Source organism: Chiroxiphia lanceolata, chromosome 27 (genome assembly GCF_009829145.1).
Source record: "Chiroxiphia lanceolata isolate bChiLan1 chromosome 27, bChiLan1.pri, whole genome shotgun sequence".
Lineage (NCBI taxonomy): Eukaryota > Metazoa > Chordata > Aves > Passeriformes > Pipridae > Chiroxiphia > Chiroxiphia lanceolata.
The window spans coordinates 5316112-5456107 of NC_045663.1; the positions used below are offsets into that span (position 1 = coordinate 5316112).

Below are 139996 nucleotides of genomic sequence, written 5' to 3' on the forward strand. Positions count from 1 at the left end.
TCCACAGGGCAGGAGGAAACCTCAACTGTGCCAGGAGAGGCTCAGGTGGGACAGCAGCAAGAATTTCTTCCTGGAAAGGGTGCTCAGGCATTGGAAGGGGCTGCCCAAGGAGGTGTTGGAGCCACAGTCCCTGAGGTGGCCAAGGAAGGACTGGACGTGGCACTCGGTGCTCTGGGCTGGGGGACAAGGTGGTGTTTGCTCAAAGGTTGCACTCAATGATCCTGGAGGTCTTTTTTCAACCTCAATGTCTCTGTGACTCTGTGATCTTGGAGGATCTTCTTCCTCCTACCCCTTTAGCCGTGGTGGGAATGTAAGTCAGGCAAACTGTGGGTCAGGGGGACACCCTGCCCATGGAACAGGCTGGGAGGACCCCCCAGCACGGGGTCTGCAGGAGCCTGGAGCTGCAGCCCAAGCACCAGCTGAGCACATTCCTCCAGCTGAGGGTGGCAGAGGTGATCACACCATCAGAGGAACACCCTCCCATGTCACCTCTGGCAGGTGGTCCAGGCAGGCCGAGCTGTGCTGCAGCATCCCCTCGTTTCCATGGCAATGCTCATTATTTATCCTCCCACCAGGACATCATCTCCTTTCTCCCTGTTTTTATAACTCAAAGTTGAAAGGCAATCAGAGAGGCATAAAATTAGTCACGGATTATTTTGGGCACAGGTTGTTTCTGGGGATGAGTTTTCCTGCTCTCCATGAGATTCCCCCTCTCCCCAGAGCTCCCAGAGCTGGGGTAGCCCCAGCCCGGGTCCGTGTGCTCCTGCCAGGGGTGTGAGGGGGGGCAGAACTCCAGCTGGATGTGCAGGTGGGCTTCCTGCTGCTCTTCCCTTTGGATTTCACCCCTGGCTCCAGCAGAACTTGCCTGACCCGGTTCCCAAGGCTTGGGAATCCAAAACACCTTCCAGCTCTTGGAAGGAGCATTTCCCCTTCGGCCCCTGCCAAGGGCAGGGCTGGGCTTCTGGTCTGCTTTTAGGGATGGGAATTTGGATGTTACCTGTTAAAGCAGATGCCCTGGGCACAGCACAGCTCCAGGCCAGCCCCAGCCCCAGCAGGAGCCGTGTCACCCCCAGACTGCACCATCCCACTGATCCAGGGGTGCCCAGGGAGGGTCTGGGAAGGTGCGGGCACTAAATCCCTACTGGAGGAGCACATGGAGCTTCCTGCCTCAGAGCCCTCCTCCCTCCCCTCAGGTGTGGTTGGGATGTGATGGGAGCAAGGCTGGGGCTGGAGGAGAGGATCCCACAAACACCATTTCTCAGGGAAATCAGGTGGAAGATTCCTTGCAGAGCCCAAACCCCAAAGGCACGGGTGTCCCCAGGGCAACCCGGCCACATCCTAGGGATGACAAGGATATTCTGCTGACCCAGAATTCCTCTTTCAGCTGGATTCAGCTTCCATCAGCTCTTCCCACCCTGGAGGGATGGGAATTGTGCAATGGCTGTGCTGACACACAGCTGCTGCCTTCTTCCCCCGAGGTACCAACACATCCAGCAGGGAGATTATTCCTGTGGGATTGCAGGAACCACAGACCTTTCCGAGCACTGGGGTTATTAAGAAGCACTTGGGAAGTTACAGGAAGGGAAGACACATCTTCCCTGTGCCAGGTGAGCTTCTCCTGTCAAATCCCCATCTGTCAGCACAGCAGATTGTAGATACGAGGAGCTGAGCAACCTCCTCGAGGAGCTGCAGATAATTGAGAGCCTGGAGCATTTTGGAAGCTGGATCTTCCTGTGGCTTCCCATCACCAGGTGTTGCAGTGGAAACAGGGAGCACTGCCCATGTTGGAGGGAGCCAAGGAGAGAGATGGAGCCAATACCCACAGCTTGTACCTGGACAGGCTCTGCCATGCCCTCCCTGTGGATTGTGGGCCTGGAAAGCATCTGGGACCGGTTCTGCTGCAGGAACTCAGACCTGGGCCCTCCCTGCAGCTCCAGGGATTTGGTTCACTCAGAAAACACAGCCAAGGGGGTCCTCTGACTCCTCTCCTGGGTTTGAGAGGGGGTGGGACTGGGCAGGGAGAAGCTCTGTGGGCAGGGGCCATCCCAGGCCAGTCCCGAGTTTGATGAACCCCAGCTCGGAGCATCCACAGGGCAGGAGGAAACCTCAACTGTGCCAGGAGAGGCTCAGGTGGGACAGCAGCAAGAATTTCTTCCTGGAAAGGGTGCTCAGGCATTGGAAGGGGCTGCCCAAGGAGGTGTTGGAGCCACAGTCCCTGAGGTGGCCAAGGAAGGACTGGACGTGGCACTCGGTGCTCTGGGCTGGGGGACAAGGTGGTGTTTGCTCAAAGGTTGCACTCGATGATCCTGGAGGTCTTTTTTCAACCTCAGTGTCTCTGTGACTCTGTGATCTTGGAGGATCTTCTTCCTCCTGCCCCTTTAGCCGTGGTGGGAATGTAAGTCAGGCAAACTGTGGGTCAGGGGAGCAGGCTGGGAGGACCCCCCAGCACGGGGTCTGCAGGAGCCTGGAGCTGCAGCCCAAGCACCAACTAAACACAGTGGATCAGCTGAGGGTGGCAGAGGTGATCACAGCATCAGGGGAACACTGTCCTATGGCACTTCTGGCTTCCCAATCCAGCCAGAGCTGCCCATCCATCCATCCATCCATCCATCCATCCATCCATCCACCCATCCACCCATCTGTCTGTCCATCCATGCATCCATGCATCCATGCATCCATCCACTCATCCACCCATCTGTCCGTCCATCCATCCATCCATCCACTCATCCACCCATCTGTCCGTCCATCCATCCATCCATCCACTCATCCACCCATCTGTCCGTCCATCCATCCATCCGTCCGTCCATCCATCCCTCCATCCGTCCATCCACCCATCCATCCACCCATCTGTCCCTCCATCCATCCATCCGTCTGTCCATCCACAGGCCCTGGTGCTGGACACACAGACCCACCCTGGAGCAGTGTCCTGACCGTGTTCAGGGTCTGGGTTTCTCTTGTTGACAAACTGGGCAGAGCTGAGCAGGACAAGGAGCAGACAAAGTCCTGCCCTCAGGGCCTGGTCCCTGCAAGGTCCAGTCACAGATCTCAGTCCCGGGGCTGGCTGGAGTTTGGGCCACCCCTCACCGTGACCAGAGATCAGGCTGGGGGGGCACAAAACACACATGGAACACTTTTGTCACTGGTCAGAAGCTGGGTGGATGTGCTCTGGGATGAAATGAGCTTGTCAGGTCTCTGTGAAGAGCAGAAGGGGTGACAGAGAGGGTGAGGGGAGCCCCTTCCACCCGGAACCTTCGGCCTCCCCGTGACATCCGTGTCTGGTGGGAGGAGCACGGCACAGGAGTGTCCTGGGGATGGCACAGGGGTGAGGGACGCCCCCAGCTCATGGGTATCACATGGGGGTGAGGGACACCCCAGACTGATGGGTGTCACCCTGTAGGGTCACCCAGGGCTCAGGGACACCCACATCCCCCCAGCCAGGCCAGATGACCCCGGTGCTGGTGGAGGACGATCCTTCCATGGGGCTCATCCCGGACAGCTCTGGAAGCATCGATCCCTGGGCATGGGATGATCTCCAGGTGTTCAGAGCAGCTCCACATTAAAGCCACACCGACCACCCTCTAATCCCCGTGTGACCCGAATACTCCAATTCCCAAATCTCAGAGGTTTTCCCTCCTTTTGTCTGGCAGCAGGAGCAGCATCCAGGCCAGTGGGAACGCGAGATGTCAGATCCCGTTAAATGCAGCTTTTAGTCCTGGCTGCTTTCCCCAATTGTTCCAGCCCGGCACCACTTAGGGTTCATCATTATTCTCTTTGAAGATTTGCTGTTCGTTGCTACGAGGAGAAAACGAGCACTTACGAGCACTTAACTGTGCCTGAGCGCAACATTCCACATGGATTGTCCTCGGAAGCGCCGCCTGGGATCCGGCTCTTGGGCTGCAACAGCCCAAATCTCTCCTGATTTCCCTGAGGGATGCACTGGTTGGTTCGTTAATGCCTTTGCCTCGAGAGGTTCTGGCACTGCAGGGGCTGCAGATGTCTTTCCAAGTCACTCCCAAGGAAGGAGCTGCTTCCCTCTGCTCCCACAGGGAGCAGGTCCTGCTGGATTTAGCACCTCTCCCGGGGCTCCCTGACACCATCAGTGACATTAAAACCCCCTCCAAGCCCCCAGTTCCAAAGCAACAAGTCCATGTCTAGGGAAACATCCCTCTGCCCTGGCCAGGGACGATCCCAGTTTTCAGCAGCTGCACCAGGAGCTGGGCTGTGGGACACTGAAGGCAGGAGATGCTCCAGGAAAGCTTCAGGTCTCAGGAGGATCATAAAAGTACCAAATCCACCCCAAAGCACAGCAGGATGTCCTGCAGGGACAGCACAAGGAGCAGGACTGTCCCACCCACCCCCAGGCCCTGGGCTGGGCTTTCCCAGCTTCTCCCTCCCTGTTTCCCATTTCCCTCTCTGTTATCAGACAAGGAATTCCCAAATTGAGACTCAGCGGACTCCAGAAAGCAAGGGCAGAAGTTTCACACCCCCAGACTCATCTGCTCTCTTCTGCTCCCCCCCCACCAGGTGGTTCCCAGTTCCTTTGGGACACTTTGGGAAGGCTGGAGGGGGTTGGGTTCTGGCAAGGCCAGGCCTGTCTGCCCTGGTGCCCTCTGTCCCTGCCAGGCACCTGGTGGGTCCTCCCTGAGGTGCTTTGTCATCTTTCTGAGCTCTGGAAATTCTGAGGATGATTTTCCGTCTCCAAAGCCACATTCTTAATTATTAATTCTTTGCTCACCACACTTAAACCATTCTGCAGGCCAGGGGTTGTCCAGTGCCACCAATTACAAAGAAAGAAGGCATCAAAGCTCATGGTTTTTAATGTTTTCTAGGTCTTTCCCAAAATGTCCCTGCTGGACACATGTTCCTGAGCCATGTCCTGCTCAAACAGCAGATTGTATTAAAATACAACAAGATTTATGTAAATACAACAAGATTTGCATTTTAAAATTCCCTCTGGCACTGGGAAGCCATTCCCCCTTGTCTTGTCCCTCCATCCCTTGTCCCAGGTCCCTCTCCAGCTCTCCTGGAGCCCCTTTAGGCCCTGGAAGGGGCTCCAAGGTCTCCCGGGATCCTTCTCTCCTCCAGGTGAACCCCCCCAGCTCTCCAGGGGGTCACAGGAGATTTACAAGGAAATCTGTGGCTCTTTGGCATCACAAAGGCCCCTGTTTGGGACTGATCCTCCTCCTCAGCTCCATCATCACCACAGGGAAGTAAATACCCTGGAAAAGCCAGGCTGCAATCCAATCCCCAGCTTGCCATGATTAATACAAGCTTCGGTGGATTTTTTTTAAGGAGTGACAGAGGAGAGGATTCAGGAATGAACCTTGAGTGCAAGGGGGCTCCTGGAGGAAGGGCTTCCAAGGGACTTGAAGTCCCTCCACCCAGGGTGGCTCCCAAAAAGTTAAGGAATCATCCAGCCTGCAGCTCTGCCCGGGTTTTTATGCTGTTTTCTCTCCAACCCCACATGACAATGTGAGCACTGACCCTTCTCTTTTCCCTCCTGCCCCTCATTCCCACCCCAATCCCAGAGCCTGGGCCCTGTTCCAGGGCAGGGTGTGGATCACACCCTGGCTCACAGAGTTCAACACAGACTGACTGAGTTCCCAGGATCGTCTACGACACTAGTCTGGTATTTCTTGGCAGAAAAGGCCCAAAGAAATGAAATGTGCCCCAGGCTGGGGCAGGAAGGTGCAGAGACATGCAGGGAAAGGGCAGCGAGCCAGGGAGGAGCTGGGGCAGGAGCCTGCAGACTCTGGGAGAACCAATATTGGAAGTGATGATGGAATGATGAAACAACAACAACAGGGGCAGGAGTAGGCAGAGGAGCAGGTGAGGAGCTGCTCCCCAGCAGCAAAGTGCTCCCTGTCCCTGCCAGCTGGGATCTGTCCCTGGCTGTGCCCTCACATCCATGGAGCCAGGCTGGGAGAGCTGGGGGTGTTCACCTGGAGGAGAGAAGGATCCAGGGAGATCTGAGAGCCCCTTCCGGGGCCTAAAGGGGCTCCAGGAGAGCTGGAGAGGGACTGGGGACAAGGGATGGAGGGACAGGACAAGGGGAAACGGTCTCAAGGGTCAGATGGGATGTTGGGAAGGAATTCTTGGCTGTGAGGGTGGGGAGGCCCTGGCACAGGTTTTCCAGAGCAGCTGTGGCTGCCCCATCCCTGGAAGTGTCCAAGGCCAGGTTGGACAGGGTTTGGAGCAACCCGGGCTAGTGGAAGGTGTCCCTGTCCATGGCAGGGGGTGGCACTGGATGGGCTTTGAGGTCCCTCCCATCCCAAACCAGTCTGGAATCCTGGGATCTCCTGGCTCAGGACTCCTTAAGTGACAGTGAAAGTTTGGTGACTTTGTCCATCCCAACTAAAGGAGCAGGGACCTGGATCCAGCTGTGGGCCCCTCTGCTGTGGGTTTGGAGGGCAGTGGCAGGGCCTGGGTGCCCCCTCCCAGCCCTGGCTCTGCTCTTTGGGGTTTGATGGAGGCCCAGCTGCCCCGGGCGGTGCCTCAGGGCTACGCTGAAGCTCTTCAAGGGACCCAGTTTGCAGCAAAACTTCAAACCAAACATTTTACCACAACTACCCACATTTCACCAGTTCCCCTCCCTCCTCCTCACCCCACACGTGCCCAGCCTGCCTCACTGGGGAATAAAAGCAGTCAGCTGAGCCCTTCTGCTGCTTTTCTCTTCCTGTTCCACTGAAATTCAAACAACAGCCTGCAGGAATTTCCTCCTCCAGCCCCAAGTGAGGCCCCAAACGAGCCACTCAGAAACACGGGGGTTTTTTTCCATAGGAAACACTGCAGAAGCCTCAGGCACTAGCTGCTCCCAGTCTCCAGGTGTTTGCCAGGTTCAGGGATCTGCACCTCAGGAAGGAGCAGGGCCAGCAGGGCACGGCCCCCAAGGTCTCTGCAGGTGGTTCCATGTTGTAGATATCCAAGGATTTTAACAGCAAGAGCAAGAAGAGCAGAAGATACCACCCCTTTAACCACCTCTGCCCTCCAGAGATGTAGGGCAGAAGAATCTTCTCCATCCTCACCAGGCTCTGGTGGTGTTGGTGGATCCCACGCAGGGACACTCATCTCCAGCAACCTGCTGGTTAATCCCCACCCTACAGAATGCCAGGGAGGTGCTTTAGGAATGCTGGTGGCTCCACAGAAGCCATCCCCAGCTGAGGAACCAACCACCCCCAAATTGCTGGGCTCTGAGCTTCATATCTTTGGGATCTTCCCCACTGGGATCTTCCATCCTGCAGCGACCAGAGAACCACGGAATCATCCAGGCTGGAAAAGATCCTCAAGATCCTCAAGTCCAGCCATCAACCAGCACCATCACCATGTTCCCCCGTGCCACATCCACATGTTTTCTGAACATTTCCAGACACTGCTGGTGTCTGGACATTTCCATTTCCACTGCTGGTGGCCCAGCAGGTGAGTAGAAGAGAATGAGGAAGAAACCTGGAGAAAGCCAGTGCCAGGATCCCATTGGGAGCCTTTTGCTCCTGCCTGGGAAGGGCTGTGATCTCATGGGAGAAGCATCAAAGGCAGCAAAGCCTTTGTGCAGGTGAATGAAGAGCAAAGCCAGGCTGAGAGCCCCGGGACAGGCCGGGACAGGCCCTGGCACGAGGCACAGCCGGGGTTTGGCCGCGGGGAATTCGACGCTGCCTCGTGGGAATTTCTTTTCAAGTTGGGCTGGGGAGGAGTTTGGGTGAGTAATTGCTCCCTGGCAGGTCCAAGAAGTGAATAATTTTCCAAGAATAAAGGTTAAAAGCCCAGAGACTCCGGTGAAAGGCGCTCTATAAATAGGACTAAGCAGGCAGGGCAGTGGGAACGACAGGCCAGGATGTGGAAAAGGGCTGGAAAGGATCTGACATGTGGGGTTGGACATGTGGTGTCTCTGTCAAGCAGATGCTTTATATGTGTTAACATTTGGGGCTGTTTTTTAAAACCCAGCTTTTGGACACCCCTGTGGCACCTCCTGCCTGATGGGAGCTGCCTGGATCCCTCCTGGCCCAGGGACACAGGGTTTGCCCCTGGAGCAGAGGGTGGGACAAGGAGGGGAAATCTGGTGTGGCTCCAAACACCATCACATGGGACAACTTCTGCTGTGCCCAGAGGAACTGGAGTAGCTTCCCTGCCCATTGCTTTGTTCCCCCATCCCCCAGTGGGACAGGAGGAGTGCCCTGGCTGGGCAGAGACTCTTCCACTCACACAGGGAAATCCTCCATCCCAGGGACATTTCTCCTGCCTTCCATTTTACCTGCTGCTGGTTGGAGCTGTCTCCAGCTCTCAGAAGGAGGGGTGGGATCCAGGCACCACAATCCATAACCAGGATCACTCTGGTTCTTTGAAAAACCATCACCCCTGTGCAGAGCTGGGCTGCAAAGGAGCTGATGCTGCTCAGGGACCTCTGGAGATGGAAATGTGCAAAGGGCAGCTCGGGCTGGGGCAGCAAAAAGGCTTCCCAGGGGATTGCTACGAGTGGTGGAGGGATGATGGTGGATAAAAAGCATCCTGTGTTTGCAGGAATCCCCTGGGCACTCTCTGATCCCCTGGAAAAGGCACAGATAAGCAAGGAAAGGGGTGGGTGTGGGGCACAGGGCAGAGCCTCCACCGGAGGAAAGACTGAGGAGAGGAAAATGTCAGCTTGGAAGGGAAAAAACCACCCCAGAGAGCTTCAGAAAGGGAGGAGTCCTCCCCCAACTCACAAAGCACAACAAGTGGGGTCCAGATGGAACTAGAAAGCAACAGGTTGAAATCCAGAAATATCTCATTATTGAATCACAGAATATCCTGAGTTGGAAGGGACCCACAGGGATCATCCAGTCCAACCCCTATCCCTGCACAGACACCCCAACAATCCCACCCTGTCCCTCAGAGCGTTGTCCAAACGCTCCTGGAGCTCTGGCAGCCTTGGGGCCGTGCCCACTGCCCTGGGGAGCCTGGGCAGTGCCCCAGCACCCTGTGGGGGAAGAACCTTTCCCTGAGATCCATCCCAACCCCCTGGCACAGCTCCAGCCCTTCCCTGGGTCCTGTCCCAGAGAGATCAGTGCCTACAGACATGGAAGGGAGACATGGATCTCATTGCTGTGGGATGCAGCTGGAGCCAAGTGTTCCATACTGTGGGAAAGGGTTTAAAACCCACCTGGAGGGAGGGTCTGTGCTCTCAGACTCAGCCTAAATTCAGACTCGGGCCTGCTCAGCCCCCGACTCACAGAGACAGCAAAGCCAGAGAATTTACAGGAGCTCTGGAATTGTGTCCAGGAGTAAAAGCAGGGCCCAGGTCTGCACATCAAAACAGATTTCCCATAAATTATTATGTTAAGGCTTTTCACAGCACAAGGATTCATGAGGAACCTGTGATGTTTAATTAAAGGGGAGATGCTGATTCTGCTGGGAAGAAATTCCAAGATCCCATGCCAAGCTCATCATTGACTTAATTATGGGACATAAACAGGCCAGAAAATGGCATAAGTGGTAAAACTGTGTAACTTCTGCCAACTGGGGATCCGAGGAGGTGCAAAGGGAGGGTGATTTACAGACTGAGTGAGACGAAGTGCAGCAAGAAAACAGTGAATAAACTCCTGGGAATGGCAGGATCCAACCTGGATCCAACCTGGATCCAACCTCCAGCTGCTCCTTCTGCTGCTGTCCCAATTTCTGCCTCCTGGTATGAAGGTCACTGCCAGGAAATTCCCAGATTGGCTTCAATTCCCTGTGTCCTTCAGGCTGTGTCCCCACACATCGGTGACATGGACAGAAATTCTGGTCTAACTCCAGCAGAACCGGTGGAATTACTGTGGATTTACACCAGTTCCATCCCACCTTTCTCCAGATTCCCTGGGCTCTGGATTCCCTGTATCCCTGTGGATGCCTCTGGGCGTGACTGTGCCCGTGGTGGGATGCACCATGTGCCCAAAAAAGGGATTCTTGGTGTTATTCATGTAGAAAAAATGCCGTGGGATTGCTCCAATCACGGAACTCGCCGGTGCCACGAGCTCAGTCCACAAGTCCTGGCTCCTGAGTGCAATCATTGCCAAAGCTGAGCAGGGACAGGCTGCTGGTCGGGGGGAAGGCAGAGGGGAGGTTCCGGGGACTGGCTTGGGAGCCACACCTGGCTCCATCCCTGCCTTCCCACACCACCATTCCAGGGAAAACCAGTGAACCGGGACCTCAAGAGCCACAGAAAAATAACTGGAGATGCCTCTGATGTGGAGTTCACCAGTCCCTAAATAGAGCAGCTTTCCACTTCCATGGAAAAGAGGGAAGTGAGGAATTCAAAGGCAAGAAGGGACAGGAGGTCACTGCAGAGTTCCTGCACTTCAGCTGCAGTTTCCCAATTGCTTCAAAGAACTTGAAATGAAACCCTTCCAATGTCCCTCCCTGCTGTCCTGGCCAGGCCTGGGCAGTGCAGAGAAACCTGAGAGCTCAAGGTCTTTGGGAAAAAAGAGAATAAATGGAGAGGAATGACAGGAGCGGCTCCTCACTGGACAAGGAGATGCCTCCAGCTCCCTCAGTGATCCTTGTGGGTCCCTTCCAGCTCAGGACTTTCCATGATTTTCCCTCCCTTGGTTGCTGTAGGAGTCAGGATTTGCTACAAACCTGGATTTGAGCACTAGAGAGTGAAGGTAATGGCAGTGGCAGTTGGGTGGCTCCTGTCACATCCCACAGGCAGCTCCAGCTAAGGACCTGGATCTCCTGTTCCACCTCCCGGGGAAGAGGCTCTACCAAGTTTCAGAGACACTGGGGGCACAGGAGGGATTTCAGAGCAGAAGAAAACAAATTGAAGAGGCAAAAATCCAGGCAGAAGGGCCCAGCCCGAGTCTCTTGGGTGCCAAAAGCATTGCAAGTGCCAGGAACACCAATCCAGGGAATGTTTGATGATCAGCCCAGCTCACACCAGGGGCAGGGAAGAGAGGCCTGTCTGGGCAGCCCATGGCATTCCACAAGCACAATGGGGCTGATGGGCACAGGCTGCAGAAATCCATGCAGGAGGCTTGGGCTGAGCTCCAGCTCTGGACCTACAGTGGGGTCTGGCCAGGGCTGATCCCCCCATCCCACAGAGTGACAGCTTTCCTGCCTAGGAACAGAGGGAATAACATCTGCTGTGCTCCACAACACAGAAGGGTAAATAAATCCACTGGGATGGGCTGTAGAAGATTCCAGATGAGTTTACTGGAGCACTTTGCATTTTTGTCACAGGGTTCAACCCTAAATCCACCCCCCAAAACAACAGGATCTTCCAGAGGTTTGTTCAGTTCAGCTTCCAGCAGCCAAGCAACAGTTTTTCCTGTGCCCTGACCAGAAACACAATCCACTGCCTGCCACATCCCATAACCCAAAATCATCCTTGATCCACTGTTTCCTACATCCTACAGCCAGGAATGATCCTCAATCCACTGCTTTCCACATCCCACAACCCAAAATCATCCTTGATCCACTGCTCACCACATCCCACAACCAGGAATCATCCTTGATCCAGCGTTCACCACATCCTGCCTCCAGGAATCATCCTTGATCCCCTGCTTTCCACATCCCACAACCCAAAATCATCCTTGATCCCTGCTCCACCACATCCCAGAACCAGAAATGATCCTTGATCCCCTGCTCACCACATCCCACAACCCAAAATCATCCTTTGTCCACTGCTCACATCCCACAACCAGGAATCCTCCTTGATCCACTGTTCACACTCCACAATCCCAAATCATCCTTGATCCACTGCTCACCACATCCCACATCCAGGAATCACCTTGATTCCCTGCTCAGTACATCCCAGAAGCAGAAATGATCCTTGATCCCCTGCTCAGCACATCCCAGAAGCAGAAATCCCCCTCCCCACCCAGCCTATAGTGCAGAGTGCTGAGGGAAGGCATGGTTTGCACAGGGAATTAAAAAAGGGAGTTAAAAAGTCACCCCAGTCAGCCTCAAATCCTAATGAAAAGCCTCTCAGCTGTGTCTCACCGAGATTTTCCTTTCCTTATATCCAAGAACACAAAGGAAACACAAGAGGCAGAGCAGGAGGTGAAGGGGAAAGCTGGGCAGCACGGGGAGCAGAGGGAGCAGGGAACAGAAAAGGGAGAAGGGGAAGAACTGGGGACATGGGCGAGCAAAGGAGCCAGAAATGCAGGTTAAAAAGGCAGGGTCTGAAAAAGGCAATGAAATTAAACTGGAGCAGCCGAGCAAATCCATGGGGAAGAGGCAGGAGGGACCCAGAATGAGGGGCAGGAAGGATGGAGGGACCCACAGAGTTTGTAGGACGAGACCCAAAGCAGTGCCCAGGGCGAGCACATCACCCCCTGCCATCCCTGCCCATTCCCTGTCCCTCTGCCCAGGAAAGTGCCCCCAGCCCAGGGGAGCTCGGGACTGGCAGGGATGGCCCAGCACCCTCTGCCGTGGCCACCTCTGCCATCTGCTTTGGCTTGTGCCAGATGGGAAGGGGAGGGATGGGATGGGGGATGGGATGGCGGGGATTCATTTATTCCCATTCTTTCCCGGGTGACATTTAAATGGCTGGTCCCAAAACGCTCCGTGATTGCTGTGCTTCTCCCAGCGAGTCTTTCCCAATAAATCATTTAGAGGCAGGAATTAAAGAGCAGCAGCTCCCACCCCAAAGGCACAGACACCTCCCTCCTCCCCCCCCCCCCCCTTCCCCTACGCGCATGTTTTGGAGCTGCTCGAGCAAAGGGGAGAGGGAACAGGAGGAATTTTCCACGGGTTCGGGGAACAATCGAGCCCCGCGTGGTTTTTTCCTGGTTAAAACACCTCCCTGCAGCAGTGTGTGCTCACCCGGCCCAGACAAAGGCGAGGCACACGCAGGGACCGGCCCCGTCTTGCTGCAGCCCCCGGGGCCGGGCTGGAGGTGCGGGAGGAGCGGGGGAGACGCTCCCGCTCCAGCCCCAGAGCTGAGCCCGGCTCTGAGTCAGCCTCACCCAGCCCCGAGTAAACCTTCCCCTGCCCGGGCCGTGCCCAGCACGGGGGTTCGGCGAGGGGAAAGGGGATGGGGCAGCTTCGGGAAACCCTGCCGGGGGTTTAGGGTTTGTGCGGCACCATCGTTCTCTGTGCAGATCGAGGTGGGGGAGAAGGAGCCGCGTCCGTCACAGCAGGGTTTGCTTCAGCCTCCTGCCCCCTTTCTCCTGGGATTGAGCCCCTCCACTCACACAGGGTCTCCAAAACCCCCACAGACATGGGACACCGCCTTCCCCCCGCTCTGTGCACACACCAGCAGTGGGATTGCTCCCTGAGGATAAGCTGGTGGTGAGAGGTTTAGAGGGGAGCAAGGGGCACCTTCAGCACCATCTGCGGCTCCAGGGGGGCTGAACACCTCTGGAGCCAAGGGCATGAGGTTGGGGAGTGCAGCCCCAGCCCTACAGGAGTAACCCAAAGTCAAGCAAAGCCTGGCCATGATCCTTTTTGTCTTCGATTCCCTTCCCACCCCGACTCCTTTCATAGAATCCCAGATTGGTTTGGTTTGGAAGGACCTTAAAGCCCATCCAGTGCCACCCCCTGCCATGGGCGGGGACACCTCCCACTAGCTCAGGTTGCTCCAAGCCCCCTCCAACCTGGCCTTGGACACTTCCAGGGATCCAGGGGCAGCCACAGCTGCTCTGGGCAACCTGTGCCAGAGCCTCCCCACCCTCACAGGGAAGAATTCCTTCCCAATCTCCCATCTAACCCTGCCCTGCGTCAGTGGGAAGCCATTCCCCTTGTCCTGTCACTCCAGGCCCTTGTAAATGGTCTCTTCAGCTGGAGGAACCCAATTCATCCCTGGCAAGGAATTCCTGGCTCCGGGGATCACCCACAGCCCCCTCGGGAGGAAGGGGGTGGGATCTGAGCACTCAGACATCCCCTGCCCAGCTGTCAAACCTCCCCATGGCTGTGGAAAACACAACTGCTCTTTACAGCCCAGATCTGCCCCAAATAAGAGCTCCAGGCTTTTGCAACTCAAAGAGCTTTGAAATGTCCTTTTCCAGGACCTGCAGGACAACAGGGGGCAAGTTTGTGTCCAGCAGCTTTGCTGCTCTTGCACATCACGTCACAGCACCATTTTTGAGGCCTTTTGGCACCTATTCCCTCTTCCTTTTAGCACTAAACCCACCCTCCTGGGAGCACATAGGGCTGAAGGGACAATACCACCAGTCCCATGGGAACCATGTCAAGAGGATCCTTAGCTCTGCATGTGAAGAAAGATGAAAAGCCACCAGTTTTCACCAAAAAAATAATTTCCCTAGCTCTTTCTCAAAGCTCAGCACACAGGAGCTACACAGACTCGGGCCCGGAGTCTGCTGGGAGATCTCTAAGCAACATTTTTGTGGTGCAGAGGAAGGTTTTGCCAAACTCCTTCCCACCTCCATCCTCCCGAGCCGGTGGTGCAGCAAAGCTGCTTTGGATCCCTGTGCCAGACCATCAAAGAGAACATCAAAGCAGGGACCCAAACGAATCACAGGATGCAGTGTGAGGCTCCAACAGCCCTTCTGTGAAGCTCAGTGTTTAGATTGGATATTGGGAAGGAATTCCTGGCTAGGAGGATGGGGGGGCCCTGGCACAGGTTGCCCAGAAAAGCTGTAGCTGTTCTATCCCTGGGAGTGTCCAAGGCCAGGTTGGAGCAACCTGGGCTAGTGGAAGGTGTCCCTGCCTGTGGCAGGGGTTGGGATGGGATCAGATTTAAGGTCCCTTCCAACTCAAACCATCCTCATTGATCCCAGGTGGATGTGCCAAACTTTCCCCTCCTTGTTCTCCGTGGATGTTTGTGCTTCTTTAGCTCCTTTTCCAACATCCAGCAAACGAATTTATAAACACTTGTGTTTTACCTAAGAGGTGACGGCACTTGGGTGGTCACAGAGAGATGCTTTCCATATATAACTTGTGTGGGAATGATTTTGGATGGCTGAGAGCCTTCCTTGACAAGAAACAGGAGAAGGAGCAAGGCAGCTTTTCCAGAAGACAGTGTCAGTTTGCTTTGCCTACCAAAACAAAGGGTGGGACTGCTGCACGTGCAAACACCCAGGAGAGAGCTGGGATGCCCATTTAAGCATAAAGACAATGTTGGCATGAAGCCAATCGGGGAAAAAATTGGCTACAAATAAACATAATTTGGATTCCAAAGGAGCTTTGTAACTTCAAGAGCGCTCGGCTTGGGGAGGGAGGGGGGAGCTGAGGGGGGAGCACCGTGCCTTTGGGAATGGGATCCATGGACAGCAGGCCTGGATTGGGCTCAGAAGGTCTCTCCCAGCTCTATCCTTCCTGGAAGATATCCCACATATAGGTTTCCAACTGGGAGCTAAGCCTTGCAGCCCCAGTGCTCAAGGTCCCCACAAAGCTGCATCAGGAGCTCTTGAAACATTCCCAGATGGAAAATCGATCCAAGAAAATACTTGAGCTGGTTTCTCTTGGATTGCTTATGCCTTGAGAACACAAAGTTTTCAAAGTATTATAACAATAATAACAACAATAATAATAATAATCTGGGAGAGCTGCAACAAGAAGTTATTTTCAAGGAAAAAGAAGGACAGCTTGTTCTTCCCAATCCCATGGTTTCCTCCAAAGAAATGCGTCAGAGCTGCTGTACCTGGAGGTCAGGGGGGAGAAAGTCATGGAAAAAAGGGCTCATTGGAATGGCTGCAAGGAGTATTTTGGATGAAAGAAGAGCGTGTGAATGTGTCCTATGAGGATAGAAACTGTTCCTGCCCAGGGTGAGTGAGGGATGAACAGCAGGAATTTAAGAGGGAAAAAACCCCAAATACTTTGTAGTGGTAAAGACAGGGAAGTGTTGGAAGGATTGTGTAGGGAAATGTTGGGCTCCCCATCACTGAAGGGTTTTCTGACCAGCTCAGACATGTCAGGGAGGATTCCTGAAAAGCTAGTCCTGTTTTGGGGCAGGATCAGGGATCAGGGTTCTTTGCCTTCTGCAATGGCAAGAAATATCTCCTGTGACTCCAGGATGAAAACATGGTCTTCTCTGATCCCTCATGTTCAAGGCTGAACACAGAATTGCTGCCAGCAAGGATCCAACAGGCCCTTCACATCCCACAGGACCTGGAGACACCGGGAAAGCAGCGGGAACACCCCAGTCCCAGTCTGTGGGATCACAGTCTGGAGTGCAACCATAATATACTATTACATTTTAATTCCATTTTTTAAAATGAGAAGCTCAGGAAAGGCTTGTTGTTAAAATTCCAAGGGTTTTATAAATCCCAGGGACACCAAGATACAAACAAACCAGAGTTTCAGTGTTGGTGTGGTGTGACAATGGCAGCAGTGATGGTGCTCAGAGCCTGCAGAGCCCCAGGGGGTGGGTCATGTCCATCACCATCACCCTGAGAATGATAAAACACAATAAATGCAGTTTTTATACATTGATATCTTGCAGCCACCTCTGTAATTCATGGGGAAAAGCATCCAGTTACCACCAGCAGGAGGTTAAATCTTAAACCACAACACACAAACCTGACAATGCCAGGCAGCAGGACACCAGGAAACCATGGAAAGAAAAGCCTGGTGTAATAGAAAAGAGAATTAAACATGGTTATCACTTCCAAGGAATAATCTCCCAGAAATTTCTTTAAATGCAACAGAGAGATAAAAAAAAAAATCATAAAAATCAATGAGAGTTGAGGTGGGATAAGGACAGAGAATTCAGGTTCAATGACACAAAATGCCCAAAATCTGCCCTGAAATGTCCCCGTACTGCTCCAAAATGCCCCAAAATGTACCCCAATTGACCAAAAATGCCCCACAATGTCACAAAACTGCCCTAAAACTGCCCCAAACTGACTCAAAATGGTCCAAAATGACATAAACTGCAGCAGAATGCCCCAAAACTGCCCCAAAACCTCCCCAGGGACCATCATACATACTCCAGAGACCCCAAACACATCTCAGGGGCCCTCAAACACACCCCAGGGACTCCCCAGCCAGCCCAGGACCCCCACCCTCCAAAGGGGCTGTGAGGGCTGAGGGGTTGCATTGGAACCTTAAACACACAAAGCACAGCTCCTCTTTTCCCTGCCTGAAGAATCACACGCTCCCAGGGACAGGACAGAGATTTCAGGTTCAAGAGAATATTCTGGTTATTTCAAAGGATGCTGAGGAGACTTTTAAAAGCCCATTTCCCACAGGATCTAAGGTCAGAGGAGGCACCTGAAGGGAGCAGAGGAACAAGATCAACTCCCACCTTATTCTGTACTTCCCTTTCTCCCAGCCCCAGCTTCCCAATCCACAGTGAGGGCAGGAAGTTCCACCCTCCAAAAGGGCTGGAAGGAAGCACTGGAAGCTTGAACAGGTAAAGCACAGCTCCTGTTTCCCTGCCTAAGGAATACACCCAGTCCGAGGGATGGGGTGGGATCCACGGCCACGATACGCTCAGATCTCCGCAGGGATCGAGTTTAACATGCCCATTCAGCCCACTAAGCCTGAGCCTTGGCTTAGCAGAGCTCCAGGGCTGTGCACACTGTCCTGACAGCTGTTAAGGCCTGACCTGCTGGCTCCCACTGCTTCCTGTCCCGTCCTGTTCCTTCAGGAACAGCTGATTACCTTTCCCTCCCCAAGGAGGCCAAGGAGCCTGAAGGTGGGCTGAGACTTCCCAGCTGGAATGTCCACGACCCTTGGCTCCCAAGGCACTCAGGGATCCAGGATGTGTCTGTGTGTGAAGCCAAACAAACATGGAACCGTCACAGGGAATGAGGAACTGTGAGCTGGGAAGTTATAGTGCTGTAGGACAAAAGTCCAGGGAAGCACCAGGAAGGCAGAGCACCATTGCAACGGGAAAGGACTTACCCAGCAGGGAAACCCTGACCCAGGAAGGGACAAACATTTATGTGGGGATCAGATAGACATCCAGAGGAAAAAAAGTAACAGCTTCAGTAGCTAAAATACCCCAGAAAACAGATTTCAGCACTAATTCTTAACTCCTGTCCAGTTTATTTTCAGCCGCCACAGCCACTCCCTGTCTCTTCCCCCATCTCTGAGGCAGGAGGTTTTCAGCTCATCACCTGAACTACTTGGTAAAAGTCACTGGGAGCAGGAAATCAGACTAACTAGGTCATGGCTCCAATCTTGAACAGCCATTTCAAGGATTCTTGCCTTCCCTGGGCCACCTCTTTATCTGTCAGCACCTCAGGAAATCTGTTGGTCTCATTAAGAGCTCTGAGCACACGCTCAGCTCTGCACGGATTGGGCTCTTCACCTCCTCCCTGCCTCTGTGGGTTGAATTAGGATATCTGTGTGAGATTGTGAGCTTACAGATGCAGACTGTGGGAATAAACAGCTCCCTAAAACCTGGTTTCTCTGGAAACCCCAGGACAGGCATCATGATGCTCTCGGGACCGTGGCTGTAAAACACCGAGTGCTGTGGTCACACCTTTCCACAAGCAATGAACCCTTCAAATCTCAGAGTTAATAACAAGCAGGAGGCAGGGTAAGTTAATTTGTAAGCTAGAACAGCTTCATAAATAAAAACCTGTAGGAAAACTGGAAAATTCTAGTACTGAAATAGAGCTGCCTGCAGTTTAAAGCCTCCCCTCCTCAGCGTGTTGGCAGCTCAGTGCCTCCTTTGGTGGCAGTTTGCTGTCAGGCCCTTGGGGACGTCATGAAAGCACCTGTTCTTTGGATTTTGGGTTGTCACAGAGCAGGTCTGTCCCCTTGGGGAGGTGCCAAGGCCTGCACAGGTCGGGCTCTGCTGCCCAAAGGGGATATTCTGGGCGGGCTGTTGCAGGGAGAGTTCTGCTGTGGGTGGGTAAAGGCTCCCGGAGCTGCTGAGCTGCCACCTTTCCCTCAGCCTGGAATTCAAGGGTTGGGTTTTTTTTTCAAAAATGTAAACAAGCCAAGCTGCTAATCTGGCCTGGTGGCTGGTTCCAGCCCTGCTCTCACTGCAGGGATTGCTGACAATCCCAGTGCACAGAGCCCTGAGTAAATATTGGTTCAGACACGGGTGGCTCGTGGGCAGAAAGCACGAGGCTCCTGCTGCTCAAATAAACAGCCTGGCAAAAGCAGCTCTGCCAGGGCTGGATCTCCCTGTGTCCCTCCTGCAGCACCCCTGTGATTGCATCCACAGGGATTATACCCAAAATAAAGCAGCACAAAGAGGGAAGAAATCCCTCTTTGCCAGTTGTGCTGGCAGAGGTTGGTCTCTGGCTTGTTCTCAGGAGTGAACTGGTTCCTCAGCCACAATTAAGGGGAAGCGTGGGATATAACTTATTCCAGGCAAAATAACCTTCCCTGCCCTCCAGGCTCGTTCATTTTATTGGTGGGAAAATATGCTCTTATCGCAGGACTGATCTAATGGGGGAGGTGGGGAAGTCTCCTTGGAATATCTGCATTTTAACGAGCTGCTGGGTGAAATGTTTCAGCAGGCAAAGCTCCCTCTGAACTCAGACTCTGCACGGGTCTTAACGCTCATCCTGCCGGCATCTGTTTGTTTTGATAACATTTCCAAACGAAAGGAGCAGTTACAAAAGCCAGGCTGTGCCGGGCACTTCCTCATCCCTGAGTTTGGCTGATCCAAGCAGGGCAGGAACTCAAGGAAAACGAGCCACTCCTGCCCCCTCACCTGCCTGGGAAAGTGGCCTGTCCTGCAGAGACACGTCAGATGGTGATGGACTTCTGGGAGAGAGCAAAAAATAAACTAGGAAAGTCTCCACACAAAGGCTCCCGCAAGCAAATGAGGGGAAAGGGTCAGCAGAGAAGGAAAATATTCATGGAAAAATCCCCTAAAGCTAGTGCCCTCAGAACTGCTGCTCACGGTTGGATGGCACAGGGGGGCGTTTGCCGAGGGCCCTGCAAGGTGCTGGGCACCCCAACCCGCTCTGCGTGGCCCAGGGAAGGGCAGGGCTCCTTCCCCTCTCCACATTATCCCCCTTTTCCAGCAGCAGAGCTCCAGCAGCCCCGGCTGACTCGAGGGGGTTGGACATGACTGCAGCTGGTCCAGCACAAAGGAACCAGGAACTGCTCTGGGGGAGGGAGGGGGTTCTGTCACTTGATTGTTTTGTAACCACCTCGGAGTTCCTCAGGGCCTTCCTTCATCACTGGCAGCAACACCCAGAGGAAAATCAATACAGAAATCAGGCTCGTGGAACATTAATCTTAAATAACAACTCAGTGCCCGAGCAGACCTCTTTCCCAAGAAATCCCAAGGTGTCATTCCCAGAGTGTTCCTTGTGTCTCCTGCTCTTGGCCAACCCCTTCTCCAGCTGATTTTATTTCCTGTTCTCACCTCAACCTTCTCCCCCTCAGCCCCACATTACTTTTATGTGAAAGCTGAACAGCAGTTCCTGGTTGGTTTGACCCTGCAAGCTCAAAGAAAACAACTCAGCCCTTCCCAGGTGACACTGGATTCCACCCCTAAATCAGATTGTAAAGCATTTTAAACATCTGTTCCCTCATCTGCATTCAATTTCTCTTCATCCCAGCTCATTTAAAGAGAAAAACAGAGATCGCAAGTTTCTTTGGTTGGCCTGAACTAGTGACTGCTTTCTTCTAATTCAGTATCTCCCACAGATCTTGGAAAAGAAATTCTTCCCTGTGCTGGTAAACACCTAAAATTCTGGCTCCATTTGGCAGTGGTAGAGTCTCCTTCCAGCTCAAGTGGGTCTGCAGAAAACCTGACCTTCAAACAAAATTAATCTCACAAAGAAAATGAGAGTTTTCCAGCTAGAAAAGGTGTTCTAATTACTTGTCCCACAAAGATCAGAATAGATTCTGACACACTAAATAGTGATTTAGTGGGGGAGTGTTTAAAATTAGATAACTGGTAGTTAACTGTTACCCGTAAGGAGATGAACTAGAAGTGCTAAGAAGGAGATGGGTTGATTTAAGAGCCTATTTTTATCAGACTTATATAATGTAGGTCTTATAACTTTAGGAATAACCCTGTCCAGCATTTTGATAAAGCCTCACAAGCTTTTGCTGTCCTTCATCTCCACACAGAGCTGACCAAGACGAACATTTCAATTATTCCATGACTCAAATCAGCTAAATTGCAGGGTGAAGTCATCACACACAATGATTTCTGTGAAAACATGTCCTGATGGACATCTCTGCCTCAGCTCCTGTCCTGCTTTGATGCTTGGCTGCATCTCTAGATACCTCTTAAAACTGTAAGCACAGGCAGAGTCTTCCTGCAGTGGAAATGGAGAGAAAAGGCAATCAGAACCACTTGATTTTAAAGCCTGGCTCAAAAAATTAATTAATTAATATCCTTTCTTACCATTTTTGGGGAGTTACTAAATGTGCAGTGCTATGCCTGGACTGCACATGCTTTGGGAGAGAGCTCATGTTTTTCTTTGTTGCCCTCCCTGGTCAGCAGATCTGAGTGAGATTAATCCCCATGATGCTGCTAAATGCCATAACCATCTCTTTCCACCTTCAGGAAGAGCAATGTCAAGATGATGCAGCTGAGCAGAAGGTACACAGGGTTTTCTGCTACATGTCAAGTGGAATTTCTTTCCCATTCCCCTTCCCTGGAGCTTGTTTGCTCCTTTAGAACAGGGATGCAGGAGCTGCTTCAGCTGCAGCTGCTCCAACAGCCTCCTCAGCAGCAGAAAAACACAGAAGCCCCAATATTTGCAGCTGGGTTATTTAATTCTGCTTTAGTCACCAGAACAACAGAAGGCTTTATCTTTCCTTCTTGAAATAAAAGATGTAACTATGGTTTAACGTGCAGGATCTCAGAACCAACAGGTCTTAGGAGTGTTTCAGCTCCTGAACATCTTTCTAAGCACTAATCTGCTGTCACTGAACTTGCAAACCTGGAAAGACAATGAAGAGGAAAAACAGTTACTTATCCCATGCCCATTTCTTGCCTTAAGGTGTTTACACCAGCGACCAGTTTTCAATTTGACTTGAAGCTCTTCCTGTGCTGCCACAAACTCTTCTTCCAACCTGTTTCGCTAACTAAAACCCATAAAAGCTGGACAAGGAATCATTAACTGGTGATTTTGACTGATGGCTGAGACCTCTTTTGTGAAAAGAGGCTGCAAATCACGAGGAAACAAGTTAAGAAGGAAACTCCAGGAAAATAAACTCCTCAGCCTGAAACAATTCCAGCTTAGATCCCTAATGCAGAGTTCAGTTGTGCTGCTGCTTCTGTACTTTCTGCATTGAGTGCTCTGGTTACTGAGTAACTCAGACTGTCCAAGACACTTTCCCAGATGGTTTGGTGCAGCCCAATTGCTGTGACCTGCTTGTGTAAGAGCCCAGAGCAACTGGGACCTGCTGGGAGCTCCCTGAGACTGACACAATATCCCTGCAGTACCTCCTGCCTCGGGCTGTGCTGGCCATGTGGAACAGATCTGCTGGAGGTGGGAAGGCTGGGGTAGCTGGGAGGAGACTTTGATGGTGTATTTGAGGACACCTGTGTTGAGTTTGGGATGAACTGGAGCCTCAGGACTTTGATGGATGAGAGTCTCTATTTGCAGCTGTTTGTAAGATTGAAATATAATAAAGAAATGAAGAAAGATAAAGCTGTTGGGGAGTGTCTGAAGAAGGGAAAGGGAGACGGGGAAGGGTCTGAGGAGCAGCTGAGGGCACTCGGCTGGTTCAGCTGGCGCAGAGGAGACTGAGGGGAGACTCCTCGGGGGCTGCAGCTCCTGCCGAGGAGAGGCGGAGGGGCAGGGACTGAGCTCTGCTCTGGGACCAGGGACAGGAGCCAGGGAAGGGCTGGAGCTGTGCCAGGGGGGTTGGGATGGATCTCAGGGAAAGGTTCTTCCCCCACAGGGTGCTGGGGCACTGCCCAGGCTCCCCAGGGCAGTGGGCACGGCCCCAAGGCTGCCAGAGCTCTAGGAGCGTTTGGACAACACTCTGAGGGACAGGGTGGGATTGTTGGGGTGTCCTGGGCAGGACTGGATGATCCTTGAGTCCCTTTCAGCTCAGAATATTCCAGGATTCTATGAATCTTCCCAAGGTGTTGAAAGCTGCTGTGGCACAGCAGATGTGGGCAGGTAGGAATGGCTGCTCAGACATCACCTGGCAGGGTTCACTGCTCCCTGAATTCGATAATTCCAGGGACTGTGATGCCAAACTGGGGATGCAGCTGGGGCAAATATGTCTCCATACAGTCGGAAAGGGCAATCCTGGCAAACCAGGGGTAAAAACCCAGCTGGAGATGGCAACATCTCCAAGTGCCTCAGCTGTAATCCTGGAGTTGTGAGTCAGAGGCTGCCCTCGGAGGGTTTTATGAATCACCGTTGCTGCTGAAGGGAAGTGAGGCCAGGCCACCTCAGCAAAACTGCAGCTGGAAAATGGAGCGATGGCCCGGGGAGGTGACAGGTACTCAAAGGGCAAAGCTGCTCCCAGCGAGCAGGAAAACAGCTGCGAGGATGAGCCCTCCGACACAGAGCCATCGGGAGGAATTACCGCGGGATTAGCACATGAATAATAAATGCCATTATTGGGAAGAATGAAGTCTATCACCGAGTGCTAATGCAGCCCTTCCACCCACTGACACATCCACCCCCATCAGGAAACCCCTCCGAACACAACACACAACACAGGGATTGCTACAGCTGCTCCCGTGTGCTTCCTTTGGTCTGGAAATTCTGGAATTGCAGCTATGCCATTGTTTCAAGCTGGTCGCTGGGTAATGCATTAAACAGAAGACACTTTCCCTTCCATAAATCAACCCCCAAATCTCGAGAGGTGAAAGCTCTGACATCTCAGTTCTGGGAGCTAACGGATGATTCCTGCAGGAGGAAAAGGACTTTCCTCTTGCACCTCTTACTTTCCATGATTCCCAGATTATTCCCTGGCTGCTCTCCAGGCCAGGCTTCTCCTCTAAGCTGCAGAAAACTGTTTTCTTTTTCAACACACTTTATTCCATCCTGGGCAATCAGAGCAGTTTCAGGACACAGAAAGTGGGTGGGGATTTAGACAATTATCCTTCTGCAAAGTGGAACCAATCAATGGATCATCCCTGTGCTCAGAGCTTCTGGATGGGAATATTTTAAAGCAAATAAAAAAATAAGATAGTAAAAAAAATAGTCTAAAAAAATGCGGCTGTGGCACTTGAAGGCAATAAAATAAGCATGTTGTAGCTTGAATTGAATAAAGAAAAAAAGAAATGCAGCCATCTACAATTTTTTAATAGAAAACCATTATTGTGATAATCATTACAATGTCTCTCTAGTAGTTTTATTTGACTCTATAAACGCCTTTTTCCACTTAATTTACAAGGCATTCCTGCCTGAAAACTCGATTCAGCATCACTTAAACCATTATTTGGAGCTTTCTCTCCATACAGGATAAATCCACTTTTTATGACGTGCCCCCTGATGTGCTCCTGACTTGGTTTTCAGGCTGCAATGTTCCGAAGTGGCTCGTTCAAAGACCTGATTCCCAAAGTCATGGGAATTATGGCGTATTTGCTGCTTTAGGATGAATTGTGAAGCCTGACCCTCACCCCAAAGGGATGAAGGTGCATTTCCATCAATCCCATCCAGACGAGGTGCCCTGTTTCCAAATTCCCATCTTTTCCTCCAGGCTGTTCTTGCTGTGGGGCTGCAGAGAGACCCAACCACGTCCCCAAACCTTGGATTTCCAACACTCCTGGCAGGAGATGGAAAGCAGAGGGCAGGGGATGTTTGTTCTGGGAGTGAGCCCAAGTTCTGCTGTGTAAATAACCAGGATTGACCCACTTCCTCACCAAGGCACAGCAAAAAGCCTTTTTAGCTTAAAAGATCATCACTACCAACCATTCCCCATCCGTGTTTCCCTATAAATCCATAAATCAACCATTCCCCATCCCTGTTCCCCTATAAATCCATAAACCTACTATTCCTCATCCCCATTCCCCGTCCCTATTTCCCTGTAAATCCATAAACCAACTATTCTCCTACAAATCCATAAACCAACCATTCCCCATTCCTATTCCACCATAAATCCACAAATCAACGGTTTCCCATCCCTATTCTCCTATAAATCCATAAACCAACTGTTTTCCATCCCTATTCCCCTATTAATCCATAAACTATTACCCATCCCTACTTCACTATGAATCAACATTCCCCATCCCTACTCCCCTATAGAACCATAAACCAACCATTCCGCATCCCCACTCCCCTATTAATCCATAAACCAACCATTCCCCATCCCCACTCCCCTATTAATCCATAAACCAACCATTCCACATCCCCACTCCCCTATTAATCTATAAACCAACCCATTCCCCATCCCTATTCCACTATAAATCCATAAACCACCTCCCCAGCTGGTCCGAAGGGATCCAGGAGAGGCCAGAGCACGACCACAACCCAAACACACCCCAAGACCAGATCCCAACCCCAGCCCGTCCTTATTAGGACCTTTCACAGTACTCGAGGCGTTTCATTACTGTTTTTTAACCGAAGTTTCCCTCAGCGTCGAGCTTCGTGCCCAGCGGGGAGGGCGGCGGTGCCCCCGGGCTGCCCTCAGGGGGGTCCCGCTGCTGCCCCTGCACCCCCGGGGCTGCACCGTGCGAAGCCCCCACGTCCCTCCACGTCCCTCCCGGTCTCTCCAGGTCTTTCCAAGTCATTCCAAGTCTCTCCACCCCTGTCCTCCCTCCCACCTTGGCCCCCCGGTTACCTCAGCCGGGCGGGGCGCGGGCGCGGGACTCGAACCGGCGGCTCCGGGGGCAGTGAGGGCTGCGAGGCGCCCGCTGTCCGAGCCCTGCCGGGCCCCGCCCATCCGCGGCGCGCGCAGCCAATCACAACGCGCCGCTACCCCCCGCCTCCCCTGCTAACCCGTGCTCACTGTCCCGCCCCCGCTCTCCCTTCAGCCAATAGAAAGCGACGTTTTCTGATTGACACCCGCACCGCTCAATGAAACCGCTTTCTCTTTGGGGGCGTGTCTCGCGTAGAGGGGCGTGCTCTCAGCGGAGGGCGTGGCGCAAGAGGGTATATAAGGAGCCACTTCGGCGCTGGTGCCATTTTGTGTAGCAGGGCCTGGGGAGCGGCGGCGGAGGCTGCGGAGGGTTTCGGGGTTCGGACCAGAGCGGCCGGATGGTGAAATCCTCCCTGCAACGGATACTCAACAGCCACTGCTTCGCTAGAGAGAAAGAGGGGAATAAAAGCACCATCATGCCCGCTGTGCTGAGCCTCAGTACCGGACAGAGCAGGTGAGGGGCCGCGGCCTCCTTCGGCCTCCGCACCCGCCGGGCGCTCGCTGCCTCCCTCCTCCTCCTCGTTGTCCCCGTGCCCGGTGCCTCCCCGGTGGCCGCGGAGGGTGTGGGGGAGGCCCCGTGGGCAGCGGGGGAGGGGCGGCCTGGCCCCCGCCCTGTGGGAAAAGGCGTGGGGGGAGAGTGGAAAAAACCCACCAGAAAAAAGGGGGTTTGAGCTCCCTGGGGATATCTCGGCACCCCTGAGGGCACCGGGGACACCAGCAGGGCTGCGGGGGGAGAAAAAGGCAATAATTAAGCAAAGATAGGGAAAGATGGAAGGGTGTTTATCCCCTTATGTAACCGTGGACACTCTGGAGAGCTAATCGAGGGTAAGAGTGTTACAACTGGTGGTTAAAAACTCACCCGAAAGATTAAAGAGCCCGCACAGGTGCTGGGAGAAAAGAAAATATCTGAACTGGGGGGTGCTCAGGGCTCCGATCTGCCCTTTACACCTCGTGTGTGGGCTGTGAAAGGAGATTTTTAGCCGTTTTTATACTTGACTGCGGTATAAAGATGATTTTTTTATTTCCCAAGAGACGTAAATGCATGTAAACATCACTCCAAAATATATTCGTGGCTGGAAACCTTTATTTTACGCCACATTTTATGGGGGAGAAAGGTGAAATTGTGATAGGGATTGCCATTGCACCCTCCTGAAAAGGGTGTTTAAAGGTTTATTTGTAAGGGAGATCAGGAATGTATAGTTTACAGTCATTGTGATATAAAATACATAACGCTGGTACTAAAGAAAAATGGCTTTCAAACAGCCTAAAATTGAACACTGGTTTCATTAAAAAAAAAAATTGACATTTTAGATTTTAAATAAATATATGTAAACATATGAAATAAAGTTAAAATTTTACAGTTTAAATATATAAGATATTAAATAAATATATAAGTATAAAGTTAAAATTTCAGATATTAAAATAACGATAAATAAATTAATAGCCAAGTTAAAAAATTGTTTTAAATAAATATATAAATATATAAATAAAGATAGAATTTATATTTTCAATAAATACGCGTAAAATAAATATAAAAATATAAACTTAAAATTTATATTTTAAACAAATATATAAAATAAACATGCGTAAAATAAATAGAAATATAAAGTTAAAATTTATATTTTAAATAAATATCAAAAAATAATATGTGTAGAATAAACATATAAATAATCAAGTTAAAATGTATGTTTTAAATAAATATGTAAAATAAATATGCATAAAACATATAAAGTTAAATTTATATTTTAAATGAATATATTAAATCTATAAACATAAAGTTGAATTTGTATTTAAAATATACAAAATATAAAATATCTTAAATAAACGTAAAATTTAAAATATAAATTTTTAACAAAAAACTAATTGCTATATATATATAATTTTTATATATATAATTTAATTTCCAGCACATATTTACCCTCTCTGCTCATTCCCAGCCTTTCTAATACGGATTATTCATCACAAGTTTCAAGCTCCTTAAAAGAAAAAAACCCACCCAAAATCGCCGTGCTAGGGGTGCAAAATGGAGGATTATTTTGGAGCTGTTTATTCGGATTTGCAAATGGCTGCAGTGGCTCCTGGCACTCGAGACAGGACGATTGTGAAAATCTCCCCAAGGGCCTCGATTGCTGCATCTGCTGAGATGACGCAACTCAAGAGTTGAGCCTGCGGGTGAAGGATGGTGCAGAGGGAGGGGCCAGCTCTGCTCTGCCACGGGAGGAGTTAAACGGGCTCCAGAGGATGGGCAGAAACTTAAAAATAACCTTCACACTCTCCAGACTCGATGTTTTTGACCCCGGAGCCCCGAGCTCTGCAGTCTCGCTCCCAGGAGTTCAGTGGGAAGGGCTTTGGGGCTGGTTTTGGAGGTTTGCAGATGTTCAGGTGTGGGCTCAGCTCAAGCTCCTGAGTGTGGTGGAAATAATCTCACAGATGTCCCTACTTGAAATATTTCATGGAATTGCCTGAGCTCGAGCTGGGAGTGCTGGTGGGAAGGGCTGAGGTAATTAGGGCTGGATATCCCAGGGAAAAACCAGCCAGGGTTTGTGCTGAGTGAGGGCAAGGTGAGGGAGAAAACAGCCCATTGCTGCAGAATGGCCTTCCGAGATCAGGTCAGGCCTGTCCTGGGACACAAACACACCTGGCTCACAGCAGAATTTTTCCTCTCTGAGTTGGTCTTTCCCTCAGTGAACTGCAGGAGCAGCTTTGTGGGCATGAAGCAATTCCTGCCCCTGGTCTGGAGACTCCTTTGTCTTCCCCCTTGCTGGGGATGCAGTGGGAGGAGCCCCTTGGCCTAGGCTTGGTTTATTATTTAAATCTTGCCATCTGATCACTGTGTAAATCCTTTGTCCATCCCTGTCTAACTGTGGTCCCTCTCCAGTTCCAGGGTTCCCTTCAATTGCTGTAGTAACCTGGGTCCGGGGCCTCGGTGGTGCTCCTGATGTCCCTCACCCACCCCTGAAGATCCCAGGTGGGCGAGGGAATAGTCAGAGGGATCACAATCTTTCAGCTAATTTATTTTATTCGGTGAGTATGAGGAGCAGAAACAGCTTTTTGGATGGATTGTTTGCCTCAATCTTATTAAATGGGAGTTATCTCTTCTTCAGAAAGAATGGGAGAAATAACCCTGCACTTTTTATTTCCAGGATAATCGGCTGAATGTAACAGAAGAACTAACATCTAACAACAGGACAAGAATTCTCAATGTCCAGTCAAGGCTTACAGATGCCAAACACATTAGTTGGAGAGCAGTGCTGAACAACAACAACCTCTACATAGAAATTCCCAGTGGTGCTCTGCCTGAGGGGAGCAAGGACAGGTGAGGGAAAATTCAGGATTAACTCCTGTCTTGGAAGTGGGCTGGAATAACTCTTTATGTTCTGAAAACTGAAGCGTAATTATGGTGCTGGATGTTCTCCTGTGAGAGATTGCAGCTCAGTGGTCCTGGTTTGAGCTGCAGGCAGAAGCACCTGGGATTTGGGATCCCACTGTCTGGGATTTTGGGCTGTTTTATCCACTGGGAACTCCAGCCTGGCTCAGAGTCTGTCACTGCAGCTCCTCCTTCAGCTGCAACAGAGAACAAGTTTTCTGTGTCATTAAGACTTAGATTTCTGCCCTCAAGGTCAGCCTGGGGCTCAGGGATCTCCTGTTGGTGGGAGGCTCCAAGCCATGCCTCTTCCTTAGGAATTCCTGTGTGGATTGGCTCACTATCTCTGAAGGAAGCTCTTGCTTCCAGTGCCAGCCCTGCCAGAGCTCAGGGATGTTTGGACAGCACTCGGGCGCAGGCTGGGATTGTTGGGCTGTGCAGGGCCAGGAGCTGGACTCCATCCTTGTGTGTCCCTTCCAATCCCTTCAGGACATTCCCTGTGCACTCACACCTTGCGTTTCTCCCTCAGTTTTGCAGTTCTTCTGGAATTTGCTGAAGAACAGCTTCGAGTGGAGCACGTGTTCATTTGTTTCCACAAGAACAGGGATGACAGAGGTGGGTGTTCTGGGCAGCTCTCCCATGGGGTTTGGTGGTGGGGCAGTACCACATGGATGAAACTTGTCTCCTGCTTTGTTTTGTAGCTGCATTGCTCCGTACTTTCAGCTTTTTGGGCTTTGAGATTGTGAGACCAGGGCATCCCCTTGTCCCCAAGAGACCAGACGCTTGCTTCATGGCCTACACGTTTGAGAGAGACTCAGCAGAAGAAGACTAGATTGCAATGTTTGCCTCTTTAGAGCTTTCTTGTTGTCTATAAAGATGATTCTGTAGAAATTTTGTCAACATCTTATTCCAGTCTATATAACTCTGTACGAAACGTTGTGACCCAGCTGCTTTTTTTTTTTGGTGGTGAGGTGTTGAAAATTTCAGGCTCCACATCTTTTCTCTGGATTTTTTTTGTTTTTTTTGTGTGCATGGTTGTGCAAAAAAATAAATGCTCCCTCCAAATTAGCAGTATATTTCTTGAAGTTTAATATTGTGTTTGTGATACTGAAGTATTTGCTTTAATTCTAAATAAAAATTTATATTTTACTTTTTATCGCTGGTTTTAAGCTGTTTAAAAAGACTTACACTTCTTGAAGAGGTGGCTCTGGAACTGCCCCAACCATTAAAGTTGCAGGTGTGGAAAGGCTTTGCTTGTTCTTTGCTTGACTGGAACTCATGGATGTGCTCTGCCAGGGCTTGGAATAATCCAGCAATCCTGGAAAAATGAATAATTAGCAGCTTGGCCATTCCCACTGGTAATTGGGATCTCTGCTAGGGTTTTTAGGATCCTTAGGGCATGAGTTGGTTGGGAAGTCACAAGTGGAATGTGAGAGAAACTCGGGGCTGCTTTGAATATCAAATATGCAACTTAAATAGCTGTAATTTCAATGTTCCCTGTAGCAGTGGAGGGTGTTGGCTGGGCAGGGTGGCTTGAGGAGTGTTTTGGTGGTGATTTAGGAAGGGTTGTGGCACTGGTGCAGCTCAGCAGTGTCACTGAGGCTGGGCAGGCCCCAGAACTCTTCTTGGGGGGGCAGATTGTGGTTGAGGGGTGAGGAGAGGGGCTGTTGCTGGGGTCCACAGTCACCTGTTGGTGTTTAGGTTGGTGAGCAGAAGGGAAAATGGCTCATTGTGGTGCTGGAATTAGCAAAACTTGGGCTGGGAATTATCAAATGACCAAAATTATCAATTATCATTGAGTGGAAGTTACGTAAGTCTGTAAAGAACCGAGCTTTGAAGTGTGGTATTTTCATTTTTTTCCCAATACTTGCAGGCTTGTTTGGCACAGTTTAAGCCAATGAATCTTTCCTGTATAAAACCTTGGAGCAGGGGACGGGTTATTTGGGATAGGTTATGCTGGGAGTGTGTAAATAGAAGCACGAGGTGTCTGTGTGTGCTCGGGGGGGGGGGTGGGGTGGGGTGGGTGGGTCTGACATCCCCCCAGCCTGGCTTTGGGAACAAGGAATGCCGTGACCCCACAGGCCATCCCTTGGCTGATCTGGGCTTGGAAGTCCTGGAATTGTGTGGAATATACCAAAATATTCCATGAAACAGCTTGGAGATGCAGCAGGGAGTGGATGCTGAGGTAGGAGGAGTGATCAGTGATTGTGGTGTGAGGTTGGGGTTCTCGGTGGATTTCAAACTGGGGTTTCCTCCCCACAGGTCTCTTCCCAATTCTCTTCTGGCCCTACAGTCTTGCTCTTCCTACAGGGATTTTTGGGAAGCCAGTGACAGGACTCCAAAAACAGACAAAACAGCCTGAAGCTGAGTCAGGGGAGGTTTGGGATGGGTATCAGGAATGTTTTCCCCCCAGAGGGTGCTGGGGCACTGCCCAGGCTCCCCAGGGCAGTGGGCACGGCCCCAAGGCTGCCAGAGCTCCAGGAGCGTTTGGACAACGCTCTGAGGGACAGGGTGGGATTGCTGCGGTGTCCTGGGCAGGGCCAGGCATTGGACTGGTGATCCTTGGGGATCCTTTCCCACTCAGAAGATTCCAGGATAAGGTGCTGTGACCAAGGGTGGTTGTCCCTCCGGTGGTGGCAAAGGACTGACCTCCCTAACTTGGTTGTCCGGAAAAATTCCTGTTTTCCTTTGCCTGTGCCATATTTTACTCTCCCCAGGGAGATGTTTGTGCTCCTGCCTTAAACATCACAGTCCCCTGGAGATGTTCTGCTGATCTTGGGTGCTCCCAGCTGCCCCTGGCAGGAGGGGAGGGGGTGCTCCCAGCTGCCAGCCTGGGTTGCAGAAGCGGATTTTGTCTTTGTCCAGGAGGAGATGCCCGTGTTTGGGGAGCTGCTGCCATGCCATGGGCTGTGCTGCCATCTTGTAGCCAAGACAGATACTACAGGAAGGGAGGGGGGTCAGCAGGGCACCCAAAATCCCATAATGGAATTCAAACCCCGTTTCTGTGCTTGGGTGGTGCCTGTGCCAGGGTTTGGGTGGTGCAGCCTTGGCGAGGAGGCTGCTCTGTGGGGTTTGGGTGGCCGTGGGCACAGCAGGGCTGCCCGGGGCTGGCTGTGTGCACAGGCTGCTCCTGCTGCTGGCAGGCCTTGGAGCCACAGAATTCTGGAATTGCTTGGGTTGGAACAGCCCTCTAAGATCAAATCCAGCCACTCCCCCAGCACTGCCCAGGCGCCACTAACCCATGTCCCCAAAACATCCCTGTGTTTTTTGAACACTCAGGGGTGGTGACTCTACTACTGCCATGGGCAGCCTGTTCAATGCCTGACCTCCCTTGTAGTGAAGACATTTTCCCTAATATCCAATCTAGATGGCTGTGAGCAGATTAATAATTACTGAGTTATAATTTTAATGACCTGAGCAGGGCCTCGATGGTCCCTCAGCATCCACAGGGGTTTGGAGACCAGGGTGCAGGTCCCACGTGGTGTGTCACAGTAAGGAGCAGATGCATCAGCCCTTCCTTGGTGCCCATAAAGTCACCTGAGCTATTTACTGGACACCATTCAGGCCGTGCTGGCTAAACACCCCCAGGCAGGGAAGTTTGGCTTTGTGTTTCCCTCTGGATCCATCACTGGAGTGTGTAATGCTGTCGAAGAAGCACATAAAGGCCCAGTGTTTAAGAGGCTCAGCTCCAGGTTTTATTGAAGCTGTGTGGCTGCTGCATTTCCCCCTTCAAACTGTCATTTTTATTTGTGACTGTGCCACAAATTGTTTCTGAGAGGCTCAGGCCGTGGGAGCTGCTGTGTTCCTCCTTTGCTGAGGGTGCATTTAAGTTGTGAAGTGTGGCTTTGAGTGTTACTAAAAACAGCAAAAGCCTCGTGGCCACAGGAGGGGGCTGAGGGGGTTTTGTGCAAATTCTGAACCTTAGAAACTTTACTCAGGAGAATCAGCCACTAAATTGGTGCTTGGGGCTCCCATCCAGCCCTGTTTCCCGAGATGCTCCAATAAACCAGACTCAGAGCATCAACCAAAAATCATGTGAGGGTGTAAAAGCACCCCCTCCGTGTGTGAGCTTGGTCCCAACTCCCTCGTTCATGAGCTGTGGGGGAAGTGGGTTTGGATTTGCAGTTTTCCCAGTGAAAGCTGGGTTCCTCAGGAACTGGTGGATTTCACAGAATCATGGAATGGTTTGGGTTGGAAGGAACCCTAAAGACCATCTAGTTTGCCCCCCCCTGCCGTGGGCAGGGACAGATTTGGCCACTGGGCTCTTGGCCTTGAGGAGACCTCTGGGTGGGCTGAACTTGAGCTCAGCTTTAGGGAGCGTAGAGATCCTGGGTGACTTGGTAGAGGGTGTGTTCAGTGACCTCCTGGAAGTACTGGCAGCACAACCACTCCTCAAGGCCAGGTCTGCCCCCTGCCCTGGCCGAATTCTCCGCAAACCTCAGGAGCAGCAGAGCCCTTTTCACCTCCACCCAGCTCTGGAGAAGTGGGAGGGTCTTCCTGCTCCTGGCAAAGAGCTCCTGGCGTGGCCCCCAGAGCAGGACCTGCAAGATTCTCCTGGCCTGGGGGATGGAGACCCTCCTGGAGGGATCTCTGTGGAGGAGCAGTGTGGCCACGCGCCGGAGTCCCGCAGAGTAGATGGACAGGGAAGGGATTTCGGGAAGCCTGTTGCTTCTGAACCCCAGGGTGTCCTCCAGAGAGATGTCCACATGCAGGATCTGATAGATCAGCCTGCCCAGCTTCAGCTCATCTGCTGCTGGGGCACTGGGTGCAGCCAGGCCCTTGGTCCAGTCCTGCTCTTGGCTGGTGGAACAAGGTCTTCGCTTGTCTTTGGCCTTGAAGAAGCTGCTGATGAGCAGCCGGGGGAGGGACAGACCCAGGGGCTCCTTCTTGCCTTGCTGGCTCCCAGGAGGACACGGGCACTGCACCAGCAGCAGGTTCTCAGGGCTGAGGTCCCCTTGCCCCCCGTTCTGCCTGTGAAGGTGCTCCAGCCCCAGGCACAGCTGCAGGAGCAGGAGGCAGCCCAGGCGTTCGTAGTGCCCAGGGCTGGTCCTGTGCAACCCCTGGGATCCCTTCACAAAGTCTGCCAGGGTCTGGTGGGGAACCTCGGCACAAATGAGCACCTGCAGGACAGGGTGGGTGGCAAGACAGGCAGGTTCCTGTCTGGAAGAGGACTGGCTCTGCTCTCCAGGGTTTCCTGGGAGCAGCAGCTTCCAGGGAAGGCGGTCGGTGAAGCGGCCGAGCGGGCGCTGGATGCTGCAGTGTGTCCCCAGGGAGCTCTGCACCCCCAGGCTGGAGCAGCACGGCTTGGGGACCTGCAGGGACAGAAGGACATGGCCAACTGTGCCAGGAGAGAGCCATGGGGTGGGCCGCCCCAGCAGGTCAGGGCCACCCTTTGAACCCACTGGCAGAGCCAGAACGGCTTTGAGGAAGAACTGGGACATGAGGGGGGGATGGAGTAGCCCCCCAGGAGAGCTGCAGAGCTGCTTGGATGGGTCTCATCCTGCACTCCAGAGCAGCCAACCCTGCTCCATCCTCTCCTTTGTATACACTGGCCCCTCTGGACAACTTGCCAGGACATGTTCCCCAGCAGTGCCGTTCTCCTTGGGCCCATGGCAGCGTCACCCACGGGAGTGTCACCCTTGTCACCCCTGCCAGCAGCACCATGTCCTTCAGGAAATGCAGAAGTAGGTGCAGAAAGGGGAAGCTGCTGCATGATGGGGCAGGAGCCATCTCCCTCTGCACCACCCAGGGACATTTTACCAACTCCCTCCTTACCTTGGCTGCCAACTCCAGCTGGCTCTGCCCGAAGGTGAAGCCCACCCTGAAGTACCAGGCGTCCCCGCTCTCACAGCACGGCTCCGGCTCCAGGATCCTCAGGGCTCCCCAGTGCTTTCCCACCAGCTCGGCCTCCAGCAGTTGCAGCTGCTCCTCCAGCCCCACCAGCTCCTCCTGGATCCGAGCTGAGAGTCGGGCCAAGGTGCCTGCCTGGCACCCCAAGAGCACCCCACAGAGCCCAGCCGGGCCAGGCAGGAGCTGCCCCAGCTCCCCGTCCGCCGTCCCGAACGTCAGCTCCCTCAGCCTGGGGGATGGGTCTTCCCGGGGGCTGCTCCAGGCCACCGCTTCCCCCAGGCTCTGGGACTTGGTCAGGGGCTTCTTGGGTCCGCAGGAGGGTCTGTCCCGACGGAGGGTGGAGCTGGGAGTCCCCTCCTCGTGCGGCAGGTGGGATGGGACGCTGTAGAGGATGCTGCCGGCCCATGGTGTGGGGTCACCCTGGCAGTGGAGGGATGGTCCCTGCTCCGGGAGGGACTCTGCTCTCTGGAGCTGCTTTTTGGGCAATGGGGGAGGCAGTGGCTCCTGGTTGGGCTGAGAGAGGGATCTCCCAGCTCCTTCCCCTCGGCTCGCCTTGGGGGGGGTGAGGTGAGCCCGCAGCTCTCCTGGGGAGGGAGGAACAGACGTGACAGAGGAGAAGAAAGTGGGAGCAGGATGGGAGTACAAACACGTCGTTCTTTGCCCCCCTGGATATTTCCAGCCCCAGCACCGCAGAGGTGACCGGGTACCGCGGGGGAGGACGGGGACAGCAGTGGCTCCATCCCCCCCGTCCGAGGTGACACCGCGGCGGGCAGGGGGACAGCGGGGTCGGGATGTCACTCACCCACGTTGCTGTAGATGAGGGCTGGGTCGGGGGGCCGGGGCGGGGTGTCCCCCATGGGGGTGGGCGCTCCGGGGGCACGCAAGTCCAGGCTGGCGCAGCGGGAATGGGCTCTGGCCCTGCAGGGAGCCGGGATCGGTGTCACCCCCCGGGGGGGTTCTGACTCCTTTCCGTGCCGGCTCACAGGAAGGATAAAGAGAAAAGGGGAAGCAGCGGCCTGGGGGGGGGTTGGTGGTGGGGTTTTGGGACAAAACACAGCAAGTTTGGTGGCACAGTGACTCCCGTCACTGCTCGGGGGGTGCCGGGAGTGGGAGCTGCCTCGGGGGCTCCCCCTGTACTGAGTGACATCCTGGTGGGTGCAGGGACTGGAGTCTGCCCTGGGGGACCTGTTGGGTGACCTCGAGGAGGACAGGACGGTGGGAGAGGTGTGAGACAAGAGCAGGAAAAGTCTTTGTCACCCCCAGGCAGGCTCGGGGGGGCAGGACGGGGGTCTGTGTGCGGGGAGGGAGAGGGCAGAGCCAGGGGAGGAGGAGGGCCGTGGGACGGAGCCGCTGCTTTCGCTTCCCCGTCCTGGCCGGCGCTGACTCTGCTGCTCCCAACGGCACCGAAACCGCCGCGGCTTCCTCTAAACCTCCTCCTTCTGCTGGGACAGCCCCTGCTGAGCAATCCCAGGCTGTGCCCCCCTCAGACCCCCTGAACCCCCTGGACCCTGGATCATTGCCCTGGAGCAGCCATGCCCGGGAAGCTCCTGCCCGGGCCCCGTTTGCAGAGCAGTTTGGTACCTCGGAGTTTTCCCTGGCAGCAAAGGAGGCCTGGGGGGCTCCAACTCCATGTCCCGGATTCGCAGCAGCTCCCACTGCCCATCCCGGGCTCGCTGGGCTCCGGCCATGGCGCTGCTGGGAATCGCCCTTGAGCAACTCTCTGCACCCCCTCTGTGGGAGGATGTTCTTTCAAAACCTGCTTCTTGCACGTCTAAAGGAAGCTGGAGGTTGGGCCTCACTCCCTGGAGCCCCCAGAGCCCCCAGAGCCCCCCAGCAGCCCCGGCATCGCTCCATGTGCTGCCAGTGGAGGCTCCGGTCGTGGCCGTGGCTGTTCCGTCACCTTTGGTCCATCCTGGGGCACTGGATTTGTGTCCCTCAAGCTGCTCGTGGAGCTTCACACTCCTCCTCCTTCATGGATGGCTTTAGGGATGGCTTTGGAGGTGACTTCATGGATGGCAGTTGTGTTGAAAGAGGGATTCCCACCATAAAAACTTTCCAGGTCGCATAATTAATTCCCTTCTCTCCAGGTTGTGTTTCAAGGTGGAATTGTTTTGTGTTCTTCCATGTTTTTGCTGGGATTTCCTGCAGCTGCTGAACCAGAGGAGCGCAGTCCTTAGAAAACACATTTTTTGGTCTCCAGAACATTACAGGTGCTCAGAGAGCATGAATGACCCAGCTCAGCTGCTGGAAAAACTCCTCCCATTGCTGCCTGTCCCCTCTGGGATAAAGTTACCTTTTTAACCTTCTAAACCTCAGAATATTTTAATATTTCCTCCCTTCTATTCAGTCTTTGGAATAATGAGTGACTCACTGATGGCCCTTGTTAGTGGTGCCACTGTGGGGTGGGTAGAAACCAACTGCAGGGATTTCCCCCGGGAGCAGCGAGGCTGGGATGAAGATTTAGGGGATGAGGATTCCATGAAGAAAGTGGATTTATCCACCGTGTTTTCACTGTTGGAGCCTGACCACACAGCCCTGGGACTGGGCACCTCTCCAGGGCTCTGGGGGCCCGGGGTGGGCCTCAGTGGGTGCTGTGAACCTGAAGTAGGAGACCACCCTCCTCCAGGGTTTCTCCCCCATGTCTTTATTTTCCAACCCCCATTTCCCAGCTGACCCCAAGCAAACTGGGAGGTTGTGCCTGTTGGCCCTTGGCCAGGGGCCATTTCTGTGAAGCCCAGGCCATGTGTTAGAGCTGATAAAAATCCATGTGGGGGCTGAGTCATCCTTGAATCTGGCACCAGCTCAGGAGGGTGGGCAGGACTCTGGGAGATGCCAGCTTGGATGGTTCCTGCACCATCCACCCCAGGTGGTTGCCAGCACCTTTCTGGGGTGCCCAGGGGCTGCAGCCCACCCTGCCTGGCAGTGAGGCTTGGGTTGGTGCTGCTCCCTCAACACCTCACCCAGGGCTAAAATGCTGTAAAAATGAAGAATATAAGTGGAATATTTAAGATCCAGGAGGATTTGGGGCTTATTGATGGTGGTCAGCAAGGGAGTCAGTGTTTGTGTGTCATTTATGTCCATGACAGTGACACAAACTGCTCTGAGCAGCAGCAAAGCACAGAGTCACAGGATGGGTTGGGTGGGAAGGACCTTAAAGCCCATCTCATTCCACCCCCTGCCATGGTGCTCCAAGCCCTATCAAACCTGGCCTTGGACACTTCCAGGGGTGGGGTGGGAATCAGTTCCCACAGAATGGCACCTACCAACCCGAACCATTCCATGATTCTGTGATCATCCAGTTCCTCGTGCTCGTGGTGATTCTGCTGGGTTTGACTGAGGGGAAACCCCCATAAAACCCCACAAACCAAGGTATTTTATGAAGCTTATGAAAAATGCTGCTTTCCTTGGCAGCATCTGCCTTCAAAAAACACGGATGAGAATTGAGGGTGACTTACTGGGTTTCACTGTGCAGCCTTTGCTGACAAAATAAACCAGGATGGGAAGTGGGGAGCGGAGCATCATCCAACCTGGCCTTGGACACTCCCAGGGATGGGGCAGCCACAGCTTCTCTGGGCAACCTGTGCCAGGGCCTCACCACCCTCACAGGGAACCACAGACTCTTTGATTCCCAAGGAAAATGGTTTCTCTTCCCAGAGGGAAAATAGGACCTTTAAAGGCACCAGCTGGAAAATTGCATTTTCCTAATGGCCTTTATCTTTTGGTGGTTGTTTCCATGACATTATTCCCAACCCATGGCTGCTGTGGGGATGCTCTGTGCCCGGTTCAGGGCAGGTCGGGGTGATCCCTGTGGCACTGCTGGGCCGTGTGGGCACTGTGGGCACTGAAACCATCTCTCAGCATCTTCCATCCTGGCAGCTCATTCCCAAAAACTGCTGAAGGAGTGAGTCCTAACTCCCAGGGGTATCCCTGAGGCCACATTGCCCCCAAACCCTTGGGCACAGGCATGAACTGTAACCCCAACTCTTCACCTCCTGGGCACTCCTGTGCCAGGCAGGACTTTTGTACAAGCAAAAACCCCCAATTTCCTCTTTTCTCTCCTGCTCAGCCTGTGGGGGCTGCATCATCCTGCTCATTTTGCAACCAGGGCCACCCTCCCTCTGCCCATGAGGTGGGTGCTGGGAGCCTCCCCGGCCCGGGGGAGCAGTGGGGGATGGAATTTTGGGGTGAAGAGGCTGGAACTGGCCCAGGACCCTTTTCTCCAGCAGATGGAGGTATTGCTTTGCTTCCACCACCCCGCAGCCTCCCAGTGCCAGTCCAAGCCGGGAAAGCCGGGACTGGCACGGGAGCAGGGCAGGCACCGAGCCTGACAGACGGACACGGTGGGATTGGGGGAGGTGCAGCAGCCCCTTTGTGGGGGACACAAGGACAGGGGGGCCCCAGCCAGGGGCAAGGGACACCGGGGTGGCCTTGGCCTCGTGGGGACGGTGATGGCAGCTCAGCCAAGGGCTGGGATGGCCTTGTGTGGGGTCAGGCTGGTCCTGGGGCTGGTGGGACGGGAAAGGGGACCAAGGGGGTCACTTCAGGAGTAGAAGAGGAACCACCTCAGAGTCACAGAATCACAGAATAGGCTGAGTTGGAAGGGACCCACAAGGATCATTGAATCCAGCTCCTGGTCCTGCACAGGCCCATCCCCAAGAGTCACACCCTGTGCCCCAGAGGATCATCCAAACCCTCCTGGAGCTCTGGCAGCCTTGGGGCTGTGCCCACTGCCCTGGGGAGCCTGGGCAGTGCCCAACCAGCCTCTGGGGGAAGAACCTTTTCCTGAGATCCAAACTGCCCCTGCCCTGACACAGCTCCAGCCATTCCCTGGCTGCTGTCCCTGGTGCCCCCAGAGCAGAGCTCAGTCCCTGCCCCTCCTCTGCCCCTCCTCTGCCCCTCCCAGGAAGCTGGAACTGCAGTGAGGTCTCCCCTCAGTCACCTCTTGTCCAGCTGAACACACCAAGTGCCCTCAGTGTCCTCACACGCCTTCAAATTAAAGCCCTTCCCCATCTCCGTTGCCCTCCTTTGGACACTCTCCAATGGCTTCAGGTCTGTGTACCCCCAAACTGCCCCAGTGTTGAGGTGAGGCCACTCCAGGGCAGAGCAGAGCGGGACAATCCCCTCCCTGATGCCCCCAGGACAGGGTTGGCCCTCCTGGCTGCCAGGGCACTGCTGACTCAGGAACAACTGGTACCACCAGGATCCCCGGAGCCCTTTCCCAGCAGTGCTTTCCAGCCTCTCATTCCCAGTCTGTCCAACGGGGGTTGCCCCATCACAGGGGCAGAATTCCTGCACTTCCCCGTGTTGAACTTCCCATGGTTGGTGATTCCCAGCCCTTGGATCTGTCCAGGTCTCTCTGCAGGCCCTCCCTGCCCTCGGGGGACTCAGCAGCTCCTCCCAGTTCTGGGTCACCTGCCAACATGCTCCCTGTCCCTTCCAGAGCTGTGTCCCAGTCGTTTGTGACGCTGTCGATGTTCAGGTGTATCCTTATGAACACCCATCAATAACTAAAACCAGATTAATAGCAGTGGCAGTTGGTTAACACACGTGCATTAATCATTTATTAGTTATTAATATGGACTTTGGTACCCTTGAGAGGTGGTTCAGCATTGTTTATTATGGGGTTTGTGGGGTTGAGGGGCTGAAGGGCTGCAAACCCCAGCAGAGCCCTGGGGGGGAAGGTCTGCTGGAATCCTGGGGCTTCCCTGGCTGGAGCAGGTCTGGAGAGCACAAAGGCACGAATCCTGCTTGTGGTGCAGGTGCTCCTGCCATTTCCAGGGGTTTGCCCTCTGATTTCGTCTTTTCTTATTGAGGCCCATGAGGGAGAAAAGGGGGAAAAAACCAAACGAGCCACAGAAGTTCCTTTTTTTTTAGGTTTTTTTTTTGCTCACAAATACATTTCACATGCTCGTTACATATAAAACTGGACCAGGTCTGCACTGCCCAAACCTGCCTTTGCTCCCTCTGTGAGGGTCTGTGGCCCGCTCCCTCCCCACCCCCCCACCCCCCAGGTAAAAAATCTCATCCAGACACCAAACAGGGGGGGAGGCTGGTGGGACCCCGATGGGACCCCGGTGGGACCCCGGTAGGACATGGCATGCACGGCTCAGGGAGCCGGGGGTACCGGGCATGCGGGGGCTGCCAGGGGAGGGAGGGATGGAGGGATGGATGGGGAGAGATGGGCACCATCCCCACCCTGTTGGGGCTGGATCCTGGCAGTGCCACAGAGGTGGGAGCAGCCTGGTGAGCCCCTCAGGGAGGAGGGCTGGGGGCTGCCCCTCTCTCCCCTCGGGGCTGGGGGGCACCCAGGGTGTGGGGGACGTTCTGAGCAGCCACTTGTGCCCCACAAAGCAAAGCCCCTCGGGTGCCCCTGTCCCTGGTGCATCCCCTGGGGTGCCCATGAGGAGACGGGCAGGTGCCTCCTCCAGCTCCCAGCCTGACCATTCCCAGCTGGAGAAGGGACATCCAGGTGGGGGACGTGCCTGCAGGAATGGGGACAGAGGTGGGACCTGCAGCAACAACCCCCCGCGGTGCACATGGAAGGAGAAAGAGGAGGAGGAGGAGGAGGAGGAGGAGGAGGAGGAGGCGGGAGAGGGGAGGAGGAGGAGGAGGAGGAAGCCATGGGCTCCCTGGATCGTCCAGGCCACATCCAGGCTCTTCCCTTCTAGCTGGGCCAGCTCCACTCCTTCTCCCACCTGAAAACTTGTGCCCAGAGGCAAAGCCAGGGCAAAGCCTGGGTAGGATGGGATGGGAAGGCAGGACCCACCCCCGGGCAGGCCCGGGGACATTGCCCTGCTGCTTCCAGCACCGGAGGGTGCAGGATCCACATGGACACCATGGAGGTGCCAGCCAGGACGTTCTCCCTGAACTGCTTGTTCCCAGCCTTTCCCTGCTTTTCTTTTGCAGGCTGAAGGGCCTCCCTGCACAGGACAAGCCAGGTCCTGCTCTCCCATGGATTTCAACTTTGCAATCCAAAGAAAACAGACCAAAAAGTGCCTTTTGCAGGAATCTCAACCCTTTCACCCCACCACTCCTACAGTGGCTTGGGTGGATTCAAACACATCACCTTGGGGCTGCTCCTCTTGATTTTAATGATCTTGGCCTCATTTTGCCCTTTTTGTCCCTTTTTTCCTGCTGACACCGCCTGAGAGCCTGGCCCTGGGTGGGTTATTATTGCTTGTGCAGGAGCATCCCCAGACTCCCGTGTTGGCAGACGCTGCATCTTAAACTGACAGATGGGAAACTCTCAAGGCACAGCTGTGCCCTGGTGGGTCTGTCCTTGCCAAGGGGCTGGAGGAGACACCCCGGCTTGGCACAACCTCCCCCGGAGCCCCCAGTCCCGCATCGCGCCGGAAGACTTTTCTCTTGGAAATTCATAAAAAAAAAAATAAATCATTGGACCAAAAACCCCACCAACACCAAGAAAAGAACCATAAACGACCACCAGGAAAGTTTTCTTAAGAGTCTCTTAAAAAAAAAAGGGAGAGGGGGGAAAAAACCAGAAAGTGTTTTTTTTTCCCAGGCCCAAATGCTGCTGATCTTTTGGCTCGAGAAATGCATAGTTGGTAGCAAAAATTCCGGCTACATTGGGAGCCCCTGGAGCTGGGATGGCCCCTGAGCTGAGGGCTCACTGAGGGCCCCGCAGGGCTGGGACACTGGGGTCATCCCTCCCCGACCCTGAGGTCCACCCAGTTCTGCTCCTGCTGGCCTGTGGCACCTCTGGTGTGTCTCCAGCCACATCCCACCGCCAGCCCCGGGATTACAGCGGTGCTCCCACACCCCTCCCGGCCCCGTCCCGCCGCAGCCGCGCCCGGGGCTGGGCAGCAGACAAAGCTTCTCCTCCAGGAGAGCCTCAGATCATCTTCATGTTGAACTTCCTGGCCCCTCCCTGGCCCGTGGTGGTGGTGGGCCCGTCCACCTTGCGGAAGGAATACTCCACGGAGAAGTTGTTCTTGTGCTGCCCCCGGCCGCGGCTCCACACGAAGAGCAAGAGGAAGCAGAAGAGCACCACGCCCAGGAAGGTGATGCAGCCCATGGCTGTGGAGACCAGGATGGTCTTGAGGTCCAAGGTAAACTTCAAGAAGACCTGGGTGTCGTTGTAGAAGGTGTCGTTGAAGTCGCTGAGGTACAGGGTGCGGTTGGCGCGGTGGGCGCCGTCGACCGGGCGCCCCTTCACCGTCAGCGTGGCAAAGTAGGTGTCGTTGCCGCCGGCGTTGCTGGCGATGCAGATGTAGGTGCCGCTGTCCTGCACCTGGGCGAAGCGGATCTCCAGGGTGCCCCCGGGCAGCACCGTGGCCCTGCCCGTGCTGCGGGTGGTGATCATGCGGTGCTGGGGGGACACCCAGGCGATGGAGGGTTCGGGCTCCCCGTCTGCCCGGCACAGGAAGGACACGGACTGGCCCTCCCGCGCCGTCACGTGCTGCAGCTTCCGATCCCGGATCTTGGGCTTCTGGCAGGTGAAGTACTCGAAGAGCACCGAGTCCGGGAAGTCCCGCAGGGCGTTGCCCTGGATCTCGGGCGGGGAGGAGCACATGGGCTGCTGCCCGTCGAAGTTGAGCGTCTTGCGCCGCTGCAGGACCCAGAGGAGGCGGCAGTCGCAGGCCAGGGGGTTCCTATCCACCCGCAGCGTCTCCAGTGTGTTGACCGAGTGGAAGGTGCTCTCCTCCAGCGTGGACAGGAAGTTGCTGGAGAGGTTGAGCAGCCGGATCTGTCTCAGGCCAGAGAAAGCCTGCGGCTCTATGGACACCAGGAGGGCACCCACGATGTGGAGCTCCTGGAGCCGGATGAGGTCCTTAAAGGAGCCCTTCAGCACAGTGCTAATGGGGTTGTAGGACAGGTTGAGGTACCGCAGGTACACCAGGTTCCTCAAGGCGGCGGCGGGCACGGCCGTGATGTTGGTGTAGGTGATGGAGAGCGAGGTGAGGTTCAGGCCCTGGAAGCTGGTGGGGGAGACCTCTTCCAGCAGTGGCCAGTTGTCAATCTCCAGCTGCAGGAGGTTGTAGAGCTTCTTGAAGTTCTGGTCCTCCAGCGCAGAGATGCTGAGGTGGCGGAGCCGCAGCACCTCCAGGTTCTGGAGGTAGGAGAGCGACTCGGCCGAGATGGAGGTCAGGTTGCACTTCTCGATGGTCAGCTGCTCCAGGCCCAGTAGCCCCGAGAAGGCGCGCTGGGAGATGTACACCAGGTCGTTGTCACCCACCTCCAGGCTCTTCAGGTTCCGCAGGTCCTGGAACATGTAGTCCAGCAGGATGACGAGCTTGTTCTCGCTGATGTCCAGGAGGGTGAGGTTGGTCAGCTTGGTGAAGACCCCAGGGGGGATGAGCTTGAGCTGGTTCCCCCGCAGCCGCAGGGTCTGCAGGTTGAACAGGTTGCTGAAGGCTCCGGGCTCCACATTGGAGATGATGTTCTCGCTGAAATCCAGCTCCTCCAGCAGCGGGTACGGGGACAGGTCCCCGGGGTTGAGGCAGCGGATGCGGTTCTTGTTGAGCTCCAGGATCCTGGTCTCGGTGGGGATGCCCTCGGGGATGGAGGTGAGGCGCTTGCGGTGGCACACCACGGATTTGAGGTGCGGGGCGCACTCGCAGCGGGCGGGGCAGGATCCCACCCACGGGGGGCTCAGCAGGACCACGTGCAGGGCCAGGACTGGGAGCCAACATGTCATTGTGTGGAGCATCTCTAGGGGCTCACTACCATCCGCCCGTGAGCCTGCCAGGGGAGACACGTGGAGTCAGTGCAGACTAACAGAGTCCTACGGTCCCAGGTCCCCCACGTGGTCCTCAAACCATGGCCTGTGGGCTGATAAGGTCCCAATTCCCCCAGGAAACCCTCCAGATCCTTTTCTCAGCACCCAGTGTGTGACCTGGTGATCATGCCCTGTGCAAACCTGGGGTAAATGAGCCTCACTGTGCGCACCCCGTCAGGAGAACAGGGAAACGGAGTCAGGGGAGAGGTTTGCCAGAGGAGCCACAGCAGCAGACCCACAGCTCAGCCTCTGCCCCTGGCTCGCCCTGCTCTGTTCCCCTGATGGGGCACACACGGGCACAGGGGACTGTGAGCACCCCGGGATGATGGGGGCACAGACCCCCGGGGCAGTGCAGGAGCAAAGAGCACCCCGGGACAGCACAGACCCCCCCGGGCAGTGCAGGAGCAAAGAGATGCTGGCAGAGGCCTTGCAAGCTCGTGACATGGGTGGGATGCCCCGTCCCCTCCGTTCCCTGCCAGGCTGGGCCCTCCTCTCATCCAGCGGCACAAATCCAAGCCCCTCTCTCCCTCCTAAGCCCAGCACCAGCCACCTTCGGACGGGCCTTTTTGGAAGCCCCAAATCCCGGCCCTGGGCTCGGCGCGGTCCCGCAGGACTGGGGACGTTTGGTGTCGCACGTAGGGACTGGCCCTTGTCCCCACACCCCTTTCCCCCTCGGGGGGCGGGATTAAGGCGGCCGTGGGCACAATCTTTGCCGCCGAGGGATTAACGCCGCTGTGCCCCCGCTGCCCCCCTTTCCAGGGATTAGCACTTGGCCGCCGCTTTCCCTTTTCTTTGCTTCCCCTTTCCCACCCCGTGTCCCCTCCCGTGCCCCAAATCTGCTGGGCTGCCTGGAAAGGCATCTCCCAGCGCCGCCTCTCCTTAATGAAACACGGTCATTAACCTAATTAAGTGGCAGAGTTGCTCGGTCAGGGCGCCGTAGGGCGTTTTTGGGTCTGACAAGGGAACATTGGGGTACCTCCAGCCACCCCCGTAGAGGTGCAGTGAGTGGGGCATTGACTTCCCCCCAGTAAGGGGGCCTTTGTCCCATCATTCCCATAGCACTGGGACAAAGTGGTGTGCAGCCTCCCGGGGCAGCCAGGCTGGATCCAGCCCTTCAGGGAAGCCCAAACTGTGGCTCTGGGGAGCACTAGACCAAGCCCAAGCCTCCCTCACACACTCCCTTCTGTCCCTCTGGGCACATCAGGGCTCCCAAATGTGTCCATCACTCAGCAGGACGTGACATCTGTGGCTGCTCAAGGCCATGGTGGTGTGGCTGCATGTTCAAATCCATCTCAGTGCCTCTGCATGTCCTCATTGCCCAAAAGCATTGCCCAAGGCACTTGGGAACAGCCTTGGGGAGCTGAGGAGGATTACTGATCTCTCTGTGCTCGCAGAGGAAGGATGCAATCTCCATGGATGATTTTCTGCCCTGATCCCATTACCCAAGCAAAGCAATTTCTGGCAATAAACCCATTCCCTGGTGCAATTTTGGAACCTGGGAGATTATCTTTTATGGACATGGGGGGCTGAGGGACAAGTGGTGGCCTTGGCAGTGCTGGGGTAACAGTTGGACTCGATGATCTCAGAGGGATCTCCCACCCTCAACGATTCTATTCTATGATTCTATGACACTTTTTTTTTTGGTACACGTCTTAATTTTGCCACACTTCCCTTTTTCTTCCAACGAACTCAAACCAACAGGGAAGTGTCACCGTTTCACACAACCACAGGGAGGGGATTTAACAGCACTGGCTTCCCTTGCTGGGGACAGTGGGGTGGGACTGGAGACCCCCCCGCTGCCCCGCCCCTCCTTCCCCTCTCCCCAGCACTGCTCAGATTCACTCCTTGCACCCAACCCCCCCATCCAACTGGGGTCCCCAAATGCCCCCTGGGGATGTGGCTGGAGCTGCTTGGCAACCTCTGCCTTCCAGTGCCAGGAGCCACTTTGTGCTGGCTGGTGGCCCCGGGAACCTGAGCTGGCTCTGGGGTGAGGTGGCAGCAGCTCCTCTGGGTCCTCCTGGTTCTCAAGGCTCTGCTCCTGCTCTGTCACCGACGGGCAGGATGTGACCAAGCACGACCAGCAAACCCACAGGGAAAACCCTCCCCAGTTTATTGGGACACTTCTTTGTTCTATTTAAATAAATAAACGTGCCCGGGTGCCTCTGCCAGGCTGAGGGTCTCCCCCACTGTGCCTCCCATCACTCCCTGCCGGGGGCTGGGGGTTTCTGCCCTTCCCCTCCCTGCCCGAGGCAGCCGAGCACAGCCCAGCTCTGCCTCGTGTTCATTATGAATGAGCCCCGGGTAACACGACTCCACTTTTGGTTACTACTGCGGCCACCCGAGCCTCTAAGCAAAGGTATGGACCTGCTGGAGCTGTTTTCCCTGGCAGATGGGCAGCGGGAGCCACAGCCCCGGGCTCACCTCCCTGCTCCACAGCCACCCTGGCAACCCCTGTCCCATGTCTGGTCCAGGCACCCCCACGGCAGGGGCAGGAATCCTGGCTGCTGGAGTTATCTGCCCTCTGTTTGGGTGGTTTTACCTGTTCCTGCTGGGTTTGGATGGACAGTCACTGCCCGGTTATCCATAAAACAGTGGGAAGCTCTAACATTTTGCTGACAGCTGTGGAGGTGGGCGATGGCTCTCGCAGTTTTACCTGGGAGGAGGAACAGGCCTCCTCCAGCCCAGGAGGAGGAACAGGAACATTTGTTGTTGCTGGTGCTGGCTGCCCTGGCACCCGTGGGTGCTCTGGTGAAGCTGGGCACAGCCCCAACACCCTCAGCAAACCCCACAGAGGGGATTAACAGGTACTGGGTGAGCCCCTCCTGGCAAATCCAGGGCCATACGAGCTCAGGAGTCAAGGTTGGCTCTGTCTCTGCAGGTCTCTGCCAGCCCAGGACACCCTGCAGGAGCTGCCCCAGCAGCAGAGACTCCAGTCCCCTGCAGTGACCCCTGGGCCCCCGGTCCAAGCCGGGTTGTTTATTAATAGCTCGTTACTGCGATAGTCCCGGGCTCGCCTGCTCCCGGGGGGCCAGGCCAATTAAGCCTCCAATGCAAAGCCTAGATAGAGGCTCTTCTCCTCATTTAATTTGTTTTTAAAAATAACACACGCCTGCTGCACGCAGGGCTGGGGCACAGAGCCAGCAGAGCCTGGGGCTGAGGGGCTGTGATGGCAGGAACCAGAGCAGAGACACTTCGGCCACTTGTGAGCACCTGGAAGAGCCCATTCCTCCCTCCCTGCCTCCCTCCCTCCCTCGCTGCCTCCTTCCCCACCAGGATGTGTGGCCACAGAGCCCATTCTGTCCCAGCAGTGTGGAGGAACTGGTTCTTGGATGATCACAGAATCATAGAATGGTTTGGGTTGGTAAATGCCATTCCGTGGGAACTGATTCCCATCCCACCCCACCCCTGGAAGTGTCCAAGGCCAGGTTGGACGGGGCTTGGAGCACCCTGGGATAGGGGAAGGTGTCCCTGCCCATGGCAGAGGGTGGAACTGGATGGGCTTTAAGGTCCCTTCCAACCTTATTCTGATTATGCTGGGATTCCATGATTCCTTCAGGTGGGATTTCGCTCCTCTCCCCACCTGTTCCCAGAGCAGAGGAGGCAGCACAGTCCCTTCCACCTCCTTCAGACGGCTCCTGCTCTGCTGGTACGTGCTCAGCACCATCAGCTCCTCCAAGAGCAGTTGCTCCCCCGCTGCCGTTTCTCCCTTTTTCTGAACGAAGGCCACAAAATCAGCCCAGGGTGACATTTCCAGATTCCCCTGCTCGGACATCTCCTGAGCACAAACACCTCAGGCAAAGCAATGCCTTGTTTTATTCCTCCAGCAGGAGCAAATGGTCCTGCTGAGACCTTCTCCTTCCCAAATCCCACCAGTGCTGCTCTAGGCCTGGGGTACCCCCTTCCTGGGGTGGGGGCAGGCAGAGGCACCCAGAGGAGGTTCTGGGCTCAGTTTATGGGATGCTGCTGCATCTTTCCAGGCATGGGGACCCTGGGGAAGATGAAGATCCCCAAGTAGGGAGGGAGAAAATGGGGCAGCAAGTGCCCCGGGATGGGACTCAAAAGCCCAATGGGGGGGATGATCCCAGCCCTGACACACAGGTGCCAGTGCCAACGATTCATGCCAGTGCCAGCATGTCCCAAATTTGGCACGAGACAGGAAAGGGCTCCTACAAACACCAACAGCAGCCAAGTGCTGCTGGAAACACCCTGGGCACTGCCGGCAGCCAGCCCTGTCCCTGTGCCACCCTCGCTCCCTGGCTGCTGTCCCCAGCCCACACCTGGCTCCCAGCCAGGGGAGCCAGTGCCAACCCTGGCCTGGCTGTGCCAGCCCCCTCACAGACACTGCCAGCCCCGGGGAGGGGGTTTGGGCTGGGCCTGGGGGGGGATGGAGCATCCAGAAATGCCTGTGGAAGCAGCTCGGTGCTTCCCCAGCTCATTTACAGCTGCCAGGACTGGGGGAGAGTTCTGGACTCACCCTCAACATGAGATCCCTCTGCTCCCAACCCCAGGGTGTGACCTAAACAAGATCTGGATTATCAGGAATAGGAGTAGGAATAGGAATAGGAGTAGGAATAGGAATAGGAATAGGAATAGGAGTAGGAGTAGGACCAGGGCTGCACCGAGTGGGCTTGATGGCTTGTCTGGGACTCCAACCTCCTGGAGCTGCTGGCAGGGGCTTGGGGCAGAGGATGGGCCCCCTGATGCCAGGCACTGCCAGAGGTGGGTGCCAGGCTGAACCCTGGCCCCAGGCCCTGCACAGGGCTCAGGGCAGCCGGAGCTCCTTGAGACTGGACAAGGAGTTCCCAGGGCTGTGCCAAAGCCTGTCCAGACATCTGCTGGCTCTGGGCTTTGCAGAGCTCCCCATCCAAGCCTAAGGTGCCCATCCAAGCCAAAAGGTGCCCATCCAAACCAACCTGGAGCCCAAGCTTTGCCTGTACTCAGGTTTCTTCCCAACCCATGAGTAGGGATGGGGAAGCTGAGCCCCTGGGAACTGTCCCCAGTCCTGTGCCAAAGCCTGTCCAGACGTCTGCTCCTTCCTCCCTGCCAGGAAACCTCGAGCCCTCAATGACAACTTGCAACAGCCAGCAAAAACACAGCCCCCCATGTGGTTTTGGGGCTGAAAAGGCAGAAACACGGGGTCCCCAGGGAGTCTGCTTCATGCTCAGCTCTTGGTGGTGACGCCACTGATGTTGACCTATGGCACCACAGGCTGATGGGGATCCCTGGGGGGACTTTTTGGTCTTTTTTAGACCTGACAGAGCAGTTTTATGCCCAAATGTGAAGTCGGGGATCCAAACCATGCTTTTCCAGCCATGCTGCAGCTCATGGCAGAGACGCTGCAATGAGGACCAGAGGTGACCTGTGCCACCCCTAAAAGCAAACCCGTGGCTCCTGTACCTTTATTTAATTTCATTTTTTATTTTTACCTCGAGTCTGCAAAATCAGTGGGTTTGTGGCCACACTGAGCTTGGAAAAAACCCAGAAAAGACGTGGGGGGATGGAGAGGATGGAGGTGATGGGGAGGAGCTGCAGGGCCATCCCCAGGACCTTCCCTGGCTTCTGAGGTGACACCAGCAGGTTCCTCCCTCCGTGTCAGGAAGCAGAATCATCCCAGCTCATTCTGGGGCGTGGAGGAGATTAAATCAGTGCTGAGACATAAACAGAAAGGCAGGGAACTCTGAGGGTCAAAGCAGGCCAGGGATGTGCCCACGCCAGGCTCTGGTGATCAGGCAATTAGCAAACCAAGCATGAGAATAATGCAGCTGAAACAGGGAGAGGAGGAGAGAGCTGGGAGTAAGAAGGAAGAAAATCAATCACCAGCCCTAATGGAGAATTATCCAGTAGAGAATTATTCCTAATCCCATCGGAGGCCGGCTGGGAAACAAATTCTCCGGGCTCTGCCGCTCTCGGCGCTGTTTTTTCTGGGTCAGTCCCTTTGCCAGCAGAGCCGGGCTGGGCAGGCAGGAGGGCAGAGCTGGGGGAACAGAGGGACAGCTGAGGGGCTGGGTGGGCACTGGGGCAACTTCAGGGGTTGAGGAGCACCCAGCAGGGCCCCTGTGGTCCCCCATCCAGCAGGATCCCTGTGGTGGGTCCCCCCACCCTGCAGGACCTGCAAGTGGCCTGAGGGTCCTCAGGGCATCAGGTGGCCAAGTGACTGTCCCCAACAGCCATGTCAGAGCCCAGCAGTGGGGTTGGGACCACAGTCACCCTCATGTCCCTCTCGAGGCTGTTCAAACAGCAACAGATTTTCCTGACAATGTGCAGAAATGGGGAGAGAAAGCGTGAAAGGAGACGTGTGTGCAGGAGACAGGCTCTGCTGGGTCACTGCAGAGCGTCCCCAGGCGTGCCTTAAGGGCTTGAGAACATGAAAAACTTCTCCAGAAGGGAGTTATTTTGGTGACTGGCAGCTGCTGCATCTCCTGCAGCTCCTCCTGCTCAGCAGCCCCAGGTCTTGGGGCCGGAGCAGTGGCTGCGCCAGCTCCCAGCTCGGCAGGATTTACCTTCCCAGCCCGCAAACTCCATGGCTGGTGCCTTCAGGGAGCCGTCCTCCCACCCTGAGTCCACAGGACACTCCACTCTCCACTTCCCTCCCCCGTGGAAACTCCCAGCCCTCGCAAAATGTCGCAAACACCCAGGGCCGAGGATTCCCTAATGAGCTGAGACACCAGGGAGACGACTCCAAAGAAGCCACTGCTTATTTTTAGAGACAACCTTATGATTCCTGAGCACGTGGCCCAGGCAATACTGTGCAGGCAGCCACAGATTGGCCACAATCTGCTTTTCTTCTTGATAGACATCATGTCTGAATCTCTATCTCCACAAGATGCTCCCAGGAGAGAAGACATTTAGATGCAACCACAACGTACAACATTTCTGAAAGGTCACTGCATGTACCAGGCACGAGGTGCAGAAGCCACTCATCAGCACCAGGGGCTTTGGGGAGCTGTTTAATATTCCAGGAGCATCTTTATTTCTCTACCAAGGTGAATAACTCCTCTAAAAGGAGGGAAGGGGGAGCAGGACAAATGGGTGCTGGACTTATTTCCACCCAAGCAGTTGGATTGAACCACCAGTCCGACCTGGATCTGCTACTGGGAAATGGTGGCTGAGACTGAACCTGACCTGGATCTCAACAGCTTCAGCACCTGCTGGACCACACAGGAGCAAAGGCTGAGCTCGACTCCCCCTCTTCACCTGCCGCCCAAACACTTTGCTGCCACTGAGCTGCTCCACATCAGAAATGCTGGAGAGGAACTTGTCCCCACATGGACACCAGGGATTATTTTTGTGAAGATTCCCAGCCAAGTCCCTTCTACACAGTGAGAACTTCTAATTTGCAGAAGCCCATTAATATCATGGGCAGGATGAGGAGGGTCTGGAAGGCAAATGTGGGCTGACAGCCCAGACCCCCAGGACCACTCCAGTCTGCCACCAGCACCAGTTCCTGGCCACAGCCCCCAGGGTGTCCTTGTCCCTGAGCACCCACCCAGCAATGAGCTGATATCCCAGGTCCAGGAGACCCCCACTGTAAAACCACCTTCCTCCTCTCCCACCCAAGGGCAGGATACAGCCCAGGGGCTCTGGGCTTTGTAAGGGCTCCATCTGAGCCAACAGGTCCCCACCTAAGCCAACAGGTCCCCATCTGAGCCAACAGGTCCCCATCCAAGCCAAAAGATGCCCGTCCAAACTTAGCTGGAGCCCAAGATTTGCCCATATTCAGGTTTCTTCCCAGCCCATGAGTAGGGATGGGGAAACTGAGCCCCTGGGAATTGTCCTCCTGCCATCTCAGTTTTAGAGCCCACACCACAACGCTGCTGAGACATTTACAGCACATGAGCTCCCCCCAGCCCTGGCAGCACAGATGGGACAGTCGGGCACAGACACATCCCAGCTACAAGCAGAACATCTTGGAAAACAGGGCCACGCTCCTGCCAAGGGCTCCTGCCCCCACAGAGACACAAATAAAGACCATTAAATGAGAGAGGGGAATTTGCTCCTTGCCCTGCAGCTGCCTCCCCCTCCTGCTTCCTGCTTTCCCAGCTCATCACTCACCAAAACACAGCCTGGGAGCAGCACCCTGGGAGCAAAACCTCGGTGCAGGAGAGCACTGAATCCAACGTGGATGGAGTGATGTGGAAAGGGATGGAGGGAACACGTCAGAGCCTGATCAACCAGGACATCCCCAAGCAGAGCACAGGCTGTGCTGGGGACACCCCACAGTGTCCCTAAATGCACATCACCCAGAGGGGCTCTGGAGCACTGGGGAGAAGGTGCCACCTCGTCTCATGGAGGGACCCTGTGCCTTTTCTGCTCCCAGCCAGGCAGCTCCATAATAAATGAAGTGCTGGAGCAGGATGATTAATGGTGGGAACAGCAAAGACTACGCTGTAATTAGCCACCTTTCAGGAGGCTGATGGATGACGCTGCTCGGGGGCGTGCGGAGTGCTCGGAAGGCACACGTGCAGCCACCCCCAGCCCAGCCCCGGCCCAGCCCCATCCCAGTCTGCCCAGCAGCGCCCAGCAGAGCCCTCCCATGCTGCTGGATGATGACTCCATGGCACTGTGAGTGCCAGCTGCCTCCCATGGGCTTTGCCCCAGCGAACGCCCTCGTTTGTGTGCCCGGCCGGCCGTGCCAGCCCTCGTTAGCTTGGGTCGTTTGTTAAGCTCAGCTTCTGAGCCCCTCGTGGGGCCGGCACATAAATCATGCCATGATCGCTGTCACTTGCTACCAGGGCTGGACCTTTGGTGGCAAAATCTCCTCCTAATCCCTCACCTGAACTGCGACAGCACCTCTGTGTGCCAGGCACTGCTCTGAGACTCTCTGAGGCTCATGGACAAAACAACAGCCACTTCCAGGTTTGGGCCTCAGGAAGGACCCCGTTCCTGAGGGCTCAGCCCCATGGGGTGCCACCACCCATGGCAGGGGGTGCAGGGGTGCCTGGCATGGCAGAGAGCCCAGCTTTCCTCCAGAGCAGGAGCCTGGAGTCCCCGGGGCTGCTGCCTCCACACCTTGCAAGGGTAATCCATCATTCCAGAGGCTTTGATTCGACTGGACTTGTGGGCATATGGACAGACTGACAGTCCAGACTGACAGGCAGCTGCCTGCTCTGAGGACAGCAGGGAGAGGCAGCTGTGGGTGGAAAACAACGCGGTCCTGGCAGGACTGCTCAGCTCTGCACAGGAAAAGCGGCTCAGAGCTCTGCAGGCAAAGCTCTGCGGGGGCAGGGGGGCAAGGGGGGCACAGGAGGAGCCCTAAACTCTGCTTGGAGTGGGAATCCCAGGCAAGAGGAGCATGGAGTGACAGCCCCCCCCTCCACCTCCCAGCTCTGCTCAGCACCAGTGCTGGGCTGGCTGCGTTTTTAAGCCCTGTCTCCAGCTGCTGCATTGGAGATTTTATTGCCATCCCAATTACGATCCTGGAAGCAGCGAAAGCAAAATGCCATTACAGGGTGCGATAATGCCTGACATCCCAATCCATCCCCATCCTGCCTGTGCAAACCCCCCTGGAATAACCCCCGAGACGGGAGGGGGATGGGGGAGTCATCCCAGAGTTCCCTGAGCCCTGCAGAGCACAGATCCCTCCTGGACTCGCTGCTCAGATTTTGGGGGGGCCAGTGGAGCCCCCGGGGGGCCCAGCTGTGCCTCCCCCACACCTCCCCCAGGCTGCAGACAGCAGGGAGTGGTGACATTTGGAGCGAGACACGCTGGCGTCAGTGCCCAGATCCACAGCTCTGGGGGATCAGCTGGGCTGGGGGACTAGAAGAGCAGCTCCTTTCCCACGTGCAGCCTCAGGAGGTTCCCAAAAAGTCAGAATTCTCCGTGGTGGGAGGGGAGGGGGATGGCAGGGCTGGATGGTTTAACTCCCTGTCCGGCACTTTGACAGCAGAGCCAGGGCAAAGCCTCCAGAGCCCCAGGGTGGAGCCGGTGGACTCCCAAATCCCATGAAACCCACCCAAATCCCAAATCCCAAATCCCAAATCACTGCTCCTCAAACTGATGCTGCACACGCACCCTGGCACGGCCAAGGCTGGGAACTCCACTGAGGCCAAGGCTGGGGCCGTGCTGTGCCAAAGGCTGGGGTCCCAACTGAGGCCAAGGCTGGAGACCCTGCTGTATCTGAGTCTGGGGTCCTCCCTGTGGCCAAGGCTGGGGACCCCACTGTTGCCTGCCAATGTAGGGATTTCTAATATGGGAAAACACCAAGAAATGGACACACACTGGTGGGATGGAAGCCATGGGAAAAGTAAGGAGAAGCAGTTCCCTAGGGCAGAAAGAGGAACTTGAACAAAGGATGAAAGGAATTAATGTTGCCAGTAGGTAAAAATGTTATAAGGACTCACAGTCTGAATGAACAATTGCAGCTTATTGTGTAAAAGGTATAAAAAGCTTACTGAAATAATTAATGTCTTTGCTTTCACCATCATGCGAAGTCCATGTCCTTAATTGCCACGTGCCACCAACCTCAGGGCAAGTACCAGAGCTCAACACCCCTGAGCTTCACATCACAGCCCCACTTGAGTTATTTCTTGCTTGTTTTGGGGGCACCAGGCTGGAGTTTTCCTGCATGGGATGAACCTCTGGGTCGGCGGTGCCAAGAGCTCCCGCTGCAAAGGACAGTGGGGACAAAGAGGGGGTAATGCCACCAAGCAGGGATGGCCACGAGCTAGAAATGAGCTGGATTTCAGGTGTCCCAACCCTGTGGGGTGTCAGGGCAGGGGTGATGCTGATCCCCCAACCCCCCCAGCCCCGGGCAGCGCTCACCGTTCTGCAGGTCCGGGGCCACACCGACATCGGGGGCTGCTGAGACATCGGAGAGCAGGGGGGGTTACATGGCAAAGGGTCCCACACAGCCAGCCTTGGCTCCTCTGGACAGAACAGCACAAGGAGATGACTGTGAATCACCTTTCCACAGCGTCCAGCACAGAAATCCCAAATAAATCCCCTCAAAGCCCAAGGATGTGGACACGGACACCTCCCAGAGAGGGGAAGCATCCTTAGTGCTGCTCCAGCCTGATGGGTGATCTCACCACTGCACCTTGCCTGGGTTTTTATGGTTTTTATCTATCTATCTATCTATCTATCTATCTATCTATCTATCTATCTATCTATCTATCTATCTATCTAAATATAACATTATGTATCACTTTGTACCCTGAAGGATCCTCCTGGAATCAGGAGAGAGTCTGAGCCCAGCACTGCCACGGACAGCTCTGGCTGGAGCCAAGGGAAGACACAGCAAATGCTCTTTGGGAACCACGTGTGGGGATTTCAGGAGGAGATAGCACCCACCAGCTCCTCAGGAGTCCTCTCATTTAGGGGGATTCAACCCAAATTTGGAAGCAGAAGTGCCACTGGCCAGACCCCCCCTCCGGTGTCCACTCCTTGGGCACTTTGTGGGGTCGACAGATGCTCCCAACACTTCTGCAGCAGATGCTGAACACCAACCTACAGGCAAACGGTTTGCTACAGTTTTACTAAAGCACTTTGAGCTCTGTTGATTAAGTTTAACTTGCCTGTTACAAAGAAAGAGGGAATTTAAGGAGCTTCTTCTGGAGGGAAATCCAGCTCCTCCTGGTTAACACCCAACAAATATCCCAGACTCAGCTGCACCCACACAGAGGTGCTATTGCTCCGGCTCAGCAGCTGCTCTGGCCCCTCAAGATCTCACTCCAGGTCCCCACTTGTCTCTGCCCTTGCTCTGTCTCTGCCCCAGGGGCAGCAGTAGCAGCCAGGGAAGATAATTCCTGCTGAGAGAGGCTTGGGAGCCTGAGCCAAAGGAGCTTTCCAAGGCAGGGATTTGCTGGGAATGGTGGAGGAATGAGGAGCCGGCTCTGCAGGGCAGCCAGACCTGGGGGCACAGGGCTCACACCCCCTTAGGGGCATCCCTGGAGCCAAGAGCTGTTCCCAGAAGGATGGGTGCTCCCCATCCCCATGTGCTCCTGAGAGCTCCAGCACCATTCATGTGCTGCTCTCGGGTGGGTCAAACCTCACTTTTGGGGTTCCTGGAGAACTGAGAGTGCACAGCACTCTGGAAAAGATAAAATTCCTCCAGGAAAGCATCACCACCCTAAAGCCAAAGTCAGAGGGATCCCTCCAAAACCCACCAGTCTCAGCTGAGCAGACGCCATGTGGAGGGTTCCACTTCCCTGCCACCCCCAAGCCGGGGGTCCTGCACAGCCCCCGGGGGTGGGAGGCAGCAGGACTTGAGCCAGGGAGTGGCAATCCCAGCTCATTCCCTGCTCCAGAAAACCTTCCTCTTGTCCACACTGCCTGCGTGACCCAGACTCCTCCCTGGGAGGGCAAACACCCATTCTCAGCTCCCAGAAGGTCCCAGTATCACTGGGACACGCTGAGCCCTGTCTGGCAGTCAGTGGCAGGGATGCAAACACACATTCCGTGTGGGATGCACAGAACTCCAGCAGGGATTCACCCACCAAAAGGGCAGCACTAACCCCCCCATTAACAACCAAAATCTCCTGCCCAGGATGTGCTGGAGTCTGCAGGTGGAACCAGGGGATGCAGCAACCTCTCCAGGCTGGAGGCCATGGCAGGAGGCAGGACTGGGACAACAGGGACAGGGAGTTCTCCAGGGCTGGCAGAAGGATGGGAAAAGCCCAAGATCACAGGCAGGATCACTTCTTCTCAGCACAGGGGGCTGATGCACACACGGGTAGGAGGAACTCACACCCAACACTTAAAACATCAAGAGTGACCCAAACCAAGCCCTGCTGTGGAGAAATGACCCAGGAACAGCCCAGCCTGCCCTCAGCACCTCTGGGGGAGCTTTGTGGCACCACCAGCAACTACAGTGGGGGACTAAAATCCTGTAGGTACTAACATCCCCTGTGAATTAAAATCCTGTGTGAACTAACATCCCCTGTGAACTAACATTCCGTGTGAACTAAAATCGTGTGGGTACTGACATCCTGTGTGTACTGATATCCCCAAGGATTTTGCCTTGAGGGGATCCAGAGGGATCCCAGCTCCACAGGGATGATGCACAGAGATCTGCTGGGGATATCTGGCACTGGCAGCTGCTGTGGGGCTGCTCCAGTGCCTGAGCAGTGTGACAGTTGGGAAAGAAATGGGTTTGTTTCCCACTGCAGTGAGACATCCCATGCTCTGGTGTTCCAAGGGGGATGCAGGAGGCACCATGGGCGATGCTCGGAGCCATCCCCACTCAGGGCTTCAATACAGTCCCAACAGAGCAGCTCAGCTGCTGCTCCTGGTGGCCAGGCTCCAGCTCTGGAGATGGATAAAGCAAAATTTAAACCAAATTCCGGCAAGCTGGACCTACCCATGTGTTTACTGCAAACCTGCTGAGGGCAAATTGCTGTAAAGCCAAACGTGTCCAGCTCCCAGCACTGCCCAGCCCCTCCTGCCCTCCCTGCAGGCAGCCAGGCATGGAGAGGCTTTGCTTCCAGACCTGTCTGAGCATTGGGAATGCTGGAATTTAAGCTCACTTTAGAGACCACCTGGGCTTGGCTTGTTACGTGAGCCCGTCATTCCCAGCCCTGGGAACAATCAGGGGCTCAGCTGATGGTCTTGGCATTTGTTTTTGGCAGCTCCCGTGTCACTTAGCAACCTCTGTTTCAGGTTACCTCCGGGGTTTTTGTCTGCAAATACACTTTAATCCCTGTGAAAGGGGACCCACCAGCACGTGGGTGAAGTGGCTCAAACCTCCTCCAGTCCCACCCCCGACACCAGCACAGCTCCCTGGCTCTGCCCGTGTTTGTCCCACCAGGGCAGCTGCCACTGTCTGGCCCCTGTGCCTTGTATTTTAAGGAATATATTCTTAAAATCTGTATTCTAACTCCTTCCTAGGCTGCTCAGTGGAGGAGCCAGGGGATGAGTCTCCTCCCCCCTGGGAACCACATGGGACCACCATGGAGGAGAGAGCAAGTTCCCAGGGAAAGTTCTGTGCATGGGAGACTCTTGAAGCAAAGCCAAAAGCCAACAAGCCCAGGTGTGCTGAAAATCAGCAGAGACACTTGCACCCCCAGAGGACCAGACTAGGATGGCTGAGTCAAGCTCTTCTAAGGCAGGAGCATTCCTTGGGATGAGCACATCAACTCTTCCAGGCAAGGCAGCAAATCTGCAGAGAGCTGCAGGAAGGGTCCTGGGGGTCCTGGTTGGTGGCAAGATGGATATGAGTCACCAGTGTGTCCTGGGACCAGGGACAGGAGCCAGGGAAGGGCTGGAGCTGTGCCAGGGGGTTGGGATGGATCTCAGGGAAAGGTTCTTCCCCCAGAGGGTGCTGGGGCACTGCCCAGGCTCCCCAGGGCAGTGGGCACGGCCCCAAGGCTGCCAGAGCTCCAGGAGTGTTTGGACAACGCTCTGAGGGACAGGGTGGGATTGTTGGGGTGTCCTGGGCAGGGACAGGGGTTGGGCTGATGATCCCTGTGGGTCCCTTCCAGCTCAGGACATTCCAGGAGTCCCTCAACACCCCTGATGGTGCCCAGGATCCAGCCAGCACTGCACTGCCCTGGCATCCAGGAGCAGGGAGCAGTAAAGCCAGAGACTTTTGCTCATTAATGTAATTAATATCAGACTTTCCAGCCAGCCAAGCTTCCATTTGACCTTTAGTTACTGGAATATGAACAATAAAAGTGACACGTTATCACCAAAGAGGTGTCAGGGGCTGCTCATCAGAAACCCTTGGTGAGATCCTCTCCCAGTAACAGGCCCCCAAAAGAGCAAAATGTGGAAAACCAGCAGGGAAAGAGGAAAAATTCAGCTCCACTTGCTCCCAGAAGCACAGCAGGGACAGGGCATCTCCCAGATTCTGGGGGGGGAAAAGAGCCAGAAAGCACCCCAGGGAGAGAAATGGAGAGAGAAATTAGGCAGAGCTGTTAAAAGATGGAACAAAGGGGAAAAGACCTGTTTCTGAAGAGCCCTGGGAAAGAGGAAAGTCACTGGGATGGAGGCAGCTGTGCCAGGCTCCAGTGGCACATGATGGAGCCAGCATGGACAGGATCCCAGTCCAGCATGGAGCAATCCCTGACAGGGATGGCCCTGCCTGGGATGATCCAAAACTCACAAGGCAGCAACGGCCCGACCCAGAGGGAACCTCAGGACATGGAAAAAACCCCGGTAGCCTTGGTGGGAGGTGTGTGGTGAGGAATGAGCCTGACCCATCAGATCACAACCCTGTCTGTCACTGCAACAGCAAACAACCCGGGCCTGGCTTTCCAGAGGTTGCCAGATGTTGGTGCAGGGCTGAGCAAGGCAGGGCAAGAGGCAGTGGTGCCAAATCCCAGCGGGATTTGTCGGGAATTGCTTCGCCACAAGGCTGGTGCTTGATGCAAAAAACACACCCTGAAGGTAAGAAAGGCAACTGCTCCCTGAACTGGGGATGGAAAAGGTCCACGCTCCACAGTAACTCCTGGAGTGACACCCCGGGCACGGCGGGCAGGGCTGTCCAGCACCACCTGCTGTGGTTCCTCGGGAGCAGCCCAAAGGTTCCAGCTCTACGTCGGCCCCGGGCATGAGGACTGAGGAAGGATTATTCCCCCTCTCCATTAGTCACACTTAGTTAATATTCCTGCTTATTGAAAAAGGTCACAATTTCGATCTCATTTATGTCACTCCACCTTCCCTTTGCAGTTGCAGGGTCCTGCTCGTTTTCCATCCCTAATTAGCGTTTAATTATGTGATCCCTGCTCCATTCCAGCACCAGACAGAGGTCCTGGCCACACGGCCTCCCCTGGGTCTCCAGCGAGGAGATGCCCCATGGAAAGCTGACCCAAGAACAGCCTTTTTCCCCTGGCAGCACGAAGGGAACCAGATGGACTTTCCTTCCAATTTAAATGGAAAAATACAAAAATAGCTCATTCTGTCAATATTGAAGGGTTGGTGTCCAGCTGTCCCAAGCACCGGGAAGGTCACACTGGGTGACCCTCTGGAAAAAGAGGCCAGAAGCACCAACCACTCTCGTGGTTTGCTCCTCTGGCCGCACTGGGTTGGAATCAGCAGCCAGGGCACAGCTCTGGGCATTGAGCTTAACACCTCCCACTGCCCTTGAGGGGAATCAAAGCCCCTCACTGATGTGAGGTGTTACACCACAGGGAAGTGGCTGATGGAGTTTGGATGCTCAGCCAGAGCCACTTTAGTTCCCCTGCTCTGCAAACCTCTGCTGCTGACCTATGAGGGGCACCACGAAGATTGTGCTCATGAGGCCTTTTGAAGATGGAAAGGGCCTTCCCAAGCCTGCCTGAATCCTGCTCAATCCATCCATGGTCCATCCCCAGGGGCAGCACAGCCTGACCAGTCTGTGTCCCAGCCCAGGCTCCTGGTACCACAGGGCCAGATGAGCTGGTCCCACCATGTGCAGCCCATCAAGGCCTCCTCAATTATTTCAGTCTACAATTGAACCCTCTCATCCACCTGGACTGAAACAGCAGCCAAATTGAGTAGGAAAAGCAAGCAGGGCCTTGGGGGGATTTTTCTGGAGATGCCAAGGCTGGCAGATGAGCTGGAGCTCAGGTGCATCCCCTGCCCTGCTCCAGGTCCACATTATCGCTGCTCCTTCCCTCCTGTGCCTGCTGTGGGAAACAGCCACAACGTCCCCACACTCCCAACTCTGAAGCCAGCAGGTTCCTCAGCCCCAGGCAGGAACAGGACAATCCCCACCTCCCAGGCTCATCCCAGGTCCCCCACGACCCTCCCTGAGCCTTCTGGGAACATCGGGGTCCCTGCGACCTGGCAGGTGCTCAGATGCACCCAGGGCAGCAAACAGGGCAGAGGGACAATACTGGCTTTAAATTTTTCCTCTATTCCCTTCCCATTAAATATTTTCTCTCCTCCTTTCCAAGAACCTCCTTTATTTCTCCCCATCTCCCTCTAGCAACAGTCTCTTGGAGAAACAATGAATTTTTAATAGGAGGGGGCGGTGGGAAGAGGCAGACCCTGAGGCAAAGAGAGAAAGCATTGATCTGTTAAATAACCCACATCATCACCAAAGCACATTTTAGGGAGAGGGAACCACGTGAGGGGCCACACAGCCTTGGGCAGGGTCACAGACCCCCCATCAGGATGATGTCACACAAGTTCCAGGAAGGGTGGATCCTGCTCAGAGGAGCTTTCCCAGCCACTCCACACACACACTTGAGTCTGGGTGTGCAAGACCCCAGAGAGGCCATTGCAGAGGGAGGGGAACCCTCCAGCTCTCAAACTGTGGGTTGTCCCTCTGCAGCACCTTCCCCAGGAGGGTGGGGAGGCCCTGGCACAGGTTTCCCAGAGCAGCTGTGGCTGCCCCATCCCTAGAAGTGTCCAAGGCCAGGCTAGACGGGGCCTGGAGCAACCTGGGCTAGTGGAAGGTGTCCCTGCTCATGGCAGGGGGTGAGATGGGATGGGCTTTAAGGTCCCTTTGTGGGATTCTGTGATCCCAAAGCTGACCTGTACCCACCTGCTGGTCCCTGCATCCCATTCAAAGCCTCCCCAGGCTCTGCAGGGCCAGGGAGCTGAGGATGTCCAGCTCCCCTCCAGCAGTGCCTGGCCCTGTCCCCCCATCACAGGCTGAGCCTAAATATAGTCCCTGGTTCTCTTTCCTTGTAGTGCTCTGAGTGAAAGTCCTTTCCCATGAACTCACTGTTGCTTAATAAAGCACAAACCCTCAGAGACCTTGATGCTGGGCTGTGTCACTTTAATTGTCAGTGACACTTGTTCCTCTCCACTCCAGTCTGTGGCTGCTGCTATTTTGGTTGGCACATCAGGAGCTGAACAAGGTCCGTGCCGGTGAGGGCTGGGACAGCTCTAAAAACCAACCCCACATGATGGATAGGGCTGCAAATTGCAGCCAAGCTCATGGTGGTGGCATGAAAAATGCAGGGGGATGAAGGCAGAGAAGCCAGGGAAGAGCTGGGCTGAGCCAGAAGGTGCAGGAAGGAGGAGGGCACGTGCCGGGATGGCTTTGCTGCTCAGGGAGATGGATGGATGCTGCCCCTGCTCCCAGGCTGGCACCCGGGATCCCGGCCATGGGGTGCCTGTGGGGATGCCAAGGCACTGTGACAGCCTGGGGAGCACAGCCCAGACCCTTCATGGCTGGCTTTGCTTTCCAACTCATCTCCAGGGAAGCTGTTCCTCGCAGTCTGCCCAAATTATCCACCCAAGTCCCAGCTATTCGACCACGCTGGGATGACTTTACTTCTGCCCTGTTTTCCATGAAGAAGAGGGAAGGGCAGTCCCTGCCTGGGACCAGGGAGGGCTCCCCACTCGGACATGTGCCACTTCCCTGCCTTGCCACCCACACCAGTCCTGGCCCCACATCCTGCCCACCCTGCAGACTTGGAGCACTCCCAGGTTCCAGCATAACCCCAAAGCACCACAAGCTCAGGCAAAGGGATCCAGAGGAGAAACCAGCAGAGGCCATTGCCAGTGGCTCAGCAAGGCTGTGGTCCAGCCTCACTCCCACATCACTGGTCCCACATCCCCTGAGCCAAACCTTGTGGAAGGATCTGCTTCAAGGTAAACCCTACAAAAACTTCCCCAACAGCCACCCAGAAAAGTCCATGGATAACACCTGAAGCCAATCCCTCTCCCTCCCACAGCCAGAGCCAGCACAGCTCTCGCAGCATTTCCGAGCACTCTCATGGGTTTTATTCCTTCATCTCCTCTCAAACCTCTGCTCTGAACATTCCTGCCCTCCCCTGTTCATTTTGGTGCTTTCCCAGGACTCCCAGAGTGGCCCTTTGGGCTCTGGTGGCAGCACCTTCTGCCCCTCTCTACTGCAGTTCTGCCCACAGACCAGAGAGATGATCTGTGATGCTCCTTCCACCCTGCTCGGACAATTCCATCCTGGATTTACAGCCACAGACACTCCCAGGCAGCAGGAGCTGGGCTGTCTGAGAGAATGTGTCAACCTACAAAGCCAGGCCTCCAGACTAAGCCAGGCCTCCAGACTAAGCCACGTACAGGCAGGGAAACCGAGGCCCGGGATGCACGTTGAGGGGTTTTGCAGCCTCGTGGTGAGTCTGTGTGTCTGGGGACAAGCTCAGGCACGGCCTCACTTGGCTTCTGCTTCCCTTCACTCTGAAATGTGGGATTTGGGACTTGGGGAGATGTTGCTGGTGACAGGCATCCCACCTGGGCTGCCCACGGCGCAGTGAGCCGGCGGCGCGGGAATTGCCGCTGCCCACGCAAAACGCTCCCGGCCACGTGCTCCACATTCCCAACAGTATTTCCAGGGCTACGACAACAGCTCACTCCCATCCCGGGGATGGGAACGCAGCAGCCACACTGCTCACATCTCGTGGAGCAGCCCAACTCCTCCTGCCTTATGGCAGCTCCACTTCCCCGTGCTGCCGAGCAGAGAGGGACCACCTGCTCCTGGTGGGAAACAGGAGTGAGCTGACAACCAGAAACTGGGGGGAAAAAGAAAATCAATGAATTTAAAGACTTGAAATAGTTTTAAAGAATTTAAAAAATTTAAAATCCATTAAACATGGATTTGAAGACTTGAAAGGCCGAGCACATTCGCAGACAGCGCCTTGTCCGTCTGTGCCATCGGGCTTTGAGGGCAGGGTTTAATTGGGGGCTGTGCTGCTGCTGGAGGGAAGTGCAGTGATTAGGTTTGGGCCTTAGAGGGAGGGATGAGTTATCTGGTGCTGCAGGATTAGCACAGCTAATAAAAGCAGACATTCCTGAGCTCTAAACACTATAAAATAGGAAAAAAGCCCCTGGCCCTGCTATCTTCGGCGAGGGATCATCCCCTGGGAAAGGCTGAGCCTGGCAGCAGTGGGAGATGGGGCAGGATCTGCCCTGGCTCTGCCACCACAGCGAGTCCCTGGCACAGCCACGTCCCATCCCAGGCACCAACACCAAGGGGGGTGAAACATGAAACAACCATCCTGTTTCTCTGGTCTTCTTGCTCCCTCCTCCCAACAGGGCAGGATAAAAGCAAAATGTATTGATTTTTAAGCCAACTCTGTCCAGAAGCTGCTTTTCCTCCTGCTTCCCTACACTGGAGGGAACAGGTTTGCTCCCAGCTCTTGAAATGCTTCTCTGGCTGCTTTATAGGCTGGACATTGTGTTTGAGAGCATCTTCCCCCAAGCTCAGTTCCCAAACCAAGGGCTTTGGGGAAGGCCCTAGACATCCAAGTGGGATTTCTGCAACCTCTGAAAACCACAAGAAATCTTGGGGTGACTAGAAATCCCCTCTCAAAGCTGCTCTGGCCACAACTCACCTGGCACTGCCAGTCCTCCAGCAGCAAAAGGCAGCAGCTCCGCTCCCTCCCCTCCACCTCAGCCACAGGGCTGCCAATGATAAATACATCGGCTCAAATTAAAGCGGATCAATCCCAGGCTGCCAAACTGGCTGCTCCCCAACTCATCTGGAATTATTTTCCCGTTTAAAGGACATGCCCCATGTTTCCTGCCATGTCCCTGGAGTGCCAGGACCTTCTCCTGTCTCCATCCTGCAGCACAAGAGGTGAGGAAGCAGCAGCAAAGGGCAGAGGTTTGGGATGCAAAGCCTCAAGGTCCCCCCTTTACCAAAGGGTTGTCAAAGGGTTCACCACCTGCATTTTTAAGGTCAGCAACAGAATCTGTCCCCGGCTTTAAGGACACACACGATTGTGTCACACTGAGCTGCTGTTCTGGGAGCCGCTGGGCAACTCTGCTCTTGTCAGGCTTTTTGGCTTGAATTCCTGGTGTTTTGATTGAGAGGTTTGTAGGAACTTTCCCTCTCTGCATGAGGCTTTTCCCATGGTGTCACCCCATGGGGCTGGACCTGGGTTTTGGGGTGCTCTGCTCCAGGCAGGACGGTCTCTGTCCCACAGGGCGAGAGCAGCACCACGCTGGCAGTCGAGACCAGCCATGACACTAAACAGCAACTGGGAGCTCTGAGAGGCCCAGGCTGATCTTCCTCAGGCCACCAAGCCTCTCCAATCCCAGCCAATTCCCAGGGTCCACCCGCTCCGGCTCCGATGCTCTTCCCTCTGAAGGGGTTTGTGCTCTGGGTGCTGCCAGGCTGCAGATCCCGGCACTGATCCGCTCTCCAGCTGTCTGACATCCACTCTGCCTGCTCCTCTCATCGCTCTCCCCTCCTGGTTGCTCTTTTCTCCTCCCCAAACCCTCATCTCAGGGTAAAGCTGGGCATGAACCTGAGCAGCTGCTCCCCTGCAGTCGCTGCCTGTGCGAACGCCACGGGATTTAGAGCACCTTTTGTCAGGTTTTAGCTCAAATCCGCTTTGCAAGTGGATTAAGGAACTGGCACAAAAGTACTCTGGCTGTGGAGTGGGAAGAGGCAAGGCTGCTATTCAGCACGGCAATAGGAGCCAGGGATGCTGCGCTTGCTGCCTGCTCCATTTCCCCGAGAAACACAGCCGGTAACACCCGCGGTTAAACCAGCCCTGGGATTTCTGACAGGAGAATCCGCCTAGCCCTAAAATCCAGGATGTTGAGGGAAGGGGCAGGCAGGGCCCCGGGGTGGCGAGGAGGACCTGCAGCACCCGAGGGGGGGAAACAGGAGCCAGAGGAGATGGGAAAACCCTTCCCGACGCCTGGCGATGCTCAGACCCGCTCGGCTGTGGCAGGAAAGAGGCTGCGAGCGGCGGCCCCGGCGCTGCCGGGCGGGGGGGCTGCGGGTACCGGACCCCCGGGAGCGCGGGGCAGGTGCGGGCTGGACCCCACTGCGCCGCAGCGAGACCACCGAGACCCCCGGTACGACCCTGCGCGGGGGCACAGCCGGGGGCTGCGGAGGGGCCTGGCGGGTGGGCACAGCTGGGCATCCCCCCGGAGCCGCTCCGGAGGCGCTGGGGGCAGGCGGAGGAGGGCGAGAAGAAGGTGGGTGGGTGACCCCCGTCACCCACGTGTGCGGCCCGGCCACGACCCCCCTCCCCTCCCGTCCCCGGGACCCCGCACTCACCGCTCGGGGGCCGCTCCGGGGCTGCCCATGGCGCGGCGGCGGCGCGGGCAGAGCCGCAGCCCCGGGGGCGGCGGCGGCGGCTCTGGACGGACCCCGGCCCGTCCCCGGCCCGTCCCCGGGGGCGGCGCGGCGGCGGCGGCGCCTCTCGAACCGCGTCCGCCCGTGCGCTGGAGCCGCCCCCCCGCGCCCCCCGCCCGGGGGAGGGGACGGGGCCGGGGGAGATGCGGGATCGGGCGCGGAGCCCGCGGAGAAACGCAGGGAAGGGCTCCGGGCTCCGCTTTGCCGCGCTCAAAGGGGAAGGAGCAGACGGGGGTCTCCAAGCCCCGGAGTGCCCTGGGTGGGCCCCCCGACCCCGTGTCAGCGCGCTCGGGTACCCCCGTGCCACCCTGCGTGGGGCACCCGGCACCGCGCCAGCATCCCTGGGTCCCCCCCGGCCCCTCTCTCTGGGCTTCCCCAGCCCCATTCCAGCACCCACGGGTACCCTCACACCGCCCTGCCTGGGCTCCCACGCCGGACCAGCACCCACAGGTACCCTCTGCCACCCTGCCTGGGCTTCCCCCAGCCCGTGCTAGCACCCCCAGGTACCCCCACACTGCCCTGCCCGGGCTCCCCCAGTCCCACTCCAGCCCCCCTGGATACCCACTCTGCCCCAGCCCCACGGCAGCCCGTTTGCATCCCCCCTGCCCTGTGCCCCCCCCGGAACAGGGTCCAGGTGCCACCTCACCCCGAGCTCCCCTCGCTGCTCTCCCTGTGGAGGCAGTTATGGACCAACACAGCCATTTCCCCCACTCCAACGGGGAAACTGGGGCATGTGGGGCACAAACAGCCCCGGGAACAATCACAGCCCCCAGCCCAGCCATGGCTCCTGCATTTGTGCCCCCGCAGTGGGCTCCAGTGCCAGGGAGATGCCAGGCTCACGGGACAATAACCTGGAGCCCCCCAGCAGCACCCACAGCCCACCTGGAGACAGCACTCACCATGGCCCATCCCTCCTCGGAGCTCTCCTCCTCATTTGGTGAATTAGGCTTTGAGGATGAGAGGGGCCAATTCCCTCCTTGGGGCTGATTTCTTTCCAGGGTGGAATTGTTGCTCCTCTCCACTTGTCCCTGCTTGGTCCTTAGTGTTGCTGGTTCCTGGGCTGCTGGAGTGGAGTGTCCTGTGCCCTTGATGTGCTGTGTGACAGAACCACCTGAGCCATTCAGTGACATTTGCTGCATCTGACAGCAGGTTTTGGCAGCATCTCCTCCAGTTTATGGAAAACTGAGGGAAGGCTCAGGGGGAAGGAGCAGGGCACAGCCCTGAACCCCACATTGGTGGGCTCTCCTATGAGATGTTCTCCTCTGAATCAGCTCCATTCATGCAGGGTGTTGTCAGGAGAAATGTGAAGCTCTTCCAGCTTACAGGTTCCACTCCCAACTCCCATCCTTTGCTGCAGCCCAGCTCTTCTGCTCCTGGAGGTTTCTGGTGCCTCCTGCTGCTTGTTTGCTCCAGGATGTGGATTTATAATTTCATTGCAGGCACAAGCACCCCAGGCTTTCCCCTTTGAGGTTCATCCCCATCCTCAGCCCTGGATCTGCAGTTAAAACCAGGAGATTTACAGGGCTGTGAAGGAATTTCATTGCTGTTTTAAACAATATCAACTTATCTGCTTAATAGAAGATGAAAAATCCAAGCGTGAAAAACGCGTTTGGTTTATTTGGAGATGTGTTTTTAGGAGGCCAGTGTGGGGGGAGGGTGTGCTGGAGAAATCCACCTCTCATTTCCATTCCCCAGGATGAAAAGGTGATTCTGGCTAATTTGAACACAGTCATTAAGCTGCTGTATCAAAAGCACAGAGTCAATTAAGCAGGTCCCCCCCACCTCGCTCCACGGGCCTGCCTTGTTATTAATCAAGGGATGGGGGGAATTGCCTGGATCCCGTTGCTGGGAGCCAAGTGCTGATCTCATTTGGCCTGATGGAAGATGCTTCCCTGCCTGGTGGCGAGGGTTAGGGTGGATCTGGGGGAAGTAGAGCACTGACAATGCACAGAGGGAGCTGGGGGAGCCCAGGCTGGATGGGACCACCTTGTCCTTGTCCCCTCCCCAAATATCTCACCAGAAAACCAAGTTATTTCTGTCTCACTGTGCCCCCTTTGTACCATTACTTTACTCTGTGGGGAAATCAAGGCACAGATGAGTGATTTGATCAGAATAAGGGGAAAGGCAGGTTGTGATTAAAGCCTGTGATGTGGGTTTTGACTCAGCCCTGCTTCAGGTGCTGCCCCATTGCTGCCTCCTGCCATCAGCTCTGATGCCCCTTTAGCATCACTTTGGGCTTTAACAAGAGAGCAGGACAAAGATGTGGTGTAAAGGCATCAGGGCTGAGGCTACAAACCCACTCTGCACGTTGGAGAAGCCCAAAGGGCCATGGCCCTTGGTCACACTCTCCAATTAAGTCAAATTGGCTTCAATCTGAGCATTAATCCAAAGGGACCTCACGCCAGGGGACAGGGGACAGGCTGGGCAGGGGGTCCCTGTTCTCTGTGCACTCTGGGCTGTGGCATTTGGGTGCTCAGACAGGATCTGCTCACCTCCTTAGGTGCCCTGGGCTCTACCCTCACCTGTCCCCCCCGTCCCAAGAGCCTGACCCTGTGCAAAGTTCCCTCCAAGGTGAGGATGAGGATCCATGAACCACATTGCTCCAAACTCGGCCCCTTGCTGAGCATCGGGACGGGGATGGAGCGGGGCCACCTGGGTAACAGCTGGGAACAGAGGGGAACATAAATGCCATGGAATCCTGGAATCATCAAGGTTGGAAAAGACCTTCAGGATCATCCAGTCCAACCATGCCCTGAGCTTGGGAGGACACACAGAGGTGGCAGGACCCTGAGGGTCTCAGGGCCGGTGTTTCAGGAAGGGGCCCTGCCTTTGGAGATGCTGTTCCATGTGAGCCAGTGCTGGGAGTGTCTTGACAAATTTTACTGCTTTCTGGGGCATTTTCACACAGACTCAGCAAAATGATTGGGGGAAAAAAACAAAAAAGAAGTGTGAGAGAAATAAAAAAGTCGCAGCTGCTCTGGCACAGGCTCAAAATCCCAAAGAGTTTTTGGCTGAAACGTGCCAAGGGGAAAAATTAATTCCAATAAACAGAGAGGTGAACTCCTTTTTGCCCCCAGTTTGTCCTCTGTGGTGGAGTGTGGGATCCTCCCCCGCTGATCCCAGGATCCAGGGCCTCTCCCTGGCTGTGGGGTCCCGTGCCAGCCCCCCCTGACACTGGCCACGCTGGTCCCCTGCCAGCCCAAATGCAGCATTCCAGCTCTGCCAGCTCCTGTGACAGCCAGTGATTTTTTTCCCCACTAAGAATGCAGCAGTGGGAGCCATGTGATGACTCCAGACTCTTGGTGGCCATTAATTTTCCCTAATGGAAACCTCGATTAACTCCTAGAAGGAAGCAGCTCTGGATTCATGTGGACGAGACCCATCAGAAATCGGGCCCTGGGGAGCCCACCAGGAGCCCCTTTGGAGCTGGAATGATGCTGGAAGGGCTCAGGGATGTTGGGGAGTCAGCCCTTGCTTGGTGGGACGCCCTTGGCATGGCTGGAGGGCAGCCCAGACCCCCCCACCCCCAAATGTCCCCAAGCAGATCCAGCCGAGCCACAGGGCCTGGGGACAGCACCATGCCAGGGACTCCTGGCTGGGGTGGGGCTGAGCTGGGGGGTGTGACCTCCCCAGAGCTGTGCTGGCCAGAGGCTCTGCAGAGCCCCAGACCCGAGGGACAGTGACACAGCTGGCTGGAGGGGACACCCCCGGGCTGTCCTTGCCACGGGCAGGGCCCAGCCTGGGTGACCCTCTCCAGGGTGGCACCAGGGAGGTCCCGTGGGCTCACTTTGCTTAGGTCCCCCATCAAAACCCAAAATGCCTCTTCCCCCTATCTGTGTCACTCTGGCAGGACTCCAGCGTGCAGATGGGGGGCACTGCCCCCACTGTGGGGTTTTTAGGGGGCACAGGGCAGAGCTGTCACCACACCAGGAGGTGTGTCCGTGACCTGCTCCACTCAGAGCTGGAATTCTTCCCCCTACAAAGCCCATTTCCTCCTCCCCACTCTGCCCTGAGCCCGATGTCTCTGTGTTTGCGCTTGTTCTGTGCTGTAAGAGCAGGAGCCCCTGAGGGGACACATCTCACCCTGTATTTACTGACAGAGCCCGGCTGGACCAGCCCGCTCTGCAAACGCAGCCTGAGCCCGTGACTAAGCCCAGTTACTTTTAATAAATATTTGGTAATAACAATGGAAGTTTCTTTGGCCAAGTACCTGCTGTTTTGAGCTGTCACCAGCGGGAACACCATCAGGTGAAGGGTTTTGATCCAAGCAGGAAGGAGAGGGACCTTTCCCCTCTCCAACTGCCTGGGCTTCGAGTGACAGCACAGACCTCACCTGCCCTTGCTCCTGCTGCCTTTAGCAACCCCTGACTGAGCTCTTTTTCCATGCCTGGGTCAAGGTGTCCCTTCTGGCAGTGAAGTCACCCCAAAGGTGACAAACTCCCACAGAAGGAGGACTTCCCCCCATTCCCTTTTTTAAGGTCCATGGCTCAGTTTTGCAGAGCCACCCAACACCAGCACCAGTTGGTTTCCTCAGGGCCTTTGCAGACTCAGCAGCCCTCAAACCCAGCCCAACTACTTCCCTGCCCAGAGAAGGAGACAGCAAATTATCCCTGGTTTCCCAGCACAGGGGTTTTCTCCTGCTTTCCCCTGGCACAACGCTCATGGTGGGGCTCAGCCCACCCTGGATCCCCTTTGCAAGGCCATCACTCCCTTGCTGGGGGCTGGGGGTCTTGCACAGCATCCAGGTTCCACATGGAGCTGATCCCTGGCTTGGATGGGAACACACCTGCTCCAGGTGCTGCTGTTGCTGCCTTTCCAGGGTTGCTCATCCCCAGGGATTAGCTCTCAATCCCACAGACCCCCCAGCTGATGATTTATTCCCCATGGCCAGTGATTTATTCCCCACAGCCGATCATTTATTCCCCTCAGCAGGTGGGGCCAGCACTGCCCAGCTCATTTTCTCATCCTGGCAGCCGAGTGGTTTCTATTTGTCCTCCCTAATCCAGGAAGGTTCTCCAGATACCGGGATACATGACCAGAGGAACCCCTGCCAGTGGATGTGCCCTGGTTCCTCCTTCCCACTGTGAGCCTTGGCTCTGCTCCGGGCTTTGCTGCTGCTGCCCAGCCCTGCCCAGCCCGAGTGGCAGAGCCACCTGTGTCCCCAAGGGCCTGGGAGCAGCCTGGGGACAGTGCAGTGACACTGTGGGGTTGGGAGTGTCCCTGGGATAGGGAAAACCTCGTTCTGTGATCCCTGCTTGTCCCAAAGGCAGTTGGGAGAAGGCAGTTTGAGGCGCTATATCCAGGTCTATATCCACATTCCCAGGCTGCCTGAGCTCAGGGGTTTTGGGAGAGGGTGGCTGGGCTGTGGGGTGTGCACTAGTGATGATCAGCTCAGATTTTACCCCTAAACCTTTCCCTACCTGTCCACTTCTGATCACCTCATTTTTATCCAAACCTGATCATTCTCTGCCCTTTAGAGCACCTCAAGTTTACTCTCAAAACCTTCCCTACCTGTGCACCACTGATTACCTTGTTTTTACCTCAAACTGTTTATTTTCTGCCCTATAGACTGCCTCAAGTTTACTCCCAGTATTTTCCCTTCCTGATTGCCTCAGTTTACCTACAAACCTTCCTTCTGTTCACTGCAGATCCCCTCAGGCAGGCAGTGAGCTGGGCAGGGCTGCTGCAAATGCCTTCCCCAACCTCCCTGGCTCTGCCAAAACCCCAAACTGCACATTTTTATAGTCTCAGGGTCCCCAGGGTTTGGGCACACATGGAATTCAGCACTGCAGCCGCTCTGCACAAACAGGGCAGTGAGTGTCCCTCCCCAGAGCATCACCCATGGCTCTGTAGTGCCACCCGGGCTGTCCCTGGAGGGGGCAGCCCCCATCCCGGCTCAGGGATTTTCTTGCCATTGCTTGCCCTGGCTCATGACCTCTCTGGCTGAGCCACCTGGGACTGCCTAAGAGGAACAGGAGAGGCTGCAGGGAATCTGGGAGCACCAGTGTGACACTGCCAGTGTGACCAGAACTGGCCGAGGGCTGGGCTGGGCACCCCCATGGGCAGCGTGGCCATCCTGGTGAGGACGGGCAGGAGAAGGGGTGATGGGAAGCGCTGGCACAGTGTTTTTCTGCCAGCTGCTGCCTGTCTCACCTGCTCTCAGGTGTCTCAGTGTGACACCTCCCAGCAGAGGCAGCGGGGGTGCTGGAGGGGTCCAAGGTCGCTGTGCCCGGTAGGATCCCAGAGCTCCCACCATCGGAGAGCCGGGGGCGGCCGCTCCGCAGCCTCCCCGGGAGGAAATTGCTCCTGATGAAATTCAGCCCACATTCCCTTCTCATTTCCCTTCCCATTCCCTCCCTCTCACCGCATCGTGCCAAACGCGCTCCCCGCCCCCGCCTCCCCCGCGCTCCTCCCGCCTGCCTTGATCTGAGAGAGGCATCGAATCCCTCCCAGCAGCTCGTTTTCAAACAGCATTAGAGCTGCTTTGCAGGCGATTTGGATGCCAGGCACTGCAAACACACCATTTGTACCCGCTAGACGGAAACTGTCCCCAGTGCCCCGTGTCCCCGTGCCCGCGTCTGTCTCCACACCTAACGCAGACAGAGCAGGTTCTGCTGTTCGTTCAACAGCTCAAGCCTTGGCTGTGACTGCTCCCGGCCCTGGGAGCCGCTGGGTCCCGCTCAGAGGTGGGGCCGTCGCAGACGAGTCGTGTCCCCTTGTCCCCGTCCCCTTGTCCCCGTCAGTCTGAACTGAGCCACAGAGTCGGGGTGTGCTGAGCTGGGAGGGACCCACGAGGACCATCCAGTCCAGCTCTTAACCCTGCACAGGACCATCCCCAAGAGTCACACCCTGTGCCTGAGAGCATTGTCCCAATGCTCCTTGAGCTCTGTGCCCACTGCCCTGGGGAGCCTGGTCAGTGCCCAGCCACCCTCTGGGGGAAGAACCTTGTCCTGAGATCCAACCTAAATCTGCCCTGACACAACTTCAGGCTGTTCCCTGGGTCACCACAGAGAAGAGATCAGTGTCTGCCCCTCTTCTTCCCATGGCAGAGGGGAGCACATAGCAATAAAATCCCCAAATTCACTCCTATCCCTGTGGATAGGAGTGGATGGCCCTCACCCAGTTCTCACACAGGGATGTCACAGGTAGGGGCAGGAGGGAGCTCATGGCCCAGGCTGGGGACCATGGACATGTCCCCCTCACCCTCTTCTATTGTCTCACTCCCATTTCTGATCCACTGGTCACTCCAGTCTTGGGGGAAGAGCTGCCAGTTGGTGTGACTTGTGTGACACGTCCCCAGTCACCACCAGGCTTGTCCCATGCTTGCAAGGAATGAACTCAAAGCACCAACAGGTGAAGGAGACTCCCACATTCCATCTGGGGCTCAGTGACCTCCTCCCTTCCAGCAGGAGCTGCCCAGCCCCTCTCCTGTGTCCAGGTGTAGCTGGGAGGTGACAGTGGTGACACCACAGTTCCCTGTCCCTTTGCTTACTGGAGCTTCTCAAGGTTTTCTCGAGGTTTTCTCCCAGTTTTCTCCAGGTTCTCTCCCCTCTACTGTGCCCTGTCTCTGCTCACTGGGGCTGCCCAGAGGGATGGTCCTTCCCAGCCTCTTTCCTGGTTCAGGTCATGCTGAGGTGAGGTGCCAATCCCCAAAGTTCTCCACTTTCCCTGTCCTCACATGTACCACATCACAATATGAACTCAGTGAGGGAAGAACCTCCCCATTCTCCAGTTCTTCCTGCTCTGCCAAGTCCAGCACAGGGAGTCCTGGTTTTTTTTTGGCTGCCTACTCTCCCTCCACATCCTCAGGGTGGGATGGGAGCTGTTGTATTAAAGACAAGATAAATTATGCTGGTTTGCAGTGATGGCAGAGCTGATTCATAAGCCAGGTGGGTCTACAAGGTCTAATTTGGGAGGGCTGATGGCTGATGAATCCTTTGGTAACCTTGGGAAAGTAATTTTTCCTTGAGGAGCACATCATTACCTCCCAGCCTAATGCCATTTCCCTGCCATGCCAGTGCTCAGGCCCTGCAGGGCAGAGAGGCTCTCATAGCTGGGAAATAGGTTTTAAAAAGGTAGTGTTTTAATAGAAAACACCTTATAATTTGCCAGGAGGGTCATCACTGATGATTTTAGAGGTCTTTTCCAACCTTAATGACTCTATGGTCTCTATCCATGTCTCCAGAGCCTTGGCCAACAGCAGCTTGAAGATAGTCTTTCTCCCAAGAAATCCAGCACTTTCCAGCTGTTCAGAGCTTCTTCTGACCCTCACATGAAGCTCCACAGTGCTGGACATGGTTTGCCTGCCAGAAAAACTCTCATCCCTTCTGCCTGTCGTGGGGACCACACGTGGGCATCAGACTGCTCTGGCTGCCCGGATGCTGAACGGGGTTGAACGTGGCTCCAGGGCATGAGGGAACTTCTCCAGCTTCATCCTGTGGGAATTGGCACCATGACTCAGGCTGCCTGGAGCCAGGCCCCTCGGGAGGCTGGAGGAGACTGGAGGAGACACGTTCCCCTCGGGCTGTTGATAGCTCAGCTCCGGGCTCTGTGCAGTCACAGCTGCTCTCACGCACCCACTGCGGCTCCCGGGGGTGTGGGACAGGCACGGAACGGGGCTGCGGGAGCGTTCTGGGGAGCGCTGGAGGTGACAACAGGCACTGCGCTGGCACCCAGCCAGCGTTATTAGTGTCTCACAGGCAACAAACCCGCCCACGTCCTCCACGGAAGGAAAAACTGGAAACAAGAGCTGTACCTGGCACAGGGATGCAGAGACACCTCCCTGCCCGAGGGCACCTCCCCACGCAGCTCCCTGGGCTGTGGCGTTGGCAGGAGAGAGGCAGCTGTGCCCGGGGGTCCCAGTCCGCTGTGACCGTCCCCACCTCCCGGTCCCTTCCCTCTGCTCACACCAGCTCCTCCCAGCGCTGAATATGCGAGAGGGGCCGAAGATCGCTGCTCCCCGCCTGGCACCGTGAATTATTCATCCAGCAGGAGGCACGTTGGACTGGTAAATCCATCCCCCACCCCCAGCACGCAGGAACACTGGGAATGGGTTTTCCAGGCCCCGCTGGGGGACCTGGGCCAGGCATGGTCCAGCCTGTCTGGTGCTCCTTCCCCTGCTCCACCACTGAGTGACCTGGAATTCAAGGTTGCTCTTGCCCTGGGACAGTTTTTTTCTGCTCTGCTCCAAGATAAACCCTGGAGCAAACCTTGGGGTCCTCCTGCCACAGGCTGATGCTCCTGGGAATGACCAGGACAGGGGTGCTCCCAGGGATGGGGTGCTCCCAGGGGTGCTCCTGGGGGCGCTGCAGAGGAGGGAGTGCTCCCAGGGAGCATCTGGGCTCCCAGCCTAGCTCTCAGCCCAGCTCAGGGTGCGGGGCAGGTGCCAATGCCAGGGTTGCCAGGGCCGGTTCAGCAGGGGACAGCCTGGCTCGGCTCCCTCGGGCAGCCCTGTGCTCTCCCTGCAGCCCCAAACCCCCGGGGCAGCCCCTGTCAGCCCCCAGCCTCACCTGTGCCTTCCACCGAGCATCCCAGTGAGCATCCCAGAGCGAGGAAGGAGGAGCTGAGCGTTCCAGAGGAAGGGAGGAGGAAGGACGGCTGGAGGCAGCAGCCCGGCACGGCTCTCTCCCCTCACCTCTCTGCCGACAGCTCCGGCCACCCGGCTGACCCCCGCGTGTCTCTCGTCCTCCTGTCACTCCGTGTTTGTGTCCCTGCTGCCGCAGGGCTGTTCCCTGCCCAGCCACCCTCCTCGGTGGGGAACAACCAGGGCTGCAGGCAAAGGGGAGCTGCTGCCGACTTGTGCATTCTCCCGAGCCGTCGGCTCCGTCGGTGCCTTCCGAGCTGATTAAACTTGGATCCCGGGCAGGGCAGCCCCACGAGCAGCTCACCAGGCTGCTGGGAGGCAGGAAAGGAGGCTGGGGGGCTTCTCCAAGTCTGGGAAGCAGAAGGGAATTTTTTATGCTGAGTGTGGTGAGGCCCTGGCACAGGTTGCCCAGAGCAGCTGTGGCTGCCCCATCCCTGGAAGTGTCCAAGGCCAGGTGGGACTGGGCTTGGAGCAACCTGGGCTAGTGGAAGGTGTCCCTGCCCATGGCAGGGGGGCTGGAATAGATGACCTTTAAAGGGCCTTTCAAACCTAAACCATTCCTTGGTTAGTGGGGACCTGATCCTTCTCTCAGACAGACCCTGGTGCAAAGATGCTGGAGCTGTTTATTGGGGGCCACCCCACCCACCTGGGCGTTGAAGGGACCTACTTTTGGGGGAGCAGCATCTCAGACCACACCAGCCTGGGGAACACTCCATGTTGGGTGACACTGAGCCAAGATGTCCCTGCTCCACCTCATGGGGCCTGTCCCACCTTCAGGCTCCACCTCGGTGGCTCCATGTACCACATCATCTCACTTCAACATCTCCCAGTCCCTTCCCAGAACAAATCTCACCAAGACTTCATCCAGTAAATCCTCTGCACCTCCTGGAAGCCTCCAAACATATCTCAGTGAGAAGAAGAGAGTGGGATAAAGCAGGAGCTGAGGTGCATTACAGCCAAAGGAAGCATCATCTCACTGCTCTCCACATCTCACAAAAACTACCAAAGCTTTATTAAACTATAGGAGTAACAACACTCAGTCACAGCACTGCTGCCATTAATCCTTGGTAATTGTTTCTATAATTAAAAGCCCCACTGTGTCCTGTCTCTCCAGTTTGATTTATCAGATGGGGAGCACTCTTGCATGAACGATGCCCGGCTGGCGGGAGGACATCTGCTCTGGGCTGCTGGCATTGCAGAGAGTGCCTGGGGGCTGCCTCCAGCACTTGCTGACCCCTCACCATCCCCACCACCTCAGGCTCTCCAACCCCAGGATGAAATTCCCATCCTCGAAACACCCCTTTGCTGTAGGATATTGGGAAAAGGTTCTTCCCCCAGAGGGTGCCCAGGCTCCCCAGGGCAGTGGGCACGGCCCCAAGGCTGCCAGAGCTCCAGGAGCGTTTGGACAACACTCTGAGGGACAGGGTGGGATTGTTGGGGTGTCTGTGCAGGGCCAGGGGCTGGACTGGATGGTCCTTGTGGGTCCCTCCCAGCTCAGGACATTTTAAGAATCTGTGACTGATCAACATCAGGGACTGGACCCACAAGTGAGCTGCAGCCAAGGATAAAACTAACTCATGGGTGAAAACAGCAAAAGAGAAGCCACCCACTTCCCTGGAAGCACAGGAGGGCTGGGAATCATGTCAGCAGATCCTGCTCTGCCTCTGCTGTGACTGCATTAAACACCCAAACCAAGAGGGTAAGACCTGCTCTTTGCTTGCTGGGGAGGAACTGGGTGGTCTCGAGATTCCCTCTGTCTGTCAGAGACCCTGGAGCTGACGAGGGGACTGGCTGGAATGTGCAGCAGAAGCTGCAAACCAGATAAATCCATGTCTGCACAGAGCTGCTCTGGGCATGAAGCTTCCTTGGCTGTTGGCTCCTCCTGAGAAAGCATCTGTGGTGATAAAGCAGGAGCTGGAAGAGCCATAGGTTGGAAAAGCTCTCTAAGATCATCCAAGTCCAACCATTAGCCCAGCACAGCCAGGCCCACCACCAAACCATGTCCCCCAGTGCCACATCTGTGGTCATTTGTCATCGCTCTGAGGTCCCAGCACACTCCCCACCTCCCTCAGGCTCTGCAGGAACAGCAGCTGGGGGCAGGGGCCTGGAGCCCCTGGAAGCACCCATGGTAGAGAGGGGGGGGCATGGAGGCAGGATGAGCAGAGCAGAAAGGCCCCAAAGCAGGACCTGCAGCCTCACCCACCTCTTCACATCTCAGGCACCTGCCCAGGGCTCCCCTCCCTGCAGGGGGGGTTTGGGGACATCAGGAGGACAAGTCACCTGCTGTGGGCAGAGGAACATCCACAGCTATGGATGAGGTCCCCGGGGAGAAGGGGGTGGCAGAATAAGGAGGGGACAGGTGACAAGCCATGCTCCAGCCCTGAACTGAAGCCACAGGTGCCCCTTCTCGTGCAGAGAGAGCCAGGGTGCTCTGGGCAAGAAACTCAGCATGATCCCAGAGTGGTTTGGGTTGGGAGGGACCTTAAAGATCATCTTGTTCCAACCATGGAACAGGGACACCTCCCACTAGCCCAGGTTGCTCCAAGCCCATACAGCCTGGCCTTGGACACTTCCAGGGATCCAGGGGCAGCCACAGCTGCTCTGGGCAACCTGTGCCAGGGCCTCACCACCCTCACAGACTTTCTTCCCAATATCTAATCAAAATCTCCTCTCTTTCAGTTTAAAACAAGTCCCTGTCACTGCTCTTGTAAAATCTCTCTCTGGAGAGACTGGCCAACCCTTGGCCCCTGGGGGCTCCTCTGCACCCCCCAACTGGAGCCACCAGAAGGTCACACATTAGCCCCAGCAAGGCCCTCGTCCCTCCTTCCCTCTGTGGGGCTGGAATTGGAGTCACCCGTGGTCCTCAGCCATCCCTGTTGCATCCCATTTCTCTGAGCTAATATCTTGCAGCATCCTAAATGAACAAATTCAGATGAACAGAGGGAGTTTTGGAGGGTGCAGGGATGAAGCTAATCAGACCTGCAAATGACTCTCCTTTCTGGTGTGAGTCACACCGAGTGTATGAGCATATTAATGCTCCCAGCACGCTCCTCTTCCCAGCTTTGTTTCCAAGAGCTTTCACTGGGGTTTGGCTGCAAAGACACTCCACAGCTGCTGGGGGAGAGGCACAGCTCAGCTCCCAGCTCAGCTCAACATGACAACTTGTACAGGGGTCTGACCTGCTGGAGATCACTTTTCCATCACTCTGCTCACACTCTGACATGCAATAAATCTCCAGGTCTCAGCTGGACCTCAGCCCAGTCGTGGCATCTGGTGCAGCACAAGCCTCTTCACCCCCCCAACTGTGACCAACAGCTTGGCTCCAGTTGAGTCTCCAACAAGGGCAACAGCACAAATATGGGCTCAAAGCCTTTGGGAGACTCCAACATTCTCAGTACACGAGCCAAAAGTGCCTGGGCTGGGAACTGTGCAGCTCTGAGGGGTTGGCTGCACTGCCAGGGGGGTGGGTGATGGCCAGGAGGGCTCTGGCACTGGTGTGACCATCTGCTCCCAGTTACACACCTGGGGGGAAGCCCTCCCTGCAGTGAGGGGCTAAAACACTGCTCAGGTGGTCCAAGGCACCTTTGGACTCTCAGATCCAGGTTATCCACAGGGAGGAGAGTCAGCCCTGATGGAAAGCCCTCAGTGGCAACTGCAAAACCCCAAAGGGCAACTTGAGGCATGTGGCTGGGTCCTTCCTGCCCAGCCCTGAGTGGAGCAGAGCCCAGCAGCAGTCCTGTCCCTGAAGCACCACGTGCTGTGTCCTCAGAGAGGCACAAATTAACTCCCCGTCCCCCAGGCCTGGGCACCTCCTCCTGACCCAACCCTGCTCTGTGAGAGGAGCTCTGGGGACAGCTGATTGTCCCCTGGCTCTGCAGATGTCACACCAGCCGTGAACCCTGCTGGGTTTAGGGCACTTGTGGTGCTCTGACACTGCATCAGCTCTGCTGGAACCTCAGTGCTGGAGCTTGTGCCGAGTTCCCCAGGGACACAGCAGTGCCTCCCTCGCTCCTGTCGCTGTCACAGCAGCAAGATAAAGCTGGGACTATCTTTGTGAGCTGCCAGCAGTCACAGGCAGGAGCCTCACGTGGGTGACAGCACCGAGAAGGCACCTGGAGGGATGCTCTGTGGAGGCTGAGCAGGACACACTGAGCGAACCCCAAACGACCCCAGTCCTGTGAGCAGAGAGGGAGCCAGGCCTGAGAGCTCCCAGAGCTTGTCAAGAATGGCAGTACCTGCCTGCTCCTCCTGCTGGTGGCTCTACTGGTATTACTGGGACCACACCAAGCACAGCCCCACAGCCCAGCACCCCCGGGGTTCACACTCAGGTTTGATTTTCATGCATTAGTTGTTGCTGGGCTGGAAGAGGCAGGGGTAGGTTTGGGTAGTGGCCAGTGCTTGCCCCTCACTGCTGGAGTGGTGGGAATAACTCACGTTGGGAAGGGAAGCAGGAGACGGAACAGGAAAGAGAAGCCCAAGGAGAAGTCTTGTGATTCCATGTTTTTCCCAAAACAGAGGAAAAATTTTATAACAAAAGTTATGACCCATAATGATGATTTTTCTGGAAATTAACGTTCTGAATCTCCGGCAGTTGCACCCACATCATAGGAAAGAAATGCCTGCCGCAATATAGAACATTACAGTTAATATTTAACCTCATCATTTGCAGCGTGCTGGGGCTGCAGCCGAGCACGTCCCCCCTCCCACAGCCCCCCAGGCCTGCAAGGAGCCCAGCTGTCACCCCTGAAGGACAAACAGGAGCAGTTTTAACTGTGCTCCTTGTAGGAAAGAGCAAAATGTTCCTTGCAGCCCCGGAGCAAGGTTGGAATGGGATTGCTGACCCTCTCCGTGACCAGCCCTGCAGAGTCGACAGCGTTTGTTCAGGAGCTGCTCCAAGGAGGCAATTGCTGAGCACAGCCTGGCAAATCCATTTCTCCAGCCTAATTAGGCTCAGTCCAGGGCCCAGAGCCAGCAGCCCGAGGAGAAGAGGATGTTAAGGAGCACCTGGGGACCCCCAGGGACCCCTCACCCTTCCCCTGCCTGTCCCAGCCCTGGGGCTGCTCTGCCCCCCCAGCCCCCTGTGTTCCCAGGGACAGGCCCAAGGTAACCCGCCCCTGGCTCCTAATTGGATTTGCTCATGCTAATTATGGTCATTTTTGCCTCAATTAAGCCATTTGTTTCCAGTGCAGCTCCCTCACCACAGGTCTAGCACAGGCTGCTCCGTGGACCTCGAGTGTCAGGGTCACCTTCACTCGCCCCTCAGGTTCCCCCAGGACCGTTCTTGTCTCATCATCCTCTGATCACCGCATTACCCCTTCATTTTCCTCCCTCCTTCCCATCCTCCTCTCACAGCACCTGCCTCGCTCTTTGGTGGCTCTTACAAGGAGGTGGCACCGTCCCTGGTGTCACCCACAAAGTCACCAAGGCCAAATGAAAGTGCAAACCTCAGCTCTGGGAGCCACATCCCACATGGTTTCCACCATCCCAACCCCTCTGGGCTGCAGGAGGGGGAGGGGAACGTGGCCTGAAGATTTCAGGGGATACACGAGGGTGGAGGGAGGGAATCTACTCCTCAACCTGGCACTGAGGGGAAGGGGGAGGGAGACCACACAAAAGCTGGGCTTGGGTGGTGCACAGGGCACCAGAGACTCAGGTGGGCATACCTCACATCCCTCTGGGGCCTTTGCCCAGAACAGAGGATGCCAAGGAGGACTCAGTGTGTCTCCACACAGCTGGAGTTCAATCCCCTGCTCCTCACATCATCCTCACATCATCCAGCCCCAAACTGAGCTGGGCTGCAGCCACCCCGTGTCCTGGGACATGGCCTGTGCTTCAGCTCCTCACACCAGAGGGAAAAACAGGCAAAAAAGCCACAGAGCAGGACAGGGAAAAACAAGGACACTGAAGAGATGCTCAAAGGTGCACATTCTCACCTTTCAGCAGGACAGACTCTCCATCTTCCCCTGCCCAGACACAAAGAGGGGCCAAGTCCCCCAAAAGCATCATGTCCTTTGTGCCACACAGATCCCACCCCAGCAGACTGGCTGCACTGCCCCAAACAGCCTTTTGGCCCCAGACCTGCCCTTCTGGGATGCACAAGCCTCATCCTGGCAAACTGAAGCCCGTGGACACACAGGATTTTGGGCAGCTCACCCGGCCCTGCAGAGCCCCTGGTGACACCCACGAGGCCACCACCAACACAGGCACCTCCCAGGGATCAGCCACCTCTCCAGGCTGAGCCTTCACACCCTGGCACCCATCACCCTCCTCCTCACTGCCACCACAAACACACACCCCCTGCTTACCCGGGCAGGATCCACAGGGTGACCTTGGCATCAAACACCTCTTCAGCTACTTCTGACTCCACCGAGCCATTTACTCCCTCCATGCTCATCTGGAGAGGTCTTTTCCTCCTAAATCAGGGCTTAAGATCTGGGAAGCTTTGGGCAAAACCCTCATGGCAGGCAGGTGTGCACAGAATTAATTTGCAGAGAGGCAGATTTAATGCTGGTTTCTTCCTCACTATATTTAAGCAGAGTCACTCTGCAGCCTGACACCCAGACAAGGAACAAAGCCTGCTCTTCATCTCCACATCCAGTGCTCCTAAAGCTCAGGAGCAAGAGGAAAAGCCAGCACAGATTTCAAGGATGCCATTAAAGATATTTTATTAATTTCTGCTTTGAAAGCACTGGCTGCAGAGAATGGGAGAATTATTGAACACAAACAAGGAACAACTGAATTAATGCAGAGCCCAATTTAATATCCAGGAGTTGCAATATCAGCTCCTTTATCAATCTGAAAAATAAAAAATCTTGCTATTATTGAGCAGTAATGAAACCAGAGCTGTTGAGGCTGCAGATGATCCCAGGTAAGAGACACACCTGCATTTAAAGAGACACTGCCATGGCAAGGAGGGGGAGCAGCTTTATGGCTACTTGAGCTTCATGGCTCAGGACTGTTAATGGTGCATAAATAACTGCTCAAACCTGGGAGCAAACCAGCTCTGCCCAGTCCCAGACAAACCCCCCTGAAGCAGAGGTGTGAGGAGCCAGTGCCAGCTCCGTAGCCAGCTCTGGAGGGGTAAAGCCAACTTTGGAGTGCCAGGGAGGAGCCCAAGGGCTGCAACTCCAGGAGATGTGTCCTGACCCAGCTACTCTTTTAAAACACCAGAATTCCTTCCTTTCAGTGGTTCACTGCTGGCCAGAGAAGCCCTTTGAGCCACCACTGTAAACCAGCAAGAAAAGCTGCACATAGCACAACCTGCCCCAGAGCTGCTTTTGATGGGGGAAACAATCTTTAATTGAAGAGACATCAGCATCCCTGATCCCAGCAGGGCCTGGGGAGCCAGGACACCTCCATCCTCCTTACCTGACTCACCACCTGCCTTCACACTCCCTGGGCTTTTTGGATTTGTAGCTCCCACTCTTTTTTTCAGCCCATATGAACTGGGGGACAAGAACAAAACCTTGGGACATCTCAATACCTCCTTCCTGGAGCACTGGATAGAGTTTGTACGTCCCTGGAGGCTCTGCCTGTGGCACAGGGTGAGCACAGCCATCCCCACAGACACTCCCGAGCTGGCAGCTCTTCCCTGGCAGGCTCAGAGCAGAGCTGGCCTGGCCCACCCAGGTTCAACCCACCCCAGAGCTCAGCCTGTCCAGCTGCAGGATGCCACAGGTGATTTTAGTATTGAGAGTGTTGTTAGTCCAAGCTGATCCACCCACAGAGCAGCTCCAGGCACACCCCAAGCTGTTCCCATCTGCACCCTCCATGTGGAGGAGTTGCAGCCTCAAGTGCTGTGACTTGGGCCAGAGCTCTAGGGTTGCATTCAGGCACTTTCTGTTCCTAATTTGCCTTTCCAGACCCCAAATCCCCATTTTTTCAACTCTTGTGCTGAACCAGGGTCTTCTGTAGGATCCACGTGGAATGAGAAGGCTCCATGCAGAGCTCTCAGGTTTAAGGTATACAAGGCAGACCTGTTGCCACTGTATTTCTGGGAATGCTCTGCAGGTGGAGGGAAGTTCTTTTGAGGTACCAGCCAGTCCAGGGCTATCAGGGACCAGTCAGTGTGTCCAAGCTCAGGTACTGCCATATGGAAACACAGCTGCTTCCCTCCCTCCCCTTCCCATCACACATTCCAGCATTCCCAGAGTCATCACCCTCTCAGAGCTACGAAGAGCCACAGGATGGTTCAGAACCCCATCCCCTGAGGTCCCAGCAGCAGCATGTCCACGTCACCTGGTGCAGCTCCAGGTACTGACAGCCAACCACATTCCAATTCACAGGGAGAAATAGGGCAATTTTATTATAAACTTCAAAAAACAACATAGCATTTAACTGGACATCTTACTCAGGGGCACAGTGGCCCCAGGGAGTCAGGAACTTTGCAGCCCCAGAAGGTCCAGGTCCATGGGTCAGGCTTCCTGGTTTTCCTAGAAAATACTGGAGATGTTCCCCCTAAAACTGGCTGCCATCACTGACACTGCGGCTGCTGAGTCCAAATCAACCCATCCTGCACCTCTCCTCACCCTCCACTTCCCTGTGAGCCAGGCAGAGCACCAGTTTCCTGGGAATTGGGGGGGTATCCACTGGTTCTTTGAGAACAGCTGGGATTAGAGTAATGAGTGACCCCAAAGGAAGTTGTTAGTGGTGAAGACTCTCCCATAAATCCCATTTTAAAGTGCAGGATACCTGGGACAGTCAGAAAGGGCTCATGGCAACCTGCAGGATCAGAGGTGCCACCACAAAATGCTGCAGTGGCACATCTGTCACCCAGGGATGACAATGCCCTGCCCCCCTCCCCCCCCCCCCGTGCACACCCAACACCATCTCAACCCCACGGGGGGACTGAGGTTGTCTCTTTGCACAGGGAGAAAGCCTGGAGCCCCCACAACCCTTCCCTACCTCCCCTGGCAGCAGAGGGGCTGTGTCACAAGGGCTCAGAGCCTGGGGACATCCCCCAGGCAGAAACACCTCCACACTTGTGACACCTCCCCACCGAGAGGGTGGGTGGGATCATGTCTCAGGAGTCCTTACCTGGGACAAACTGCTGCTGTCATCACTCTGTATCAGCCTCCTGCCCACTGCTCACATCAGCCTGGGGCTTCTGGGCATCACCATCACCACTGCCCACGTCTGCAGCACCTTCCCCACTGCTGGACCCAGCTGGATCCTCCAGCCCTGGCAGCACCACCAGCTCCTGAGGGTTGTGTGTCCTCTGTTCACAGAGGAGGGACATGGTCAGGCTGTGAGGGGTCCGGGATGTTCAGAGTAGTCTGAGTAACCCCTGACACTTTTACAGCCAAGGGAACAAGGAGGGAAGCACAACCTTCCAGGTCGGTATTTCCCAGTGTCCCCAGGAATGGATCTGCAGCCAGCAGGGAGCAGGAACACTCACCTGGGGATCCAAGGACTCCTTCAGCATTACTGTGATCCCATCCTGCTCTTCCAGCTCCAGCTCTGCCTCAGTGTCATTGTAGGACCTGTACTCCTCACTGTCTGACTCCTCATCCGAGGGCTGGGATGGGGGGGAAGAGGCCGAGAGACAAGGGCGGTATGAGGAAGGACACCCCAATCCTGGGAACCACAGCCAACGGGGGACAGAGACACTGCTTTGCAGGGACATCAACCAGAGGGAAACTTCAGTGCTGTGGGACAAGGGGGGCACTCACACCTTTCAAACACTGATGGAGTGATGTCCAAGTACTCACAGGATGTGCTCACCTGGGAGGGACCCAGCAGGGTCAGAGTCCAACTCTTCACTGAACACCCCCCACAAAGTGGGGACAGTGAAGGAAACCTCTTCCCTCCCTGCACAGGTTTCTCTGCAGGGACACTCCCAGGCTACAGGAGCTCTCAGAGCCCAAACCATCACCTCCCAGTTGCTGAGCCCCTGAGGAACAATCCTGCCCAGCAGCCACAACATCTTACCTCATATGTGAGGTCTTCAGAGTCATCTTCTGGTAAGTCCTTCTCCAGCACCACAAACCAGGACTCCTGCTCCTCCAGAGCCACATCATCCCTCTTCCTCTTGCTGGCTTTGCTGGATGGGTTGATTGGAGCTTCCAGGATTTCTGCAGGGATTCACAGGAGGCACCATCACCACCTCAGGACAGACACACAGCCGTGTGTCCCAGCCCTCCGCAGGAATCCCAAACCCTGCCATGCCGTGTTTGTCGGCTGCAAAGCCTTCAGGTGTAGCAGGAGCTCTCACCCCTGGGCTGGTTGCCCTGGCCCCAGCTGGTTGCTGGCAGGGAGCCCAGGATGTTCTGGATCCTGGGAGGCACCACGGAGAGGAGAAGGCACACGAGTCTCCCCCGGCGCTTCCTGGCCAGGCGGCCGGGCCTGGGGGGAGACCGGGTGGGGCAGAGTTGGCTGATCATGGTCTCCACAGGGATCACAAATCCAATCCAGACCCATGCTTTCTGAAGCATCTTGAGCTGCAAAGAGAGGTACATTAAGTATCTGGAAGTTCTCACATGTGCTAAAGATCTCAGTGAAAGCCTTAAACCCTGCTCTGCTCCCAGCGTGGGGCTGAGATGGGACCAACTTCAGCCAGGTAAAACAGGACCTGTTGGATTGGACTTTGTTCACAAAATCCTCCCATCTCTCCTGGCCCAGGCAGGCAGAGAAATGTGAATGTTGCAACCACCACGAGCAACAGGGAACAAGGCAAGGCCAAAGCAGGCAGAGGGAAACTCCAGGATGGGGAGGAAAGCAGAAGACAAGCTCACACTGAGTACAGGGCAGAGGGAAAATCATGGAATGGTTTGGGTTGGAAGGGACCTTAAATCTCATCCCACCCCCTGCCGTGGGCAGAGACACCTTTCACTAGCCCAGGTTGCTCCAGGTCCCATCCAACCTGGTCTTGGATACTTCCAGGAATGGGGCAGCAACCTGTGCCAGGGCCTCCCCACCCTCACAGGGAAGAATTTCTTCTTAACATCTAATGACATGGAAATACAGAAAGAAGAAAATACCTGGCAGAAAAACTCAAGAAACTGCCAAGTCTTGAGGTTTTCCCACCCCAGCCCCTGACCTCAGGCTCCTCCAGCAGCAGGAACATCACTTACCAGGTACTTGACAAAGCTCAGCTGAAGGATTTGGCCCAGGAACCTACTGAAGAAGGAGTGGGGATCACTGCTGGTGAGGGGTCTCACCTAGACAGAGAGAGACAAGTCAGATCCTGCACAGCAGCTCTGAGAGAGCCCCCAGCAGAAATAGCCCCTGGGGCACCTGGAAGACCTTTACCTGCTCTGGGCTTGAGCCCAGCTTTAGCTGCTGCTGCTGCTCCATGAAGACCAGACTGGACAGAAACCGGGCCTAACCCAGGATGGGGCCCTCAAGCTACTTATAGCCCCTGGCCCATGTGCTCCTCATTACACTGATGAGCTGCTAATTGGGGGGCAGCCCAGTGCCCTCCCATGGGGGTCTCCTACTCTCAGCCCTGGGCCTGGGCCAGGGCCAGTCTTAAGGGCTCTCAATTAGGGATTCATTTCCCCTCAGTTTGGGGTCTCTGTTCCTGAGAGTCAGAGCTCGCCAAGACTGATCTGGGACGTGTCCCTGTGCTGATGCAAAAAGCTGAAGGTGATGAGATGCCAAAAACCTGCCCTGCTGAGCCCCCCCAGGGATGGGAGAAGCTGGACCCCAGGTGAGGGGGGCCCCCTCTGCATCCCTCCTGGTCTGTGCCCACACAGAAATGGAGCTGCTTTTCCTCACTGCATCATTTTCAGAGCAGGATCCAACCTAAAGCAGCCCTTGTCCCCCTGCTAGTGGAGGAGCTTCCTTAGCCAAGGGGAGGGTGGCAGGGAATCATAGGATAGAATCATAGCCCACTCTGCAGCTCTGCCCCTGCTGCATAGAAAGACAAAGCTGAGGCTCCTCTGGGAGAGCAGCTTCATCCTCCCACCTGGAGGATGCACAAACCCCTGCTCTCCTGGTTCAGCCCTGGGGGCTGCCCGGGACTGTCTCCCCCCCACATTCCCACCCCCAGTGGGACGGGAGCTGCGGGAAACAATCCAGCACGGCCCTGGCACCGGCAGAGGTGGGCGGAGGGACTCGGGGGGAAGGCGGGGGGGTGCAGTGGTTGAAAATGCTGCTTTCTCTGGGTAATTGCGTGGGAGATTTTCCTGACGGGAGCTTTGCTAGACAGAGCTCGAGTGTTTGTCTCCCGCTCCGAGCTGCCCCTTCCCGCTCGGCTCCACCTGATGCCCACGGGCGGTGACTCATCCTGCGCCGGGCACCGCTCGCTGTGCCCCCTCCCTCCCTCCCTGGCTCACCCAGGCACCCGGCTCTCCCCCTCGCAGCTCCCTCTCTCCTGCCTCACGGGTGACACTCAGCCCCGCGTGAGAGCAGCAGGGCAGGCGATGATGTTGGGGACAAGCGCGTCCTCACCTGTCCCCCTCCATCTGTCTGCCGGGCGGGTGACAAAGGGCTGCTGGCCCGGAGGGGGCAGGTGCAGGGCCCTGGCAGCGCTGTCACCACGTCACTGCCCGCGGAGCAATCAGGGCTGGCAGCAGGGCATAAATAGCCAGCGCTGCCCGGGGAACCCCGCGGTGCCACCATGTCCCTCTGGGAGGGGACGCTCCAGGGCAAGAGCTCCAGCGGCATCTCCTTCCACGTGGTGACCCCCGACCGCATCCCGCAGTTCACCATCCCCTCCCTGGACGTCCACGGGAAGCACAGGGGCTCAGGGAAGGGGATGGGGCAGCTGGAGGGGACGGCGTGGAGGAGCAGCTCGGACCCAGCGGGGCGGGAGGAGCTGCCGGGCTCCGACTCCTCCGGCCCCAACTCCTCCTCCTCTGACCCCCCTGCCCAGCCGAGCCCAGACCCCACTGCCTGGGCAGCTCTGTCCCTGCCCCACCTCCCCAAGGTCACCACCCCCTACGGCTTTGTCACCCTGGGGCAGAGCCCACAGGTCACCAGGGAGGAGGCGTTTTTTCACTCAGGCTCGGGCCACCCTCGAGGTCCTGCTGCCGAGACACGTCCCGGCTGGCAGGAGGAGCCAGGATGCTGCAGACACCCCGGGATGGCTGTTGCCGAGGGAGATTCCCAGAGGGATGGAGGCCAGAGGGGCCACAAGCAGCCGAGTCCTCGTGCCACCGCTCTCAAGGATGGCAGAGCCAGCCCAGCCTTCGGGACCTCAGCAGGGTTTCCCCTGCCCGGGAGATGTGCCAGCCCCGTCAGAGACATCCAAAGAACAGACGTTCTGGAGAGCAAAGAGGCAGAGAAGAGGGAGAAGAGGCTCCTGGGGGTGTTTTACCAGAGGAGCAGCTCCAGTCTGGAGCTCCCCGCTGTGACAGGCAGGAGAAACTTGTTCCAGAGGATCCTCAGGAGGCGCCTTGTCCAGCCCCGGCAGCTCAAGCCCGTGAATTTCACTCTCCACTGATCTTGCAAAGGGAAACAGAGGTTCCCCAAAGACCTGGAGAAGAGAGACTTCTGTAAGTGCCTCAGCCTGCAGGGCAGCCAGGCTGGGACAGGAGGGTGAGGGTGTCACTTCACCTGGAGGGGAAGCCTTGAAGTGACATTGCCCTTGGCTGGGGAGGGACATCCGAGGGGCAGCAGTGCTGGGGAGCAGAGGGGCTGCGGGTTTGTGACTGTTCAGAGCCTGAATAAAAGCAAGAACATTTCACCCAACCTGTGCTCCTCTCCTTTTTCTTGCCTGTGCCACCACCTGGGTACCAGCAGGGTGTTTTAGTGCACCTCCTGTTGTACCCCCAGTCTCAGCCGCTCCTCCTGCTCTTTATCTCCAGATGAGAGCAGGTTCTTGGTGGGCTGGAACTGCTGAAATGCAAAGCAGGAGACCATCTGAGCCCCAAAAAACTGCAGCAGGCTGGGGAAGAGGAGTGATCACGTCCACTTTATGGCTGGTTTCCAGCTCTATGGCCATGGGGTGGGATGTTTACACGTGTCAGGAGCCCTCTCCCAGCCTGTCCATGGCAGGAGGGGCCAGGCAGGAGACACAGCAGCTGTCCTGAAACACTTACTCCTCCCCATTCCTCAGGGTGCATTTGCCAACTGCTCCCAACCAGCTGCGATAAAGCAGCACATTATTGACTGTTCCCTCATAAACTGCTTTTTGCTTTTATGGAGAAGCAGAACCTGCAATGCCAGGATGGAAGTGTTCATGGTCAGCAGTGTTTTGGGGCTAATGAAGCAGAGCCTCCTGGGTCAGCAGAGCTGGGCTGCTGCCACCTTCACTTCCAGGGCTCTTCATTCTCCCTGAGGATCCCTGAGAGGTGGCACTGGAGGGCTGGTCCCAGTCCTGGAGTGGAGCCAGCTGGGGGGAGCTGGGAGTCAGCCGAGGTCCTGCAATCAGGATTTGCATCTGGGCCATTAACCAGGAGTTTATTAACTTGGTTTGATTCCAGCCCTGCTGGGCTGTGTGACCTGAGCCACGTCCTGCTCTAACACAGTGACTTGGTTTCCCCACCTTTTCACAGAATCCCAGAATATGCTGAGCTGGAAGGGACCCACAAGGATCATCCAGTCCAACCCTCAGCCCTGCACAGGCCCAGCCCCAAGAGTCACCCCCTGTGCCCCAGAGGATCAGCCAAACGCTCCTGGAGCTCTGGCAGCCTTGGGGCTGTGCCCACTGCCCTGGGGAGCCTGGGCAGTGCCCAACCACCCTCTGGGGGAAGAACCTTTTCCTGAGATCCAACCTGCCCCTGCCCTGACACAGCTCCAGCCATTCCCTGGGTCCTGTCCCTGGTGTCCCCAGAGCAGAGCTCAGTCCCTGCCCCTCCTCTGCCCCTGCCCAGGCAGCTGGAACTGCAGTGAGGTCTCCCCTCAGTCTCCTCTTGTCCAGCTGAACACACCAAGTGCCCTCAGTGTCCTCACACGCCTTCCCCAGTTAATTCAACTCTGAGCCCTTTGTTGGAACTGCCACTTCCAGAGAGCTTTGCCCAGTGTGTCTGAGCACCACCAGCAACAGGGAGGAGAAAGAAGGGCCCTGGAGTCCCTGCCTCCTGCAGATGAGCTGCATGGAAGCACCAGCGCCCACAAGACCCAGTGCTGGTGTGAAAGGGGGGTGGCAGCTTGTTCATGGCAGTGTTCTCCAGACATACATGTGCCCTCCTGCACGGCTGTGAATGGCTCAATCACAGGAGAAGGTGGTAGCCAGGGCTGCTGGAAGGGGAGCAGGGCTCAGTTCTGGGACAGGAAATCTGCTCTGTGGTTATTCTAAGGAGCTCTGGCGCTCTGGAGTGAGTCAGGCACCGAGGCTCTGGAAATTTAAATTGATCTGCAGCTCCTGAGGGCATCATCTCTGCTCTGCACTCAGGGCTGAGAGGGCAGATTAGTCCCTGGGTTACCAGGGATTAATAAATGAGGGGTTATCAGTTACTCGTGCTGTGATATCTGAACATGTGCATGCTCTGAGCTGACAGGCAAATGGGAATTAAGCCACGCTCCTGTAAACCTCTCCCCTTTCTCCTTTGATGCTTAAGCTGCTACACAGCAGTGGCTCTGTCTAACTGACTCAGCATCTCCCAAGGAAAGCTCTGGGACAACCCCCCATGGCAGCTGAACCTGCTGTATTCACAAGTTAAACCTGGAGACTGGGAGCTGGGACTCCTGGGGTTTATTCCCTGCTTGGTGACCTCCCTAAAGTCCCGGGAACTTTCTTGTGCCCCTTAAACCCAGGAAGAAACCTGCTGTGCTCCACAGGTGGATTGCAGGGCTTCATTCATCCTCATTCACAGAACACCTCCGGTGCCCTTGGCAGAGCTTCCCAAGGGAAGAAGGATTATGTGTTATTACAACCTGCCAGGGTGCAAAACTCATTTCCTCTGGATGTGCCAGAGTGGGGATAATCAGCCTGGGGAGAATCCCAAATGAAAGGTTTGTTTAGAACGGTGGCAGTGGGGATTGTTCTGTGGCAGACGTGGAGCTGGGCTGAGTGAGGAGGGAAACATCAATTCCCTGCACACAGCAAAGGTGTTTTACTGTGGAACTGCCTCTGCCATATTTCTGCTGCTGCCAGGTTCCAGCTGAAGGCATCTCTCCAGCCTGTGAAGTGAGAAGGACAATAGCTCCCAGTGGAGCAACGTGCCTGTGAGATTTACAGGATGCCCTTTCCCTGGAAACCGGGCGGTGAGGACGTTACAACGGGAGGCATCAGTGAGGTGACAAGACAAATAGTCATTACCAGCCATTGATTATTCTGCCTGGGCCTGATACCTTTTCTAAATGTTGTTTTGGTCTGAGTCAGAGTTTCATTCCAGCCTCCTGCAGGTACAGGAAAGCTCAGGGCTAATTATCCCCCCCTAATCCCACGTACAGTTTTAGCAGCGCTAACCATGCTCGGCTGCAAGTGGGTGGAATCAGGAGAGGAACCAATTCCAATCCCAGTCTCCTGAGCATGGGGGGACAGGTCTGGGACAGGTCTCTAAATCCTTTGCACCTCCTCAGCTTCCTGCAGCAGGTCCTGCAGCTGGAGAACCAGGCATTGCTGCCACTTCAGCCTTGTCCCCAGCGTGGACTCTGTGAGACTGAGACCCCTTTTCCTCCACACTGACCTTTCTGGAATGTTCTGACACCAGTTTATTTGAAACAAAACCAGTCAGACTGGGTAGATACCAAGAGCATTTCCCAAGGCCTCATCCCTGCAAATGATATCAGGAAAAATAAACAGCTCTTCCCTTTGATCCCAGTGTTTCCAGTGTATCTCTGATGGTGTTATCTTCCCTGTTTTCCAGCACTTCCACTGAAATGTATGGAAATTAGGATATATCCCTTCCCTTTCAAACAAGCTGAGCTTCTCCCTGACCAGGTTACTGTGATCACCAGTCACATCCCCCTCACAGGGATGACAACTTCTTGCTGTCAACAACCTCCGGTGCCACAACTGTCACCTATTGCAGGTGGCCCTTGGGCACGGGGAGATGTCACTCTCACAGACCCATCAGCCCCAAGCAGCAGCAAGGAAATCACACTGAGAAATCCCATTTCCATGTGATTTTCATGCGAAGGAGCACCTGGACTTCCTGGGATCAATACGGAGCCGCTGCCTTTGCCAAGGATTTTACAGTCACTGTCCACGCCTGGGGGTGAGATAAAGCCCTTCATGTGCTCATCAGCTGCACAGCTCCTCTCCCAGCTAACTGCTGCTGGAAAGGTCAAGCTCTGGCTATGAGACACTGCTGCAGCCAGAAGTCCCAGCTCGGGAAGCACACGGAGCCGGGATGTTCTTCCCTTGACTCCGCTGGAACTGGGGGGGGCAGTTTCCCAGGTGGTTTCCCAAGTGAGGGGAACAATGTGCATCTCCCTGCCCAGATGGAGCCCGTTTCTCCTGCCCTCCGCCCTGCTGAGCCCTCCTGATCCCCCTGCTCTGCCCTCCAGCAGCGTGGGTGCTGTCCCCACCTTGCTCCACGCCACGGGCGCCTGGCAGCTCTGCAGCTCCACGGCTGCCTGGATGCCCTGAGGATAACAACTCATCCAGTGGGATAGATCCCACCTCCTCATCTGGCAGGTGCTTGTGGCCAGGTAGCAACTGCTCTGATTTAGCTGTTGCTCTCACTTGCTCCATGAATGGGTTTGTTTGCTTGTTTCTGACTCCTGTGCTTGCTCTCTGCACGTGGTGCCGGGAAAAGCTCAGCATTCCTGCTGGGCACAGCCCTGGGAGCCTGTGGAAGCTCAGGGCAGCAGCTGCTCCCTGCTCAGCTGTGCTCACACACAGAAACCACTTTCCAGGCAGCCTGGCTCGGCAGCAGGACCTCTGTCCCCAGCCACGCTGTGCAGAGACCCAGCTGGGAGTGCAGCCAGGGCCAGCTCTTCCCTCAGATGCTCCCAGGGAGCTGCTGTGATGAGACTGAGCCTCTTCTGAGGAGGAAAAACACCACCTGTGCTCCCCTCCTTGGGGTTTATTTAAACCTCAGCGTGATCATCTGTTGCTCTTCACAGAATCCCAGACTGGTTTGGGTTGGAGGGATCTTAAAGTCCATCCAGTCCCACCTCCTGCCACGGGCAGGGACACCTTCCACCAGCCCAGGTTGCTCCAAGCCCCGTCCAACCTGGCCTTGGACACTTCAGGGCCGGGGCAGCCACAGCTTCTCTGGGCAACCTGTGCCAGGGCCTCCCCACTCTCCCAGGGAAGGATTTCTTCTTTCTATCTAAACTAAACCTACTCTCTGTCAGTGGGAAGCCACACTCCCCTGTCCTGTCACTCCAGGCCCTTGTAAATTGTCTCTCTCCAGCTTTCTTGTAGTAATTTGAGGTACTGGAAGGTCACCCTGAAGCTTCTCTTCTCCAGGCTGAACAATCCCAATTCTCTCAGCCTTTCCTCCCAGCAGAGCTGCTCCAGCCCTCTGACCATCTCGGTGCCTCCTCTGGACTTGCTACCAAAGGTCCATGTTCCTCCTGGGGACATGGGGCTGCTGCTGGGGACCCCAGAGCTGGAGGCAGCACTGCAGGGGGGGGTGTCTCACCATCATCCAGCTCAACTCCTGGCCCTGCACAGACACCCCAACAATCCCACCCTGTCCCTCAGAGCGTTGTCCAAACACTCCTGGAGCTCTGGCAGCCTTGGGGCCGTGCCCACTGCCCTGGGGAGCCTGGGCAGTGCCCCAGCACCCTGTGGGGGAAGAACCTTTCCCAGAGATCCATCCCAACCCCCCTGGCACAGCTCCAGCCGTTCCACAAATCAGACTGAACCAATCCCCTTCCCTTTCCTTTGACATCTCCAGCTCCTTCGCTGAGTAGAAACACAGGAGGAGGAAAGCACCGATTTTATTTTCAGCCACAGTTTATTGATTTGTTGGACACAGGAAAAGAGCAGTTGACACTGAGCAGTGCACATCCACCTCCTTCCCACTGTCCTTGGGCAGCCACCTGTGGTGTTGGGAAGCTGGTCCTGGAAAAATCTCCCACCCTGGGATGCTGAGCCAGCCCTGGCAGCACCACACAGCTCCCCAGGGCCTGGGGCTACTGCAAGAGCTGCTGGTGCAACACAAGGAGAGGCTTTTCCAGAGTGGCCTGAGCCTGGAAGGGCTTCCAAGCTGTGTTAAAAAACAGCCCTGAGCTGGGAAAATGATTCCTTGCACATGCTGGTTTTCCCAAGGGTGGGCACAGTACCTTTGGCCTGCGACTCTTCCATGGGAAGAGCCACCAGGAGGAAGGAGAATCCCCCCAAATGAACAAGGCATCTCCCTGCTCCTCAGAGGGGCAAATCCTGCAAGGCGTGAAAGCAGCAAAATTGTTTTGCTTTCCAAGTTTAACAGCTTGTTTGACTTCCATGGATAATTAGCAGAAACACAAGGAAAATACAGCACCCTGACTCTGCCCTGTGCTGAAAACAGGAGCTCTCCCTGCAGATGCCTTCCAAGTGTTCCCTCTAATTTTGTTGGCAGCATTCCCTGTATGAGAAATAAATACAGTTTTTTAGAGGCAGATGGCGAAGTTGTGAGATATCCAAGCTCCAAACTGGACCTGGGTGTCAGGGTCTTTGTCGGCCAGATAAGGGAAATATAAAAGTTCCTAAAAATTCAAATCTTTCGGGGTCATGTGGAAATTTTGCACACAGAGGTTTCTTTTCTCTCTCTGGACTAAGAACAAAGGAAGATCCATCATTTTTGACAGAGGATGCCTTGCAGCCAATCGGAAGGAAGGGAAAGACCCTTTTCAGAGAAAAAAAACCTTTTTAGGCAAAAATGAATATATAAACCTTATCTGAAAAAGGGTGGGTGTATTAAATTTAAATCCAAAGGGTCTTTCCCCCTGGAAACTCGGTGAGAGGAAGACCCAGTGTGCTGAATAAATTCTTCCTTGTTGATAAAGTTTCTTTGTCCCATGAGTTTATGCCATCTTTCTAAATTTAAAAGAGGAATTTTTTTCCCACTCCTGGGCCAGCTTCAACCCTAGCAGCAGCTTTGGTAGAGCTGGGATTAGTCCTGCCAGCAGGACTCTGCTGCATCTCCAGGAAGGGGTAGGAAGGGAGCCCTGGTGAGGGACCTGGAGGTGAGAGCAACTCCAGTTCTTCTTGGGAGACCCCTCAGGGTGCATCAGAGTGAAAAGCACTGAGTGACCAATGCTTGTAAATATATCTATGTAGGGTTTCTTTTAGGACAATTTGGTTGCAATGGAAAGCAGGGATGGAGAAATTTTGGTTGTTATTATCTATAGTAATATGAAAGTACTTAAGGAAAAGTATAAGGGAAAAAGAAAGGAAGGAAGAGAAAGAAAAGGTAAGAGTAGAAAGGTCCCTAATCACCACCCATGGATCTGTGATGAGACTGGAGGATTGTTCACTGGTGGCCAAAGTGATGAACTTGATCCGTGGGGGGTGGGGAAAGAAGCCCCCAAACCCCAACTCTGCTGAGTTAATGAACGTTCAGGCCAGGGGGAAATGCCTGGTACCTCCCCTGGGCGTGGGGAGCTTTCAGCAATGGGTCTGGGGAAGATTTGGGGGGTCTTTGATGGTTTATGACCCCACCTAACATGTGACAGCTGCCTCTCAAGTGAAGTTAAGCCAGTTATGCCCCATCAGACCTTCCTCGAGGGGAGAGGGAAGTTTTACAACTGAGCAGAGTTGGGAAAGGGACTCCAATTCCCATGAGCAAAGGCACCATCCAGCGTGGCAGGATTGGCCTCTTAGGGGCCTCAAAGCTCGGCTTCAGTGCTCCTTGGTGCCTCCACAACGGTTTTAGTCATTAACTATTAACGGTTCAGTCTCTCACAGAGCCCCAGAGGCAAAGCAGCCAAAAACTGCTGTGTTTGAGACAAGTCCTGCTTTGAGTGTCATGGCTGAGCTCTCCTGCAGAGCCAGAGGTACCTTCCCAATGCCCCATCCCTGGAAGTGTCCAAGGCCAGGCTGGACGGGGCTTGGAGCCACCTGGGCTAGTGGAAGGTGTCCCTGCCCATGGCAGGGGGTGGGACTGGATGAGCTTTAATGTCCCTTCCAATTGTTGTGTGATCCATGAGATCACACCTGCACAGGTGGCAGGGCAGAGCTCAGGGACTGATCCTGGAGAAATGGGTTTCCAGACCCCTCTCAGCAGAGTGGGCTGGCTGGGTGTGGAACCAGCTCCCTCAGGAGGGGCAGAGGAGGGGCAGGGACTGAGCTCTGCTCTGGGGGCACCAGGGACAGCACCCAGGGAATGGCTGGAGCTGTGCCAGGGCAGGCTCAGGTTGGATCTCAGGGAAAGGTTCTTCCCCCAGAGGGTGGTTGGGCACTGCCCAGGCTCCCCAGGGCAGTGGGCACAGCCCCAAGGCTGCCAGAGCTCCAGGAGGGTTTGGCTGATCCTCTGGGGCACAGGGGGTGACTCTTGGGGCTGGGCCTGTGCAGGGCTGAGGGTTGGACTGGATGATCCTTGTGGGTCCCTTCCAGCTCAGCATATTCTGTGAGTCTGTGATTGTTATTTCTGGGCCCACCAGTCCATCCCCAGATCTTTTGGCCTTTCTGGGAGTTATCTCCAACCTCCAAATGCTCATGGATCCCCATCCCTTGGCTGACAGCTGCGACTCCCTCCCTGTCTGCAGGGCCTGTGTCCCAAACCTCTGCCCTCCAGCTCCCGCTCTCCCCAGCACCGTGAGCCCTTGGCACAGCTCCATGAGACAGCAGCCAGCAGGAAATTGGGATGATCAGCAGACATGACAACTGTACATCTTCATCAGCACGGCTAAATAATGGCCCCCCAGGGGCCACCTTCTCATCTTGTGCTTCATCCCCCTCTTCACATGGGCAACTGCATGTGAAAGTGTTACAAGAGCCTCATAAACCAATATTGTGCTGCCCATCAAAAGCCATTTTTAAAAGCTACAAAGTTCACCTTTGTATTTGCTTCAAGCTAATTGCCTTAAAAAAAAAAAGGCAGCAGATTCATTATGTTTCTTTAATTGCCCTCAGGGCTGGGTGTGCTATGAGGGAGAAGTTAATTTAGCAGGAGATGGTTTTCATCAGGGGGTAAAGGAGGAGAGAGAAACAGTGTTGTGGGCTGTTCTGTCCCTGAGTGAAACAATATTTTGTGAAAGCTCTGGAGAGCGTGGGGGGATAAAACACACTCCTCACACCCCCTACATGACTGCTGCCCCTGCTGCCCCAGCTCCTCTCTGCATCCCAGGGCAAGTGCAGAGTGAAATCCCATTGCTCCAGGGGCTGGAAATCCCTTGGATCCCAGGGGCACAGGAGTGGCTGGTATGGCCTTTGTGCCGAGGGGCTCTGTGTGCCCTCCAGACAGGGCTGACGAGGGAGGAGCTTGTTCTGCCCCAGAAGGAATTCCCAGCTATGGGGCTGGGCAGGGAGGGCTCGATGCTGCTGCAGAGGCATCCAAGAGTTCAGGGAAACTGAGGCACAGAAGATTTAACTTGCTCACCCAAAGCTGCCCAACAGGAGGAGTGTTCTGCATCTCCATGAATATCCCATCTCACCCTGCCCTCTGGCAGTGGGAAGCCATTCCCCCTTGTCCTGTCCCTCCATCCTTTGTTCCCAGTTCCTCTCCAGCTCTCCTGGAGCCCCTTTAGGCCCTGCAAGGGGCTCTCAGGTCTCTCTGGAGCCTTCTCTTCTCCAGGTGAACCCCCCCAGCTCTCCCAGCCTGGCTCCAGAGCAGAGGGGCTTCAGCCCTCGGAGCAGCTCTGTGGCCTCCTCTGGATCTGCTGCAGCAGCTCCACGTCCCACTGATGTTGGTGGAGGCAGCTCTGCAGGTGGGGAGAGGAGAGAGAAGGGAGAAACAAGGGGATGCTTTGTGTCTCTGCCTACGGGAGCAGGGAGCGCTTTTAAGGACAGAGCTGTGAGGGCGTTCTCTTTCTTCTCCTCCTCTTTCTTCCTCCCTTCTCCCCTTCCTTTGCTGTCAGTGCTCTGGGGCACTGCAGGTGACCTTTCAGAGAGGCTCTTTTCTGCAATCCCAGTGGAGCCTCCAAACCTGCCAGCACGAGGAGAAACCGCTGGAGGCAACTCAGCTCCCAATCTTCTTTGAGGATTACACTCTGCAGGAGAGCTGCTCCTGCTCTCCTCTTCTGAGGGAATTTGCAGGCTGCCTCCAGCCTCCTGCCAATAACTGGGATTTGTAGACAGAGGATGACTTTAGCCAAGTTTGCTTCTCCTTTTGGTGTAGATTTATTATTTCGAAGTGGTTCAATTGAGATTTTATCACAGAAGGACAGAGATGAGCATGCAGAGGTGGGTACTATATCTATCCAATTAATGAGATTAGGCCTATTGATTTTAATGGGAGAGATTCACTGGCTGGAGATGAAACAGCAGCTTATTTATCTACTGGATCACATCCAGACAATGCAACATCTTGCAGGATCTGGCCCTTAAATCTCACAACTAACTACAGTCAGTGCAGGAATCCTTTAGTACTGCTGATGTTGGGGGGTTTTATTGCTATTATTTTAGGCAGAGTGCCCAAGAGGGAACAGTGTGATTAATATTCAGGGAACAAATCCAGGGGTAATGGTCCCCATGAACCCTGGGCCAGGGAAGATGATGGCTTTGGTTTTCTGGGTATCCAGGTGGAACTGCTGATTCCTGAGCTGCACTTTGGATCTGCTGCCAGGAGCAGCCAGGGATGGCTTGGTGGGCCTGGAAATAACAATTTCTTACACACCCAGCTCATCACTCTGCTGACAGGGACCATTAACCTGTTTGTGCAGGAGCAGTGCTGGCCCCAGGGTCCTGCCTTCCCAGGGGGTGCAGATGTGACCTCATAGATCACAGAATGGCTGGAAGGGACCTTAAAGCTCATCCAGTCCCACCCCCTGCCATGGGCAGGGACACCTTCCACTAGCCCAGGTTGCTCCAAGCCCCGTCCAGCCTGGCCTTGGACACTTCCAGGGATGGGGCAGCCACAGCTGCTCTGGGAAACCTGGGACAGCCCTCCCCACCCTCACAGCCAACAATTCCTTCCCAGTATCCCATCTATCCCTGCCCTCTGGCAATGGGAAGCCATTCCTCTTGTCCTGTCCCTCCAGATCCTTGTCCCAAGTCCCTCTCCAGCTCTCCTGAAGCTTCCTCAGGCCCTGGAAGGGGCTCTCAGGTCTCCCTGTATCCTTCTCTCCTCCAGATGAGCACCCCCAGCTCTCCCAGCCTGGCTCCAGAGCAGAGGGGCTCCAGCTCTTGGAGCAGCTCTGTGGCCTCCTCTAGATCTGCTCCAACAGCTCCATGTCCTTGTGTTGAGGGCCCCAGAGCTGCAGGTGGGGTCTCACCTGAGCAGGGCAGAGGGGCAGAATCCCACCCTTGACCTGCCACCCGCTCTCTGTTGATCCAGCCCAGGGTGTGGTTGTTTTTCTCCCTGCTTTGCATCCCTGGTACCTCATGCCCAGGTAGGAGCCTGTTTGCATTCCCAAAACTGTGCTTTGAGCCCAAAGCCGAGCTCAGGTTGCCCTTGTCCCAGCAGACACCCGAGCTGTGCCAGGCGGGTCCTTCGTCCCTGTCCGGGACAGCAGGACACGGATCCAGGGAGCCCCCCGGGCAGTGCCAGGGGTGGTGCCCGTCCAGGTGCCCCCAGCGCCCCTGCCCCGCTCCCCTGGGCTGGCGGGATGTGGCAGCACTTGGCAGCGTCTGGTGCCCTCCCCTGGCCCCGTGTCGCACTGCTCGTGCCCGATGTCCTTGTCCTGCCGCCCCTGCCCCGGGCTCGGGGCTTTCCAGCAGAGCCGAGAGAGGAAAGTTGCTCCTTGCCCTAAAACTGAAGTACCTGCGGGCTTTTCACCTTTGTGACCAGTTCAGGACCCTTGAGAGCCCACTCCTCGTTACATTTCTCTCCTCCAACTTTTTATATTTCATTACCTCTTTCACCTCCATGTCTTGGTTTAAACCCACCCTCTTTTAACTGGGGTTTTTTTAGGAAACAGCCTCCTAACACCCCTCCCACGGGTGCTACCTGGAGCAGCAGAGAGGCCCCAATCTCCCTGTCAGACACTCCCTACCAGACATCATCACGTTGTAGGGCACACAGAGCTATTCCTGAGGGAAGGGATCCATCCTGCCCCTTGCTCCTGGCCCTGGAGCTGTTCTCGGATCCATCAGTGCCTCCAGAACAAGTTTGAATTCAGCTCCATCAGCACTTCTGTGCCAGGGAGACAATCAGGAGAAACTTCTCTGGGGTGGGACATTCCATCTTCTGAACAGGATTGATTTCCAACTCATATGGTTGGGGAAAACTTCCCAAAGAGGAGGATTTCCTGTGGTCACTCGTGATGGCTCTTCTGTTCCATCTCCTGTAGCCATTTGGAGGTGGACAGGAGGCAGGACACTGGCTTTTAAAGGGACACTGACAGTTTACAAGTTTTTTAACTAAAATATCTCTCAATTTGTTTGTAGTTTTCAACCCTTTTTGGTTGGTTCCCTGTGGGAAAGCAGGAGTCAGAACAGACAGTCCTTTCCATATACATAGAATCCTGGAATATGCTGAGCTGGAAGGGACCCACATGGATCATCAGTCCAACCCCTGGCCCTGCCCAGACACCCCAACAATCCCACCCTGTCCCTCAGAGCGTTGTCCAAACGCTCCTGGAGCTCTGGCAGCCTTGGGGCCGTGCCCACTGCCCTGGGGAGCCTGAGCAGTGCCCCAGCACCCTGTGGGGGAAGAACCTTTCCCTGAGATCCATCCCAACCCCCCTGGCACAGCTCCAGCCCTTCCCTGGGTCCTGTCCCTGGTCCCAGGGCAGGGAGGAATCTGAGGAGCAATTCATGTCCCCCCAGTGAGGGCAGAAACAAGCCCTGAACCAGCTGAATGACCTGGAGGGACCTTGCTGGTCCTTGGTACTTTGTAAATAAATAAATGTTCAGTTGCTGCCTCAAGGGAACAGGGCCGAGTTTTTGGGGCTGAGCAGGAGCTGCTTTGGGGCTGTTGGAGGTGCAGGCCCTGCATGACAAGGTGCTGAACCTGCTCTTCTGGGACGTGTAAAATCTTTCCACAGCGATGGAAAAAGGACAGCTCCTCTCTCAGCTGTGCAGCTCCCAGCAGAGTCAGCTCCCATGGGAATACAGTCAATCCTTCCTGAGCAGGAGTTCAGAAAGGGAGAGCAAAATTTTGGTATTTTCTTTGAGTGCAATAAGCCAACGTGGTCTTACATTATTCATTGGACCCTCCTGGCAGTGCACACCACGCAGGAGATCAGGCCACACTCTGCTCTACGTTCTGACTTTGCCTATGCAAGGGGAATAATGATGAGACTTGTAAACGCTAAAAAAGGGATGTCTTACCACTAATTAAACCTATTTATCTTTCACAGCCGGAGCAGTTAACAGCCCAATAAAAGGTATCACTGTGAAACAGTGTGTTTATTTATCAAATGATTTCCTCCATGTAACGGCCTCTCCTTTCCAAATTCTGTGATAAAAGAGCAGATGGCACATGAAGATAAAAAAAGCCTGACTGTTGCCCTGGATGTGATCTCAGAAGTGAGGCAGCTCAGCTGAACATCACCATTAATATTGGAGGGGAGAGCAGGGCTCCCTGAGGACACAGAGCTGCCTCCTGCACAGTGGTACTGTGGGAATCATGGGATGGTTTGGGTTGGAAGAGATCTTTAAAGCCCATCTCATCCCAGTCAGGGCAGGGACACCTTCCACTAGCCCAGGTGGCTCCAAGCCCCGTCCAACCTGGCCTTGGACACTTCCAGGGATGGGGCAGCCACAGCTGCTCTGGGAAGTCCATCCCAGTCCCTCCCCACCCTCACAGGGAAGAATTTCTTCCCAATATCCCGTGTAATGCTGCTCTCCTGAGGGCAGGGCTGTTCCCCTGTGGTGTCTCAGCTGGACAGGCAGCCCCACACCAGCTGGGCAGTCAAGGGACCACCAAAAAGTGAAGGGACACAAGAGTCACCTACATGTGTCACAACACACATCTGGGTCCTCCCCACAACAGCTGTGAAGTTGTGGAAGGGTGAAATGAGGTTGCCCCACATGTTCAGGTGTCCAAAACCCTGGGACCTGGCTTGGGAACAATGGGAGCAACTGCTCCAGCCCATCCAGGTCCATGCCTGTGTCCTGGCACACAGGGCTCGGTGTCCTGTCACCACAGCCCCTTTTCCTGGCTCCCCAAATCCAAGTGTCCAAGGCCATAAGCCTTATTGCAAGTCTTTCCAAGGACGTGGAAACAACATGTGACTCCAAGAGCCCGGAGCAGAGGTGACCTCCTGTGACAAAAGTGCTGACTGAGGCAGCAGCGTGGCTGCATTGTCACCTTTGTCATTCTGCATCCCTACCCCAGAGCTCCAGGGGAAGGCCAGGCAGGACTCGAGTCAGCAGATGAAAGGGGTTGCTCTGTTCCCTTTGTGCCAACATTTTCCATTCTGCCGTTTTTTTCCAAGGACACAAGTTTCTGAGAGATGAAAGTGGAGACTTCCCAATCATCCATGAGGCCTGGAGGGGACTGGCTGTTTGCTGCAATGTTCCCGCTGACGTGGGCAGGAAAGGGGGTCCAGAGGGAAAAGGAGATGAAAGGCAGTGCTGGGGAGCAGGAAAGAGCTGAAGAGTCCCTGGGGAAGCAGAGGAGCTGAAAGGAATGAGAGAGGAGAGAGCCATGGAGGGAGAGCTGGATGTTCCAGAGAGCCTGGACTGTGGCGTCAGGAGCAGTGGGGTGTTCAGGGTGGACATGGAAGAGGCTTTGGGAAGTTTAGTGTCTGAAACAATGGGTAAAAGCCAGTCTGGAGGGATCCTGAAGGATCAGAAAAGATGGGAATGCAGGCAGTGACTGATGATTTTTAGGTAAAAGGAGGCAGGAGAGTGTTTGCTCCTCAGTGGCCTGGGACCAGCTGCCATGCTGCCACTCCAGTCCTACCCAAGGACTGCCAGAAGGTAAAACCAAAAGACTTAAAGCTGCTGCAGGAACAGCCAGGCCCTGCTGGAGAGGGGAACAGAGGTGTGGCGTTTCCCTGGCTGGGAGGTCTCACCAGGACCATCCCTTTGGGTACACAGAGGTGACCTTCCAGTCCCTGAGCCCCTGGCCCAGCCAGTCTGAAAAAACTGCCTTGGTTTGTGAGGATCCAGTGGCCTCTGCCCACACGAAAGGAAGTAGCAGGAAAACCAGGAACACACTGTTTTCGGAGAACATAAATTTGTCTGCTCTTATTTATCCAGGGTGTTGATCTTCAAACCTCAAGAATCACACTGGCTCCTTACCATGAAGCTGCTAATCCTTACGGAGTGCCTGGGAATTACCTGTCTGTACGAGTGTGATACCACGGGATCATTGTAACAGCAACTTAATGCAAATGTTGGGATTTTTTCTGATAAGGTTCACGTTCCCTGTCCAGGCTTTTTTTTTCTTTCTGTGAGAAAAGACTGCATTTACCTCAGGGTGTCATTTTCTGGAGATGGGTTTTGTCATTTGTTATGCTGTTAAACTCCACACTGATCTGGTGTCAAATTCTTGTCTCTCTTGAGATCACAACCATGGCAAACTTGACACAGCACTCAAGGCTCTTGTCAAAATCCATCTGGACTTTTTGTACTTAAACTGAGTGTTCCAAATACTGACTTTGTTCCTAGAAAGAGAAAAAGAAAGAAAAAAAGAAAGAAAGGAAGAACAAACTTCTTTGTTCTGCATTGAAGGAACATATCAGGAAATGGAGCCTACTTTGATACTATGAATGAGAGGTTTTAAATATTCCAGCTGAATCTCAGGCTCCAAAGGCAGCCTGGGTCTCTGGAGGTGCAGGAGGGGGTTATTCCCCTGATACACCACCCACCACCTTATTTTCAAGGGATGTGTCAGATGTTTTCATGAACTGTGCAGGCCTCATCCTCGTGCTGGTTCCAGATGGCTGTGGGATGACACAACATCAAGAGCAAAGGACTGGCAGTGGAATTGCATCTCTGGGGAGAAGGACTTGGGGGTGTTGGTGGACTTGGCCACGTGTGTTGACAGCCCAGAAACCAACCATGGCCGGGGCTGAATTGTCACCAGCAGGTCAAGGAGGGGATTCTGCCGCTCTGCTCTGCCCTCATGAGACCCTCCCAGTGCTGCCTCCAGCCCTGGGGAGCAACAGCACAAGGATGTGGAGCTGCTGGAGAGAGTCCAGAGAGGCCATGGAGCTGCTCCAGGGCTGGAGCCCCTCTGGAGCCAGGCTGGGAGAGCTGGGGGGGTTCACCTGGAGGAGAGAAGGCTCCAGGGAGAGCTGAGAGCCCCTTGCAGGGCCTAAAGGGGCTCCAGGAGAGCTGGAGAGGGACTTGGGACAAGGGATGGAGGGACAGGACAAGGGGGAACAGTTTTAAACAAAAGAGGAGAGATTTAGATGTGATATTGGGATGGAATTCTTCCCTGTGAGGGTGGGGAAGGACTGGGATGGACTTCCCAGAGCAGCTGTGGCTGCCCCATCCCTGGAAGTGTCCAAGGCCAGCTTGGACGGGGCTTGGAGCCACCTAGGCTAGTGGAAGGGGGGCTGGAATGGAAATGTGCTTTAAGTTCCCTTCCAACCCAAACCATTCCATGCTCCGATGGAATTCCCTGACCATTGGCTGTGATTCCAGCAGCATTTCCATCCTGGCCAGGCTGCAGCTTGGCTCAGCTTGCAGCAGACAAATGTGCAGTGACAATGAGAGCAGGGTTGTGTTGGGCACCAATCCATGGAACAACAGAGGAACCAGCAGCTGTTCCAGCCCCACCACTGGGGGTACATTTTCCTGTAGAACCTCCCAGCAGAGATCTGGGGGGCCTAGAGGGCTGATGTCTGTCAGGATGGAAGGTGTATGAGGTAGGGGAGAAAGCTTTGAGCCTCCTCTCACATTCATGAGGTTCCTGTGGCTGTAAATCTGCTTTCAAGCTGATGACACAAAGCTCATCCAAAGGCAAACACAGGTTGCTGCAGGATTTCCTGAGCTTTTCTCTCTGTGCTGACACTCCAGGCTGAGCAAACTTCTGTCCACCACAACCATTTCAACACTTCCAGTTCCTCCTGGGGGTGAAGTTGAGGTGGAGGTGCTGAAACTGGCCCTTTGCCCTTCCTGCAGAACGAGACACTTGTGCTGATGGAATAAACTCATTCTTTACACCCGGGCTGGCTTTGGCCTCTGCTCCACCCTGGGCTCAGGATCAGGGAAGTGAGTGGAAGGAATCTGTCCTTGAAGGGCTGATGTTCAGCTCACAGTGTACATGGAATCCCAGACTGGTTTGGGTTGGGAAGGACCTTAAAGCCCATCCAGTCCCACCCCCTGCCATGGGCAGGAACACCTTCCACTAGCCCAGGTTGCTCCTTTCATCCAAGCTGGCCTTGGACACTCCCAGGGATGGGGCAGCCACAGCTGCTCTGGGCAACCTGTGCCAGGGCCTCCCCATCCTCCTTGTAAAAAAACTTCTTCCTTATATCCAGTCAGCCTTCTTTTAGTTACATGAGCTTAGGAACTCATCCCTTGGGACAATGGAAACCAGTTTGGATCCCATAAAGGCAAAGGCATCTTCCCTCTTTGCCTGCCCAGGAAACAACCTGATGAATAATATCCCATATCCCAGTGAAGTTCCACAGAAGCCTGCTGGGACAAGGCTCTGAGCAGGTTCCAAGCAGGGAGAAGGTGAGATGAACCTGTGATAATTGGTGTAAAAGTGCCTTGCTGACCCCTTGTTCTGATTCGATTCATTACCCACAGGGTGTGACACTGTATCTGCACCCCCATCTGCCTGGTTCAGTACAACAGAACATTCATCAGCTTGACTGAGAAAAGCTTTTAGAAATTCTCATAATTCAATTAGACCATCAAAAAGATGATCTAATCATGTCAGTTCAATTATTCAGACTAGGGCAAGCCGAGATCTTTCATGTTACCTAAACTGTGCCAGACCTCAAGGAGCAATCTGCTCATCCAAGGAGGAGATTCAGCCAGACTTAATTCTTGCTTTTCAATTTAATTAGTGGGGCTTTTATATAAGAAAATTCTCTAAGTCTGATCTCATAGAGTCATAGAATTACTAAGGTTGGAAAGGACCTCCAAGATCATTGAGTCCTTTGACTGAACCACCAACCCACTAAACCGTGTCATGAAGGGCCACTTCCACTTGTTTTTTGAGCACTGCCAGGGATGGTGATTCCAGCACTGCTCTGGGCAGCCTGTGCCTGGCCACTCTTTCAGTGAGGAAATTTTTAGAATATTGAAGAATATTAATCAGAAGGTACAAAGGTGTCCCTGGACACCACAGGGTAGGAACAGATGTGGTGTGGGCTGGAGTTCCTGCAGGGGGGGATTCACACAACAGTGTTTAACATCAGACCTGGGCACAGAATCCATGTGCTCCCCCATGGAGCTGCCTCTTGGCAGAGGCCCCTTTGCCCACTTCTTGGCATTGTGAGATTTCCTAATGGTGATGCCTCTGTGCTCCCTTTTCCTGCTGTTCCTGCTCATTTTTAGCTTCTCCATCCTCATGGCATTCTGCTGTCCTTCCACACGACCCAAAAAACCCAAATGCAAGACAGAATTATCCTTTTTCCCAGGGTTTCCATTTGCTTGTCTGGCAATTCAAATGTTTATAACACAGGGCTAAAAAAAGAGGGGTATTTTCTGCACCGGCAAAGCTGTTTCTGCTCGCTCTCCTACAGCCTTTGATCATAAATAAAACAGTGGTGTGAGTCATCCTGGACATAGAAGGTGTTGAGATTTTGGCTGTAAGGCCAGTTAGGAAGTTAAAATTATGGTGGAAGACCCTCATCTTGGTGATGGACACAGAATGAAGTGATTTTGCTCATTTCTTCACGAGGAAAAGAAAACCTGATGTAGTTTTATAGCATCTCCTGGCCAAAACATGCTGCTGAAACCATCCATGTTTCGAAGAATTGTCTTGTGGTTCTTGTCCCAGGATGATTATTTGGGCAGAATAAAGGGAAAGAAAAGAGCCAAGAAGACACTGAAATATCAGGTGTCCTGATGACCTTCAACTGGCAGCAACCTCTGGGCCAAAATCCTGATTCCAGCTCTGCAGAAGGAAAGGCAACAGACGAACGTGGTGGGTGATGGAAATGATCTGTGACAATCACAGAATCCTTGAATATCCTGAGCTGGAAGGGATCCACAAGGATCATCCAGTCCAACCCCTGTCCCTGCCCAGGCACCCCAACAATCCCACCCTGTCCCTCAGAGCGTTGTCCAAATGCTCCTGGAGCTCTGGCAGCCTTGGGGCCGTGCCCACTGCCCTGGGGAGCCTGGGCAGTGCCCCAGCACCCTCTGGGGGAAGAACCTTTCCCTGAGATCCATCTCAAACCTCCCCTGACTCAGTGGCAATGGGGTCAGTGGAGTCACTGGGAGACCAGGATGTGCAGAACCTCTTGTAACCCTTCCCCTGTTCTGTGGGAGGACCTGAGATCTGGCTTTTAGAAAATCCTTTTCCCCCAGCCCTGCTGTCCCACTCCTGACTCTCACCTTCACCCTGGTCTCCCATCAATCCCACACTTTGTGGTGAATTAACACCCAGCTCTCCTCAGGGGCTTGGGTTCTCCCCAAAGCTCTCACCCAGAGCAAGGTGTAACTGCTCTTCCCTTGGAGCTGCCCTGCAGTCAGTAAATACAGTCTGAAAACAAAAGCAGTGCAACCAGTGGGTGAAGAGCCTTTCAACCCAAAACCTCCCCCCGAAGCCACCCCAGAGACACAGAGAGTTCAGCCCTGACCAAACAGAGCTCTGGGCACACTCCTTGCCCTGCTCTTGGCCGTTGTTCTTGGGCACGTCCCAGTGACAGGACCCAAGGAGGAGGGACATCCCAGAGCCAGCTGGAGGAGGCTCTGCTTATCCTCCTCTTTGTTCACATAGTCTCTGAGAGTTCCCAAACCCTCTCACTCCAGCAAAACAATTAAATGACACTGAAGGAATCCTGAAGAACACAGAACATGGCAACCACCGGCTGGGTCCTCCCCACAGGATGTCAATCCACTCAATCTGTGGATCCACGACACCACGTGGGCATCTTTGCTGCCCCTGCTTCATTGCAGGGACCACTGAGGAGGAGATGGAGGCTCAAAGCTGCTCAGATAAGGGTGCTGTGATGGTTAAAGCTGTGTGATTAAAGAGCTTCACGGTGAAAAATCCTCTCAGGGGTTAGAAATCAGCCACAGAATCATTGTGGGGTCACAGGATGGTTTGGCTTGGAAGGGACCTGAAGGGTCACCTCAGTCCAACCCCCTGGGCAGGGACACCTTCCACTAGCCCAGGGTGCTCCAAGCCCTGTCCAGCCTGGCCTTGGACACTTGCAGGGATGGGGCAGCCACAGCTTCTCTGCACAACCTGTGCCAGGGCCTCCCCACCTCACAGGGAACAATTCCTTCCCAATATCCCATCGAAATCTCCACTTTTCCAGTTTGAAGCCATTCCCCTTGCCCTATCCCTCCATTCCTTGTCCCCCGTTCCTCTCCAGCTCTCCTCTCCAGCCCCTTTAGGCCCTGGAAGGGGCTCTCAGGTCTCCTTGGAGCCTTCTCTCCTCCAGGCTGAACAGCCTGAACTCTCCCAGCCTGTTTTCAAGAGATAATCAAGAGATAAAACCCCGAAATACAGAAATAGGAGGCAAACTTTCAGCATGGAAAGAGATTAACAGTTCTATAGCCAACGATTCAGGCAAGAGAGAGAATTACTGAATATATTTAGTGAGGATCTATAAAAGACAGTGAAAATACCAGAAAATTAAGGCTTACAGAAAATTATTTAGAAGTGAAAGAACTTTGAATGGTCCCAGATAGAAGAGGATTTTGAGGAACTTTGAAAGGACAGGAAAAAAAAGATCAGCTGGGCAATAGGATGGCAGATTAAAGTCAGTGCAATGTGATCCATATGGGAAGGAAGAGATTGAAGTATTCCTGGTCTTCATGCTTTGGAAATCAACTCAAAGGCCTTGGTGTCACTGCAAAGAGCTCATTAAGAAGCATCTGCTCAGCAAAGTGCTCTGACCATAAAAGCAAGATATTTAAATATAGAGTTTATGTAATGATGAAAATATTAGAAAGCCATATCTTACAGTAGTGAGGACACCTCCTCATCTTAACCAGTGGGTTCAATCAGCTCTGTTCCCCTCATTTGGAAAATGTAAATCAAGTTCAAAGAGTGCAAGAAGAAATGCTAAAGACTTGGAAGATTTCCATATGAAAAGAGCCTGCTTGGACTGTTCCAGCTTTAGAGAAGACTTCTCTAATGGCAAAAACTGAATTTCATTCACTAATGAATGGAATGGGATATTTCAAAAATGATCTTCCAAAATACTCTGCTACAGGAATAAGAAGGAGACACTGACTTAAATTCAAATAACCCTTTTATGTCAAGCACCATCAAAACTCAGATGAAGCACTTTTGATCTGGAAACTCATTAGTGCAGTAATTTGTGCCCAAGAACTCACTGAGCTTCCAGGAAGAGTTTCCTCCTCGTCCCCTGGACACTTGGCACAAAGATAATGCCAGTTTTCCCAAGTTCTGGTTGAATTCTCAGTCCTCTGGGAGAGTCCAAGGTTACTTTTTGAGCCAGAGCTCACCCTTGTAATGTACCAGTGAAACTGGGGTTTTAGGTAACTCATTTCCTCCAAGAAACATCCAGAAAAGCTCTGGAATATCACCTCTAGTAAGCCTGGGTTGCTCTTCCCCACCTGTCAGTTTAGGCCCTGATGGAACAGTTAAAGCCTGTAAAATTCAATTGACATGCACATCCTTATTTCCAGCAGCTCCAGGTCATTCCCTCGCCTCCAACTGCTCCTTTAAAAACCTAAAGTAAAATCCCATGGCATTCCAACTCCAGATACAACCCTGTGCCTGAGGGCAGAGCCAAACAACCCCTTAAAACCCCTCGAGGGAAGCCCAGTGGTCACTGCAGGTTCTGCAGGGACACCTCTGTTACACTGCAGGTGGTCTCAAGTCTGAATGTGGAGTCTTAGGAGTGAGCTTAAGGCTGGATTTAGGGCAAATTAGTACATTTGAGATCTACCCCAAATATCCCCTGCATTTAAAGGGTGTTCCAGCAAATACCTGTGGCACGAGGAGCCAGCTCAGCCGGGGTGACCGTGGCGAAGGCGTGGACACTCTCAGGGACATCAGCGATGTCAGAGGGCCCCAAATGCTGCCTGGAAATCCTCAGAATTTCCATTTTAGGGTGGTCAAAGTTCAGCTTCTCTTCCAGAGCCACGTGAATCCCAGAAAAGCTCTGAAACTCGGGTGTTCCCAAAAGCAACCAGCTGAGGAAGAGCATACACAGCAACGAGAATTCCTTGTGCTGGGATTGCTCCAGAGCTCCAAGGGAATGGGTAAAGGCTGTGATGGGGACTGGGAGGTTACACAGGAAAGTCTCAAGTACTACAATTTGCACCAAAACGCATCAACCCTTAAAAGAATCTTCTGTTTTGCATATTTTCCCATGTTGTTCCTACACAACCCTCAGGAATTTGTACTGGAGATTTTAATTCTCATGGAGAAATCCACCACTCCCAGGATCACAGAGCTACCCTGACAACACATTTCAAACTCAATTTTCCTCCCTGCCAATCTACTGGCTGCAAAAGCCACTCTCCTTCCCAGAAGGAATTCCCAAGCCCTTCTGGTGAGGGGATTTTGCATTTGGGTTTGGTTTTGTTGTTGTTGTTTTGATTTGTTCAGGGTTTTTTTGTTTTGCAGGACACCCACTCATTGCCAAGCCACTGAAAACCCCCCTCAACAGTGCAATTTCAGTATTTCTGCTGAAAGCAAGGAAGATCATCTTGGAAAAACTCACCAGGGGACATCCTGAGGCCCTGCAGGAGCTTCATCCTCAGTGTGGCTGTGGAGAAGAAACTTGGTGTGTCATCCAGCTTTTATAGAATCAGGGAATGGTTTAGGTTGGAAGGGACCTCAAAGATCATTTCATCCCACCCATGCCAAGGGCAGGGACACCTTCCACTGGCCCAGGTTGCTCCAAGCCCCGTCCAAGCTGGCCTTGGGACACTCCCAGGGATGGGCAGCCACAGCTGCTCTGGGCAACATGTGCCAGGGCCTCACCACCCTCACAGCCAACAATTCCTTCCCAATGTCCCATCGAAATCTCCACTTTTCCAGTTCGAAGCCATTCCCCCTTGTCCTGTCCCTCCATCCCTTGTCCCCAGTCCCTCTCCAGCTCTCCTGGAGCCCCTTTAGGCACTGAAAGGGGCTCTCAGGTCTCCCTGGAGCCTTCTCTCCTCCAGGTGAGCACCCTCAGCTCTCCCAGCTTTGAGCCCCCAACAAACTGTTCCCAGAGCTGATAAGACAAACTGGGCAACATTTGGAAACCTTCACAGCCATTTTACACTGCAATATTTGAAGTTGCCACAGTTTCCATGTATTTCAACATTTTCACACATGCAGGGAAGAACCATTTTCCCTTGTTCCCTTGAAGAGAAATTATCATGAAGCAGAAGAATGCCCATTAAACGTTTCCATCTGGGTGTTATGGGAAACCAGCCTGGCACAGGAGCCACTCCCTTTGCCTTGTCCCAGAATGTGTGGCCGTGCTCTGGCACCTTTAACAGATGAAATCATGAATTGAAATATTATCAGAGTATTAAATGTTATCTAAATTTTAGAACTTAAATATTATCTGAGTTTAGAAAACCAAAAGTTCACTCTCAGTGAAACTGAGTTTCAAGCCAGGGAAGGGGAGCCACCAATCTCAGATGAGGACCTTGCTGGGAACTCCTGCTGAGGACACTTGTGCCACCAAATTATCTCTCTTTTAATGCATCAGGTTTTCAAAATTTTCAAAGCAATGCTGGTAAATTCTCTCTATCTGATGACTCTCCATGACTTTTTAAAGCTTTCAGAAGTTGTTTTTGAGCACTTGGTGCCACCCAACAAAGCTGGGCTTTGAAATGTTTAGTGCACTAAGAAAACACTCATGTGGAAATTGAAATGTCTCTTTCCTTGGAAATTCTGTAATTTCCAACTCAATTTTCACTCCAGTGTGGAGTGAAATGTCATATTTAGAAATTCAGCACAAAAATGAGATGTTTAAGAAGTTTTTAAAAGTTACTTGAAACACCTGTTGTCATTTTGACAGGTCTCTCTGAGGTTCTTATTGTCATTTATTACATCAGGTAATAATTTGCACAGCAAAAATTATTTTGAAAGCAGAAATGGAAATGTGAAGCTCCTGTCATTTGGAAATGGAACATTTCAGTCTTATTTGCATGTTTGACTTCTCATTTGGAATATAACAGGCAGGAACCAACACAATTGTGCTGCAAGTTTGGATTTCCATAAAGCATCATTTTTTTTTTCAGAGGAAATTGTGTGAAAATGATGCCCAGCTACAGCAGGACTCGGTGCTGACTCATTCCTGGCCTCATCCCACTTGTAGACTCCTGCAATCCTTTGTTTTATCTTTGTTGTCACCTCATAAAAGGGGCACAAACCTCCTTGGAGTCAGGGAGGGGATGTTAACCTCAGATCTTACATATATTTGGTGTTGGACATTTAGCAATCACCAAAGAAGGTCCCAAGGTCTGAGCACCTCTGAGCAGCTCTGAGCTGGATGGGCCTGGGGAACAAAACATCTCTTGGGCTCCACTGGATAATCTGAGGTGCCCTGGGGAGGGGGTGGAGGATTTAATCTGTTCACATCAGGGCTGCTTGCACCTGGATGGATCCCTGCTGGAAGAAAACCTAAAAAGACCACTTTAATATTATACATTTCCACTTCCAATTCTTGGTGTTTTTTTCAGGCAACTAAGGTGTGACAAAGTTTCTTCAAGCTCGTTGTAGTCACAGCTCTCTTTGTAAGAGCAGCAACCCCTGCTGTCCTGATGGAACAGGTGGAACAGAGATGTGCAGCCTCAGAGGATCCTGAACTAGCGATGTTTTCAGCTCAGTTCTTGAAGGGCTCTCCCTGGTGAGGTCTCCCAGCACTGAAACATCAGGGCCAGGAGCGGGACCGCGGCTCTGCTGTGGGCAGCTCCTGGCAGGGGAAAGAGCTGCACATGGAAGAGCTCCTGGTTACCAGGGACAGGATCCAAGGGAATGGCTGGAGCTGTGTCAGGGCAGGGTCAGGTTGGATCTCTGGGAAAGGTTCTTCCCCCACAGGGTGCTGGGGCACTGCCCAGGCTCCCCAGGGCAGTGGGCACGGCCCCAAGGCTGCCAGAGCTCCAGGAGCGTTTGGACAACGCTCTGAGGGACAGGGTGGGATTGTTGGGGTGTCTGTGCAGGGCCAGGGGTTGGGTTGGATGACGGTGAGACACCCCCCCCTGCAGTGCTGCCTCCAGCTCTGGGGTCCCCAGCAGCAGCCCCATGTCCCCAGGAGGAACATGGACCTTTGGTAGCAAGTCCAGAGGAGGCACCGAGATGGTCAGAGGGCTGGAGCAGCTCTGCTGGGAGGAAAGGCTGAGAGAATTGGGATTGTTCAGCCTGGAGAAGAGAAGCTTCAGGGTGACCTTCCAGTACCTCAAATTACTACAAGAAAGCTGGAGAGAGACAATTTACAAGGACCTGGAGTGACAGGACAGGGGGAATGGCTTCCCACTGACAGAGTAAGTTTAGTTTAGATAGAAAGAAGAAATCCTTCCCTGGGAGAGTGGAGATGGTGGTATTGTTGGGTATCCTGGGCAGGGCCAGGAGTTGGACCCGATGATCCTTGTGGGTCCCTTCCAGCTCAAGATATTGTAGGATTCTAAGAAAGGTGTGGCCCTGGTGACAAGTTTGCTGAGGAGGAAGGTAATCAACTCACCTGATCTGTTCAAACAGGTAAGTAAGAAGGAAACAGCAGATGCTGAGTGAAGCTGGAGATGCCAAAGACATTCCTGCCACCAGTGTCCTCCTGCCATGCCTAACCCGGAAAAAAGGTCTGTTTTCCTTTATAGAATCACAGAGCAGTTTGGGTGGGAAGGGACCTTAAATCTCATCTCATTCCACCCCCTGCCATGGGAAGGGACACCTTCCACTATCCCATGCTGCTCCAAGCCCTGTCCCACCTGGCCTTGAACCTTTCCAAGTGTGGGACACCCTTTCCGGTCCTCTGCATTTGGCAAAATATAAACTTAACTTTCCCAGGCCTTTGTGGTGATTAATTCCTGTAAGTTGGCAAAGAGATTTTAGAAAAAATGACTGTTACGAAACTTCGGATCACTAACAATGATCTTGTTCCCCAAAGCACACCAGGAGGTACCCACAGTGTCCCTCATGACTCAGAGCTAGTGATCCCTGGTGTTACTCCTCCAAGGATTTCTGCTGTGTCTGCCACTCCTCACAAGGTTGGCCTTCTCTTTCCTGCTTAACCTCGAAGGGGATTTGGGTTGAAGACAGTTTTATTTTACCATAACATCAATGCAGCATCATTCCAGCAGGAATTTCTGGGCTGGGGAGAGAGAGAGAAATGGGCAGGAGCACATGCAGAGGTCAGACTCCTCCAGGGATGTCTGCAGGGAGATGCAGGGGCTGAAAACCAGGCCATAAACTGCACAGCCCATAACCCATGAGGACAGTGCCACTGCTACAGTGACATTAGTACAGTTCTGTCCCCAGAATCCATGCGGGCAGTGACTGCTGCAGTGACATTCATGCTGCTCCCTCCCTGCTTCTTGGAGAAGATCTGTGGAATCTGGAGCTGTTTCTGCCAATGGGAGCAAAAGGGGTGACAGATTTCCCTTCTCCCTGCAGGGTCACCAGTGGTGTCCCCCAGGGATCAGTGCTGGGCCCAGTCCTGTTTAGTATCTTTATTGATGATCTGGATGAGAGATGGAGTGTCCCGTCAGCACATTTGCAGATGACACCAAGCTGGGGGGTATGTTGATCTGCTGGAAGGCAGGAGGGCTCTGCAGAGGGATCTGGACAGGCTGGATCCATGGGCTGATTCCAACGGGATGAGGTTCAACAAGGCCAAGTGCTAGGTCCTGCACTTTGGCCACAACAACTCCCAGCAGTTCTACAGGCTGGGGACAGAGTGGCTGGAGAGCAGCCAGGCAGGAAGGGAGCTGGGAGTGTGGATGGACAGGAAGCTGAACAGGTGCCAGAGTGTGGCCAGGTGGCCAAGAGGGCCAATGGCATCCTGGGCTGGCTCAGGAAGAGTGTGGCAGCAGGAGTAGGGAAGTGATTGTTGGGCTGGACTGAGTGCTGGTGAGGCCACCCCTGGAGCGCTGTGTCCAGCTCTGGCCCCTCAGCTCAGGCTTGAGCAGGTCCAGAGAAGGGCAATGAGGCTGGGGAAGGGTCTGGAGCACAAGTGCTGTGAGGAGAGGCTGAGGGAGCTGGGGGGGCTCAGCCTGGAGAAGAGGAGGCTCAGGGGAGACCTTCTCACTCTCTGCAACTCCCTGACAGGAGGGGGGAGCCAGCTGGGGGTGGGGCTCTTCTCCCAGGAAGCAGCAGTAGGACAAGAGGGTCTTCAGCTGTGCCAGGGGAGGTTTAGGTTGGATATTAGAAAGAAATTCTTTACGGAAAGAGTGATCAGACACTGGAATGGGCTGCCCAGGGAGGGGGTGGAGTCACAGTCCCTGGGGGTGTTTAAGATGAGAATGGATATGGCATCAGTGCCATGGTCTGGGAACCATGGTGGGGTTGGATCAAGGGTTGGACTTGATGATCTCGGAGGTCTTTTCCAACCCCGTTGATTCTGTGATTCTATATCCTGGGTGCAGGAAGGGGAATCTGCTCTGCCTTTGATTTAAGCTGAGCCACAATGGCTGCACTTTCACAGCCTCCCTGTTACAGGCGAATAAACAAAACACCTGCAAATCCTCTTGGAGGCAGCAGGACCTGCTAACACACCTCCAGTTTCCATAAAGACCTGCTAATGGGTCCCTGGGCTTCCTTAAAGGAGATCCCAACAAGGGAATCCCTCAGGCTCCTGTAAGAAGAAAACACCCCCAACCCACCAGCAGCAAAATGAACCAGGAAACACTGATTACCAAAAGAGAAAAGCCCTTCTAAGGAATGCAATGCTAGAAATGCAGGTCTGCAGGATGCACACACAGCCCTGAACATTTGACCTTCACATTAGTGCTTCTCACCACACCCCAAATGTATGAGCATCCAGTAGAACCTCATGCCTCAGGTGCTGTTGTGCCCTCTGTCTGCTTTCCTTGCATTGACACTTGTCTCCCCAAACCTTCTCCTCATTATTTCCCTCTTAACCGTTTGCTTGCTGAGGAGTTTAAAGCACCAGGGTCAGATCAGGCCGTGATTCTCAATAGTTGAGTGAAACAGAGGTATCTCGGGCTGGGTTTCACACAATCACAGAATCACTGAGGTTGGAAACGACCTCCCAAGATCATCAAATCCAACCCTGGGCCAAATCCCACCATGCCAACTAAACCATATTGCACAGTGCCATGTCCCCTTGGTTTTTTAAGTCTTCCAGGGGTGGTGACCACCACTGCCCTGGGCAGCCCCTCCCAATGCTTGGCCACTCCTTCAGGGAAGGAATTATTCCTAATATCCAACTCAAACCTCCCCCAGCACAACTTGAGGCCATTTCCACTGTGATGCAGCAGGAGAAGAGGGAACACTTGCAAAAGTGAGAGCCCAAGCTGAGACTGAGTCTCAGATTTCAGTGAAACACAGATTTGGGCTCAGGGTTTGGGTTCAAGACCTGACTGTGCTCACACATCTACCAGCAAATCCATTGCACAGAGTTCTTGTGTCTTTCTGCAAAGAGGGTTTGAAATGCAACTGTAAAAATGCATTTATATAATATAAAAATATTATAATTATATTATATTATAATTAAATTATATATATTATATAAATATAATATATAATATACATAATATAATGTACTATATATAAAATATATAGATGTAATTAAATTATATAATTATATTATAATAATATAAAAGTGCATCTGTATAATATCTGTTAATAATCTCTGGGATTGTGATCTGACAATATTCCAGGTTTGGACCACTTTTTTTCAGAAAAGCCCTTTGGACTCTTACTCAGTTCTAGTATTTAGTGGTATTATTTACAAGCTGAATGGAGGAAAGGGACCTGGGTGAGACAGTGTGAGCCCTTCCTCACACTGGGAGGGGCAGTGCCAACCTTGAGCACCTCCCATGGCACAGGAAGGACACCAAGGTGGTGCTGCAGGTTCAGAAGCTGAGCTGAGCATGTTATTACCATCGTGAGATGGTTCTTTGGGTTGCTGCAGAGTTTACAGGTAATTTCTTGCCAGGGAAAGGTTTCCATGGGTGATGGCAGCACATTCTTGCTCCTCACCTTCCAATTAAGAGGCTCTTCCAAGCACCAATGAGAAGAGCTGGAGATGTGACCAGTACCACCGGGGGCATCCTCCCTGCCCTGTGACCCCCCGGGGTTGTCCCCAGGCAGAAGGAGGTGCTTTGCCCAGGGAAGGCCCTGGGGAGGCCCACTGCAGCTCTGGGGTTGTGCTTCCCATCCAGAATGCGCCGAACCACAGCTCTCCTGTGTGTTCCCAGCTGGGGCTGTCCCAGGAGTGCAACATCTCACTTCCCACACCACATGAGGCCTCCCGTGCAGCTCTGGCTCCACAGCAAACCCTGAGGGGAAGAGCAAACTCTTGCCAATATCAGAATTTTTCTTTTTCAGAGATCAGTTGAGGATTAAACTTATTTTGTATCCGAGACAGTCACGGCCTCTACTCCTGGAATGTCTTGCAGGACCTTGGAGGTCCTGTGAGGAGCAGCTGAGGGAGCTGGGGGGGCTCAGCCTGGAGAAAAGGAGGCTCAGGGGGGACCTTCTGGCTCTGCAACCCCCTGACAGGAGGGGGGAGCTGGAGGGGGAGTTGGGAACAAGGGACAGGAGGAGAGGGAACAGCCTCAAGTTCCACCAGGGGAGGTTCAGGTTGGGCACCAGGAGAAATTTCCTCATGGAAAGGGTGGTCAGGCCTTGGAAGGACTGGACGTGGACCTCCCCAGCCCTGGAGGTGTCCAAGGAAGGCCTGGACGTGGCTCTCAGCGCTCTGGGCTGGGGGACAAGGCGGGGATCGGGCACAGGGGGGACTCCATGGGCTGGGAGGGCTTTTCCAACTAATAATTCCCTTCTCCCCTCCCTCTCCTCTCCTCACAGATCCCGACACAGTTCCACCCTCCCAAACCGCAGTTCCGAGAACTCCCGGAATAATCTTTGCTTTACAAATGCAAATTCGATGCCCTTTGTGTTCAACCCGTAGGTGCTGCCGAACCAACCCCTCCGAGGCTTTTGGGATCTCCCCCGCTCTGCAGCCTCGTCACTGCCCTTTGCGTGTCCAAGAGAAAACAAGACCTCAGGAGCCTTTTGTGGCCTCTGCTGCTGCTCCTTCCAACCAAGGTTCACCCAGCAGGTAAGGAATGGATTTGGCTTAATAATTTCCTTTCATTCAGGCTGCCGACGCACAGTCGACTTATTTTTCTTTAACCAAAGCTTTCCTGCATAATAATTTTCTCAAAGTTTTTGTCCCCACGCACTTAAAAAAATAGATAAGTCGTGAATTTATTTTATAAATGTATGCTACCTGCAAAGAATCCCCATGGTGGTGGCAGCCCATGAAGGCAACTTTGCATAGTTTCATTGCAGCTTCTTTTTTTATTTTAAATTAAAAATTTAAATATATAATATGGATATTTTAAATTTATATAAATTTATGTTATAAATTAAAAAATAATTATAAAATGAAGGTATGGATGATTAATTGACAAAATCCCACTGGCACTCAGCCAGGAAAATGGCCAGAAAATAGCAATTTGCATCTAAAGCTGTGGGATAGGCTTCAGGGTTTTATGATGGGCTGATCCATGGATGGATAAATGCTACCAAAAAAAAGTTGGAAGGAGCATTTAAGGGTTTCAGCCTTGAACCTGTAATTCCTTGGAAGTACTTTGGGGTAAACTTTGGAAAGTCTAGTGTTGAATGACATGTTTGAACAGTTGCTGAGGGGTGAGGTTAAATAAGTATTTCCATTTTGGTCAGATGTGTTGGTTAAAGGGTTTCATCAGCAGATTTTTTCCATTCGCCCTTTGAAGTCAGGGTGGTAAATGGCAATTTCAAGGTTGCCACCAGCATTTTGCAGAGTAACAGATTATTAAAATCATTATTGTTTTAATTAATCTGAATTAAGGGCTGCAAAGACTCTTAAAGAAAATACATTTATGTGTTGGAACCCTGGTAATGCATCAACAGATGCCATGACCACTCTCTTTGTACTGCAACAGCATTGGCTCAGTGTTTTACTGCTCTTTGTAAAAATAAGCTCCTCAAAGACAAAAATAATGCACTTTCTGCCTTAAAACTTCAGTCCTTCCAGTGCATCATCCCAGACATGGAAATGTGCTTTTGGGAAGATTTAGGATAATTCTTGGAGGTGTTTGGGAGAGATGAGAATCTCAAGAATGGATTTATTTCATGATTCTCTGTGTCAAATCAACCCTCTGTGAGTGAAACCAAATATCTGCTGATATTTTTCTGGCCAAAGGAACATGGAAACCCTTTGGAGCCCACAGGTCTCACTGGTAAAGAGACTTTCCTGAAAGGGCCTTTCTCCAGTCCCCTGAGGTACCATGTGGATGGGGACCCACAGAGGTCCCTAGGAATCCTTGGCAGCATTTCTGGGACCTGGAGCAGAACTGGGGGAGCCTTGAAGGCCCACTGGCTTCAGTCCCATTTCTAAGAGAGTCCCTCTGACACACCCTCCCCCCTCAGATGCTTTAAGGAGTGTTTTCCAGATACCTTGTGCAGTTTTGGTGTCACAGGGGGGTCATAAATAGGCATTTGGGGTGTTCTCTCCTCGAAGATGCCATCGTGCTGGGGGAACAGGAATGTTCTAGCTGGAGATACTAGGTTAGAAAAGAAACCAAAGGGATTCTCAAGTCCTTTTTCAAATTAGTCCTTCCTCCAGGCAAGAGAAATCAGCCACTGACAAAGAGAAAGGACAGTTCCCAGCTGTCCCACCAACTCTTTCCTTGCTTTTCCCAGAGCTGTTCCACACTGAAATGAGTTCACCTGAGCCCAGAACCAGGACACCAGAGAACAAAAGATTCCTAATCCTTCTGTAGCCTCTTTTGCTATTAAATCTCTTCATAACTGGCCAGAGAATTGGTCCCCTGAGCTCGAGGTGGTTGGTGGAGCATTAGGGAGGAAAGCTCCTCACTCCTGGGCCTGTGCCAAACCCTGCCCAGCTGAGAGAGGAAGAGCCAGCCCTTCTCCTGGGCTGCATCCCCAAGCTCTGCAAGCTGCATTTGCACAGGATTTAGACCCTGAAATCCTATTCTGTGGCCAGTCCCTGCTCTGCTGCATTTATTCCCATTCCCTTCACTGACAACCCCGTGCTCAGAGCATTTGTCCCAAAATTGAGATGTGGATTCAGCTGCTTGTCTGAGAAGAATCATAGAACAGTTTGGGTTTGGAGGGATCTAGAAGCCCATCTCATCCCACCTCCTGCCATGGGCAGGGACACCTCCCACTAGCCCAGCTTGCTCCAAGCCCCGTCCAACCTGGCCTTGGACACTTCCAGGGATGGGGCAGCCACAGCTGCTCTGGGCAATCTGTGCCAGGACCTCCCCACCCTCACAGCCAACAATTCCTTCCCAATCTCCCATCTATCCCTGCCCTCTGGCAGTGGGAAGCCATTCCCCTTGTCCTGTCCCTCCATCCCTTGTCCCCAGTCCCTCTCCAGCTCTCCTGGAGCCCCTTTAGGCCCTGGAGGGGGTTCTCAGGTCTCCCTGGAGCCTTCTCTTCTCCAGGATGAACAATCCTAATTCTCTCAGCCTTTCCTCCCACTCAGGTCTCCCTGGAGCCTTCTCTTCTCCAGGATGAACAATCCTAATTCCCTCAGCCTTTCCTCCCAGCAGAGCTGCTCCACCCCTCTCATCACCTTGGTGCCTCCTCTGGACTTTCTCCAACAGCTCCAAGTCCCTCCTGTGCTGGGGCCCCAGAGCTGGATTCAAGAGTCCAGGTGGGATCTCCCCAGAGTGAAGCAGAGGGACAGAATCAAAGCTGGTTTGTTCCTCTCCAGACTATCCCAAACCCCATAAGAAAACTTGGACCTTCTCCCAGGAGAGAAGAGCAGCAGGTGCATGACTTGTACCTGCCATAATGAACATTCACGTGGGCCCCCTTTGCGATAATTCTATATTTGTGTAAGGATTTCACACAGCAGTGAGGTTTTAAATACTCCTCACTGCAGAGCAGATTTCAGCACTAAATGTACTGAGACAGGGAAATAAATATGTCCAGACAGAAGCACTGGAAGTACATCCATGTGTGCAAAGCCATGGCCCAAAGGAGTTCAAGGAACACGCTTTGCCTCCAGCGCTAAATTGGTCCTTCTTGGGTCCAGACGTGCTCTGTTAAAATATCATTATTTATCTGCATTGCTGATGACATCAACAAAATCCCCTGTGATTTTGGATTCTTTTCCTGCTGACCTCAAGGCATGAATTGGTTGGAAAGGGCTGTGGATCTTTGTTCCTCTGATTTCTCAGCACAGCTGGTGGGTCTCAGCTGAGCTGGCCCTTGGCTGGGGCAAGAAGAGCCTCAGCCAGTTTGTGAACAGCAGCATTGGAGGGAGGATTCCTTCTCATCCATGGCAAAATCTGCAGAAGCAGCTCCTTTCCTCGGGCCTCCTAACCCTTAAATCTCAACCAGGACAAAGATGTCACAACAAGATTCAGTGCAAGACAAATATTTGGATTTAGAACATCGTAGTTTCCTGATGGTAACTTTTTATCCCTGAAGGGCAGGACTGGGCCAACATAAACTGTTCCTTGCAGAAATATCTTGTTTTGTTTGCATAACTGACCAATTGTCTCAGGTGGCATTTAGATTAAAACCCGTGCAATCAATACCTGCACAGATTTCCTTTAAACTATGGGAAAAAACGAGTAAATCTTGTTCTTCTATTCCAGATATAAAAAAACCTCTTCTAGATATTGAAAATGTATTTAAGCTGAAGCATCTAAACAGGGAATTGTCTTCCTTTCAGGTTTTGTTTTCTTCTTTTTTCAATACATAGTGCGGTGCTCTGGCCTCATCGTGGCTAATTTCAAAGTAAATATACATAACAAGCCAAAATAAAGGGTCATAGAGAAATGAAATGTTTTAGCCCAAACTTTTTTATTTCAAGCTTTGTCATCTGAAACAGAAGAAATGGAGTTGGTGACTCTGGGAGAAGAGATTTGCTTGGACTAATTTCTGTTTGTATGAGCAGAAATCTAAGAGTAATATGATCTGAGGCAGATTGATGTTCAACCAGAGAGGAACAAACATCTTTTGATTCTGCTTTTATCCCCTAAGTAAATAACACTAAGAATGGCAGAGAAGCCTTTAATACATTTCCTGCTTCTTTCTTGGATCAGTCCCACATTAGGAACATTCTTAGTCTTCGAATTGAATTTGTTTCATTTAGTGAGGTTCAAAAATTCTTTTAAATATGAAAATGTAAAATGGGAGATGAAACAATCCAAACCAGAATACAGACTGATTGTTTTTCTTATGTTTTTAAAGGCTGTGATTGGTGAATTATTACCTGTTATAAGAACTGCAAGAGGCAAGAAATAAAGGTCCATATATTAATTACAAGAAAGGCACAGCTGAGCAGAATGTCTTTGGGACTCTCTGAACATTTACATTTGGAGAAGGCTTTGCTTTCTGTATTTATTTATTCTCAGACTGGCACCAGCTGGGCTGTGTGGACAGCACATGTTCTGAGATAAACATTTGTGGAATCACAGAATCGTCCAGGTTGGAAAAGACCTTTAAGATCATCAAGTCCAACCATCAACCCACCACCACCATGGTCACCACAGACCTCGTCCCCAAGTAGCCACATCCAAGTGTTTTCTGAACACTTCCATGGGTGGTGACTCCACTACTGCCCTAGGCAGCCTGTGCCAGTACCTGACAACCCTTTCCATGAAAACATCTATCCTAATATCCAACCTAAACCTGCTCTGGCACAACTTGAAACCGTCTTTCCCGTACCGAAAGGGAGCCTACAGGAAAGACAGAGAGAGGCTTTGGACAAGGGTCTGGAGTGACAGCACAAGGGGAATGGCTTCCCACTGCCAGAGGGCAGGGTTAGGTGGGATATTGGGAAGGAATTGTTGGCTGTGAGGGTGCTGAGGCCCTGGCACAGGTTTCCCAGAGCAGCTGTGGCTGCCCCATCCCTGAAGTGTCCAAGGCCAGGTTGGATGGGGCTTGGAGCAACCTGGGCTAGTGGAAGGTGTCCCTGCCCATGGCAGGGGGTGGGACTGGATGGGCTTTAAGGTCCCTTTCTACCCAAACCATCCTGTGATTCCAGGATTTCCATGAGAAGGAAAGGAAGTAAAACTATAAAAAACTTCGGAGATTCAGGCGTTGGATCTGGATAAGGACACATGGATGTGTGTGAAGCTCTACACTCCCAGGTTTTGCTGTTTGCATTGTGGATGATTGTCACTTAACCCCCCCAGATCTCCATGTGACATTGCAGTTTGGGATGTGGAATCATAAGGCTGAAAAGACCTCCAACATCATCAAGTCCAACCTTTGCACACACTCTGTGAGTCTTTTTACAGATCATCGAGTCTGGTGTCATCTGATGGCTCAGACTCCAACCTGCCTCTCCCTGCTTTGTCAGACCCACTTTGAGCTGAACCAGACCTGGAAGGAGCCGTGTTGGAAGTTCTAGTTTTAGCCCACTGCGAGTTAAAAATAGGCTGAGGGACTGGGAGAGGAGGAGGAACCGAAGCCAAACCACAACATGAGGCTTCTGTGGCACCGAGCTGTGCCCATCTGTCCCACCTGCCGGCGTGGGATGGACGTGCCAGCGTGGGCCCGGCACCACCAGCAGCAGGTTGGATGTTGGACTTATGGATCTTCCTGAAAAATGAGACGAGGCTTCTGGGAAAAACCATCAGGGACCTTCGAGCTGTTTGCATTCAGAGAGTAGTAAAATTCAGAGTAAAAAAAATCTCCCCTCTTTTTTTTTTCCCCCCAGATGAAAGGTAGTGAAAGAGAAAGCCTAAAATAATAGGTCATGTCCCAGCCAGCCTTAGGAAAGAACATCCCCTGTTTAAAATAATGCTGGTTTTAAGATTCTTAAAGAAATGGTGTTTTTTTGGATCTACAAGTAGGTTAAAGATGTCAAAGGGAACAAAAGCAAGATAGCAGGGAATCCAGGCATGGAAAATACATGGGTCGCTCAGCAAGTGCTCTCAAGGTGGGAAAGCAGGTACAAATTCAGCTACAAATATAAAGGGGGAAGAAGACTGACCTGGCTGAACAAAGAGCTTTGTCTGGAACTCAGGGATAAAAAAGTTTATCACCTTTGGAAGAAGGGGCAGGAGGACTACAAGGCATCATGGAATCACTTAGGTTGGAAAAGGCCTCTCCAGTCATTGAGTCCAACTGTTACCCCAGCACTGTCATGTTCAAAACTAAACCATGGCCTCAAGTGCCCCCCAGCTCCCTCAGCTGCTCCTGCTGCTCCAGCCCCTTCCCAGCTCTGTTCCCTTCCCTGCACACGCTCCAGCCCCTCAAGGTCTTTCTTGTCCTGAGGGGCCCAGAACTGCCCTCAGGATTTGAGGTGGGGCCTCAGCAGTGCCAGCACAGGGACAGTCACTGTCCAGGTCCTGTTGTCACACCATGGCTGGTCCAGGCCAGGTGCCCTCGGCCTTCTTGGCCCCCTGGACACGCCTGGGCTCATGCTGAGCCAGTGTCAACCAGCACCTCCAGGTCTTTCCCAGCTTTCCAGCCTCTGTCCCCCCAGCCTAGAGTGCTACAGGGGGTTGTTGTGACCCAAGGGCAGGACCTGCCACGTTGTTGAACCTCGTCCTTATCAGCTGAGAGGATCCCAGCCCTCCCTTGAGCTGCACTGCAGAACAGAACTGAGGTTTCTATGGTGTCCTTGTCAGGTCCAGACTAAACCTGGAATTTCTGCCACCTCAGCTCCTACAACCTGACATTTTATATTTCATTGAAACAGACTGGAAGGATCCAGCTCATACAGTGATGCCCCAAATGAAAGACTCATTCTGAACTGTGCTGTTATAACTCATTAGACCAAGTATCCTTACATTAATTATTCCAGATGATGGCAAAAAATTAACTTAATGTTCTAGACAAAAGATGTCAAGGTTAATGATTTAATCAGGAGAAAAAGTGCCAGAGGGAAAAAACCTCCATATGACAGATGTTGGGATATGAAATGGATAAAAAGAATTACAGATTTAAGAACTGAAGATGGCACCTACAAGAACCCAACCTCCCCCACTTGCACAGTCCCAGGCTGTATTTTACATTGAGGTTCCTCAAGTAAACAAACCTTTGCTCTTCCATATTATATTTTCTTCAAACAAATCCTCCAAGACCTATATTTATACCACAAAATGCTTGAAAAAGACCCTTCAAACACGAAGCTGATTCCAGGGGGTGGTGTGAAAATCAGCCTGTTCAACGCCAGCGTGTGTCTCACCCAATCTGTACCTTGGCTCTGTGCCTCCAGCTCTGTGTGAGAGCCAGGCATGGGGTGGTATTTAAAGCTCTAATTCATCCCACCAGCTCGTACTACAGGACTTGTGTGTTGAGTGGAATGAAGACACTTTTTTCCCATCAAACCTGACCAAGTTTTGCCAAGAGTGAAGGAATCACAGTGTTAAAGACACCGAGGGAACCCCCCTGTCCTAGTTACAGGGGCTGGGACTGGTTTATCACTCTGTGGGTATAACCAAACCTGTGTATGGTACCCCCCTGTGCCATTCCTGATGGACTGGGAATAAAGGGATGGTTTGCAGCAGCTACCCGGGGCGCAGCTGACCCCTCAGCTCCCAGCTGGGTGTCGAAGAATCCTGCGAGGCTGGGGAGTGTTTCTGTGCTTTCACACCCCCAACTAGCCGTGATAACCCCCTCCAGAACCAGCCTGGGGGGCCACCTCTGCTCATGGGCCACAATGGACTGGCATAACAGGCAGCTGCAAGGAGTCAGACCATCCAAGATTCCAAAGTTATCCCACGACTCACAGAGTTAAATTGTCCATTGTGGAACTCCCCGCCCTGGGGGAGGTCCTGGGCATTCCCACCTCAACCTGAGCACATATAATCTTGGGGGTTTGGGACTTCTGGGACCACTTGTCAGATCCAGAGGAGGACCAGAACTTCAGCACAACTGCGACCATCATCTGGACCAACAGGTTTCCTTTCCTTTTCGTTTGCCCCCAGGGGTGCTCAGAACACCCTTCTGTTCCTGTCCCAGGGTGCTGGGTTATGCTTCTGTCTTTGGGGGTTAAACCCATTTTTTTCTCTGTATCCTTGTACTTATTGTAATCTGTTTTAGTAAGTTGTAACTCTGCCTTGTGATCTCTCTTGAGCTGGGTGCACTTCTCCTGCCAGTTTACTTTTAACCCAGCACACCCCCCACTCTGAATTGTCTTTTCTCTTTAGGTGTCTCACTTTTACTTAATATCAGCTGTATCAACTGTTGGAGCAAGACCAGAGGAGGTCACAAAGTTGATCAGAGGGATGAAGCAGCTCTGCTGCTCAGAGAATTGGGATTGTTCATCCTGGAGAAGGGAAGGCTCCAGGGAGACCTGAGAGCCCACTCCAGTGCGTAAAAGGGCTCCAGGAGAGCTGGAGAGGGACTATGGACAAGGGATGGACGGACAGGACAAGGGGAATGGCTTCCCACTACCAGAGGGCAGGGCTAGATGGGATATTGGGAAGGAATTGTTGGCTGTGAGGGTGGGGAGGCCCCGACACAGGTTGTCCAGAGCAGCTGTGGCTGCCCCATCCCTGGAAGTGTCCAAGGCCAGGTTGGACAGGGTTTGGAGCAAGCTGGGCTAGTGGGAGGTGTCCCTGCCCATGGCAGGGGATGGAACAGGATGAGCTTTAATGTCCCTTCCAACCCAAACCATTCCATGATTCTGATGAATGTTTAATTAGGTAGATATTGAAGTCTCACTGAAATAAAATACTGCCATGCTCAAGGCTGGGCTGTGGCCCCAGGATGCACCAGCTCCATCGTTTGCCTTGTCCCCAACCCACCTTCATCTGCCACTGCACTGATAGGCCTTTAGACAAAACAAGAACCACGCTCTGGTTTCACAAGGAAATATGGGGTTGGCCAGGTCTCTTGAATTTCAACAGAATCCTGGAATATCCTGAGCTGGAAGGGACCCACAAGGATCATCCAGCCCAACTCCTGGCCCTGCCCAGGACACCCCAACAATCCCACCCTGTCCCTCAGAGCGTTGTCCAAACGCTCCTGGAGCTCTGGCAGCCTTGGGGCTGTGCCCACTGCCCTGGGGAGCCTGGGCAGTGCCCCAGCACCCTCTGGGGGAAGAACCTTTCCCTGAGATCCATCCCAACCCCCCTGGCACAGCTCCAGCCCTTCCCTGGCTCCTGTCCCTGGTCCCAGAGCAGAGCTCAGTCCCTGCCCCTCCGCCTCCCCTCGGCAGGAGCTGCAGCCCCCGAGGAGTCTCCCCTCAGTCTCCTCTGCTCCAGCTGAACCAGCCGAGTGCCCTCAGCTGCTCCTCAGACCCTTCCCCTCCAGACCCTTCTCCATCTCCATGTTCCTCCTTTGGGCACTCTCTGATACCTTTTTATCTTTCTTATATGATGGTGCCCATTTTTAGCCAACCCTTTAAAAGGATGTAAAATGCCACCAGAAGTCCTCATTATAAAGCCCAGCTCAGCTGACTGAGCTTCAGTTCCTTGTTGCTTTTCCCTTATGGTAAATGTTTGCCCCCTTCATTCTGAATTGCTCCAACAAAGCCCAAATATTTTGTGTTTTCCTGCTGCGTGGTGACAAGGGCCAACCTCTCCCTCCACTCCCACAAAGGCTTTTGTGTTTCCCATGTTGCTGGGAGGGAAGGCCTGGAAGGCCTGTGCCTTGTTAGCTTTCCCTCTGCCTCCTTCACGCCCCAACGTGCTCTGTGTGACTTTAGTCTTTGCCTTTTGGCAGCCCCTGAGAGAAGGAATAGATTCAATACAGAATTTAATCTGTAGTTAAACAGAAAGACAGAATGGAATGGTCAGGCGGGGAAGGTTTCAATCCTGTAAAACTGCAGCAATACCAAGTGGAACAGAAAGGCTGCTGGATTTATACAGCCCAAGGGAGCACAGTGTGGTGCAGAACAGCTCCCTGGCTCCATCAGCAGCAAATCCTGCAGGAAAACCCACACGAAACTCGTGAGGGTGCAAGCAAAGAATAACCAATCCTGAAACAAACTGCTTGGTCTGTTTTAAAAATATCCAAACTTTAATTAATCTTTTATGACTCTTGCTGTTGTCCTTTATTCCCACATGCTTTGCTACTTTATTTTAGGAGGTTTAGGATGGCCTCTAGTGGCCCACATGATGTGCAAGGAGAGACCCCTGTTTGGTTTGACTGAGTGGGGCTTGCACAGAACAGGGAACAGAGGGAAGCAGGGAAAACACCCTGGAGCGTTACTAAACAACAACTCCTCCTTCATGTCAAACTGTAAATGTAATATCAATGTGATAGGACAGGGGGAATGGCTTTGGGCTGAAGGAGGGTGGATTTAGGTGGGATATTGGGAAGGAATTGTTGGCTGTGAGGGTGGGGAGGCCCTGGCACAGGTTGCCCAGAGCAGCTGTGGCTGCCCCATCCCTGGAAGTGTCCAAGGCCAGGCTGGACGGGGCTTAGAGCAACTTGGGCTAGTGGAAGGTGTCCCTGCAGGAGGTGGGACTGGATGATTTTTAAGCTCCCTCCCAACCCAACCCATTCTGGGATTCTGTGACACTTAACGAGGTGCATTTTTCACGCTAGAAACAAAACTGAGCATTTTCCAGACTGTAATTTTATTTTCATCTCTAAGAAAGCTGCCTTTGCAGAACTGCTGCCTAATTAGGACAGCAGGGACGTGCTCAGGGTTGAGGTGTGTGGTCAGCAGTGTCACTCTGGTATGAAATGAGATCCATGATCTCACTCTGGTCCCCAGAGGACACGTCTGAACATCTCCACGCACTGCTGGGACCTTCAGCTCTCTGGGTCCCTGAACATCACCTGAAGGAGTAGTTACAGTCCATTGGGTTCATTGTGATGCTGGAATTCAGGAGGCAAAGAATCATCCCAATTCATCCCTCTGAGGACACACCAGGAGCAGAAGAGGAGGGAATGTGCATCTCAGTCCCTTCCAGGGCCTTTGATCAGCACATTTCTGCCCAAAGTCTATTTGAGTTGGATTTTAATGACAAAACCACACAGGAGTAAGTTTTTTTAATGAGTTATTTCCTTTATTTGAGCCAAAGGTGGTATGAGGAATTACTCCTGCAAACCCAAATCCTATCCTTGTGCTCTGTGAGAGAGTTGTGGGTAAAGGACATCCTGAGTGATCATCTGTCTCTCCTTTCCCTGTCAAGCAGTTATTTGTCATCAACCCATTTTCTCATGGTCAGTAATGATAATAATACTGTTGGGGACCTGCTTTGTTCCCAAACTTCAGCCCAATAAACCCTTTCTTTCTTTATTTATTTAAAATCCAAGTGCTTTTCTATTAATATTGCCACAACTCCAATTTTAGATGCCAAAACTTTGCATACAGAGCCTTCACCAGGCGATGTGGGACCTCAGCAAAGTCTCAAATGGATTCACAAAGAAAAGTGCATTTTTAGAATTAGAATTCAACATACTGGGCCCAAGGTTTTCTTGCCCAGATAAAAGCTCCTTAAGCTAAGCAGGGTTTAAGGTGTGTCTGCTCAGCTAACACAGCAACATGCTTGTATTACCTCAGTTACTTCCATAACATTTGGAATTTGCTTGCAGGGGGAGCAGAGTTGTGAGGAGCCTGAAACAATCTCTCCTTTGGCTGAGGATTCTCAAGGCAACAAAATGACCTGGAAATGTTGCTCTGGGCGATATTTTACACAAAATATGCTCGTGGCCGTGGTATTTTATTTCAACATGTGCACAGGAACAGGTAGGATGGACCTTGTGTTAATTATTTCAAGGAATGCTCCAGGGAACTGTGAACTTTTGTAATAAAGGAGGGAGGTTTTTTTAAAAGGGAATGTCTGTCTATATGTCAAATCTATACATATATTTAAAATTTAAATATTTTTAAGCTAAGCTTAGCAGTAGCAGAATGTATTCAAAAATTCCTGGAAAATATCTGTACACACAGGGCAGAGGCAGGAAATTAAGGCAGAAAACAGTTGTTTTCTAGTCATTATGGATTATCCTGGGAGTGAAGAAGATGAGAAAAAAGGCCAAAATAGTAAAAATTGAGCATATTCCTTGTTTTGGGAAGAGAGGTTTGCTGCATGTTGTTCCCAGCTGTAACAGGGGGCAGGAATTGGGAGGGAGGTTGAACAAGCAGTGGCTGATCCAGTCATGGATCAGAGCTGCACCTTCAGAATTTGAAGTTGTCCTTACTAATTTTCCTGCTGGATACAGAAAGGAAGGACACCCGACTCCTTCAGATCTCTTTTAATCCAAAAAAAAGGGGAAATTTAGGTTTGAGGTACAGAAGGAATTGTTTCTTGTGAGGGTGGGGAGGCCCTGGCACAGGTTGCCCAGAGAAGCTGTGGCTGCCCCATCCCTGGAAGTGTCCAAGGCCAGGCTGGACGGGGCTTGGAGCAACCTGGGCTAGTGGAAAGTGTCCCTGCCCATGACAGGGGGTGGCACTGAGTGAGCTTTAAGGTCCCTTCCAATCCAAACCACTCCATGATTGGCAGCTGTATAAGCCAAATTTCTAGGAATGATTCAGTGAGAGATTTTTTAACAGTTGATTTGTGCCCAAATCCCATTATTTGGTTAAACAGAACCCCCAAATCCAGCATCTGCAGGGATGTTTTTACCCCAGACTGCACATATCTGACATATGAGGGTTCAGCACAGGAAAGAAAATGTGGCTGAAATTTCTGCCCCCATAAACCTGTCCTAATCCTTCAGCACAGTGCAAGCACTAAGAGGTAAAATTGCAGTGGAGTCTAAGAATGTAAGAATAGGAGAATTATTGTGGTGTAAGAAGAAACTCCTAAAAAAAGGGTTTCAGTATTCATTACATCATTAAAGCCCAAACCCCCAGATTGCCCTCAAATAAATGTTCTACCAGTATCTGACACCTTAAATTGCCAGAATTAGGTGAACATCACCTAAAGCAGTGGCAGAGGGATAGTTACAGTCCATTGGGTTCATTGAGATGCTGGAAATCAGGAGGCAAAGCAGTTCCTATCTGTGACGCAATGATCCCAAGTCTTCCATCTGTGGAAAGAAAAGGAGCACAAAAGGAGGTGAATTAGGAGAATTAGGTGACAAAAAGCAACGACCATGAGGTGGAAATTCGGAATATGAAAAAAAAAAAAAAGAAAAAAGGAAAGAAAGAGAAATTCTATATGTGAGTTTTAAAACAAAAAAAGGGTAAATCCAGCCAGGCTGGGTGGGGTTCTGAGCTCCCTGGTCCAGTGGAAGCTGTCCCTGCTCAGGCAGGGAGTTGGAACTGAGTGATCTTTGGGGTCCCTTCCAACCCAGTTCTTTATATGATTCTATAAATACTGGAATTATTGCAGAGAAAGCTTCTGCCTCCCTGAGGGAACATAGAGGAGACTCCTCATCCTCAAGGATTGCTTGAGCAAGAGGGACTGTAATTCCTGGCTGGAAAGAATCTTGGGTCTGCTCCACAGAAGGGCTGTTTGGAGCAGATGGGTCAGGAGATCTGGTTCAGAGAAAAGACCCCAAAAGAAAAGAAAAATCCCACCCAAAAATTGCAGAATCTGCTGATCTGGAAGGGACCCACAAGGATCATCCAGTCCAACCCTCAGCCTTGCACAGGACATCCCTGAGTGTCACACCCTGTCCCTCAGAGCGTTGTCCAAACACTTCTGGAGCTCTGGCAGCCTTGGGGCCCTGGGGAGTCTGGGCAGTGCCTGACCACACTTTTTAATTAATTAAATTAAAATAAATTAGTTACCATAATTAAATTAATTAAAAACTATGAAAATCTTCTCCTCAGGAGAAGCATTCCTTAATTTGTGCTGGGTACTGAGATCCATGTACTCTCTCAGCAGGTGCCAGGAGTGCAGGGCCCGGCACAAACGTGAGGAAGATGCTGCAGGAGGCCAAACTCAGCATTTTGGGAGCCGTGGCAGTGCCAGAGGGGAATTGTGGGCCTGGTATGACCAGACGGATGACCCTGGAGGACACATTTTGGCCCTTTGGGCGAAGGCCCACAAGTGAACTGGGCCAGCAGCCCCCCGGCAGCACAGAGCCCTCGACCCACGGCCCAGAGCCCCCCAGGACACAAAGGGTGGACGTGTTGCTGTCCCTCATCCACCAGGGGGGAGGTGGGAACTCTCCAGAGCCTTCACCCCCCCCAGCACCCAAGGCTGGAGCCCTGCCAGCCCTGCACAGCTCCATCAGTGCCCAGGGCCCCTCTGCAGGTGTTCGGGTGGATCTCACCGTGCCTGGCGTGGGGGCAGCGGGGGATCCTGGGGGGAGCCCCTCACCCCTTGGCACCCTGGGACCACCCAGACACCCTCACGACCCCAGGACTGACTGCAGCAGGGCCCCGACCTCGAGGACTCCCCTGGACTGGCTGGGCAGCACAGCTGCAGGTGAGGGGTTTTCCATGTTTATTAGCAGTGATCAGCTGTTCCTTTTCTCTTATTTAGTAGTTTGAAACAGTTAATTTGGGGTCACATCATCGTCCTTCTGGTGGAAGGTGTCCCTGCCCATGGCATGGGGGTGGAGTGAGATGATCTTTAAGGTCTCTTCCAACCCAAACCATTCTGGGATTCTATGAAGTCCTCTTGCAGCGGTGTTTTCAGTCCACCCCGAGTGTCATCTGAAATGAGTTGATATCCCTTAAACTAGGGAGATTTTGCATGATTTAAGGAACCTTTTCCTCTGAGGTGCATTACAGATGTCTGTTTATGCCTTAGAAACATTCTGTGCTGTGCAATTGTTTTAATTCCCCATTACGGGCACCGAATTCCCCCCGTGCAGTCCAAGAGATGCTGGGGACACTCAGGGCATGAGTTTGGGCTGCAAAACCAGAGACTTGTCCGCAGATTTCTGCCCTTTGACATCCAAAGGTTTTTGTTTGAGCATCCACTCACAGGAGCATTGTCCAAATTCTCTGTTATATTTGCCCTTTTAGCTTGATTGTCCATCAGGGTTGAGTCACGTTCCAATTTTAGGCAGATACCTGCGTCAGAGGAGGGGTTTGGGTGCGGCAAAGGAGCTGTTGAGAGGACACCTGCTGAGACAACAGCAATCAACTCAAATTATGCCCTAATCCAGAAGTAAATGAAAATAAAATAGGGGGAAATCACTTCTTTCCACAGCCTGGTTTGTGTTCAAAATGCAGTTCTTGGTTAATGCCAGCAGAAGGAAGTATTCGGTTACAAAACAGACTGGTAAAACCTGATAAATCAATCATAGTTTAGTGAGAGTTCATCAACACAGGGCACCTAAAGAATGAAAGTTATTATGAATTCCTTTTCAAGCCACTCAGAAAAGTTCTCAGGAGTTCCCACTGAGCTTTCTTTTGCCACAGCAGCACAAGTGCAAGAATTACCCCCGTTTCAGAACTGAAGTTCTCTTAAGGAAGTTAATTCTTGGATAAAATGGCAGGTTTAAAAAGGAAATTATACCCAGCCTTGTTGAAGGTGCTGCATTCTTCCCAAACCATTTAGGCCTTTCCCTTCACTTTCATTTACTGGTGGGAAATCAGCAGTGCACGTAATGAGCTGTTCCTGCCAGGGAGGTGCAAACACCTGAGTTGGGCTTGAAAGGAAATTATGTTGGATTATGCAAAGGTCACTGGAGAGGCATGATCAAAATGACACCTTTTACATCATGAAAATAACACCACCTTATTTTTTTTTAAAGGAATTTCTTATCATCCCATGTGGTGACTGTTGTCTCTCAAAGATGTTTGTGACAGATTTTACTGCCATGAGTAGATTTTGCCTGCAAATTTGATTAGTTTTTAGTATCAAGCCTCCCTTTTGGTGCAGGTGTCTGTGGAGCTCTTCCATCCAGGTTTTGACTATCAGTGGATTAAAATAAACAGCCTCCACTGGCTATTAGTACTTAAAATTCAGAGTGAAAACAGGGGATTTGTGCCTTTTTGTTTAATCCTTGAAGATCCTCAGAATTATTCCCAAAGCTCCTTTATTTCAATTTTATTTTTTAATACTGCATCCCTCTTCCTCTCCAAAGCTGGGATGGATCCCCTCCCCTCCAGTTTATTAACCCTTTTTATGTACAAAGGTCAAGCAAAATACAGATTGTGTAAAAGACAGTGGGGAACCAAGCAGAAAGGATTGTGAATCACAAGCTGCTTCTCCCTTATAACACTTGAGGAAAGGTCAAGGATGTGCCTTCAACTCACCCAGCTTCTTGCACAACCAGGCAGGAACACCCACGTCAGTCCCTCAGATCATGACATATGTGTTTGAGGTGATTTCAGACGCTTTGGGAGCAACTTTTAATCTTTCTGTGTTACCCGAGCAGACCAAGCAATGAAGAGAGAGGGTCTTTGTATCACAGAAATGAATTTTCCAGAGAAATAAGATTTATGTGAACAAATCCAGTCTTCTAAAAACTATTTAATTACTCAACTAGGAAAACGGAATTTACATTGGTTTTGTTATTATTTATTTATTTATTACTAGTTCTTTACCCATGTAAAGGGCTTTTTTAATATAAATTATCTCAAAAATTTACAAAAAAATCTTGGATATTCAAAGCAGAATTGTCCCCTACAAGTTGTGCAAGACAGGCAATACAACATGATTTTTCAATCCGATCAAACTAATATTCTCTAATATTCATAAACCAGCTGATTGAATTATATATAATTGGTTGATAGAGAATTTCCAGCTCATACAGACAAATATGTACTTTTCTACAGGCATTGCCAGTTACTGTTTGAAAACTGACCCTCTAAACCTTGAACTGAGGTGGTAATGGAGCCTCTCGATCAGGTATTAAAAAGGTTTTGGCCCTTTCCCTGTTTTAGTGAGAACTGTTAACTAGAAACTAATGAAAAATGCAGATAAGAATTTATTTCTTTCTCCTGGGTCCACCTTGAACAAGAAATGCTGGGTTTGGAAGAAATGTGAGAGGAGAAGGAAACAGGATTCTGGAAGGAGAAAAAGGGCAAGACTTGAGGGATGAGGGAGCCCAGAGGCAGGTTCTGGGTTATCATCTCCTTTGTAGGTTAATCTGATAAAGAATTAAAGAGGGACAAAGCATCAAAGTCATTTAATATTGGTGATGGTCCAAAATAGTTGCAAAGCTTTTTAATTATCATCTGAATTTGTGGATGTGGCAGTTCCTCCTTAAACTACACTGTTATCTACTGCCCCAGGTATCCAGCAATAGCAGCAAGTGGATTTGCTGAATTTTGCCACTTTATCCATGAAACATTCCCTCAGAGAAGCTCTGAGGGGAAGAGGAGAGGCAGGCACTGATCTCTTCTCTGTTCTGACCAGGGACAGGACCTGAGGGAATGGCCTGAAGTTGTGCCAGGGGGGTTGGGATGGATCTCAGGGAAAGGTTCTTCCCCCAGAGGGTGCTGGGGCACTGCCCAGGCTCCCCAGGGCAGTGGGCACGACCCCAAGGCTGCCAGAGCTCCAGGAGCGTTTGGACAACGCTCTGAGGGACAGGGTGGGATTGTTGGGGTGTCTGTGCAGGGCCAGGGGTTGGACTGGATGATCCTTGTGGGTCCCTTCCAACTCAGCGTGTTCTGTGATTCTCAATGGAAGAAATCCCAGGGGGTGACTGAGATCAAGCCTAGTTTGCAGTTTTGGCAGTGGATGTACCCTTGATCCCAAAGAATTAGCACAGCTCTGCTGGGAAGGAAGGATGAGACCAGTGAGCTTTTCTTATCAATCAAACCAGGCCTTCACTGCCCACAGGGACTCAGAGAACAGCATCAGGAAATGTTTGCTCGTTCCTCAGACAAAAGTTGTAATAGTGAAAGGTAAACTTCATTCTCAGCCAAACTGCTGCCTTCCCCTCTGTACCGTGTCCACCCTCAACTTAAATATCTCCTGCGTGAATGTGTGATTATGGCCTCTCGAGGGTGTAGACTCGTCCCCATTCCTGCTCATTCATGCTCAGATTAACTCCCAGTGACCTTTTCAAGCAGCAAGTTTCTTATTTACCTTCCCTAGAGGGAAAGTACCCGCTGGTGATTCTCAGCTGCTGGGGCTGTGAGGTGCAGGCAGGTGTGTCCCTCCCCAAATCCTCCTCCAGGCCCTGCCATTATGCAAGGGGCTTTACTTTAAGAGCATTCCCCGACCCACCGGCCTCGCCTGCTCCTGTCCCACACCAGGACACAAGAGCTCCGGAGCCGACCCTGGGCTCAGCTCGGGAAACTGAACTCCTGTGAGGGAGAAGGATGGATTGGACAATAAATTTACCTCGATATAAGATGAAGGTTCTGTGTGTTGTCGTAGCTTTATGCTGCTTTTCAGGTAAGTTTGATTTATCCGTTACTTGGAAAAACTTTGGCGATATATTTTAAGTTTAGCAGATTTTTCAAATTAAATTATTACCGCTAAGAATGATAAATAGAATGTATTTCATATTTATATTGTTAAACAATACAGAAATAATATATTATTATAATATAGATGATATATAATATAAAAAGGAAAATAATATAATATATTTATATAATATAAAATTATATATATTATATATAATATATAAATAGAATTATATATAATTAGATACTTAGATACAAATAAAATCTGTTATATTTATTTATAATCTATATATATAATCTCTCTATATATAATCCATATATAATAGATATATAATCTAATATACATCTATATATTGATATCTATATATGATATAGATATACAGATATATAATCTAATATATCTCTATATTATGTAGATATACAAACTAAGTATCTAATTCTAGATATTCTATTTGTATCTAATCTTCAAACAATATTGATGATTAAATATATTCAGAATTTCACACAAGTGAAAAACTCTTTTTTTTCCAAAAACTTTGGGGTGATGTGTTGATTTTGCCCATTGCCTTGTCATTTTTTAGCATTTTACTCATGTTCTCATTGGTTAAAAGGGGAAAATAACAGAGAAGAAGACATTTGGTTTTCAGATCTATTGAATATAAATTGGGAGGTAATTACAAAAGCTACTCTAATTTCATTTAGCAAAAGCCAGAATAAAAACTGGGATATTTGTGTTTAGCAACCAAAGTTAATTTTGTTTTCTGAAAAGAATGAATGAGATGTTAATATTTACTTTATAAACCATGTGCATTCCTCAGTTCAATTCTGAGTACATAAAAAGAGAAAAAAAAAGAAGTCCAAAGCAGAAATGTTTCTAGAAAATAATCAGGCTAAAAATATTTTGAAAATTTTACAGTGTTTTCCAATTGCTTATTTTTTATCCCACATGAAAAAGTGGTACCTGAAAATCAAGAATGACATTTTCAATGGCAATGAAATGACAAAGGTCTGAAGGTCTGGAGTGCTCCAGTCACTGAAATGATATTTCTTTTTCAATGAAAATTAACTTCGTAAATACCTCTGAATTTAAAATCTAGGAGGCATTTAACCATCTAAAGTTTCAATATTATTATTTTTTTTAATTCAAGTTTGAATTACTTGATTTCTCTATGGAAAAGCAGTTTTGTGGTAGTGGTTACTCAAAGCTGTGTAAATCTCATTTTATGAAATAAAGAGACCATTTAGGTTTTGAAATCCCAGTGACTTTCAGAGCTGTCCAAGCACAGATACTCAGGAGAATTAATTCATATTATTAGAGAAGTTTCAAGTGCATTGGTGAAAACTATAAAATGCATTTCTTCACACAACCTGCAGCTTAATTGGTATTAATTTTAAATTAAAGGCAATTAAGACTGTTTTAATTCTGAATTAAAGGAGAAATGGGAGTTGCTTTAAATGATATGTGCTCCAAAAACTTGCATAATGCAACAATTTGATTAATTTAGATAAATTTACTCTCTCCCCATAGCCTTTTGCTGGTTTTGTCTGTGCTGGTGCAGAGGAATCTGCACAAGGATTTCAACCAGAGCCAGACTTTGAAATGCAGGTTGAGGTGAAAATATTCCCCTTTTGCCACTGGACTGCAAAAAAAATCCAACTTTGTTTTAGAGCGTGAAAACTCTTGTCCTGGTGCCTGATTTCTGGGTGGGATCAGGGAATCCACGGTGTGTTGTACTGATGGAACTTTGATGTTTTGGGGAATTCTTTGTGAGTTCACCAAATGCTCTCATAGAAACACAAATAATTCTGTTGTTAATTCCACAGTTTGCAATTCAATCTCAATACTTCAGTGTATGCAAAATTGCTGCTTAAATATGAATATACCCAATTAATGTTGGACAAATGTGGGTCACTGGTCAGAGAACTTTGGGATGCACAGAGGTGGGATACAGAAGGGTGGGACAGAGAGAATTTAGCTCTGTGAGTCACCAGACCTCTCTGCCACGAGAGGCTTTGGTCCCCTCCTTCGGTATTCCCAAAAAAAACCTGGCAAAACCATTAGACCTTGCCAGGAATGGCTTAAAACCCCCAGAAAATAGAGCAAAAAAGGCAGAATTTAACCATTGTCTAAATATTTATGTAGAAAATTTTTGTAAAAATAAAAACAAAGCTGCAAAAAGATTTTTTAATAATAAAAAGATTCAGAGCGAAAAATGTTTGAATAATACAGACAATTAGAATGGCAGAAGCTTTCAAAAGGTACTAACAAAACCAATTTATATTTCAGGCAAATCACTACAGGAAGTCACTTCTGCGACAGAAAGCAAAGTCGCTGTCTATGTACAGAATATATATATATAAAATTTACATATATTATATACAAATATTATATGTTTGTATATATTATATGTATATATATATTAAAAAAGGGTATAAATACACAAGGGTGCAGGGATGCCAAGAAAAAACTCCCTGCTCATTCCTGATATTTATACAGATTTGCATCCTTTTTTTACTAGGAAATGTGTTTTCATTGAATCCCAGGATGGTTTGGGTTGGGAGGGACCTTAAAGCTCATCCAGTGCCACCCCTGCCATTGGCAGGGACACCTTCCACTAGCCCAGGGTGCTCCAAGCCCCGTCCAACCTGGCCTTGGACACTTCAGGGATGGGGCAGCCATCCTGTGCCAGGACC

At 53.2% G+C, this 139996-nt stretch overlaps 5 protein-coding genes and 1 long non-coding RNA gene across 10 annotated transcripts; 2 read left to right on the forward strand and 4 right to left on the reverse strand.

The window, feature by feature from the left end:
• Positions 1-16126: 16126 nt before the first annotated feature.
• LOC116799232 lies at positions 16127-25630 on the reverse strand. Its single transcript, XR_004361024.1, has 3 exons — positions 25537-25630; positions 16786-21098; positions 16127-16744 (listed from the first exon to the last, which is right to left on the reverse strand). It is a non-coding gene; the product is annotated as an uncharacterized LOC116799232 (long non-coding RNA).
• A 233-nt stretch (positions 25631-25863) lies between these two features.
• Positions 25864-30224, forward strand: OAZ1 (ornithine decarboxylase antizyme 1). The gene is given in 6 exon segments (XM_032711734.1): positions 25864-26068; positions 28493-28550; positions 28552-28638; positions 28758-28930; positions 29508-29593; positions 29680-30224. Coding segments are annotated over 6 exon segments (651 nt in total). The 5' UTR covers positions 25864-25952; the 3' UTR covers positions 29811-30224.
• Positions 30225-32692: 2468 nt separating this feature from the next.
• PEAK3 (PEAK family member 3) lies at positions 32693-36516 on the reverse strand. The gene is made up of 4 exons (XM_032711699.1): positions 36410-36516; positions 35631-35746; positions 34754-35412; positions 32693-34290 (listed from the first exon to the last, which is right to left on the reverse strand). Exons 1-4 carry the CDS (start codon positions 36514-36516, stop codon positions 33289-33291), a joined length of 1884 nt encoding a protein of 627 aa, XP_032567590.1. The 3' UTR covers positions 32693-33288.
• A 6137-nt stretch (positions 36517-42653) lies between these two features.
• On the reverse strand, positions 42654-75325 carry LINGO3 (leucine rich repeat and Ig domain containing 3). Of its 5 annotated transcripts, none has more exons than XM_032711729.1 (3): positions 75266-75325; positions 67410-68005; positions 42654-44530 (listed from the first exon to the last, which is right to left on the reverse strand). In XM_032711729.1, exons 2-3 carry the CDS (start codon positions 67417-67419, stop codon positions 42681-42683), a joined length of 1860 nt encoding a protein of 619 aa, XP_032567620.1. In that variant the 5' UTR covers positions 67420-68005; positions 75266-75325; the 3' UTR covers positions 42654-42680. The 5 variants fall into 5 exon arrangements, with proteins under 5 accessions (XP_032567620.1, XP_032567623.1, XP_032567624.1 ...); XM_032711732.1 differs by lacking the exon at positions 75266-75325 and adding an exon at positions 55329-55432 and having other exon boundaries at positions 67410-68045; XM_032711733.1 differs by lacking the exons at positions 67410-68005; positions 75266-75325 and adding exons at positions 55329-55432; positions 66433-66495.
• A 9135-nt stretch (positions 75326-84460) lies between these two features.
• LOC116798987 lies at positions 84461-88657 on the reverse strand. Its single transcript, XM_032711700.1, has 7 exons — positions 88487-88657; positions 87166-87252; positions 86307-86532; positions 86024-86166; positions 85491-85610; positions 85130-85310; positions 84461-84525 (listed from the first exon to the last, which is right to left on the reverse strand). Exons 1-6 carry the CDS (start codon positions 88655-88657, stop codon positions 85152-85154), a joined length of 906 nt encoding a protein of 301 aa, XP_032567591.1. The 3' UTR covers positions 84461-84525; positions 85130-85151.
• LOC116799212 (C2 calcium-dependent domain-containing protein 4C-like) lies at positions 88654-103488 on the forward strand. The gene is made up of 3 exons (XM_032712147.1): positions 88654-89655; positions 96593-96598; positions 103476-103488. Exon 1 carries the CDS (start codon positions 88656-88658, stop codon positions 89478-89480), a length of 825 nt encoding a protein of 274 aa, XP_032568038.1. The 5' UTR covers positions 88654-88655; the 3' UTR covers positions 89481-89655; positions 96593-96598; positions 103476-103488.
• Positions 103489-139996: the final 36508 nt, after the last annotated feature.

Excerpts from the sequence above, each read along its gene's own strand:
- PEAK3 (XM_032711699.1), bottom strand. The coding sequence starts at position 36,516 with ATGGCCGGAGCCCAGCGAGCCCGGGATGGGCAGTGGGAGCTGCTGCGA. Across the intron at positions 35,747-36,409 it reads CTGCCAGGGAAAACTCCGAG|GGCCAGAGCCCATTCCCGCT; the intron begins GTACCAAACTGC and ends GGCTCCCTGCAG. Across the intron at positions 34,291-34,753 it reads AGCTGGAGTTGGCAGCCAAG|GTCCCCAAGCCGTGCTGCTC; the intron begins GTAAGGAGGGAG and ends CTGTCCCTGCAG.
- LOC116799212 (XM_032712147.1), top strand. The coding sequence starts at position 88,656 with ATGTCCCTCTGGGAGGGGACGCTCCAGGGCAAGAGCTCCAGCGGCATC.
- LOC116798987 (XM_032711700.1), bottom strand. The coding sequence starts at position 88,657 with ATGGTGGCACCGCGGGGTTCCCCGGGCAGCGCTGGCTATTTATGCCCT. Across the intron at positions 85,611-86,023 it reads CTGAAGACCTCACATATGAG|CCCTCGGATGAGGAGTCAGA; the intron begins GTAAGATGTTGT and ends CCCCCATCCCAG. Across the intron at positions 85,311-85,490 it reads AGGAGTCCTTGGATCCCCAG|AGGACACACAACCCTCAGGA; the intron begins GTGAGTGTTCCT and ends CTCTGTGAACAG.